Below are 143,395 nucleotides of genomic sequence, written 5' to 3' on the forward strand. Positions count from 1 at the left end.
TGACTCCAGTAGCTCCAGCGGCGCTATAGAGGGGTTTAGGAGTATTTTATTGGCAACGCAATAGGAATTACGCGATTTTGCCATTATTTCTTGTGTGTTAGACCACAAATTTTATTGGTGAAGGGGGTCCGGGTCAGCGTTTCTTGCATTTTTCCATAGTAGCATCCGTAACGACGTGGGGAACGACTCCAGTAGCCCCGACGGCGCTTTAGAGGGGATTAGGAGCATTTTATTGGCGACGCAATAGAAATTAGGCGATTTTGCTAGTTTTTCGTGTGTGTTAGCCCACGGATTTTTTTGGTGCCAGGGTCCGGGTCAAATTTTTCTTGGATTCTTCAATTGTAGCATCTGTAACAACCTGTAGAATGAGTACAGTAGCCCCGGTGGCGCTTTAGAGGGGTTAAGGAGAATTTTATTAACGACGCAATAGGAATTAGGTGATTTTGCCAGTTTTTCATGTGTGTTAGCCCATGGATTTTTTAGGTGCAGAGGGTCCCGGTTGAATTTTCTTGGATTCTTCAATAGTAGCTTCCGTAACGTCTTGGGGAACGACTCCAATAGACCCAGCGGCGCTATAGAGGGGTTTAGGAGCATTTTATTGGCGACGCAATAGGAATTAGGCAATTTTACCACTTTTTCATGTATGTTAACCCACGAATGTTTTTTGGTGCAGGGGGTCCGGGTCAAATTTTCTTTGATTCTTCAATAGTAGCGTCGTAACGACCTGGGGAACGACTCCAGTAGCCCCAGTGGCGCTTTAGAGGGGTTTAGGAGCATTTTATTGGAGACGCAATAGGAATTAGGCGATTTTGCCAGTTTTTCGTATGTGAAAACCCACGAATATTTTTGGTGCTTGGGGTTCGGGTCAACTTTTCTTGGATTCTTCCATATTAGCATCCGCAACGACCTGGGGAACGACTCCAGTAGCCCCGGTGGTGCTTTAGAGTGGTTCAGGAGCATTTTATTGGCGACGCAATAGGAATTAGGCAATTTTGCCAGTTTTTCATGTGTATTAGCGTAAAGATTTTTTAGGTGCCGGGGGTTCGGGTCGAAGTTTCTTGGATTCTACTATAATAGCGTCCGTAATGACCTGGGGAACGACTCCAGTAGCTCCGACGGCGCTATAGAGGGGTTTAGGAGCATTTTATTGGCGACGCAATAGAAATTAGGCGATTTTGCTAGTTTTTCGTGTGTGTTAACCCACGAATTTTTTAGGTGCCGGGGGTTCGGGTCAAAATTTCTTGGATTCTTCCATAGTAGCGTCCGTAACGACCTGGGAATGACTCCAGTAGATCCGACGGCGCTATAGAGGGGTTTAGGAGCATATTATTGGCGACGCAATAGAAATTAGGCGATTTTGCCAATTTTTTATGTGTGTTAACCAACGGATTTTTTAGGTGCCGAGGTTCCGGGTTGAATTTTCTTGGATTCTTCTATAATAGCATCCGTAACGACCTTCGGAACGACTCCACTAGCCCCGACGACTCTATAGAGGGGTTTAGGAGCATTTTATTGGCGACGCAATAGGAATTAGGCGATTTCGCCAGTTTTTCGTGTGTGTTAGACCACAGATTTTTTAGGTGCCGGGGGTCCGGGTCAAATATACTTGGATTCTTCTATAGTAGCTTCCTTAACGACCTGGGGAATGACTCCAGTAGCCCCAGCGACGCTTTAGAGGGGTTTAGGAGTATTTTATTGGAGACGCAATAGAAATTAGGCGATTTTGCCAGTATTTCTTGTGTGTTAGCCCACGGATTTTTTAGGTAAAGGGGGTCCGAATCAAATTTTCTTGAATTTTTCCATAGTTGCATCCGTAACGACTCCAATAGCCCTGGTGGTGCTTTAGACGGGTTTAAGAGCATTTTATTGGAGACACAATAGGAATTAGGCGATTTTGCCAGTTTTTCGTATGTGAAAACCCACAAATTTTTTTGGTGCTTGGGGTTCGGGTCAAATTTTTTGGATTCTTCCATATTAGCATCCGCAACGACCTGGGGAACGACTCCAGTAGCCCCGGCGGTGCTTTAGAGTGATTCAGGAGCATTTTATTGGCAACGAAATAGGTATTACGCAATTTTGCTAGTTTTTCGTGTGTATTAGCGTAAGGATTTTTTAGGTGCCGGGGGTACGGGTTGAATTTTCTTGGATTCTTCTATAATAGCGTCTGTAATGACCTGGGTAATGACTCCAGTAGCTCCGACGGCGCTATAGAGGGGTTTAGGAGCATTTTATTGGTGACGCAAGAGAAATTAGGCGATTTTGCCAGTTTTTCGTGTGTGTTAACCCACGGATTTTTTAGGTGCCGGGGGTTCGTGTCAAATTTTCTTGGATTCTTCCATAGTAGCGTCCGTAACGACCTGGAGAACGACTAAGGTAGCCCCGGTGGCACTTTAGAGTGGTTCAGGAGCATTTTATCGGCGACGCAATAGGAATTAGACAATTTTGCAAGTTTTTTCGTGTGTGTTAGCCCACGGATTTTTTAGGTGCCGGGGGTCCAAGTCAAATTTTCTTGGATTCTTCTATAATAGCGTCCGTAACGACCAGGGGAATGACTCCAATAGCCTCGACGGCGCTATAGAGGGGTTTAGGAGCATTTTATTGTTGACGTAATAGAAATTAGGCGATTTTGCATTTTTCGTGTGTGTTAACCCACAGAATTTTTAGGTGCCGGAGGTCCGGGTTGAATTTTCTTGGATTCTTCTATAATAGCATCCGTAACGACCTGGGGAATGACTCTAGTAGCCCCGACGGAGCTATAGAGGGGTTTAGGAGCATTTTATTGGCGACGCAATAGGAATTAGGCAATTTTGCAAGTTTTTCGTGTGTGTTAGCCCACGGATTTTTTAGGTGCCGGGGGTACGGGTCAAATTTTCTTGGATTCTTCCATAGTAGAGTCCGTAACGACTTGGGGATTGACTCCAATAGACCCGAGGATGCTATAGAGGGGTTTAGGAGCATTTTATTGGCGATGCAATAGGAATTAGGCGATTTTGCCAGTTTTTCGTGTGTGTTAGCCCACAGATTTTTTAGGTGCCGGGGGTCCGGGTCAAATTTTCTTGGATTATTCCACAGTAGAATCGTCGGGGCAGCCCCAGCGGCGCTTTAGAGGAGTTTAGAAGCATTTTATTGGTAGCCCAATAGGAATTAAGCAATTTTGCCACTTTCTCGTGTGTGTTAGCCCACGAATACTTTAGGTGCCGGGGGTCCGTGTCAAACTTTCTTGGATTCTTCCATAGTAGCATCCTCAACGACCTGGGGAATGACTCTAGTAGCCCCGGAGGTGCTATAGAGGGGTTTAGGAGCATTTTATTGGCGACGCAATAGGAATTAGGGGATTTTGCCAGTTTTTCGTGTGTGTTAGCCCACAGATTTTTTAGATGCCGGGAATCCGGGTTAAATTTTCTTGGATTTGTCTATAGTAGCATCCGTAACGACCTGGAGAACGACTACAGTAGCCCCGGCGGCACTTTAGAAGGCTTAGGAGCATTTTATTGGCGACGCAGTAGAAATTAGGCAATTTTGCCAGTTGTTCGTGTGTGTTAGCCCACGGATTTTTTAGGTGCTGGGGGTCCGGGTCGAATTTTCTTGTATTCTTCCATAGTAGCATACGTAACGACCTGAGGAACGACTCCAGTAGCCCCGGCGGCGCTATAAAGGGATTTAGCAGCATTTTATTGGAGACGCAATAGGAATTAGGCAATTTTGCGAGATATTCGTGATTGTTAACCCATAGATTTTTTAGGTGCCGGGGGTTCGGGTCAAATTTTCTTGGATTCTTCCATAGTAGCATCCGTAATGACCTAGGGAACGACTCTAGTAGCCCTGGCGGCGCTTTAGAGGGGTTCAGGAGCATTTTATTGGTGACGCAATTGGAATTAGGCGATTTTTCAAGTTTTTAGTGTGTTAGCCAACGGATTTTTTACTTTACGGGGGGTCGTGTCTAAATTTCTTGGATTCTTCCATTGTAGCATCCGTAATGACCTTGGGAATGACTCCAATAGCCCCGACGGCTCTATAGAGGGGTTTTGGAGCATTTTATTGGTGGTGCAATAGGAAATTAGGTTATTTTGCCACTTTTTTTGTGTGTGTTAGCCCATGGATATTTTTGGTACCGGGGGTCCGCGTCGAATTTTCTTGGATTCTTCCATAGTAGCGTCCATAATGACCTAGGGAATGACTCCAGTAGTCCAGATGGCGCTTTAGGGGGTTTAAGAGCATTTTATTAGCGACGCAATAGGAATTAGGTGATTTTGCCTGTTTTTGTGTGTGTTAGCCCACGAATATTTTAGGTACTGGGGGTGTGGGTCGAATTTTCTTGATTTCTTCCATAGTAGCGTCCGTAACGACCTAGAGAATGACTCCAGTAGCCCCGACGGTGCTACAGAGGGGTTTAGGAGCATTTTATTGGCGATGCAATAGGAATTAGGCGATTTTGCCAGTATTTCTTGTGTGTTATCCCACATATTTTTTAGGTGAAGGGGGGGCGGGTCAAATTTTCTTGGATTCTTCCATAGTAGCGTCCGTAATGACCTGGGGAATGACTCCACTAGCCCCTACGGCGCTTTAGAGGGCTTAGGAGCATTTTATTAGAGACGCAATAGGAATTAGGCGATTTTGCCAGTTATTCGTGTGTGTTAGCCCATGGAGTTTTTAGGTGTCGGGGGTCCGGGTTAAAATTTCTTGGAATTTTCCATAGTAGCGTCCGTAAAGACCCGGGGAACGACTTTTTAGGTGCCGGGGGTCCGGGTTAAAATTTCTTGGAATTTTCCATAGTAGCGTTCGTAAAGACCCGGGGAACGACTTCAGTAGCCCTGGCGGCGCTTTAGAGGGGTTTAGGAGTATTTTATTGGCGATGAAATAGGAATTAGGCAATTTTGCCAGTTTTTCCTGTGTATTAGCGTAAGGATTTTTTAGGTTTCGGGGGTACGGGTTGAATTTTCTTGGATTCATCTATAATAGCGTCTGTAACGACCTGGGGAACGACTCCAGTAGCTCCGACGGCGCTATAGAGGGGTTTAAAAGCATTTTATTGGCGACGCAAGAGAAATTAGGCGATTTTGCCATTTTTTCGTGTGTGTTAACCCACGGATTTTTTAGGTGCCGGGGGTTCGGGTCAAATTTTCTTGGATTCTTCCATAGTAGCGTCCGTAACAACCTAGAGAACGACTCAAGTAGCCCCGGCGGCGCTTTAGAGTGGTTCAGGAGCATTTTATCGGCGACGCAATAGGAATTAGGCGATTTTGCAAGTTTTTTTGTGTGTGTTAGCCCACGGATATTTTAGGTGCTGGAGGTCCAGGTCAAATTTTCTTGGATTCTTCTATAATAGCGTCCATAACGACCAGGGGAATGACTCCAATAGCCTCGACGATACTATAGAGGGGTTTAGGAGCATTTTATTGGCGACGTAATAGAAATTAGGCGATTTTGCCAGTTTTTCATGTGTGTTAGCCCACAGATTTTTTAGGTACCGAAGGTCGGGGTCGAATTTTCTTGGATTATTCTATAGTAGCTTCCGTAACGACCTGGGTAACAACTCTAGTAGCCCCGGCGGCGCTATAGAGGGGTTTAGGAGCATTTTATTGGCGACACAATAGGAATTAGGCGATTTTGCCAGTTTTTCATGTGTGTTAAACCACAGATTTTTTAGGTGCTAGGGGTTTGGGTCAAATGTTCTTGGATTGTTACATAGTAGCGTCCGTAACGACCTAGGGAACGACTCCAGTAGCCTCGGCGACGCTTTAGAGAGGTTATGAAGCATTTTATTTGCGACGCAATAGGAATTAGGTGATTTTGCAAGTTTTTCGTGTGTATTAGCCCACGGATTTTTTAGGTGCCGGGGGTGCGGGTCGAATTTTCTTGATTTCTTCCATAGTAGCATCTGTAACGACCTAGGGAACGACTCCAGTAACCCCGACGGCACTTTAGAGGGGTTTAGGAGCATTTTATTTGAGATGCACTAGGTATTAGGCGATTTTACCAGTTTTTCGTGTGTGTTAGCCCACGGATATTTTGGGCGCCGGGGGCCCGGGTCAAAATTTCTTGGATTCTTGAACAGTAGCGTCCGTAACAACCTGGGTAATGACTCCAGTAGCCCCGACGGTTCTATAGAGGGGTTTAGGAGGATTTTATTGGCGACGCAATAGGAATTAGGAGATTTTGCCAGTTTTTCGTGTGTGTTAGCCCACAGATTTTTTAGGTGCCGGGGTCCAGGTAAAATTTTCTTGGATTCTTCCATAGTAGCGTCCGTCACGACCTAGGGAATGACTCCACTAGCCCTGGCGGCGCTTTAGAGGGGTATAGGAGTATTTTATTGGAGACGCAATAAGGAATTAGGTGGTTTTGCAAGTTTTTCGTGTGTGTTAGCCCACAAAATTTTTAGGTGCCGGGGGTCTAGGTCGAATTTTCTTGGATTCTTCCATAGTAGCGTCCGTAACGTCCGTAACGACCCCGGCAGCACTAAAAAGGGATTTAGGAGCATTTTATTGGCGACGCGATAGGAATTAGGCGATTTTGCCTGTTTTTCGTGTGTGTTAGCCCACGGATTTTTTAGGTGTCGGGGGTGCGGGGCGAATTTTCTTAATTTCTTCCACAGTAGCATCCGTAACGACCTAGGGAACGACTCTAGTAGCCCCGGTGGCGCTTTAGAGGGGCTTAGGAGCATTTTATTAGCGGCGCAGTAGAAATTAGGCAATTTTGCCAGTTTTTCGTGTGTGTTAGCCCATGGATTTTTTAGGTGCCGGGGGTCCGGGTCGTCCACAGATTTTTTAGGTGCCGGGGGTTTGGGTCAAATTTTCTTGGATTGTTACATAGTAGCGTCCGTAACGACCTAGGAAACCACTCATGTAGCCTCGGCGGCGCTTTAAAGGGGTTATGAAGCATTTTATTTGCGACGCAAGAGGAATTAGGTGATTTTGCAAGTTTTTCGTATGTGTTAGCCCACGGATTTTTTAGGTGCCGGGGGTGCGGGTCGAATGTTCTTGATTTCTTCCATAGTAGCATCCATAACGACCTGGGGAACGACTTCAGTAACCCCGACGGCACTTTAGAGGGGTTTAGGAGCATTTTATTTGAGATGCAATAGGTATTAGGCGATTTTACCAGTTTTTCGTGTGCGTTAGCTCACGGATATTTTAGGTGCCGTGGGTCCGGATAAAATTTTCTTGGATTTTTCAACAGTAGCATCCGTAACGACCTAGAGAACGACTCCAGTAGCCCCGGCGGCGCTTTAGAGGGGTTTTAGGAGCATTTTATTGGCGACGCAATAGGAATTAGGCGATTTTGCCAGTTTTTCATATGTGTTAGCCCACAGATTTTTAGGTGTCGGGGTTCAGGTTGAATATTCTTGGATTCTTCCATAGTAGTATCCGTAACGACCTAGGGAACGACTCTAGTAGCCCCGGCGGCGCTTTAGAGTGGTTCAGGAGCATTTTATTGGCGACGCAATAGGTATTAGGCAATTTTGCCAGTTTTTCGTGTGTGTTAACCCACAGATTTTTTAGGTGCCGGGGTGTCGGGTCGAATTTTCTTAGATTCTTTCATAGTAGCGTCCGTAACGACCTGGGGAACGACTCCAGTAGCTCCGACGGCGCTATAGAGGGGTTTAGGAGCATTTTATTGGCGACGCAATAGAAATTAGGCGATTTTGCCAATTTTTCGTGTGTGTTAACCCACGGAATTTTTAGGTGTCACGGGTCCGGGTTGAATTTTCTTGGATTCTTCTATAATAGCGTCTGTAACGACCTGTGGAACAACTCCACTAGCCCCGACGGCTCTATAGAGGGGTTTAGGAGTATTTTATTGGCGACGCAATAGGAATTAGGCGATTTTGCCAGTTTTTACTGTGTGTTAGCACACAGATTTTTTAGATTCTGGGGGTCCGGGTCAAATTTTCTTGGATTCTTCCATAGTAGCATCCGTAACGACCTGGGAAACGACTCCAGTAGCCCCGATGACGCTTTAGAGGGGTTTAGGAGTATTTTATTGGAGACGCAATAGTAATTAGGCGATTTTGCCAGTGTTTCTTGTGTGTTAGCCCACAGATTTTTTAGGTAAAGGGGGTCCGGGTCAAATTTTCTTGAATTTTTCCATAGTTGCATCCGTAACGACCTGGGAACGACTCTAGTAGCGCCGGCGGCGCTTTAGAGGGGTTTAGGAATATTTTATTGGTGGCGCAATAGAAATTAAGCAATTTTGCCACTTTTTCGTGTGCGTTAGCCCACGAATATTTTAGGTGCCGGGGGTCCGGGTCAAATTTTCTTGGATTCTTCCATAGTAGCGTCCGTAACGACCTAGAGAATGACTCTAGTAGCCCCGGAGGTGCTATAGAGGGGTTTAGGAGCATTTTATTGGCGATGCAATAGGAATTAGGCGATTTTGCCAATTTTTCGTGTGTGTTAATCCACAGATTTTTTAGGTGCCGGGGGTCCGAGTCAAATGTTTTTGATTTCTTCCATAGTAGCGTCCGTAACGACCTGGGAACGACTTCAGTAACCCCGGCGGCACTTTAGAGGGGTTTAGGAGCATTTTATTTGAGATGCAATAGGTATTAAGCGATTTTACTAGTTTTTCGTGTGTGTTAGCCCACGGATATTTTAGGTGCCGGGGTTCCGGATAAACCTTTCTTGGATTTTTCAACAGTAGCATCCGTAACGACCTGGAAAACGACTCCAGTAGCCCCGGCGGCGATTTAGAGGGGTTTAGGAGCATTTTATTGGCGACGCAATAGGAATTAGGCAATTTTGCAAGTTTTTCGTGTGTGTTAGCCCACGGATTTTTTACTTTCCTGGGGGCCGTGTCTAAATTTCTTGGTTTCTTCCATTGTAGCATCCGTAACGACCTGGGGAACGACTCTAGTTGCCCCGACGGCTCTATAGAGGGGTTAAGGAGCATTTTATTGATGGCGCAATAGGAATTAGGCAATTTTGCCAATTTTTCGTCTGTGTTAGCCCACGGATATATTAGGTACCGGGGGTCCGGGTCGAATTTTCTTAGATTATTCCATAGTAGCGTCCGTAACGACCTGGGGATCGACTCCAGTAGCCCCGGCGGCACTTTAGGGTGTTTAAGAGAATTTTATTGGCGACGCAATAGGAATTAAGTGATTTTGCTAGTTTTTCGTGTGTGTTAGCCCACGAAATATTTAGGTGCCGGGGGTGCGAGTCGAATTTTCTTGATTTTTTCCATAGTAGCGTCCGTAACGACCTGGATAACGACTCTAGTAGCCCCGACGGTGCTTTAGAGGGGTTTAGGAGCATTTTATTGGCGACGCAATTGGAATTAGGCAATTTTGCTAGGTTTTTGTGTTTGTTAGCCCACAGATTTTTTAGGTGCCGCGGGTCCAGCTCAAATTTTCTTGGATTCTTCCATAGTAGCGTTCGTAACGACCTGGGGAATAAATCCAATAGCCCCAGCGGCGCTTTAGAGGGGTATATGAGCATTTTATTGGAGACGCAATAGGAATTAGGCGATTTTGCCAGTTTTTCGTGTGTGTTAGCCCACGGATTTTTTAGGTGCCGGGGGTCCGGGTCGAATTTTCTTGGATTCTTCCATAGTAGAGTTCGTAACGACCTGAGGAACGACCCCATTAGCCCCGACGGCGCTATAGAGGGATTTAGGAGCATTTTATTGGCAACACAATAGGAATTAGGCGATTTTGCGAGTTTTTCGTGTGTGTTAACCCACGGATTTTTTAGGTGCCGGGGGTCCAGGTCAACTTTTCTTGGATTCTTCCATAGTAGCGTCCGTAACGACCTGGGGAACGACTCCAGTAGCCCCGGCAGCGCTTTAGAGGGGTATAGGAGCATTTTATTAGAAACGCAATAGGAATTAGGCGATTTTGCCAGTTTTTCGTGTGTGTTAGCCCACAGATTTTTTTGGTGTTGGGTGTCCGAGTCAAATTTTCTTGGATTCTTCCATTGTAGCGTCCGTAACAACCTGGAGAACGACTACAGTAGCCCCGATGGCGCTTTAGAGGGATTTAGGAGCATTTTATTGGCGACGTAATAGGAACTAGGTGATTTTGCCAGTTTTTTGTGTGTGTTAGCCCACGGATTTTTTAGGTGCCGAAGGTTGGGGTCGAATTTTCTTGGATTCTTCCATAGTAGCTTCCGTAACGACCTGGGGAACGACTCCAGTAGCCCCGGCGGCGCTATAGAGGGGTTTAGGAGCATTTTATTGGCGACACAATAGGAATTAGGCGATTTTGCCATTTTTTTCATGTGTGTTAACCAACAGATTTTTTAGGTGCCGGGGGTTTGGGTCAAAATTTCTTGCATTCTTCCATAGTAGCATCCGTAACGACTTGGGGAACGAATCCAATAGCCCCGACGGCGCTTTAGAGCGGTTTAGGAGCATTTTATTGGCGACGCAATAGGAATTAAGTAATTTTGTCACTCTTTCGTGTGTGTTAGCCCACAGATATTTTCGGTGCCGGGGGTGCGGGTCGAATTTATTGATTTCTTCCATAGTAGCATCCGTAACGACCTGGGGAACGACTCCAGTAGCCCCGGCGGTGCTTTAGAGGGGCTTAGGAGCATTTTATTGGCGACACAGTAGAAATTAGGCAATTTTGCGAGTTTTTCGTGTGTGTTAGCCCACGGATTTTTTAGGTGCTGGGTTCCAAGTCGCATTTTCTTGGATTCTTCCATAGTAGCGTCCGTAACGACCTGGGAACGACTCCAGTAGCCCGGCGACGCTATAGAGGGATTTAGGAGCATTTTATTGGCGACGCAATAGGAATTAGGTGATTTTGCGAGTTTTTCGTGTGTGTTAACCCACAGATTTTTTAGGTGCCGGGGGTTCGGGTCAAATTTTCTTGGATTCTTCCATTGTAGCGTCCGTAACGACCTGGGGAACGAATCCAGTAGCTTCGGTGGAGCTTTAGAGGGGTATAGGAGCATTTTATTGGAGACGCAATAGGAATTAGGCGATTTTGCTAGTTTTTCATGTGTGTTAGCCCACAGAATTTTTAGGTGCCGGTGGATCCGGGTCTAATTTTCTTAGATTCTTCCATAGTAGCGTCCGTAACGACCTGGGGAACGACTCCAGTAGCCCCGACGACTCTATAGAGGGGTTTAGGAGCATTTTATTGGCGACGCAATAGAAATTAGGCAATTTTGCAAGTTTTTCGTGTGTGTTAGCCCAAGGATTTTTACTTTCCGGGGGAACGTGTCTAAATTTCTTGGATTCTTCCATTGTAGCATCCGTAACGACCTGGGGAACGACTCCAGTAGCCCCGACGGCTCTATAGAGGGGTTGAGGAGCATTTTATTGGTGGCGCAATAGGAATTAGGCAATTTTTCCACTTTTTCGTGTGTGTTAGCCCACAGATATTTTAGGTACCGGGGGTCCGGGTCGAACTTTCTTGGATTCTTCCATAGTAGCGTCCGTAACGACCTGGGGAACGACTCCAGTAGCCCCGGCGGCGCTTTAGGGGGTTTAAGAGCATTTTATTGGCGACGCAATAGGAATTAGGCGATTTTTCCAGTTTTTCGTGTGTGTTAACCCACAGATTTTTTAGGTGCCGGGGGTGTGGGTCGAATTTTCTTGATTTCTTTCATAGTAGCGTCCGTAACGACTTGGGGAACGACTCCAGTAGCCTCGGTGGCGCTATAGAGGGATTTAGGAGCATTTTATTGGCGACGCAAAAGGAATTAGACGATTTTGCCAGTTTTTCGTGTGTGTTAACCCACGGATTTTTTAGGTACCGAGGGTTCGGGTCAATCGTTGTGACATACAAAGCTATATTGATAATAAGAAGTTCCAACATTTACACCTGAAGAATTTTTTGAGTTTCCAGATTCAATGGGATTTGTTTAAATCTATCAACTGTATGTACATGTCAATAATAAAATAAAAAAATAAAAGGTACTTGTTGAAGGATCAGACAAGATCATTTCAACTGTCATATTATTGTATATAAAAAAAAATTAGAACTAGTCTGTTACAGCTAGTATTAGATTTGAATAAATATTAAACAATTTATTCTAACAAGGAGTTTATACTTTTTTTCCACATGGACATCCACTAAATTCTGTAAACAAAACCTTGTATGATGCTTCATTAATTACATACTATTTTTTTTAAAAAAAAATGATCTGTTTAATTACATTTCTAAAACACGATTTGTAAATTTATATCCAAAACATGGTATCTCAATGTATTTCGAGAGTGCAATTTATAAGTGCTTACTTGAAATACACTTATAAGACGCATTTATAAATTTAATTTCTAAAATATTATTTAAATAACATCATCTTTCAGACGATTTGTAATTTGAGTTAAATTAGAATGCATGTTTGCATTTCACACATGTGTTTTGCATAATTTTTAAATTCTCATGAAATTTATGAAATTTCATGTATGAATATTATAGATTCATGTTCATTCTAAATTGGTTAAATAATAATTTTAACAATTGCTTTTCACACTGTCATTCACAACAATACACAATAATGTCACTATTGTTGATTTGAATCTTTTCATAATAATGACATGACGAGGATTGGTTAAGTTAATGTTAATATAATGAATATGATTCTCAAATTAATTGGTGGCACATGGTTGACCAATGTGATACTATTAAATTATTTAATTAAAAGTTTATGGTACCATATATTTTATTTTTTATTAAAAAAGTTACCATGTCTAGTTTATTTTTGGTACGTTTTTAGTGCTTAACCTTTTATGTAACTTTTACTTTAGAAACATTTTTAGAGAAATATTTTCTCTAATTAATTTCATATTTTCATTGTCACTAACAATCTCTGGTGGGCACGAAACAATAAAAAGTATGTCACTAATTTTATTTAATGATAAATTATTCAATCTAAAAAAAATAATGAATTATAAAGGATTAGCTGTGAGATATTTAACAATATGTTAACAATAATTTCATAACGTCATTTTATTTTTTTTGTTTTTTCTTGACAATAAAGAAAAACAAAACAATAGTTGATTTAGATTGTTTTAATGCATCTAATATGTATGTAACATAGAATTTTTTTTCTTAATAAGTGAATGATTTTATGCCTTGAAATATATAGAAACAAATCACTGAGATGATTCCACAAAAGACTTATCGTCATCTTTTAAATGATTTATTATTTTTTATAACCAAAAAATAACAATTAGAAGTTTTATAGATCTAATTGAAAGAAAAAACATATTTTAAAATTTAGAGAACACAATCATTAAATTTGTGATCAAGTAATTCACTTCTACTCAGAACGAAACCTAATTAATTTGAATCGATCAGTTGAACAAAAATAAATGATAATTTGAGATCAAATCGTTCACTTCTACAATAGTTCATAATTTTATTTTTATTTGTAAAATTATTGTCAAACGTGTCTTGGAAGAGTAATAATTCATATTTTGCTAAATCATTGAAAAATTGTTGTGTTAGTAGTTTGTGCTTAATTTAATTGTCATTTTTCAAAAAGTTCTAGGGCACAACTAAATTTACTATTTAAGTAGGAAAGTGTTAAGGGGCAAACCCACCATTCTTGAATTTCAAAGGCTATGAAAAATAAACTTTATAGGAATTTATCGATTATAAAATAAATAAATACACGATCAATAAAATCTAATTTCAGTTATAAAATATTTACTACTATTATATTTATATTATATATAGAGAGATGAGTTTATTAAATAGAATGAATAAAGAGTCAATTTGTTATCAATAAAAATCTTCCCTTTGTTCATTCTAAGAGAATGTGATCATTGTGCTAACAATGTGTGGAAAAAAGATTGGAGTATTTTCACTCAATTTTAATCTGATTAATTTAAATTTATATTGAAAAATCTTTTCTTAAAATAAAACATTAATAATTTGATTTTTGGGTTTGAACTTGAAAACTTTTTAACTCTTGGTGGGTATTCTTTTACCTAGAGGAAAAATAGCCAATCATTTATTTTCGTTTGTAGACCCATGTTTTTAATGAAATAACATGTTGTACTTATTAATGGGGTGACTAATATAATTAATTAATTAATGTGAAGTCAATTCCTTAAAAAAGTTGAAAAAATAAAACCTTAAATCACGCAAATCAAAGAAAGTAATGGCTGAAATGAGAGTTGTAAAACACAACTACAAAAGGAAAATATCATTAGCATTCAAGTACAAAATCATTAGTAATTAGAAAAGATTTCTTCATGAATTTTTCCCAATCTATTAAAGTTTTAGTACCTTTTTAGATAAACAACAGTCCTAAAAAATTACTACCTTATTGTATAAATCATGAATTATCAAGTCAACCATAACCCTTTCTATTGTTGTTTAATTGTACATGTTTTTGCTTGGCAATGTTTCTAGATTAGATAAATCCAAGTAAGATCCAAAAAAAACTTAAGCATATAATTAGTTAGATAATTAGATTTGTGTTTGCTTAAGAAAATCTTATATTGCAAGTAAAGCAATCTCTAACAAAATATTCGAGGTCCAATTAAATTTTAATTCACATCAAGAAATCCATTATTAAACAGTAAAGTTGTTAAGATTAGTTTGAACTAGGGATGTGCATAATCAAATCGAAAAAAATATATATTAGTTTAGCAATTTCGGTAATGATTTGATTTTTTTATATATTAAATTATCGGTTTTTAACATTTTGAGATTTTTTTGAACGGATTAATCTATAACCAGATAGTAAATTAATAAATTATATTTATACCATTTGGTATATGAAGTCCTTAACTCAGGTTTAGTTTCATACTTCTATTTTTGTTATCTCAAACTCTCGATTATTCGACAAGGTGTTAGTATTTGCTTTTGAGCAAGATGTAATCTGTCAACTTATGTGCACGGTTCATTTAGTTTGTCACCTTGCTTAAAGTGATTTTCAATATATTTTTTATGTGTCAAATCTTAACGGTTAAACCGATAATCGAATAGATAATGATCAGTAACCGATAAATTAATAGTCAATAAATCGATATCTTAATAATTATGTAACGATTTAACATATCTACAAATTCATAAAGCGATAACCGATAATTTAAAATCAAACATAACCGACCTATATGCAACACTAGGTTAAACAATGAATATCCAAAATGGAAGGTCAAGATTTCTTGAAATGTGAATAATGTACATGGAGATGAGCCGCATGTGATAATTTCTAAAAAGTCTACAAAAAGCTCAGTTCCAAATAAGCATGCTTCTGGTTCCCATATATGAGTTAAAAGAGAGTAAAGTTGGAAAAAAAGCTTCACATAAGACTATAATATATATTCACTCAACTGGCAACTGCATAAAACATTATAGCTTTATGTCCATATATAACAATAGCCCAAATGGAAAAAAAAATCATTTTTGTATTATTACCAATGTCTTTTTGTGATAAGAGGAGAGTATAGGGGTGTGGGTAGAAAAAAAGCAAAAGACAGATCACAGAGAAAAAGTTGAGGTCTTGATGGTGAAGACTGAAGCAGAGTTTACCCGAGGGGTGGGGGGTGGGGGTTGTGCTGTGGTGACTAAAAAAATAACTTCTTATTTTGGTGTATTGTTGAGTTGAAAACCATTTCACTTTGTTCTGGCCAATCACCATCATTACTTACTATAACTCCAAGTTCCAATCTTGTCTCTTTTTCTCTCTCTCCTTCTAAAGATCTCTTCTTTTTCTTCTTCTTCTTCTTCATCAGTTGCTTGATTTATTCAGAGTGTTCTCTTTTCTGGGGTTCTCAGAAAGATTCTTGAAAAGTGACCCTTTTGTGGTTTTGTGCTAAAGTTGTAATCTTTTTCTTCTTATTCTGTTTGGGTGGTCTTTTTTCTCTTGTGGGGCTGTTTAATTTGTGGTTCTTGAAATGACTGTGGAGGAAATTAGAGGAAATATGGGTGGTGAAAGGGAAAACTATGATAATTTTCCAGTTGGTATGAGGGTTCTTGCTGTTGATGATGACCCAATTTGTTTGAAGTTGTTGGATGGACTGCTTAGGAAATGCCAGTATCACGGTATTTCTGTTTTTCTATGTTTTTGCTGAAAGATTACATTTTTTTGATTATCAATTTGGAGTAGTTGGTAAGTTTTTTGAATTGATTCAGTTTGATGCTATTTGCAATTTCTGCTGTTTGGGAAGTTGTTTCCAAAAGGAGAAGTTTAGATTTCAACTCACAGAAGAAGTTTTTATTTGTTTTTTCATAGTTCCTAGTTTTTTCATGTTTCTCAGTTGCTGTTAATTTTGCTTTTCTCTTCATGCATGGTTCACGTTTCCTTTAAATTGGATTGTTAATCTTCAACAATGAAAGTCAACAACAACAACAGCAACATATGCTGTGTAACCACTTGTGTGGTCTGAGAGGGTAGAGCGTACACGGACATTAATCATACCGACCTTACTCCTACCTCATGCGGAGGTAGAAACACTGTTTCAGAAAGACCCTGGGTTCTTTACAACAATGGAAGTCATAAATAAAAAAAGGAATCTAGAAGCTCTTATGATTTGATTTTGGCTTTTTCAACTTGACTGTGTAGTTGAGCTTAAATGGATCGCCGTCTCCAACTTGTTTGGGATTGAGGCTCAGTTGTTGTTGTGTACAACTTAACTATGGAGTAATAATCAAGTCCAAATACTCCATTTTATATTCTCATTTTGAATAGTCTCGTTTGAAGCCTAATTTTCTCTGAGATGTTCATGATAGCTTTGATGTGTCTGTGCGTGTCTGTAAAACTTATTTTTCAGTTTTATTAGATTCAGTATGATGATTATATGATCCGAACTTAAATGAATAAGTGAGATTCATACAGCCGATCTCAACTTGTTTGGGACTGAGGCGTAGTAGTTGTCGTTATTCATGACAGCTTTGGAGTTCAACTATGTGTACCATTGTAAATTTATGGGGAGATTTGAAACTTCCTAACTTGATTTCCTTCGTTTATTTTTTCGGTTCTTTCAATCTGACTGAATGTTTTTGTTTCCCCAATCAAAATTTAAATTGCATTTTCTGAATATGGTCTGCTGTTTCACAGTAACTACGACGAGTCAGGCAAGAACGGCGTTGACGATGTTGAGGGAAAACAAAGATAGATTTGACTTGGTGATCAGTGATGTCCACATGCCTGATATGGATGGCTTTAAACTTCTGGAGCTTGTTGGTCTCGAGATGGATCTTCCAGTCATAAGTATAAAAACCTTCATTTATCTTAATTGTATATCTGTCCTTGATGTTCTTTTCCCAAGGCTGCCGTTGGATAAGATATTATTGCATCAAGAAGTGAATATCTTTTAATTTACTGATATCAAATCAATCCATTAAAGTTCGTTTCGTTTCTTGACCATTAACCTTTTCTTGTCCAGTGTTGTCAGCAAACAGTGATAGCAACCTTGTAATGAAGGGAATACATCACGGTGCTTGTGACTATTTGGTGAAACCTGTCCGCCTTGAGGAGCTGAAGAATATATGGCAACACGTAATAAGGAGAAAGAAAGTTGAGCCTAAGAACCACAAGAAGTCTGATGATCAAGACAAGGCTCACCAGGGAGGCGGAGAAGGTGAAAGAGGATCGCAACTTTCAGGTAATGCAGATCAAAATGGGAAGGTTAACAAGAAAAGGAAGGATGAAGAATATGAAAGCGATGAAAATGGAAATGATGATGAAGACCCAGCAACTCAGAAGAAACCTCGTGTTGTTTGGTCCATAGAGCTTCACAAGAAGTTTGTTACAGCAGTTCATCAGTTAGGCCTTGAAAGTGAGTTTTTTAGCATTACTGTGGTAATCTTAGATTCTTCATCTATTTTTATTAAGCATGTTCCCATATTAATGGACTTATTTCTCAATCACGTTTCTGATGCAGAAGCTGTCCCTAAGAGGATTCTTGATCTGATGAATGTTGAAGGACTTACAAGAGAGAATGTGGCTAGCCATCTCCAGGCATTATTCTCTCTTTGTTTCGTTATAATTCCCTATGTTTGCATTTGAGTCCCGATTCTTTATATTTTACAGAATAAGGGGTTTCTGGCTAGACCTTTTTTTAGATGTGAAAATAAATGAGGTGAATGTTAAAAGCATGTACCAAGAATAGGAAGAGTCATATACCCTTGCTATATCTTAGGGAAAAAAAATTCTTGCTATGTTTCACAAATGTTATTTAGCTCATTCAAACAATTATGTTTTAATATGCATGTGGAAATATAATAAAGGGAACCAATACAGATCTTAAGCTAGATTATTTCCTCCAATATTTTCTTAAAGATTACAAAGGTGTTCCAGATTTGTTTTGATATGCTTTTTCCTTGAGCCGAGGGTCTATCGGGAACAACCCCTCTACATCCCAAGGTTGGGGTAAGGTCTGCTTACACTCTTCCCCAGACTCCACCTGTGGGATTACACTGTTTTTTTTTGTTGTTGTTACAAAGGTGTTTCAAGAGTTTCTGTGCTTCGTGTCCTGTATTTTTTGGTAGAAACACAAAGGTATAAAGTTTTTAAAGTTTTAATTTTCCTTTCCTTTTGTTCTGTGCCACAGAAGTATAGGCTCTTCTTGAAAAGGATCAACACGGCAGATGCCCAGCAAGCCAACATGGTTGCCGCTGCATTAGGGGGTAAAGATTCTGCATACATGCGAATGGGTTCACTCGACGGGCTTGGTGGTTTTCGAACGTTGGCTGGATCAGGAAGGTTCGGTCAGGCTAGCTTATCATCATCATATGCATCAGGAGGCATGCTTGGCAGACTAAATAGTCCTGCTGGTGTAAGTCTTCGCAATCTAGCATCATCACCTATGCTCCAACCTAATCGTGGTCAAAATTTGAGCAACAACTCCATCAATGCCTTGATGAAATTGAATCCAAATGTTCCACCTGCAAGCCAGAATGCTAATTTGTTCCAAGGGATTCCTGCATCGTTGGAGCTTGATCAATTGCAGCAGAGTAAGTGTGCCACACGCATGGTTGAATTGAATCCTTTGGATGAGTCAGGACTGCACACAGCAGCCAGTACATTCACGAACTCTAGGTTGGTTGGTAGCGCAAACAGCTCTATGCCCAATGTCTCAAATAATCCTATTTTGCTTCAAGTGAACTCCCAGCAACCACTGATGGGGGCGGGATTTGGAAATCAGACTTCTCTCAACATAGCCTCTTTTAGCTCCGAGGCCTTTAATGCTGGTGTAAGCGGTTCTTCCAATTTTCTGGACCATGATAGATATAATGAGAATTGGCAAACTTCTATCCAGCCTCTGAAGTTCCAGTCAAGCTCCTTTCCGTTGACTGAACCTTTCAACTACAGCCATTTGCCTCACGACAGAGTACGAGACAGTGATACTTCAACTGGCTCTCATTTGCAGAACAACCCTGTTGATTTTTCAACCTCCACCATAGTTTCCCTACCTTTCGAGGCTTCAAGAGGAGAAACACAATGCCATGAAAATTTCGGGGGAGCTGTTCAGATTATGAACCAAGCAACCTGCCAACGGTGGCCAGATCAGAACCAACATTATTCCCACAACTCAAACAATATGTTTGGCAATGTGAGCTCTCAAGTTTCTAGCAATGGTGGAATGACCTCTTTAACCCATCCTATGGACCAAAACAATGATTTGTTCTGCAGAAGGGTGGAGACGTCTTTGACTGGCAGATCAAATGGAGGTTCTTCAATGCACATACACCATAGTGAGAGTGAAAAATTAACTCAGAACTCGAGGACAAGTACAAATGAAGACTACCTCTTCCAGACAACAAAGCAACAAGTTGGTTTTCTTCCTCAGGGCTATGGATCCCTTGATGATCTAATGAGTGCAATTAAACGGGTAAACGAATCTCTTTTGGTCTCTGTCTTTCTTATTTTTGAAGCTTTCAAATTTTTATTCTGAAGTTTAGTCAGATTCAAACGAGGTGTGTGCAAGCTGGCCTTGACATCACAACTTCTTTTTTTTTTTCAAAAAAAGAAGAGTTTTTGAGACCTGAATGGTAATCTCGAGCACCACATACGAATGTTAGCTGGGCATACTACTATTTTGAATAAAATGATGAATTTAGTACACGACCTGAGTCCGCGTTCTCAGGTGTGGTGATAGATCAGATAAGCTTTCTTGAGGAAAGGACACTTAAATTGGTGGCCCTTATTAGTCTAGATAAATATCTGTTTATATGAAATTGAGAGTGATTTTAAGTTATACCTGTATTACCTTGTAACCAACGGCGAAAGAGATCACTAGAGGGTTACAAATCACCCTGCACACTCTTTACCATCACCACAAAAGAGGAGTAAAAAAAACAATTCAATGGCATTGCCGGTTGTCTTTTACTGTGGCAACTTGGACTTGGAGCACCTTTTATTGCCAGGGTTAGTTAATCACTCGAGGAATTTTATGTCATGGATGCAAACTAGTGATCTTTATTGTCTTCACATATTATGTGTCAACTTATAGGAATTCTCCGTAAAATAGACCTTTAATAATGAAAAGTAACTTAACGAGCTACTAGCAGTTCAAACTATGCCTTCTAGGGTGTGCTCTAGAGGCAATTTCTGCTTTCATGAGGGAAGACGGAAGTTTTTTCACTCATCAGAATTATGTTTTCAACCTTCACTGTGCCTGTCTGAGAAATATTTTATATGGTCTACTGATGAAATATGCTTATACTAACCAAAGAAGACGAAAATGCGTAAAAGAAAGATCTGACCTAATGCTTCTTAATGCAAAAAGTTTCTCGTAATCTAGTATTCCCTTAAATATTGACATCAAATGGGGATTTAGTTTGTACAAATCGATCAATATCTGCACCTAATGCATGTATTGATGCCTTCAACTTTTAAGCTCATTGTTTTATGTATCTCTTTTCAGTTGAATAATTCTATATTAGGTTCAACTTAATAGTTGGTTAGTCCCCTTTTGCTTTTACAAGCTCAGATTTTGGGTACTCTCTGTTATTTCTTCTCAAAGATCCCAAGATTAACAGTCATTATTACAGCAATTTGTTGCGGGTTGATTTCTAGATGGTCACTCAATCAACTAATAGTCTGAGAAATCAACTCGTTTGTTGCGGTCTAACTATGCTGCTCAAACTCTCAAAAAATGTTGTGGAAGCCATATCGGACTTTTAGAATATCCGATAGGCACCCATTAACATTTTCAAAGAGTCTGAGCAATATAGTTGTCTAATACTACATAACATAATGGTATTGCTTTGGCGTGTTAACGTACTGAAATATTTTATTTGAAAAAAAATGCAGGAGCAAGATGGAGCCATGTTAGAAGGGGGAGAATTTGGATTTGATGCTTATTCTCTTGGTTGAGGTTTATGAGGTTTTTGCAAGTAGCAAGTTAGGAAGAGGGGATCTAGGGACATAGAAAATTTTTATTTGCCCACTAGGAGTCTCTAACAATATATGCATACTATGCCGTCTTTTTCATTGTTCCTTTCCAGTCCGGGAACGTAGTTATCGATCGTAGGAAACTCTTAAATTCTAATTACTTGTTGCTTTTTAAGAGCCAGTTCTGTGAGTTTAATTGAATCCTTTACATTCGTCTCCAACTCTGTATACATATGCAAATTCCTTCGAGAAGTACACATATAGTGCAACTAGTGAGTTAATTTCATATGATTTGATGACCCACCTATCAAATATTAAACTGATAAGTATAGATACTACACTTGATCTTATCCAAAAGGCCACAGGCTAAAGCCTAGCTTTATACAAAGAGGAAAAATCATAAAACAAAAAAAAGAAGGCATAAGGCAGACGTGTTAACTTAGCTTCAATTGATAAGTAAACCCTTCAACATTCAGAATGCATAAGCATATTTAGACATTTCAACGAATACAATGGAATGAGTTGAGGTGTCTTGATGTTAGTTGTTAGTTGAAATCAAGTTAAAAATGTCTATTTTATGTATTATGCCAAAAAAATAATTACTGATACGTGTATACATGCATTTTTTTACACACTAGATATGCAAGTTTAATCCATATTTTACCCAGCTTTGCAGGGGATGTTAACTTTTTGACTTCCCTTTTCTAATTAATGGTATAACATTTTTCTCGTAGTTGTCTGACTTATGTTTTTTAATTACTCGTTATTTTTTGAGATACAATTATTGCATTATTTGATCATTGTTATTGCTCCTTATTTTCTGAATGTTGTGTTATGCCTTTTATTTGCTATGTCCTCTACTCCTCTTTATTTACGTATTTTTCTTTTAATTGTTTTGATGTGCGTTATTCAAATTGAGAGTCTTTCGAAAATATTATCTCTATCTTCACGAGATAAAAATAAAATTTTAGTACACTTTTACCCTCCTCACACCCTGTTCATGAATTACGTTGAATATATTATTATTGCAATACTTGAGAAAGTGGGAAAATAAGCTAGACAAGACTTCAGCATTATTTGTGAATACTATTTAACTAAGAATATTATATTTGATGGAATTGGTTATGCAAATAGTCAAAATTGGTCCAGAATTTACGGGATTCAAAATTAAAAAAAGTAACTTAACATATACGAAAATATTTCTGTTTCTTGTAAACCAGCATGGAATGAACCAGCTAATACTTTCTTCATTTTCTGTTTCTTTTTCATTCATTAGAATTTTGTTGCATCTGTTGCGCTCTATTCCAAGTGAGAGAGACTTTAGTTGACTTTCCACAAGATTTAGCAGGGGTTTGAATTAACTTATTTTTCGATGTTTTAACTTTTAGACATTTTTTTTTAGCTTTAATTCAGAAAGTTAGCATTTTTTTGGCAACACCAAATAAAAGTAAGTTCCGTCACTCTCTATGACATACACGGAAAAAAGGTTACAATAGCAAACCCCTTCGCATTGATCTTTATTACACAAAAAGACTGCAAGAATGTCTATATTTGATTAAAAAAATTTCCTCGCAATCAATAACAAGATAAAACATTTTGCTTTGGACCATTATGAAAATTGGAAGGATGTGTTACACAAGGGGGAGAAGAACTTTTTAACCAAGATCATGAAGCAAAGATATAATAACGACAACGTTAAGCAAATAACCCAATTTTAGAGAGATTTTTGGTTATACCAAGCAAAACGTAGGATCGAACAGACAATTTACACAACCAATTAGCAAAATCAATGGACTAAATATAACAAACGAAAGGAGATAAATAATGTTGAAGTAAAGTTATAGAAAATGCAACAAAGCACATACACTTGGGAGGAAGAAAATAAGTTGATCCACAAAAATTGTTAACCAATACTAACCATGAAACAAATATATAACAACCATGTTAAACGAATAAGCCATAGAGATGAAGATAACAAAACAAATGGAGATAAATAATACTGAACCATAGTTAGAGAAAAGGAGATAACCATAGCATATAGATCCCAATTAGGTACTTAATACATGGAAATAAACAATCTGATCTTTACGTACATATTGTTGAACAAAAGCTTCAAAACTAATAGATAGTTAGATCACGAGATAGAAGAGGGCTACCAGTACTGCACCAAGTCACCACTTATAGCTGTAGCGGCCGGTCATGTCTCTTAGTTTTCTGCAGTGAATCTGATGCATGATTTTAGCTTCTTCATAGCCATACATGGTTGCATAAGGTGGGGAGCGATAGCAAGCTGGAGGGTCAGTCACGATATCCCTACGAAGACAGAACAAAAAATCATCAAAATCCAAAATCACAATAGACTTTAAACCTTGTGAATGGTTGTTATATATTGTTACATAATGAATATTTTGTATTGTTAAATGAATACAAAGTTTAAATAGATTGTAACAGGGTAAAATAAGGTAATAACGACTAAAAATCCTCATGTTAGTGGTTCCAATTTAGAGGACTGAAAATCCTAGTGTAACCAGTTCAAATCTAGTTTATGGCCCATGATTAATTTGTATGGGCACATAATAATGGATTCAAGGATACGATATAATAAAATCCAAAGGAGCATAACACTAACAATCATCCGGAAAAAAAAAACCCGAAAAGAGAGTTACATTTCTCTGCATCCAAAACTGAAGTGGTAACGGAGGCCCTGAAACACGCACACAAAAAAAATTGAATAGAAAATCAGTTACAGAAATTACTGATTGTGATTAAAAACAAAACAAAATGGAGTATAATCACCTTTTCGGGATCCAAATTATTGTTGCGAGATAGTTTCAGAGGCCGAAGAGCTTTAACAACCTCATCCTAAGTTTCAAAAAAAGGAAAAAATAATTCAGATTAAAATAGAAGAAAAACTCTACATCACAGATGTAATCGAAAAGTAGAAAATCTTTTGATTCTCCGTCTTCTGCTTCTGCTTCTTATCAATGTGATGTTCTTCTTTCTTCTTCTCAATCTCCATCTCCATCTCCATCTCCATCTCCTTCTCCTTCTCCTTCTCCTTCTCCTTCTCCTTCTCCATCTCCATAAAGAGAATAATATATGTTGAAACCGTGGTGACACGAGAGCACTTCAAATTAATAAATTGCGCAATGCAGAATTATATTCTATTGGTTCTGGGACCGCAACAACAAAGTGAATCTGAATTAATTGTTAAATATTTCCAACATAAGTATGTCCTACTCTTATTTATTTTTTTAATCAGCTTTGTGGTTAAACAAGTATGGCCTACTTAATTTAACGCAATATTCAAATTCCTACGTCCAAGAAAGAGCACCATGCATGCAAAACGTAAAGGGGCCTTTTGATTAATGTAGGATAAAGGATAAAAATATTGAAAATAAAAAAAAAAAGATTACTGGGTTTTCAAGTACTTCATGCTTAATTTGATCCAAGTCTTTGTTTTGAAAGAAGAAAAATACAACGTACGCGGTCATTTAAATTTGAATAAAAAGAAATGGCTATGCAAATAAATATATTTTTTATTTCCAACTTTTTATATATAAAAACAAATATTCATTGAGAAATTTGACCTAACATTAATAACATCTTGTAATGAGTCAACTTCCTTATAAGTTGATGAAGTAGGCCAATTGTAATGTACTAGACCAAAAAGACATAAAAGAGTCCTTGATAATTTCAAAAAGATGACACTTTCAACACATAAAGCAACTTATTTAATCAGCTAAAGTAACCCATTAATGCTAGAAGCAAGTCATAAATTCATAATTAGTAGGCTTGAAAAAAAGTGTTTGAATTTAAAATTGAAAAATGACATTTGAATGTAAGCTCGGGTAGTCCTTTAGTCTCCAACATCTCTAAAGAACCCCTCATATGCCTATTCTTGATCAATGAACACCGTAGCTAAATAACACTTCCTCTTTCTGTATTGCTCCACTAATTTCTCTACGAGATGAATGACTTGTGCAGTTGAACATCTTGAAATGAATCTAAATTGATTCTTGATAATAAACACACCCCTCCACATCCTCATTTCCACTACCCTCTTCCAAATTTTATAGTGCAACTTAACAACTTTATACCCCTATAATTGTTACAATTTTGATTATCCCCTTTGCTCTTGTAGAATAGGACCTCCATTCTTCAAGCATTCTAGAAATGACATTAAACAACCTAGTCATCACTCCATACCTGCATTGCTAAACGCACTTTTGGGATTTCCACTAAAATCTCATCAGGCCTAATCACCCTCTCCCTTTGCATCTTTCGAATAGCCTCTTTATATCCATACCCAAAATCTCGACGAGTCCAAACGAACACTTAATCCAAGTGGTTACGTGGAATAATAATAAATGTGACAGTATATGATTTTCTTGTGCAACAAGCAGACCAGCCTCCAGTACAGACTAGAGTGCAGGCCTCCTCAGTGGCAAAAGCAGCAAAGAAATAGCTGTTGTACTATCCATTTGAATATATTAAATTTATATTTACGAAAATCTTTTCTACACAAAATTAAAATGTTATATATAAGAGTAGAGGTGCTTTGTGTGTGAGCAGAGATGGAGAGAGAGTGAAGAAGAAGAAGAAGAACATCACAAAAAAATCATTGAGCTAAGTTACTTTTTGCTTTGAATCGGTGAATATGGTACCATCGCCGGAACCTTCGGAGCATAAGGAAGAAGAAGACGAAGAATGGGAATCTGAGTATGATGATGATGAGCTGAATGAGTTTGAACTTTTAGAGCCCATAGAGGGGCTGGATTATCAGGAAGAGTTTTCCACTGCTCCACTCGAAATAAAATATGAAGTCCTAGACAATGGGTTAAGCTACTATGTCAAGGCAAATAAGAATCCTAAAAATATAATACATGTGACCTTGATCGTAAAAGCAGGGTATGTAATCTCGTTCCTTTCAGTATTTCGATTTATAGGAGTCATTTGTGATAATTTTTTGAAGCTTTCATTCTCAGATAACTAGCATTTGTGTAGTGTATTTATAAATATAGCATTATTTTCGAGCTTCCTGTAATTTTTTGTTTTTGCTTTATCAAGTGCTGTGCGATACTATGATTTTGTTTTCTTACAATGGGCCTATGGGTCACAAAATAGTTTGAGGGTGACCTGTGAAGTTGAGGCAGCGCGCAGGCTCGTTGGTTTGGATCTACATGTACACTGGATGTGGATTGGGAGGTTTTCTTCGGTAGAGGAGGATGGTGCACCAGCCATGGTGCTAAATCTGTAGATCTACATGTAGGTCGGATGTGGATTGGGAGGTTGTGTCTTAGGTAAGGCTAACGGTTCTGCACAAATCAGAGATTTGAACTTGAGAAGAGAAGTACAGGGAATATACATGCCCTATATATATTTTCCTGAAATTTGACAATAAGAAGATACCTAATGAAAGAGTTCAACATTGCTAAAACTCAAGACTCTACAATGAGCATGCACTAAAGAGACACAGTATGTCTTAAATGATTAGCTTCACAATTTCACTATTGACATGTGTGGTCAATCTAGGCTCACGACTCCAAATGTTGTAGCATGTCCCTGATTGCCTTTCAAAGTAGGTTTTGATCAAATCAATTATACTCTACAAAAGGAAATTGAAAGGAAAACAAAGAAGATGAGTAATTTGTTAAAATTGACAAGATTCTAAATAAATTAATGTAGCAACTTGGTAGGTGAAAGTTTGGTAAACTTTGATATCTTGACATCAAAAGTAAAAATTTATTCCTATAAATAGGTAGCTCTTGATTAATTTGAAACACAACTCTCATGACATTTCTCACTTTTCTATTCTAAGGTATTTGTAAAATAGATTAGAAGAGTAGAGAATTGATAGAGCAATTCTCTTTCCTCTTTCTTTGTTAATATAAAGGCAGTGTTCTCTGGTGGATGTAGGATCATTTTGATCCAAACCACGTTAAATATTGTTGTTTTTTCTTGTTCTTTATATTTTCACGTTTCTGCTAACAATTGGTATCAGAGCAAAGTTCTGTCTGAATATGCTCTGTAGTTGCAACAAAGTCTGAACTTCCACATTAGAAAAGAATTATTTTGGTTTCCTGTATTTCCAAATACTTTGTAGTAGAAGAGGAAGAACAAGTAAACATGAGTTGCATGAAGTTTGAAATTGATAGGTTTAGAGGGCGCAACAACTTCAATACCTGGAAAATCCAGTGCGGAGGGAAGGTTCAATCCATGCTATTGACGGAAAGTAGCCCGATAACACATCGGTTTCTGATAAGGAAAAGATTGGAGACGGCCAAATAGTTATGGGATAGGCTGGAAAGGCTTTATCAGGACCGGTCGGTTACAACAAGGATGTTGTTACAACGACTTCTTCACACATTTAAGATGGAGTCAGGTACTTTGTTGCAAGACCATCTAGAAGCATTCAATAAACTTGTGATGGACTTACAGATTGCCGGAATTAAGAAGGTTGAGGAGACGTTTGCATGTGCTTTGCTATTTTCATTGACTTCAAAATATCGTGATATTGAGAATTCAATGATGTATAGCAAGTCACCTATTACTCTTGAGCAAGTGTGGCAAGCACTTAACTCTTGTGATGTGCGGAAGCATTTTGAAGGAGACAAAGATGATGAAGCTAGTGGGCTCTTTGTGAGAGTCCGTACTAGCCAACAGGGAAGGAACAAATCAAAACACAGGTCATGTGCAATAACATACATGTTGCACACTCCACCTTCATGTACTTTAAGAAGATGTAAAGTAATCATAAACTGTCTCAAATTCCACATTTCGAGTCAACGTTATACCCTAATTAACAGTCTAAACAGTACATTTAGGGATTGTACATGTAAATAGAGATTCACACAACCTTTGTTCCTTGAAATAGGTGAGCAGTAAGAGTGCGATTATGTTCTTTCTCAACACTCTGAGAATCATACCAAAGCTCATCTGTTGCGATTCTTCTCTTTCTCAAGCTTATCGGACGTGACAACAAGCTGCTTTTACATAAGGAGAATAAACAAAACACAAAAAAAACGACAAGGACGATGAGAAGTAAGAACCTCTCGAGAGATTGCAGCAATCAATGCAAGTGCTTTCCTCAAATCCTCCGTGTTGGTCACTGCAAAGTTATAACTTGTATATTCCCTAAATGTTTTTGCCTGTTGATGAGCACCACACTGATCTTTGAAAGCTTGTAAATATTCAATCGCATCCCGGTTGGTATATCCATACCCCTCCAGAAGTAGATGCTCAATAATGTGCGCAACACCACGTTCATTTTCTTCAAAGATCATTATTGAGCATCTACTTCTGGAAAGGTATGGATATACCAACCGGGATGCGATTGAATATTTACAAGCTTTCAAAGATCAGTGTGGTGCTCATCAACAGGCAAAAACATTTAGGGAATATACAAGTTATAACTTTGCAGTGACCAACACGGAGGATTTGAGGAAAGCACTTGCATTGATTGCTGCAATCTCTCGAGAGGTTCTTACTTCTCATCGTCCTTGTCGTTTTTTTTGTGTTTTGTTTATTCTCCTTATGTAAAAGCAGCTTGTTGTCACGTCCGATAAGCTTGAGAAAGAGAAGAATCGCAACAGATGAGCTTTGGTATGATTCTCAGAGTGTTGAGAAAGAACATAATCGCACTCTTACTGCTCACCTATTTCAAGGAACAAAGGTTGTGTGAATCTCTATTTACATGTACAATCCCTAAATGTACTGTTTAGACTGTTAATTAGGGTATAACGTTGACTCGAAATGTGGAATTTGAGACAGTTTATGATTACTTTACATCTTCTTAAAGTACATGAAGGTGGAGTGTGCAACATGTATGTTATTGCACATGATCTGTGTTTTGATTTGTTCCTTCCCTGTTGGCTAGTACGGACTCTCACAAAGAGCCCACTAGCTTCATCATCTTTGTCTCCTTCAAAATGCTTCCGCACATCACAAGAGTTAAGTGCTTGCCACACTTGCTCAAGAGTAATAGGTGACTTGCTATACATCATTGAATTCTCAATATCACGATATTTTGAAGTCAATGAAAATAGCAAAGCACATGCAAACGTCTCCTCAACCTTCTTAATTCCGGCAATCTGTAAGTCCATCACAAGTTTATTGAATGCTTCTAGATGGTCTTGCAACAAAGTACCTGACTCCATCTTAAATGTGTGAAGAAGTCGTTGTAACAACATCCTTGTTGTAACCGACCGGTCCTGATAAAGCCTTTCCAGCCTATCCCATAACTATTTGGCCGTCTCCAATCTTTTCCTTATCAGAAACCGATGTGTTATCGGGCTACTTTCCGTCAATAGCATGGATTGAACCTTCCCTCCGCACTGGATTTTCCAGGTATTGAAGTTGTTGCGCCCTCTAAACCTATCAATTTCAAACTTCATGCAACTCATGTTTACTTGTTCTTCCTCTTCTACTACAAAGTATTTGGAAATACAGGAAACCAAAATAATTCTTTTCTGATGTGGAAGTTCAGACTTTGTTGCAACCACAGAGCATATTCAGACAGAACTTTGCTCTGATACCAATTGTTAGCAGAAACGTGAAAATATAAAGAACAAGAAAAAACAATAATATTTAACGTGGTTTGGATCAAAATGATCCTACATCCACCAGAGAACACTGCGTTTATATTGACAAAGAAAGAGGAAAGAGAATTGCTCTATCAATTCTCTACTCTTCTAATGTATTTTACAAATACCTTAGAATAGAAAAGTGAGAAATGTTATGAGAGTTGTGTTTCAAATTAATCAAGAGCTACCTATTTATAGGAATAAATTTTTACTTTTGATGTCAAGATATCAAAGTTTACCAAACTTTCACCTACCAAGTTGCTACATTAATTTATCTAGAATCTTGTCAATTTTAACAAATTACTCATCTTCTTTGTTTTCCTTTCAATTTCCTTTTGTAGAGTATAATTGATTTGATCAAAACCTACTTTGAAAGGCAATCAAGGGACATGCTACAACATTTGGAGTCGTGAGCCTAGATTGACCACACATGTCAATAGTGAAATTGTGAAGCTAATCATTTAAGACCTACTGTGTCTCTTTACTGCATGCTCATTGTAGAGTCTTAAGTTTTAGCAATGTTGAACTCCTTCATGAGGTATCTTCTTATTGTCAAATTTCTGGAAAATTCTCGCTAATGCATGTATGTCTTCTTCTTTGGTTTGTGAAGTGGGGAATGTCTGAGATATATGTCGCCTTAATGTTTGAGAGACAAGGGGGTAAATGTGTGAATGAGATGTTCATACACTTTCAACAAATGCTTCTTCAGAAAGTCATTGTTGGAAGGTTGAAGAAAATTCTTTTAAGTATGAGCAACCCAAAAGAAGTTCAGTACTTTAGAGATGAGTCACAGATGTATAGTAGTTTTGTGGTTTGGGTGGAGTGTGAAGGATGTGATACAATTAAGATGTTGGAGACGTTCCTTGCTGAGGTAATTCACCAGTGTTTCCTTTATTCTTTTTAGCTTTTAGAGCAGCAGTGTTCTTGATCAATAAATTGATTAAAGTTATTCTGCACTGCACAATAAATATTGTTTTGCACATATTATTCAGATTGCACGATTGAGAGTCCAGGGGATTGAAGAAAAAGAACTAAGTCAGGGACGTGACTTATGGCTGAGAATCACTGAGATCCAATACCTGAAACGTCATAATATTTCTTCAGAGGAACTTCAAAGGAACTACACCAGAGTATGTCTCAAATGGCTTGTACTTGCCTATTTCTTAAATTAGTGGCAAGAACTCATTCTCTCTTTTCCCTTACAGAACTTCACTTATAGTGAATGTGATGTGTCTCCTAAGCTGCAGGCACGGCTTATGATAGCTCTTATAAAAAGTAATTTTTTGTAGTTTACTTCATCATTTATTTGACAGATTTGTTTAACAGCTGCATGATGTAACTAGTTTCCAATTTTCAGGTATCAATGTGGAACAGATGGCAAGCTTCTGTGAGTTGCAGTGTGAAGCATCTAATTTATCAGTTATCATACTTCAAAGCAAGACTTTCGTGATGCAAGAGGATATGAAGGGGTCATTGCAGAAGATTACTGATTTGGAAAACGGGGGATTCCTTGCTCATTGGTCAGATGAAGAGGTGGAGGGTTCAAACAATCTGATACAAGAGATGGAGACTGAATCAGGGTGAATATCCTTTTACTAAATATATCTTGCTGTCTTGAAGTAACTTTTAATGAATGCAGCATTCAACCTTACATCTTGTAATCAAGAGCTGCATACATACTGGCTTCAACTACAAAACATGGGAACTCTCAGATCCTATCCACTTATTTTACAAATGAACCAAACTCGTTTCCCTAATTTAGTTAGATCTTGTGCTCAGTTAGGCATTAGCGCCGGGTTTGTGTGCGTGTATATATTGGTAAACGAATTAGGTCGTATTTAAAGCTGTAAAGTTTAAGAAAGTGGAAATTGTAATCCTAATTATATAATTATAAGATATTTCAGTTGGTACACCTCTCTGCACTTGCATTTGACTGGCCTGATCCAAAACACATGAGTATTGTACTTATGTAGTAGTCATGTTTATCTTTTTTAACTTTTGCTTCCATGAACACAATTTTCAGGGAAATTGTTGAGCGAGTGGAACTTTCTGATATTGAGATGTAGAGCTCATTTTATCCAATGGGATGCAAGTCACTTACCAGTGTACGTAGGATGATAGTCAGGTATGATCTGACATACCCTATTTTTGTTAAATACATTTAATTCTTTTGCTGAAGGAGAGTCTTGGAATAATTGGTAAAGTTGCTGCCATGTGACTCAGAGGTCACGTGATAAGTCTTCCATTCGTCCCCGTTGGTTACATTTAGAATTCTTTTGCTGAATATCTGGTTTTTGTTAAATCTAGTTGAAGTTTCAGAATAATTCTTTATTGTATATTCTATGACAAAAAGAACAGTGATAAGCCTTCCATTCGTCCCCGTTGGTTACATTTAGTTGGGCGGTCTGTTAGACAAATGGCTGTTTCTGTGAAATTTTAGGAGTTTGTATTTGAATACGGAATACCATGTTCGACTTGCATCTTTTCTAGTACTTATGGTGATGCTAGATAAAGAAAAACAAAATTACGTTACTCTAGTACTGATGGGAGATAAATAAAAAGAGGATGTATGTTCTGATATTATCTGTTTCCCAGTCTCCCGAATTCATTTTACAAGTATTAGAAGTCCTCTGCATCATTCCAGAGTATTGAGACTCCTTTTACCTTAATAATATACTGATTTCATCCTTCCATAGATGCCTATAAAATTGAAAGCATTGCATGCATGTAGAAATGAAAACACCCAGCAAAATCAAGCGAATGACCGAACTCCATCTCAAAGGGGTGAAAATTAATTAATGTTTTGACTGCATAAGTCTAATACTTATACATAGATTTTCCTCTAATTCTTTATGCATTTTACGTAGAAACCACCTTTAAATATTTGAAATTATGATAAAGGCCAATGCAGTATCAGTTGTATCTATTGGTGACCAATGCTCTAGACACATTGACAAGCATCACTTGTAGAATATGCCTAGCAACCATTTTCTTCTATAAATTGTAGAGCTTTTTTCAGCATCTATGCTTGTATCTATTTTTTGTCTTGTAACTTTTCTAGTACTTGTGGTGATGAGAGATGCAGAAAATGCAATTGTTACTCTAGTGCTTATGGGGAGATGCGAGTTCTGATAAAATCTCTTTTCCGATCTCCCTAATTCATTTTTCAGTTATTTGAAAATCCCCTGCATTGTCCAGAGTATTGGAACGCCTTTTACCTTAATTTTAAAAATGTTGCATGTTATGTTCCCATCCTTCCATATACATCAAAGCATTGTATGCATGTCGAAATGAAAACATCAAGCAAAATTCAGCAGGAGCAAATGATAAACCCCCTTCTCAAAAGAGTTAAAATAAATTAATATAGTCTTGATTTTATACTTCCATATGTTCTTCCCTGTTTCTTTTTCTTGAGATCTCTCATCTTCTTTTTCACTTGTTTTCATGTCAAAATACAGAAAGATAGTGTGCTGAGAGGATATGTAAATTTTCATCCATGTAAGAGTATAATTATTGACCTTTTCAATCTAGTTTCAAAAGCACACACACATGCGGATTTTGAAACGGGAAACATCATTTAATCTAAATGTTTTGGTGTTGAATTTTACAAAGTACTGATAGCTGTGTAGATCGGATTTATTTGGTACATAGTTGAAATATCTATTCTATTATTGTCTTAGGTGATGATGTGGGAAATATTGCATCGATTGGTTTAGAAAATCATGCTCCACCTAGTCTTGCTTGTTCTATTTTCTTTTTCTTTTTTTCTTTCATATATTTCCATGTTACAGGTCTTCTTGAGTGAATTCTCATATGGAGGTGTCTCAGAACTGGCAGAAGCAGATCTCCTTAGTTGCTCATTTTCATATCTAACGCAAAAATATCTTGGCTAAGAGCTCCAAGAGATTTCGTAGTGCATTTGATACAGTCAATTTCCATGTTGCGGTGGAAGAGTATAAAAGAGCTTTCAGTTCCAGCTTTGTTGACTCATCGTATATCAAACTTGCACTTCAGGTTTGTTGGTAGATCAGTTATTTCACTTATTTGTATTCAACTTCCAAGATTCATGCTTGGTAGATCAGTTATTTGTATTCAACTTCCAAGATTCCTGCTTATTAAGTTCAGCCAGTGTTTTCCACAAAAAAGTTGGTGCGCAGAAGTTTGAGCCAGAATTAGGCCTGCCTTTGCCTTTTATGTTACCCAAAATCCACATTTCATGTTCCAATTTATTTTTTATTCTAGCAGGTGCTTTACTTTTGTGCTGTTTTCCTTGTTTACTGTTTTGGGAGGGGGTCGTCTTCATGAAAACTTTGTGGTAGGGGATCTCTACTTCACAAAGTTTTCCAGTTTCACTTGGTTTAATAAAATTAACATGCTTATTTTGATTCAATGCTTTAGTTGGGTTTATTGTTTAGTCATGGTTCTGTTGGATGCCTACAGATTGTATATTTACTATTCACAAGTGACCTAGAACCTAGAACCTGAAGAAGAAGATTTGCAAGCTGTAGCTGATGACCTAAGAGATCGTCTGTCTCCCGGACATCAACAACTGCAGGATATCCTAGTGAATACTGCTAAGGATATCAATAGCGGTAGATCTTTAATTTTACAAGGTCTGTATTACCAAATGATTTTTCAATTCTTTTCAAGATTGATGAATAATATATTTAGTCTTCAATAAGTTGCTAAATCTGGAATTATGATGAAAGATAGTTTTGATTTATTTCCTATAACTATCTTAGTTTCACTCCTCCCCATTCCACTATGATAAAATGGCTGCATTGCATCACATGTCTTGCTGAGTTATTTTAAGATTTAGGAACCGTGCTTTCTGCTAGCCTTTTCTCAATTTCATATCCTACTTCTCTTTTTATATCATTCTACTGTTTTTGTACCATTTCACAATTGTGTGCAATTTCTTTAACAAGGAAAACCTTCATACATCATAAGTTGCCGTTTTTAGTATCTGAGCATCAAACAACTTTTACATTGGTGTTCAAAATTTACTTAAGTTACAAGATATTATGTTAAGTTGCAAAATATTGTGCAATATTTATAGTATGGTATATATGGGGTTAGAGGATTATGAATTTACCCCGGTGGCTGAATAGGGAGTTGGTGAACACCTTTGGTGATTGTCTTTTGGTGTGTGCCTTGTACTTAGTACCTTCATGTTAAGTATAAATACTTGACATATAAGTTCAGTTAAACTTTTTGAGGAACAAAAAGACTGACATTTTGTACGAGGAAAATGCTTAATTCAGATTTGTTATCATGGCACGTGGCTAGGTTTGAATCTAGATTATTTGTGTGCTTTCTTGCTAATAAACCTCTCTTATGCAGCCACCCAAAGCTGAGGATCTTTCACAAGTTAATACATCAAAGGCATGGCAATACTTCAAAAATTGCTTTAGAGATCCATCAAGCTTTCGAGTTATTATAATTGGGAAGTTCGATTCTGCTTCTGTTGATTCTCTTCTGTCCCGTTATTTGGTTGGTTTTTATCTTTTTGTTTGAGGCATAAGTTTCTTTTTGGAATTTTCATTCTTGTGATGTCATATTTGTATATTATGTTTTTTGAGAAAATTCTTTTCTTAGGGTGGAATACCAAGGCCTTCTATGCCTATAATGGAATTTCAACGTGGGAAGCTCACACCAGCACCTTTCCATTTCCCTCCGGCTGTGACAATGTGAGCATTGCATTTGCATATCATTTTATCTAAATCTGAAAGATACTCGTTTGAAGTACTTATACTTTTTGATTTGTTGCTACTAGTGGTAACTTGTCATTCTTAAGCCAAAATTTCATGTTGAACATTTGCATTAATTTAGTCTCCGCGACTTGTCATTTAGATTTGGTCCTAGTCTGTGCCATTTGGAATTAGATAATTTGGGTCTCCATCTACCAAATTGTGAGCAACTTCTGTATGCAGAAGTACCATGTAATCTATTTGAAGTAGTTATGCGATACTTCCAGAAAAAGTTTAGAACTCTAAGTTTGGACAAAGAGAATAAATATTAGGAAAGACTGCTGGCCACACTTCTAGAACCATCCCAAAGGGACTGTCCATCATCCTTTCTGTTTCCCTATTTCTCGAGTTCTCCCCACTCTCCATGGGCTCAATCTTCTTCTTTTTTCAGTTCTTTTTCCTTCACTCGTCAAACCTAGTTGTTGGTTGAGATGGATTCATGTCGGTTACTTTATTGCTGGTTGTTTGGTGGATGGTGTCTTGGGCAGGATGGTGGCAGGTGGATGAAAGAACGGAAGGAGAAGATCTGGAGAGAGATATTTCAAAGAGAACTGGTTCAAAATTTATGGTTTGCGCAATGGCCGCATTACTTAAGCACTAGTTGGTATTCATTGTCTAAACTGACTATAATCATTATTAAAATTAATTACTTTTGTGAGAGTAGTCTATGGCTAAATTAACACATAATAACCAAACAGAATTACAGTTTACAATTACCAAAAATGATTAAATCAAGTAAAAAAGTTAATAAGTAAAAACTCCTGTCGTGTTCTGAAATGACATTACTTTCGTCTTGCACTTATTCTTTCTTGATCATGCTTACTGTTGTTGATGTGGCCAAATCTGGGGAGTTGTCAGCTCATTTTTTTGGGTATAATCACACCTTGTTTGGGTGGGTTCTTATAAGTAGATGAGTTTATGTATTATTACATGCATGTAAACTGTTAGGTTTTAAACACAAAATTCAAATGAACAATATCTAAACAAAGTCCAACCTTGACAGGGAGGAAGTGCCTATGGCTATGGACAGTGGCAATGGAGTTTATAATTGTGTAAGGTTTCCCCTTTATCTGGAGAGTGAGACATTGGTATGGTTAAATACAAGAATATAAACTTCATAAATTATTTAACAAATCAATATTTTAATCTAAAGGATATATATTGTGTTACTTATGACAGGATGAAGATCGCTATTTCTTGGAGATTTTGAGGGGACTCATGAGAATTAAAGTGATGAATATACTTCGTCACAAAAAAAGAATGGTACGTCATATATTCTTTAGAGCTAAATCTCCTTTATTTGTTTGGTAATATATTCTAATTAGTTTATCTTCAGGTGTATTCTGCTGAAGTGTGCACATTCAATCCGAATGACGATTGGTCATCCAGTAACACTATGAGTCCTGGAATGCTTTACTTCATAATACATCTTAGGGATAGGACTGCAGCCCAGACGGTGAGAATAATCCTTTATTTCTTTTTGTTTTTGGTTAAATTACATCATCTTGAACATTGTTCAAAAGTATGTAATGAATTATTGTATATTTAATCAGGTTGTAGACATAGTTGTCCAGGAGATGGAACAACTACAAGCAGATGGTGCTCTGGAGAATCAAATTCAGACTGCATTGGATTCGGCACCAACAGATGAAGAGGAAGAGGTAATATCAATAAGTTCAATTTTGTTAAATTCTGTAAAATTATATTTGATAGTCTGACAAAGTGGAAGAGTCTTCTTTAGAATCCTTTCTACAATTAAAAAAAAGAAGCAAACTTAAAAGCATGAAGCTGGAAAGGTCAAACATACAACTAAGGTGAAAGAACTTTACCAAAACAGTTAACCTAGAAGAACTTATCAGGACTCAACATTTTGAACTAGGTTATTTGTTTAATTATTCAATACCATCTTCAGTAAGTATATCTGCTAAGAAAATAAATTTTTGGCCTAATTCAATCCCAAACGTTAACTCACAAATGACCATATAAGAAGTAAACAACTCATTCTCTCAACAAATGTAGACATGTGAGACTCAAATACTGTGACACTGTTGTTAATGGAAGTTAATTCTAGTAGGTATAGTGGGATTTTATCAAGGATTAAAGAATTGCATCATTTTTTATACTTGATAGCACGTTAATGTTTGGTAATGTATAACTTAAAACTTCCGTTAATTTTTATATTGTATATGAGTTATGACGTTTAGTTGCTTCAATAATTCTTGTTATATGTTGCAGCAAAACATGCCTATGTTTATTTTCATGAGATATGTATACTTGTCAAAGTATTATGCTGGAGATCTATCTCATTCTTACAAGGTATACCTCTCAATAAGACACAAACACTAATCTAGTTCAATAATAGTATGTAATTGCAAACATTTTACTAACTTTTTTTGTTTTTTAAAAAATCTTACAGACAAATATCCCGAATCGCTTTCAATGCGGCTATTATCAAGTTCTCATTGAAGAGGTTTTTGCCTTGCCCTTGCAGTAACCAGTACTCTGTTCTTCATTTGACATGCTAATAGGTTTTCTTTGTATGTTTGAATATGTTATTTTGAATTTTGTGTTAGAACTGACTTCTTTGAATCATGCTTTGTTTACTTCTTAAACAAATTTAAAAACTATTATAAGAGTTAGTTTGATCATTTTAGCATTTTAATCCATGGATTATTAATGTTTGTATTTTTATTTTATCTCTTACATCTTAAAAAGTAAATTATACGATCCTACGTATATAATCAAACAGGGGATAAGCAATGTTAAATTTTACGTAGATTATTAGATGAATAACTTAGTTGAATTTTACGTAAGTTATTAGATGAATAACCTAATAATGTATCTTTTTATAACAAAATATCAAACTGCTCATACTTCATATTGAACAACCCTTAGGTTTTAGTTCAATTCATGGGTCTAACTAGACTTAGGTTTGGCAATTTGATATTTTCAATCGATAATTGAAAGTAGATATCCAATAATAGTTTGGTCCGATAAATCAAATTTATGTCCGGTAAATTTTGATACGGTATTTGGGTAATTTATTATGAAAAGGAAAGATATTTTGACAAAATATGTTCATTATTTCTCCAACATTTGACATGTTAGGTTTTAGAGAAATCACATGTACACTAATTAGATCTCTTCTCTCAAATTCCAACATTATGAATTGGCGACATAGGACATTTCAACACTCGTTAATGTTACCAATATATATAGTAAACAATTCATACCCACAAGGTTAAAAGTAAATAAATAGTCAAAGTCCTCAAATTGGGTTCTTGATGAATTTTATTAGATCAATTAGTTATGATATGCTTAGTGAATACTGAGGCTTAGGATAATAATAAAACCTATTACTAGTATTATTCTCACATGAAGTATTACTAGTATTATTCTCACATGAAGTAAACATTTGACATGATTATTATTATCACAAAAAGAAAACAAACTATAACTATCGATACGATAAATTTTGATTTAGTAAAGTGATTTTCGATAATTTATGCACACCCTTAACTAAACTGTCCTCGAACCCACAACCGCCTTAAGGCGAAAGACTTGGAACACCTCGCTAACCACCAAACTCATAACCCATTTATGATGATTGGTTCATAGCTTATTATATATACATTTTTAGTAAATTTCTCAATCTCAACACAAGGATTATATTGCGAGAACGATCCAAGTAATAAATATCCTAAGTTCTCTACACCAAATGTCTTATCCAACAAACATATGGTCCCCTATGCTTTAATGCTTCAACATAAAGTTATCAAAATACCAACAATTGATGTGAAATCCCAGTTTGTTTGTATCCAAGAACCTTTGCGTCAAAGAAAATGTAGTTAATAACAGGGCCCAATATGCCAAAAGCGCGAGAAACCCCATCCTTTTCCTTTCCTTTTTTCGCCTCCATGTCGCCAGATGGGGACATAAAAAAGGGGAACTATAAACTTGTTCAACATTTCACACAGGATTCAAACACAAACCACACACATTCAATACTATCAACTTTACATAGTTTCAGAGGAAAAAGACTTGTAAAAACATAAAAGCTTTAAACATATTGGATTTAACACACTAAAAGCAGTTTTATAAACACCTCATTTCATTGGTCTTTGGATAGTTTTCTTGTTTTTTTCCTTCCATTGTACTGTCTTTGCCTATTTTCCAAGGATTGATTTGATCCACCAAATTCCTTTGGTGTCCTTGGGGCCATCTTCACTCTCGGGTGGGGAGTCAGATTGTGGTGTCTTGTGGAGCTTACTTATATCATAGCCTTCTTCTTTAGCCTTCTCAACGAGCTGGTTGTAAATCTCATCATCAAGACATGTTTGCCTACATAATATCTGCCAACAAAATACGTTTTGTTAAGCCAGAAAACAAGAATCCTTTGGACAAAATATGCAAAAACACTAGGTGATTTCTTTCGACTTATCCAAGCCTTGGTGGACAGATTTGCCCGGTACCTGTGCTGGTGGGAATAACAGGTACCCCGTGGAACTAATCAAGGCGTGCACAAGCTTGGCGGGACACCACACTTGTTAAAGAAAAACAGATATGCACGTTTCATAGTCTAACAAACAGAAGGCTTGATAAAATGTGGAATCTGTGTAACTAAATATACTACTGACTTTTTTAGTTTACATGGAACAAAAGTTTCGGAATTGGGTATGGAAGAATAATGCCTAATGTTCTATTAGTAAACGATATTCGTTTCAATACAAAGAGGAAGAGAAAGTTAGGCAAATATGGTTTTCCACAAAATCTAATGATCAGCAGAGTCTATAATGTCGAAGATGACACATGAAAGATCTTAGGAAAGCAAAAACTTCAAATGATATCTAATAGGATGAACATGCTGAATGCGAGGATCATTCACGAAATTTAACATAAACTGCAAACTGAGATACCACAAATTAGTAACTGTTTCATGCAAATACGGTATCACTGGCTTGAAAGAACTAAAAGTATCATAGACTTGATGTAACTCTTCAAAAAAGTTACAAGTGAGAGCAGATCAACATAACTATGACAGAAAAACTAGCATGTTGATAGACTGAGTCACCGGATGCTGGATACAATTATCATCAAATAACTAATAAAATACTGCTAAGCACTTCTTCAAGTTAGACACTTATATCACTACTTTTTTAATAACTTTTTTAATAACTGAGAAATCTCCGAGAGTCAATGGTGCATGGTTCGAAATTTGGTGGATGATCCACTTAAATAAATGGCTCGAACTAGTATCTCTTACCACTAGACCAAAGCCCAAGGAGCCTAGAGCACTACTTTTTGTACCTATTTGTTCATCCCACTATGCAATCAATAGTTGCATGAAACACACAAATAACCATACTTTCGACAATACTTTAAAGCCTACCTAGTCTTCTTTTGACGTTTCCACTCAGCAAGGTTACATCTACTTATTAAAGACTCATCTAATTTTCATATCAAATGACAAAGAAAACAACTTTGAATTTCATACCATAATCTGGGACTTAAAAATCCTTGAAAACATTGGACCTATAGTAACATATTAGCATGACTAGAACTTAACCCCAACTAGGACTTGCTATTGTCTACATAGATTCTTTTCCTTCAATAATATCCTATTTTTAGGTTAGGTCTGCATAGGCTCCAAGAGATTGTGGAACTTTTGAGATAGTTTTCTTCCACATGAACTTAAGTCTACCTTGCCCTCTTTAAACATGATTTCGGCTAAGCCAGCCTCAAAGCTACAGGTCATCTGATATATTCCGTCCATCCCAGTTTACGTGTCTTACTCTCCTTTTAGGTCTGTCCCCATAAAAAATGTTTCTTTCTATATTCCACAAGAATTAAAAACCTCCCTTTGTTCCTTAAACTTCATTCCTAGTCAAACTAAGAAACTTTAAATTGGCACAGAGGAAGTGTATAAATAATCAAAAGTACTTCAGAACTTGTACACTAAAAATCCTAACTCCACCTCTGTCTACATCTTAAAAACTCATCCAATTTTCATATAAACTGGCAAAGACAATAACTTTAAAGGATAACAAAGAAACTTACCCGTAGATAGGCTGATATCTATCTATGTACATAAAAAATCTCATATATATAGTGTAATATTTTGCCGAGTAGACGCCCCTGATATGTATAGAAAAACTCATCCATTTTTTTTTTAATAACAAATGACAAAGACAACAACTTTGAATGTCAAAAGTTAGAAACAAGAAACTTACCCATAAATACCTCCTACTAGGCTGACCAATCAAAGCATACTGATAATCCTCATCGATATACAAAACCCAATAATCCCCAGTAACAGGAAAAATAGGTAAGAATGGTGGTACATAAAACTTGACTTTCAATTTTGCCTCATCACTTTTAGGATCAGCCTTATAAGCAGTTCCTTCAATAAATCCTCTTTTGCCATTACTCCATGTCTCATTCAGCACATGTACAGTGCCATCTGTGTTCAAAGTATAAGTAGCCCTTGTGTTCACTCCATCTCTGGGCTGAAATCTTGATGGGAATGAAGCGAGTTCATACCATCTACCCATGTACCTCTTTAAATCAAGATTCTTTACCACTTCCATTACTTTTGTAGCCATTTTGTTGACGATTTAACAAATGGGGTTTTCAAGATTTTTGGAGGTTTTGGAGAAAATGGGGATTTGGAATCTTTCTACGAGACAATTTTCTCTGCTTATAGGAATTTGGTTTGTTTATTGTGTGTGAATGTGCATATATATATATACAAGAGAAATTCATGTTATGGGATGGACGTGGACATTTAAGGCCCTTACATTTTCATAGTAAATTTTTTGGGAACTTTCTTTTAACAATTAAACAATTTCAACTTTGGAATATATATTACGTATTCAAGTTCGTTCGCATGAGAGGAGATAAATTCAACTCTATTAAATATTGTTCATATTTAATTCCTTTCATTTCAGAAGTAATTTCTATTTTTAGATTTCTTTCTTTTTCACTTTCCACTCTTTCATTTTTGAGGTTTATTCTTTAGTATTATATATTGATTCCTATCTCAAAGGTATGTTTTAGGCGTCAAAAACTTGAATAATGGCCCAAATACAATCTGATCGGTTTGATTATTGCTCCAAGTCAATTTGCTTCATTGAAAGCCCAATCAAATAATCCAAACGAGAAAATCATATCTTCAAAGCTCATCACTTCAATAAAGGCATTGAAGTCAGGAGGTCGACCCCCAAGTTTTTTCTAATGGCTCTACAATTACATTAAAGTCCCCCCTACTAGCCACGGGAAGTTAATGCAAGTCGATAAGTCCTTCAATCATCAAGTACACTATCAACTTTCCACACTTATCATGACAACATCACCGATCTTTGGTAATTATGGGGGGCTCTATCATACACATGCACCACCAGAGTCTTCATAAGAGCTCTTGGGCGAGGGCTGAGATGAATCCAGATTAATGATGAGACGCGGTCAAATCAGTAGCAAAGGCACTAGGAATGACGATTGGTTTAACTGGACCGAGTGACACATATATCTTAAATAATGTTTGAATTTCTTGGCATGTATTACACACTTTGGTATCATGATATCTATTTATCAACAATTTATTTGTGTAGCTGAACCTTTATTTTTCTTTTGGATTTGTAAGAAATATTTACACAATTACATCACTCATAAGATAATTATAAATACAATTTATATAAGTTAAATTTCACAAATATATAATCAATGTATTAACTTGTATCAAGTTCGAATCCAAGTGTACGTACACTTTACCTTCCAATAGATGCTGAAAAAAAAAAAAACCCGACAATTTTACCTCAAAGAAAACACAAAATTTGTCAACAGATATATTGTCCATATTAATGGATATTCTTGGGTGAGAAAAAAACAACCATGGTGCATTTGATAGCAAACAAAGCAATAGCTCTGAACTTCAGTAGCCAAGAACCAGAGAAATGCCTCTTTGAGGTCTCATACAAATTAGTAGTCAAGCGGAGGCAAATTCTTGAAGCTAAATTCTCTTCCTTCACCGATATTCTTCCAGAGGTTCAAGCTGTTTTCCTTCTTGTCTTTGTGGATGCATATAAACTGCCACTCCATTTCAATTAAATTGAATTAGTGAATATGTCCGCGCTTTGCGCGGTTAAAAAGAAAATGGAAATTAAAATATTATTAAAAGTTTCTATTACAGGATATAGTGACCTATAACACTTTTTTTCTCTTGACGAAGTAATTTAATCAATAAAAATACAAATTTTAAATTCATAATCTTAAATTAGCACATACAATGGAAATTGCTAAAAATGCAATACATATGAATTTAGAACTCGTGTGATCTAGTATGCTTGATATTACAAATTTTTTTAGATAGCATTTCAAAGATTCATTGTAAAAGTACAACTTCTTAATAATTTAAAAATAAGAAAAATAAAATTACATTAATTCCTATAAAGAAAATTGAATATATATTTATATAAAATATGAGGCGGAAATTTGAATAATTAAATGACATTAACTTAAGTCATTGATAATACAAAACAGACACTTTTAACTTTCATCTCTTTTTTGTCACCTTATCTTTTCAGTTTTTCTAAACTCGAAAAATAATTATTACATAATAGTCACACGTGAACTTAATAAAATCAATCAAATATGAAAAGACAAAATGAGATAATATAGAACAAAACATTCCAAAGGTATAGCAAGTTAGAACACTTGTAAAAGAAGAAAATTTGAGTCCAACAATTCTCTGAATTTTTTAATTTTAAGGATTTGATCCTCGTTGACAACATGAATTCGTACGCAAGATATCGAATTGAATCCCTTTCATAGATGAGAATTGATAAATTAAGGAAACAGTAGCACTCCCTCCCGATGTTTTGCCAGAAGCGAAGCTCAGTTCCAAATCTACATCCAACACCAGAGGTTCCCGATGAGAACAAATTGTAAGGCATTGAAAATAATCCTTAAAGAAAGATGTCAAGACCCTCTTTTGACTTTGATATAGAACACATAAAGGGGGAGAATCACAGTCTCCCTTATGAAAATTGTGAAATTTATAAAAAGTATTTTATTTTGTTTTCAAATTGGAAAAATGATATATTTGATAATTGAAGTTATGTTTGATCATGTATACAATGGTTTTTTGTGAATTTTGATTTAGAGTGAAAAATATTAAAATTAATTTTTTGATTTTTGCAAATTTCAGAATTTTTTAAAATTTTACCAATATGATTTTTTGAATTTAACTCCAAAAGAGATATATTCATAGTTAAGGGCAAAGGGCAGCCCGGTGCACTTAAGCTCCCGCTATGCGCAGGGTCCGGAGAAGGGCCCGACCACAAGGGTCTATTGTACGCAGCCTTACCTTGCATTTCTGCCAGAGGCTGTTTCCAAGGCTTGAACCCGTGACCTCCTGGTCACATGGCAGCAACTTTACCAGTTACTCCATCTAACCAATATTGTATAATCATCTAACCAATATTGTATAATCTGTTGAATAAATCAATAAAAATTATTTGATATTGTGAAAATTTCAAATTTTCATTTTTTCGGATCCTATGGAAAATTTAATTGTTTTCTTTGTTTCAAGGAAGGAAAATGATAAAGATCTAAAAATAAAAAGCACCTTAACCAATGAAGCTTTTTGTTTTTAAACACAATCTTTGCAATGCCGAGAAATGAAGCTTTATCTTTCTCTTTCGTTTTCATAGGGATGGAAGACAGTCTTCCGTCTTCATAGGGATGGATAGCCAAAAAACTTGAAAAAACGACTTCATCTCTGTTGTAAATAATCCTCTACATAAACGATTGGCACAATATCACTACAAAATATTGATATACAATTTAACAATATCTTCAAATACTTAAAATACAATAACTTAAATTCAACACACCAGCCAACCGACTAACAACAACAAATCTTAAATATTCTAAGCATTTCTAGTTGAAAAGACTTCAAATACATATAAAAGAATATGTTAGTAAAGATCTCAAATGCATATAAAAATACAAAATCTACCCAGAATAAATAAAACAAGAAAAGAAAGAATGAAGAACATTAATCATTTAGAAGCAAATTGGAATGTTTTAAGAAAAAAGAGGAAGAGGAGAAGGCATAATTCTTAATAGAGGATTTATTGGTTTTGAAGGATTAATACATTTCAGTTATAAAGGACATTTAAGTGTAATTATTTATGAATTTATGAGATGAATAATTAAAAGGATGTAATTAAGAATGTTTTTAAAAAAATTCTAATATATTATATAAGAAAAAATGAAGAAAAATGTCAAAAATTGAGAAAAAAAGATAAATGTCACTCTTGGCTTTAGAGGCATGCCACATCACCTCCTCTACATCTAGCTTTACTATAGATTAGCTGGCAATTAAGAATACTGCATTAACAAAATTGATAGCCGCACAAATTTACTTAGTAACATGCTTTGGGATAGTAGCTGCAGTTTAATTATAGAAGATGTAAGTCAAGATTTAAGCGCAACATAGACGTATTAGTCATAAAGTAGTAGTGGGATATCATTCTTGAAAAGTTAGATGATATTCCGAGATGATGCTCAAAGTTCTGGGCAAATTGACCTTAAGTAAACACAAGCAAATTGAAGGTAACTGTATTACCTTTTCATGTGGGTAGATCCAATTTTCGTCGTTCAACCCAATCAAGATGCCATCAGTATCACCAATAATTGAAATGACACCGGTTCACCACCCAGCAAAGATGAAATGCAACATTGTTCACCTGAAAAGAAAGTGTCATGACGAGCTAGACTGATGACGCTCTTTCAAGGACAAAATGCCCTGGATATGAGTATGACTCTTTAGGGTAATACAGCAGAGTATCCATGTGCAAATCGAGATGGGCTTGCAACCCTTAGGCCTGCCTTTGTCACTGCAAGAGGCTCGAAGGGATGAAATAGCTCCTTTAATCAACAATAAGAGGGAAGCGACATGAACTGTAGAACAGACCATTAGCTGACATACTCATGTTTAGGTGTGGATTCACCTTTGTCAGATAACAAATGCATATACTCGACCAAGAAAACATTTTTTTCTTTAGGCTTTTGGCGGTAGCAGCCAGAGCTGTTGATTTCAGTGGTTCCACAATGATGGTAATCTAAATCTCTTTCCACAAAAGACTAGTGAAAAAAAGAAAATGAACTACGCTAAGAATGAAGCTCAGATTTTCGCCTATTTAATCCCCACAAAAAAAAAAACAGAAGAGAAAAGGAAGAGCAGAGTTAACATTGCTGTGGTTGCAAGCAACAATTGCCTTACAAGACCTTCCAATTGGACTTAGCCTTTGGGACTCCTTGACTGCTCTCATTGATGAGAAGACAAGAAGATGGAGCTCCAACAAACACAACTCTCTGTTTGTTTACTTGCTGCTGTGCAGGCACATTGAACAGCAACAATGGCCCCTTCCAAAGTCCAAGGCACCTTCAGTCAAACATCTAAGCCAAGGCTGCATTAGAACTCTTGCTTGGCTTATTTGTGGATATGCAGGTACCCCCCGGATCAGTAGACAACACTGGAACCATCCAACCAGCTGTTCAAGTCAGGGCTGCACCACATACAAAATGCATATTACACCTATTCTGTCCCTCAGCTTCCTTAACTACAATCCCAAGCAAGCTGGCTGCTATGTCTACATTTACTTCCTATCATTTCATCCCCCTTAGCTACGATTGTTGTTGCTGCAACTTTCCTTGGACCCACTTGGTACGACATGTCTAAAAAGAGCAAAGATGAAAAGAATTTCCCCAACCCATGCGAGATAGAAGGTTCGTATACTTGTTCTTTCTCAATGTAGCTATGCCTGAGTCGTAGCATAATTGAATAGGACTAGTGTAGGCTACTTTCTTGTATTCTCATGGAAGGGGAAAGTCTCCCTCATTTATGCTTTCTTAGTTGATTTGTACCGAGAGGAGTCCTCTCGAATTTTTTATTTTGAAGATCAATAAAATAAGAGGTTTTGTCGTGATAGAACACGGAATTCTCTGGAAGGTTTAATGCTTTCTAGTTATAGTTAGTCTCTTTTTTGTATCGGGGATGAGTTAGCCGACCTTAATAGGTTAGCCGACTTATGAACCACCATAGGATCGGAGGTAAGGTTTATGTCCTCCTCCTTGTATTTTATTTTGATTATTTATGTTAAGGCTTGGGGGTGTTGCTCAACCCCTGACTGTGCACGAGAGGTGGGAGCCTCGTGTAGGGTCTGTTCCCATAAAAAATAAAAAATAAAATAAAAAAATGGACTTAGCCAAGCCAGGCCATGAATCAACTCTCATCTTATTCACTTTTCATTTTCATGAAGAATAGTCTTCACTGCATCAGAAACTTGGTGCATTCAGGATCGAAAAATGCATGAAAGTTTGAATAAAGTAGATAAATGCAGCAACAACCAGCTTCAATATCAAACTGGTTAAAGACAGCATATGGATCCTAAATATCCACTTCCATTCCCTTTGGACTCGTTTCATATCAATACCTAACAATTTGTGGAAATTGTACAGATGGATACATTAGAAGTTCCTTTCTCAAAGGGGACTCTTCCTATATGTACTAACCGTATGAAGGATGACAAAGCAGACTACATATTGTAGAACCAAACTTTAAACAGAAGAGAGGCTCAGATTTTGAGTGAAAATCAATCAGAAAAAGGGCTAATTCACCGTGGCTGCAAAAAGCAGATACCTTTGTGACAGAGCCCGTAAGAACCAACCTCACAAATTCCCCTGCCTTTGCCTAGCCAAGATACGAATCAGCTCAAAAATTTGATTTTCAAACTTCCTGGAGAATATCATCACAGCCTCATTCACAAAGTTTAGGGTTGAGGATTCGGGGTTTTCTAGACAAGTTGGGGGGGGGGGGGGATATGTATTTTCCCTTATTATTATTATTATTATTATTATTATCATAACCATGGCAATCATCATCATCATCAAGAGCATTTTGCTGATGAAAGGGCTGTTAAACTTTATCTGTCTAACAAAAGCATAGGAAAATTTATTGGCTAAATTGAACTTAAGAGAAAAGAGGATAACCACCCTCAAAAAATCACTACTTTCTCGAGTTCAATAAAAAGCCTCATTTGCTGAACACAAACAGATACTTGGAGGCTCAGATTTGCCTTTTCTCATTCAAAAAGCTAAACAATGGATATGGGCACATCGCTGCAAGCATCAATAGTCCAGTGAGACAAAAACCAATATAGTTCCCATATCTCAGAGTCTCTTAAAGCTGCTACGCCAATCCCCATCAGTTGAGTGACCATTTGAAAAATTAACCAGAGACTTTAGGACTCATATTTTGTTGTATATGAACATGCAAAGAGAAAGGGACAACACCATGGCTGCAGACACCAGTTTGCAAATGATGCCATACCGGGTCGCCCTGCCAAGATACAGGTCAGATTTTCTCAATGCAGTAAAGTAGGGTGATTTACAAGAATGGCCTGTAGATGTGCGTGGTCTTGAACTTTTGACCCACTTACTCCATGCCCAAAACTTTTCACTTCTGACTTCTGACTTTGAAGGCTTGGGTGTAATTTCCTATGTAACAAAGGAATAGGGAAATTCATTGGCTAAATTGAACTTCAGAGGAAGGGAGCAAAAACCCTTAGAAAATCTCAATCTTCCTCAAGTTCCATAAAAAGCCTCATTCTTTCAACACAAACAGAGATTTGGGAGGCTCAGATACGCCTTTTCTCATATGCTAAACCCCGCCATGGCTGCAAGCTAAAGGATGCTTTGTGAGACCCAGAAACAAAAATAGCTCCACTATCTCACAAGATCCCAACAAAACTGCCACGCCAAGATATAGTGAGGCTCAACCATCTGATGAGTAAAGAATGAAAATCATCACAGCCTCATTACGGGCCTCGAGTCGAAGGTTTTCTTTGTAGAAATGACACCAGGTAGCCACTGGGGCTGCTTCATTAAAATATTTTCCTCCATACCAAATACACCCAGAGTAAGATGAATGTGACAATTGAGGCTCAATTCTTCTATTTATGCTCAGGCAAAGAAAGCCCTGCCACGTCATGGCTGCAAATATCCCCAAGTTGCATGCAGTAAAATCACAGGCATCTGGATCATTGCCGCGCCAAGATGCAGTCGGGTACTCTCAATGCTCAATTACTAGCTTGAGAGGATTGATTGAAAGATCATCACTGCCTCTACAAGGGACCATTTTGGACATTTTCTCACGATATGTTTGTTTATTTGTGTGCATCCAGAGGTTTTTTCATCATTTAGGTTCAGAACTCTTCGAGTCCTGCGACATTCAGTTGGACTAAATTGAGACTCAGATCTGCAAAAAACAGGGCAAAGAGAAGGCGACAGTGCCATGGATGCAAAAGAACCAGTTGCATGTGAAAGAGAAGACTCAATCACAAGCCATCCAGGTTTGCCATGCCAAGATACGGGTCGAATAGTCTCCATGCCCCAAACATCAGCCCAGATTAGCAATATCATCACTGCCTCTTTCAGAAAAAATGGAGACTTTTCCATAAGAGCCTGTTTGAATAACTTTAACAAGAAAAAATAATGAAACAAATGAGACCTTCAGATCTGTGAGTCTTTCATACCAAAAGCATTTGGTCTGAGCTAGATCAGAATGATCAGAAAATTGAATAGTATTACTTACATCAGCATCATATCGCCACCATTGAAGGCAATGGCAACAGATATTGTTTGTTGTTTCTACTTTTCCAGAGGGTTGTTGGGTTGGTTAAAGGAGAAATCATAGGCCAATCAGAGGGGGCAACTACCCTCCAAAGAAATTCCCTTTTTCTCACTGTTGGCCTCATTCTTAACACCGGGCTGAGCTTCCATTGCAGTGTAAATCCAGGAAATTACACCCAATGAACTTGGAACTGGTCTAAAACAGCAATTTGTGCACTTCGTCCACAAACAAAGCTAAAAGGGCTGTTGACTGCCTCATTTTTTCAAGCTAAAATGAACAGGGTTTCCATCAAACAAGCTTCTGGGTTTCGATCCCGGAGTATCCAGAGTGACTCATTGGAGGTTGAGGCTCAGATCTGTGCAAAATGGGGGCAAAGAGAAGACGACAACGCCATGGCTGCAAAATGAATGGGTTGCATGATTCGGGTTTGCCCTGCCAAGATACGAGTCGGGTTTTCTCCATGCCCTGATTTTCAGCCCGGAATTAGCAATATCATCACTGCCTATTTGAGAAAGATGGAACCTTTTCTATAGTAATTTGTGGACAGTTTTCCAGACTAGTAAATTGAAACGAGAGAGTATGGCATTACTACTACTACTATCAACATTACATCAACGGCAACAGATTTATTTATTTATTTTTGGGAAATTTCACAAATATACCAATGGAGGGTTGTTGATTAGGTTGAAGGAGAAATCATAGGTCAACCAGAGAGGGTAACCACCCTCCAAAAATTTCCCCTTGTTCTCCCTGTTGGCCTCATTCTTCATACTGGGCTAAGCTTCTATTACTCTGTAAACTGTAAGTCCCTGCGACTTTGTAAACTTCAGCTATTCTCTAAACAGGGTCCTAAAATACAGGAAATACAACACCCAATGACCATGGAAATGGTCCAAAAGCAGTTATTTGTGCACTTCGTCCACATACAAAAGCTAAAAGAATTGTTGATTAGAGAAAAGAAATCATTGACATACCGGAGGTGGTCGACCACCCTGTAAAAATCCCCATTTTCCTCTTATTGCCTCGTCCTTTCAAGCTAAAATGAACTAGGTCTAGGTTTCCATCAAATGAGCTTCGGGGTTTGGATCCTGGGACGCAATGGAAGTTGAGGCTCAGATCTGTGTAAAATGGGGCAAAGAGAAGATGATAAGGCCATGGCTGCAAAATGAGACGGTTACATAGTCAGGGTTTGCCCCACCAAGATACGAGTCGGATTTTCTCCTTGCCCAGAATTAGCAATATTATCACTGCCTCTTTCGAAAGATGGATTCTTTTCCATATCAGTACTGAACAGTTACAAGTAAATAGGAACATAGGGAGCATTACTACTCTTGCTATCAACATTACATCAAAAGAAACATATACCAACGGAGGATTGTTGGTTTGGCTGATCAGGGAAATCATAGGCCAATCAGAGAGGGTAACCACTCTCAAAGAATTTAGAGAAACCAATAAACAGTACTAGTACTTCTGAAGAGGGTTGTTAATTTTGTTTATGGGGAAATCATAGGCCAAGCAGAGGGAACAACCACCCTCAAGGAATTCCCTTTTCTCTCTGTTGGCCTCATTCTTCATACTGGGCTGAACCTACATTTTTCTATGCTTTTGCAACTGCTTTGCCTGAAAAAGCAGTCACAGACTGAGAGACAGAAAGAGAAATCCAATTATTATTATTTATATATATGATAAAAGGGCTATTGATTAGAGCCAAGATAAAATCACTGGTAAACCGGAGATGGTCAACCACCCTGAAAAATCCTTTTTACTCCGATTACCTCATTATTGAGATAAAATTTTGATGGAGAACTGCATCTGAAAAATGGGGTTCAACAAAAACTGAAAAACCAAAGTATGTATCTCAGTTCCTGAGAACGACCATCAATTTAAGATCATCACATGCTTGCCATAAGGGCTCAGATTTTGCTGTATATGAGCATGCAAAGAGAAAGCGACGTCGCATGACTGCAGATACACCAGTTAGCAAAATGCCTTACCAGGTCGCCACCAAGATACGAGTCGGATTTTCTCAACGTAGTGAAGCAGACTATAGTCCAGAAAGAAGCAAATCATCATCACAGCCCATTTTATCAGATCAATCAAAATCAATAAAACACCTCATTTAGGTTCCGAACTCTTAAAAAAGAAGCTAGCTTGTTGTGCTATATATATGTACAACATATATATATATATATATATATATATATATATATATCATGGTCTCGCTTTCAGTTTCTTGATCTTTTCTTTTTCGCAAAGGGCTGTTGGTTTTCCTGAATGGAGAAAGAAATTATGGACATAAATAGTAGAGAAAGGGCAACCACCCTTTACAGAAAATCCCACCTCTATGTCTCATTCTTCATTTATGGGCTAAACTATGATGAGGGTACTGCAAAACATACTATGTTGTACATATATATAGCACAATACCCAATTCCCAAGTTCTTTTTATCTTGCCATGGCTGACCAAGAGATCAGTGAAGGAAAAAATAGTTCTTTTTTTTTCCTTCTGTTTTCCGAAAATCTAATTAGATATTTGTGACCAAAGCCATGGCGAATCATCATCATCAGCAAGATCATTATTGGCAGTAGTTGATGAAAGGGTTGTTAATCTCTCTCTTTGTAGCAGAAGTACTGGAAACTTCATCGGCTAAATTGAACTTCAGAGAAAGGGAATAACCACCCTTAGAAAATCTCAACCTTTCTCGAGTTCCATAGAAAAGCCTCATTCCTTGAACACAAACAGATATTTGGTTGATTTGAAGTCCTAAATATTAGGAAGGATTTATTACATAAATTTTAGTTGATTTTAAAGTCCAAAATATTAGGAAAATAGTAAAATGACAACTTTATCTAGTGTGAAATCTAGTTTTAATGGGTAAAAACAGCTAACAACATTTCGCTAAAGACCTTCATGCTTTTAATATAATATAGATATGATAAAAGGGCTGTTGATTAGAGCTAAGATAAAATCACTGGCATACCGGAGATAGTCAACCACCCTGAAAAATCACATTTTTACTCCGATTACCTCATTTTAAAGAAAAAATTTGATGGAGAATTGCATCTGAAAAATGGGGTTTAAAAAAAAACTGAAAAACCCAAGTGGGTATCTCAGTTTCCGAGAACGACCATCCATTTAAGACCTTCACATGCTTGCCATACACTTTAGGGCTCAGAATTTGCTATATATGAAAATGCAAAGAGAAACCAACACATGCCATGGCTGCAAGACACCGGTTTGCAGATGATGTCGTACCGGGTCGCCCCGCCAAGATACGGGTCAGATCTTCTCAATGCAGTGAAGTAAATTATTAGCCCAGAAAGAAGCAAATATCATCACAGCCCATTTTCAGATCAATCAACATCAATAAAACAGCTAACTTGTTGTATCATTTCTACCTTGCAAAAGCACAAGCAGAAGAGAGAAAAAGCATATATATATATATATATATGGAATCTATGTCCAAACGCCTCCCCAGATCCCACTTAGTGAGATTTCACTGGGTATGTTGTTGTTGTTGTATGTCCAAACGCCTACATAATTGTTGATCTTTTCTTTTTCTCAAAGGGCTGTTGGTGTTTTATGAAAGGAGAAGAAATCATGGACATAACAGAGAGAGGGCAACCACCCTTTACAGAAAATCCCATTTCTCTCTAATGTCTCATTCTTCCTTTCTGGGCCAAACAATGGGGAGGTTTCAGCTAAACTGATGCCATACTGGGTCGCTCCACCAAGATGCAAGTTGGATCTTCTCAAAAGTAGATTATAGCCCAGAAAGAAGCAAATCATCATCACATCCCATTTTTATCAATCAACATCAGTTGTCTTGTGCCCTTAGCACCATTAAAAACAGCTATCTTGTATTTAGAGGGGCATAAAAGTGGCTATTTCCAAAAATCAGCTGTTGCAGCAGCAGAAGCATAAGTTTATATATATACACACACACACACATATATATAGACACACACACACACACAGAGAGAGAGAGAGAGTCTCATAGAGTGGGTTGTTCATCAGAGCAAAAACAAAATCATAGGCATGCTGGATATGGTCAACCACCCTGAAAAATCTCCTTTTTTCTCAGATTGCCTCAGTTTTAGCTGAACATTTTGATAGAGAACTGCATCTGAAAGAAAAACTAGAGAACCCAATTGAATTTTCCAGTTCTAGAGAAATGAGCGTCCATTCAATTCTTTCCGTAAAACTTTAAGGGCCCAGATTTTGCTGTTCTACAAACATGCAAAGAGAAAGTAACACATGCCATGGCTGCAAGACACCGGTTTGCAAATGGATGCCATACCGAGTCACCCCACCAAGGTACAGGTCGGATTTCATCAATGCAGTATAGTACAGCCCATAAAGAAGCAATTCATCATTACTGCCCATTTTTCAGATCAAGCAACATCAGTTGTCTTGTGCCATTAAAAGCGTGACAATTACACTCACCGACATTATTGTGTCATTTCTACCTTGTACATACACAGGGGCATAAAATCACCCATTTTACTATTTGGTTGTTATATTTTTCTTGCAATACTGCTTCGGCTCTATCAGAAACATCCTCTCCACTCCACAACAATGGTAGGGTAAGGTCTGCGTATATCCTATCCTCCTTAAGACCCTAAGTGGGAATTCACTGGGTATGTTGTTGTTGTTTATACATACAAGCTAAGTTGCTCGGACTCTTCACTTTCGGTGCCGCACCCCGTGCCTACACGGCGTGGGTGTAGGTGTGGATCCATACCCGATCTGGTCAACCGGTTTTGGGTACTTTGACCAAATTTGAGGAAGAAATTCTGGAAAGATTCAATGGTTTCTGAAATCAAAACAAAACTAAAGTGAAATTGAATAAAAAGGAATACCTTGTATATATAAATTTCTATTGTCACTCCCTTTCCTTTTATCTCCTTCCAGGATGCTCCTCTTGATCAATATTCTCCTCAAGTTTTCCACATAATATCTCGTAATTTAGGTTTAATAATTCTATTTTTAGATATTTGAATTATTTTTAGTTGAATCCCCACATCCGTATCCATACATGGATCTGTATCCCCGAATCTTAAAATTTAGATCACAGAGGATCCGACCTCTAGATCTGCATCCATAATGGAAAGCCACACATGAGTCCGAACAACTTAGCTGACACGAACATAAAATTGCTATTTGCAAAAATCAGCTGTAGTAGCAGCAGAAGCAGAAAAGGGAAGAAGCATTATCAATTCAGTTTCAAAAAAAAAGAAGCAGCATATATAGTCCCTTTTATCATTTTCTTGTTCTGTTTTTCTCGAAGGGCTGTTGATTTTTATGAATGGAGAAGAAATCATGGACATGGCAGAGGGGCCAACCACCCTTTACAAAAAATCCTCTCTCTCTAATGTCTCATTCTCCTTTCTGGGATAAGCTATGTGAGGTTCTCCCATAAGCATTGTCATCACAGTCTCATTTGAAAGATGGAAACTTCCCTACAAGTAGGCGTTTGGACAATTTCGAGCAACTTTTTACAAACAACCTACCCAATGAAATCCCACAAACATAAGGTAAAATTAGAGGGATGTTTGGTCTAAGTTTAGAGAAAACAAGAAACAGTACAAGTACTTATGAAGAGGGTTGTTGATTTTGTTTATGGGGAAATCATAGGCCAAACAGAGGGGGCAACCACCCTCCAAGAATTCCCGTTTCTCTCTATTGGCCTCAATCTAAAACGTGGCTGAACCTCCATTTTTTTATAGAACACACTGATTTTTTTTTGAAGAACTGGGGGTAGGAGAAGGGGAATGGGTGAGGGGATTACAAGGTGAATTCAGGTAGCCATTTGCTAACCAACCAACTGAGCTACTAAGATTCCCCTAGAACACTCTACTTTATAAGAGATAATTTAACCAGAGAACCTGTAAGTCTGCTTAACTGTCCCTTTTCTATGCTTTTGCTGCTGCTTAATCTGAAAAATGCAGACACATTCTCTCTCTTTCTCTCTCACACACATATATACATACATACCTCATACATATGCTAAAAAGTGTTCATTAGAGCTAAGATAAGATCACTAGCATAACGGAGATGGTTGGTCAACCACTCTGAAAAATCCCTTTTTTACTCCGATTACCTCACTTTGGAGCTAAAATTTTGATAAAGCACTGCATCTGAAATGGGTTGTTCAAGAAAAACTGAAGCCACCAATTGGGTATCTCAGTTACCGCAAACAACTATCAAATGGTTGCCGTACACTTTAGGGCTCAGATTTTGCTGTTCTACAAACATGCAAAGAGAGAGCGACATCGCCATGGCTGCAGATACCGGTTTGCAGATGATGCCATACAGGGTCGCCCTGCCAAGATACGGGTCGGATCTTCTCAATGCAGTGAAGTAGATATAGCCCAGAAAGAAGCAAATCATCATCACAGCCCATTTTTCCAGATCAATCAACATTCTTGTACATCACCCATTAAAAGTGGTTACCTGTTGTGTCATTTCTACCTTGTATTTTACAGGGACATAAAAGTAACTATTTGCAAAGATCAACTGTAGTAGTAGCTGAAGCAGAAATTGGAAGAAGCATATATATATATATATATATATATATCAACATTCTTGTTCTTTTTTCTTCTGAAAGGGCGGTTGTTTTTTTATGAATGGAGAAGAAATTATGGACGTGGCAGAGAGGGGGCAACCACCCTTTACAGAAAATCCCATCACTCTGATGTCTCATTCTTCCTTTCTGGGCTAAACTATGGTGAGGATTTTCCATAAGCATTATCATCACAGCCACTTTTGAAAGATGGGAACTTCCCCACAAGTAGGCGTTTGGACAATTTCAAGTAGTTTGTAACAAACATAAAAGATAAGATTAGAGTATGTTTGCTAACCTCGGAGAAACAAGAAAACAGTACTAGTACATCTAAAGAGGGTTATTGATTTGGGTAAAGGAGAAATCATAGGCCAATCAGAGGGGGCAACCACCCTCCACGAATTCCCTTCTCTTTCTGTTGGCCTCATTCTTCATGGTAGAGGGGTATATGTGGCCCTTTTCCATTCTTCATACTGGTTGAACCTCCATTTTTCTATGCTTTTGCTGCTGCTTTGCATCAAAAAGCCAGCACGCAAGAGCAAAGTAGTCACAGATGGAAAAAAGGGTTGTTGATCAGAGCAAAGGAAAATTCATTGGGATCCTGGAGATGGACAACCACCCTGAAAAATCTCATTGTTTCTCCGATTGCCTCATTTTTAGCCAAAACATTTAGGGCTCAGATTTTGCTGTATATGAATATGCAAAGTGAAAGCAACACACGCCATGGCTGCAAGACACAGCTTTGCATATGGATGCCATACCATGTCGCCCTGCCAAGATACAGCTCGGATTTTCTCAACACAATAAAGTAGATTATAGCCCAAAAAGAAGCTACCCATCATCACAGCCCATTTTTTCAAGTTTTTGCACAGATTGCTCCTAATTCAGGATCGTCTTTAACTTTTTCAGATCAACCAACATAAATAGAACACCTCATTTAGGTTTAGTGCTCTTACAAAAACAGCTAGCTTTTTATTTACAGGGACATAAAAGTGAATATTTGCAAAAATCAGCTGTAGTATATAAAGAAGCAGAAACAGGAAGAGCATATATAGTCCCTTTTTCATTTTTGAGCTAAAGGGCTGTTGATTAGAGCACAATAGAAATCATAGGCATATTGGAGATGGTCAACCACCCTGAAAAATCCTCTTTTTTTCTCTGATTACCTCAACTTTGAGCTAAAAAGTGTTCAACAAAAACTGAAGACCAATCGGGTGTTATAATAAAACTTTTAGGGCTTAGATTTTGCTGATCTACAAATACACAAAAGAGAAAGCAACATCACCATGGCTGCAGATACACCGGTTTGCAAATGGATGTCTTACCAGGTTGCCCCGCCAAGATACAGGTCAGATCTTGTCAACGCAGTTTAGTAGATTATTAGCCCAGAGAGAAGCAAAGCATCATCACAGCCCATTTTTCAGATCAATCAACATCATTTAAGTTCTAGACTCATGAAAAAACAGCTACCTTGTTGGGTCACTTCTACCTTGCAAAAGCATAAGCAGAGAAAGGAAGAAGTATCTAAAAATATTTGGAATTCTATGGCCAAACGTCTACATAGTTCTTGATCCTTTCTTTTTCTCAAAGGGCTGTTGGCTTATATGAATGGAGAAGAAATCATGGAGACATGACAGAGAGGGGCAGCCACCCTTTACAGGAAATTCCATCTCTCTGCTGTCTCATTCTTCCTTTCTGTGCTAAACTATAGTGAGGATCCTGCCATAAGCATTATCATCACAGCTTCATTTGAAAGAAGGAAACTTCCCCGCATGTAGGCGTTTGGACAATTTCGAGCAACTTTTAACAAACAACAACCTACCCAGTGAAATCCCACAAACATAAGCTAAAATTAGAGGTATGTTTGGTCTGAACTTAGAGAAAACAAGAAACCAATACTAGTACTTCCAAAAGAGGGTTGTTGATTTTGTTTATGGGTAATCACAGGCCAAACAGATGGGGCAACCAACCTCCAAGAATTCCCTTTTCTCTCTGTTGGCCTCATTCTTAATAGTGAGGCTGAACCTTCACTTTTCTGTAGAACACTGATTTATAAGAGATAATTTAACCAGAAACCCTGCAAGTCTGCTTAACTGTCCCTTTTCTATGCTTTTGCTGCTGCTTTATCTGAAAATGAAGTCACTGATAGAGAGACAGAAACAGACATACAATACACACATATATGGCATAATACATAAACACACTCAAACTTGGTTTTGGCTGACAAGTAAGCACTCCAACTTTGAGAGTGCACATCTAGACACCTCAACTTGGTCTCAAATGGAACTAAACACTCCAACTCATCCCCATTGTGTCTCGTCAACACAGGCAGCATATAAATCTTAGAGGTATCTAGATGATCATTTTGTAAGTTGAACAAAGTTGGAGTGTTCAACTGACACAGTAGAGGTGTCTAGACCTCATACATATGCTAAAAAGGCTGTTGATTAGAGCTAAGATAAAATCACTGGCATCCCGGAGATGGTCAACCACCCTGAAAAATCCTTTTTTACTCCGATTACCTAATTTTTGAGCTAAAAATTTGATAGAGCACTGCATTGAAATGGTGTTTTCAAGAAAAACTGAAAAAACCAATTGGGTATCTCAACTCCCGAGAACAACTATCAAATGGTTGCCGTACACTTTAGGGCTCAGATTTTGCTGTTCTACAAACATGCAAAGAGAAATCGACATGGCCATGGCTGCAGATACACCGGTTAGCATATGGATGCCTTACTGGGTCGCCCTGCCAAGATAGGGGTCGGATCTTCTCAACACGATGAAGTAGATTGTTAGCCAGAAAGAAGCAAATCTTCATCACCGCCCATTTTTTAGGTTCCGAAGTCTTGAAAGAGCAGCTATCTTTGTTGGGTCATATGTATAAAAATATTTAGAATTCTATGGCCAAATGTCTAGATAATTCTTGATTTATTTTTAATCAAAGGGCTGTTGGTTTTTATAATGAATGGAGAAGAAAGAAATCATTGACATAGCAGAGAGAGGGGGCAACTACCCTTAATAGAAAATTCCACTTTTTCCTTCTGATGTCTCATTCTTCCTTTCTTGGCTAAACAATGGTTAAAGGTTTCAGCTAAACACTAGAATATATAGCCCAATCCCCAAGTTCGCTATGGCCGACCAAGATCATACTGGGGAATTAAAAAGTAGTTCTTTATTTATCTTTCATGAAAATCTCAAGAAATATACTACACCACAGGAAAATATTGTGGGTTTGAATCATCAAGGGAACATATTAGGACATTACTGTTTCAGTACGCAAAGATGGTCATGAAGTTCTCATATATTGGAAACTTTTTTTTATCATAACAGCTTGTTTGGATGGTTGTTATTTATGTATTGTGTTATTAGTTTAAATTCAATGTTTGTTTTAATTGTTATTTAAATTTCATTGAATCATATCGCTTCATCGTTACGTAACGACGAAAAGTCTCATTTTGTGTGATCGCATCGAACAAGTACATTCGACCTTTTGTCTTGATTCACAATCGAGTAAAACGGGATCTTAAAGCACACAATTCTTGATCTTTTAAGAATTCTAAAGAACATCCATCCTATGCTCATACTGTATCACAAACTATTCCAAGAATCTTAGAAAGCTCAACTCTATGCTGAATTTAAATCTCAGTTTCAACTAACATGAGAGATCACCAACAAAATCTTAGTTCCTAAACATCATATAACTGCTTGATATTCTCTCTATGATGCCAAAATTCAAATTTGAACAGGTCAATCAGCTGCTGGATATGTCTAATTCTTATACTGACCAGATTTCATCATTTACCTGCAGGTGTTGGAGCAAACAGGCCTCTCTTTAACTGCTGCATGTACTCGTCGAAGAGTGTAAGAAGAACCAACTTAAAACTTGTATCGAAACCATCTGAAGTTCCACGAGTTGAACAGTCTTGAAAGTTAAAGCAAGGTTCCAAGAAACTACTGCTTTAACTGGGATAAAAATTACCAAAAGAAAATGAAATTAGACAAAAGAACACAGAAGAATGTTAGAATTTGGCTCTGCACAAAGACAGATGATCCTGGGAAATTGGAGTACCATAACTCTCTCCAATCCTTAACAAACCAGTGGCTACTCAAAATAAAGGAGAACCTAAAATTCAAAATAACAGACCAAAGAATCACACATTATTTCTAGTTTAAAGTTATTTACAGAAAGACTTGCCAAAAAAAAGAAAATGCAAATAAACTAAGTTGAGGATGAGGCCCAGATTTTCGACTATTTAATCAAAGGAAATAGCAGAGTTAACATGCTATGTCTGCAATCATCGGTTGCCTTACAACAAAGACCTTCCGATTAGACTCACCAAGCCAGGACATGAATCAACTCTAATATTTTTCACTTTTCCTTTTCATTATGTATAATCTTCGCAGCCTCTGAAACTTGGGATTTCAAGATTGAAATTAAGGCAAGAAAGCTTAGAGACTTGTGTAGATAAATTCATCAACTAGCTTCAGTATCAACATGCACTTCCATATCCTTCGAACTTGTTTCATATCAGTACCTAATAATTTCACTCCTGGAAAATGTGTAGTTACACAACAGTTCTCTTATGAAAGTGGGATTCTTAGATATTACGCAAAAGTAGAAAAAAGAACATGAATATATAAAGGAACACAAAGTCTTGGACCCAAACAAGCTGGGATCAAATTTTGTTTAGAATCGTCCCAAACCAATTTTATACAACATGACGATAAAAAGAAGTAAAGAACGAAAGAAACAGACCAAACATTGTAGAACTGAACTTAAACACAGAAAAGAGGCTCACATCTGATCTATCAGAAAGAGTCTAATCCACCATGGCTGCAAAAAGCAGAGGCCTTTGTGTGAGAGCACATAGAACCCACCTCACAAATTCCTTGTCTTTGCGTAGCCAAGATATGAATCAGCTCAAACATCTGACTTGCAAGCATCCTTCCTGGAGAATATCATCATAGACTCACTCACAAAGCCTAGGGTTTAGGAATTGGGTTTACTCGTACAATTTTTTTTTTTGGTGGTCGGGAGTTGGGGGGGGGGGGGGATATGTATTTTCTCTTCAAAGGTTGTTAAACTTTCTCTATGTAACAAAAGTACAAGAAAATTCATTGGCTAAAGCTAACTACCCTTTAAATATCTCACCTTTCTCGAGTTCCATAAAAAAACCACATCCTTTGAACACAAACGGAAAAGAGAAGCCCCAATCACAAACCATCCCAGTTTTCCATGCCTAAATACAGGTCAGACCAAGATTAGCAATATCATCACTGCCTCTTCTGGAAAATGAGAACTTTTCCATAAGAGCCCGTTTGGACAACTTCAGAAACGTGTGTCTAGTAGACACAGTGTGGTTCAAGTTCATGTGTTCAATAGAACCACCTTTAGTCAGGTGTCTAAGTGAAAACTTTCAGCAAGTTTGAGGTGCCACCGTATTCAGCCATTTCAAAAGACTTGAGGCTCAGATAAGTAATTATCTCAGGCAATGAGTTCTTTGACACTGCCATGGCTGCAACCCCTATAATTCGGGTTGCCCCGCTATGATACAGGCTTAAACTACAGTGCCAGGTTCCATATTCTCAATAGCAATCAATCATCACAGCCCCATCATTTTATTTTCCTTTTCTTGGTTATATGGTTCTGCTGTTGCCTTGGCAATATGAAACAGAGGAAAATGATCAATTCTCGGTACTAGTGGTGTAGTGGTAGAATAGTACCCTGCTGCAGTACAGACCCGGGTTCAATTCCAGCTGGTGCATTCTGTTTTGGTTTGCAGATGGTTGTTGTAAACTGTTAGGGCTCAGATTTTGCTTTTCTATGAACATCAAAGCGAAAGCGATCACGCCAGGGCGGCAGACATGGTATGCAGATGATGCTATACCAGGTTGCCCTGCCAAGATACGGGTAAGATTTCCTCCACGCGGTAAAGTAGCTATCCCAGAAAGAAGCAATCAACATCACAGCCTATATTCAGGTGATCTGTGATCCCTTCACTTGTTATCCTCATTGCTAACTAAATACTGATTTCATCCAGAAGAAAATATGTTTTGAATCATACAAAGACACTGTAAGGATCCATGGAATAATGGTAGCGCGTCCGACTCCAGATCAGAAGGTTGTGTTGTGTGTTCAGTGGACGTTCAGTTCAAATTACATGGACAGTGAGTATTAATATAGCCGACCCCTACTCACTGGGGATTAAGGCTCACTTGTTGTATACCATAGACGATCTCAGAGAGAATTTGAGGCTCAGATCTGTTGAGGAAAATAAGAAGAGAGAATGAAGACATTGTCATGGCTGCAAACACCGGTTGCATGACACAAAACTCACTTGCCAACGGGTTGCCCAGCCAAGATACACGAGTATTTGTTTTCTTTTCGATCCATATGCTCAGAGAAATAAGGAAGTCACTTCCATGACTGCAATTTTTCAGTAACATTTGGATTGCCAAGCCAAGATACAGTTTTATTAGATCCATAGTTTAACTTAAATATTTCTCATCAGAGCGTCCATGTTGACAGGTGGAAGTGAAGTTAGCAACTAAGCAGCAGCAGAAGACGGCAACAATGACATACAATGAACACATATTACTTTGGTCTCAATTTCACCTTCCATTTTACATCTTACAATAAGGACCTCCATTTCACAAGCATACCTTTCTCTGCCTTTTATGCTAATGCAATGTAACGAAACAAATTTCTTATTAAAAAACCAGTTAAAGCAATCTTTATTTTTCTTATGGCAAGGGAGATCAGGTTAAACAAGAAGCCAAAGTGAAGTTAAAGCAGCTCAGGCACTGTATCTAATCTAACATCTTGTTCAGTCTTGCACTTTCCTAAAGACAAAATAAACAAGAATAAAAAATGAAACAAGAACAAACAAACAAACAACATACCCACAGTGTAATCCCACAAGTGTGGTCTGAAAGGGTGGAGTGTACGCAGACCTTACCCCTGCCTTGTGTAGGTAGAGAGGTTGTTTCTAATAGAGCCTCGACATTATAAAGAATGTATAATATGCAATAATATGAAAATCAGTTCCAAAGAAAATTTGGCTCTTATAGTGAAAACTGAAATGTTATCACATAGGACATATGTTATAACGAGGTCTGAGCAAAATTTTAATGCATTTCAAACTCAAAGCACAACAGGTCCCCAGTTCAGAAATTTGAGGCTTAGATACCGCATTTTTGGTCGAACAAAGAAAAGGCAACCTTGCCATGGCTACAAAATCACCAGTTGCATGCAAAAGAAAGAACCTCAGTTGCAGGCCATCCTGGAATTCACCAAGCCAAGATACGGGTCGGACCTCAATGCCCAATTTGTTAGCCCAGAAAGTAAAACATTGTCATCATCACAGCCTCTTTTGCACAATTTCTCCAAGAGGAAACAGAAATACAGACACTGAGATCTACGGCTGCTTCACTCAAATATTTTCCTCCATACCAAATACACAGAGTAAGATATAAGTGACAATTGAGGCTCAGATCACTATTTATGCTCAAGCAAAGAAAGTCCTGCCACACCATGGCTGCAAAGATCCCCAAGTTGCATGCAACAAAATCACAGGCATCCGGGTCATTGCCCCGCCAAGAGACCAGTTGGGTACTATCAGTGCTCAATTACTAGCTCAAGAGGATAGATTGAAAGATCATCACTGCCTCCATAAGGGACCATCTTGTACATTTTCTCATGGTATGTGTGTTTGTGTGTGCATATAGAGGGTTTTTCATCATTTAGGTTCGACATAATACATAAATATACCCTTTAACTTGGTCTCAACTTACATCTATGCCCTCTAACTTTAGGTGTGCACAAGTAGGCACTTAAACTTGTACAAAATTGAACAAATAGACACATTCGTCCTAGTGGCATCCTACATGGCAATTTTGTGTCCTAAGTGGTGTCCTACGTGTATTATGCCACGTAGGATGTTTGTGTCTGCTTGTTCAATTTTATACAGGTTTAAGTGCCTACTTGTGCACACCCAAAATTGGAGGAAAACGAGGGCAGCTGAAGCCAAGTAAAAGGGTATATTTATGTATTATGCCTTTAGGTTCAGAACTCTGCAAGCCGTAGGACGTCCAGTTGAACTAGTCGGAAATTGAGGCTCAGATCTGCAAAAAAGGGGGCAAAGAGAAAGTGACAGCGCAATGGCTGCAAAAAAACCCAGTTGCATGTGAAAGGAGAAGACTCAATCACAAGCCATCCGGATTTACCATGCCAAGATACAGGTCAGATTGTCTCCACGCCCCTAACATCAGCCCGTATTAGCAATATAATCACTGCCCCTTTCAAAAAAAAAGGGAAACTTTTCCAGAAGAGCCCGTTTGAACAACTTCAACAAGAAAAATTAATAAAACAACTGAGACCTTAGCTCAGAATGATCAGAAAATTGAATAGTACTACTGCCTTCAACATCAAATAGCCACCATTGAAGGTGCTGGCAACAAATATTGTTTCTTGTTTCAACTTTTGCAGAGGGTTTTTGGTATGGTTAAAGGAGAAATCACTGGCCAACCAGAGGGGGCAACCAACCTCCAAAGAAATTCCCTTTTTCTCTCTGTTGGCCTCATTCTTCATACTGGGCTGAGCTTCCATTACTCTATAATCTGTAAAGTTGTAAGTCCCTAAAATCCAGGGAATTACACCAATGACCTTGGAAATGGTCTTAAATAGGCTATTTGTGCACTTCGTCCACATACAAATACTAAAAGTGTTGTTGGCTAGAGCAGAGAAGAAACCATTGACATATCGGAGGGAAAAGCCTCATCCTTTTGAGCAAATAAAATGAATTGGGTTTCCATCAAATGAGGTTCTGGGCTTGGATCCTAGAGAACCCACAGTGACTCATTGCAAGTTGAAGCTCAAATCTGTGTAAAAATGGGGCAAAGAGAAGATGACAACACCATGGCTGCAAATGAAACGGTTGCATGATCCGGGTTTGCCCCACCAGGATACGAGTTTTCTCTATGCCCAAATAACAACCCAGATTAGCAACATCATCTCAGCCTCTTTGGAATGATGGAAATTTTTTCATAGCAATTTGGACAGTTACACATGAAATAAAATGATACAGAGGGAGTACGATTGACATCAGCATCACATCAATGGCAATAGAAATGCCTTCTTTTTGGTCAAAATAAAACCGAACTATGAACACCCCTAAATATACCTATGATAAAAAAAAGGTTATTGGTAGGCCTTATTCTTCCTTCTGTGGCTCAGATCTTTAATTTATCTGAGGCATTAAGTCATTAGAAACCGCCTTGACTGCAAACCCTATAATAGGGGTCGCCCTGCCAAGACACAGGCCTAGATCAACAATACCTGATTCCATTTGCTCAGTAAAATTATCATCACAGCCCCGTTATTTTCCTTTTCAATTCATTGTTGTAGGCCTTTGCTGTTGCTTTGCCAGGAAAACACAGCCTCTGAGGAACAGAGTACGACATAACAGAAAACAGGGAGAAAATGATCAAACATGGTCCTTAATATTACTAGGAGCTAAAAGATAAATAGAAATCATAGGCATGATGGAGATGGTCAACCACCTAGAAAATACAGAAAACTTCCCATTTTTTCTCCAACTGCCTTATTCTTTTAGCTAAAAATTTGACGGAGAACACCATCAGGTGTTCAAGAAAAACTGAACAACCCAAATGATGTTCACCAAACCACAGGTCCCGGGTTCGTATCCTGGACTGTCCAGAAGGACTATTGCAAAGTGAGGCTCAGATCTGCAGTAAATGGAACAAAGAGAATGTGACAACGCCATGGCTGAAAAGGAACCGGTAGCATGTGAAAGAGATGACTCAATCACAAACCATCCGGGTTTGCCATGCCAAGATATGGGTCAGATTGTCTCCCCGAACATCAGCCCAGATTAACCATATCATCACAGCCTGTTATGAAAGACGGGGAACTTTCCCACAAGTAGACATTTGGACAATTTCGAGCAATTTTTGACAAACATAAGTATGTTTTTTCTTGAGCCGAGAGTCTATTGGAAACAACCTCTCTCCCTGCAAAGGTAGGAGTAAGGTCTGTGTACACCCCACCCTCCCCAACCCCACTTGTTGATCACATTGGGTATGTTGTTGTATAGATAAGATCCAAGTGTGTTTACTATTTTGTTGAAGAAGAAATCATAGGCCAAACAGAGAGGGCAACCACCTTCCAAGAATTCCCTTTCTCTCTGTTGGCCTCATTCTTCATACGGGGCAGAACCTCCATTTTTCTACGTTTTTGCTGCTGCTTTGCCTGAAAAGCGCAGGAGCAAAGAAGTCAAAGATAGAGAGACAGAAAGAAACATACAATATATATATATACACACACAGAGAGAGATTATACATATGCTAAGAGGACTGTTTATTAGAGCTAAGAAAAAATCATAGACATATCGGAGATGGTCAATCACCCTGAAAAATCCCCTTTTTTTCCTCAAATTACCTCATTTTTTAGCTAAAAATTGATTAAGAACTACATCTGAAATCGGATGTTCCAAGAAAAACAGAAATAACAATTGGGTTTTCCAGTTCCACGCAAGAGTCAAGATTCGTTAAACTTTTAGGGCTCAGATTTTGCTGTATATCAACATGCAAAGAGAAAGCAACACACGCCATGGCTGCAGACACCGGTTTGCAGATGGATGCCCTACCGGATCGCCCCTCCAAGATACAGGTCGGTTTCTCAACGCAGTGAAGTAGATTATAGCCCAGAAAGAACAAATCATCATCACAGCCCATTTTTCAGATCAATCAACATCAGTTGTCCTGTGCCCTCAGCACCGCTAAAAGCTTAGAAATTACACCTATTTTGACAGTCTTGTAAATCACCCATTAAAAAAAGCAACTACCTTATTGTGTCATCTCTACCTTGCATTTACAGGGACATAAAGTGGCTGTATGTGAATATCAACTCTAGTTCAGCAGAAGCAGAAAAAGGAAGAGCATATAGTCTCGTTTTTCATTTTCTTGTTATTTTTTTCTGAAAGGGATGTTGGTTTATATGAATGAAGAAGAAATCATGGACATAGCAGAGAGTGAGCTGAAGCTGTAGATTGAAAACAGATGAAGCTTAGTGCATGTTTTTCCATGATCGGAGTGTCTATTTCGGTGTATTTCATGAACAAGACTTGTTGGTTTAGTTGCTAAAGAAAATCATTGGCACAACAGAGAGGGGCAACAACCCTTAACAGCAAATCCCTTCTGTATTAGCTCGTTTCTCTTTCTAGGCTGACTTTTTTATATCAGGAAAATTGTTCTCACTGAAAATATTCCAACTTTCCTCTTATTAGAGATACATGACAAACCAAATACTAATTTCATCATACTGAATATTTTCCATTCATACCAAAGACACCATAAGAATAAAATTAAGGCTCAGATCTGTTGATAAAGACAAGAGAATGAAGACATCGCAATGGCTGCAAACACCCTTGGCATGACACAAAATCACTAGCCATTCGGATTGCGCTGCCAAGATACGGTCTGTTTATTTTCTTGCCCTATTGAGTTGCTCAAAACAAAAAAAGGAAGAAATCATCATCATAGCCTCATATTCTCTACTTATATATCTATCTATCAACAACATTCACTGAAAAGCAAAGTGCCTTCAGTTTAAATGCAGAATTATTGGTCTCTTCGGTTAAATTTTCTCTGATATCATGGGCTTATATCTAACAAGCGGATAAGGTACCCATCTTTTTGTAATATGGTCGACTTCTCTGTAATGGCAATGTTTGTCTAGATATTTTTTGGCTGCTTTAGCGAAATGTTGTTATAGAGAACATATATTCCCTCCATTTCAATTTGTTTGTCTGGTGTTGACTTGGCACAAAGTTTAAGCTAGTAAAGAAAACTTTTGAATCTTGTGGTCTTAAACTAAAGATGTGTAGAATGTACCAAACCGTCATTTAATCTTGTAGTCTTAAGCATGTCATATGGAAAGTTAGAACTAAAGAGTTGCCAATAAAGGAAAGAAACGTTCTTTTTGGAACAGACTAAAAGAAAAGTAAGACAAACAAATTGAAACGGAGCGAGTAAATATGTAATAACATGAAAATCGGTTCTAAAGAAAACTTGACTCAATTGAAATGGAGCGAGTAATATATAATAACATGAAAATCGGTTCTAAAGAAAACTTACTCTTATAGTGAAATGTTATTACAAAGGATGGATGTTATAGAGAGGTCTGAGCAAACTTAAATGTATTTCAAAGCACAAGAGGTCCCCAGCTCATATATTTGAGGCTCAGATACTGCATTTTTGCTCGGACAAAGAGAAGGCAACCACGCCATGGCTGCAAAATCACCAGTTGCATGCAAAAGAGAGAGCCTCAGTTGCAGGCCATCCTGGGATTTGCCAGGCCAAGATACAGGTCAGACTGTCCTCAATGCCCGATTTTGTTCAGTAAAACATTGTCATCATCACAGCCTCTTTTGCACGGTTTCTCCAAAAGTAGAAATCAGAAACACACCCACACTGAGATCTATGGCTGAAGCTGTAGATTGAAGAAAATCCATGCATATGTTTCAATTGGCATAGCTGCTGACTGATGTTTGTTTCAGTATTTCATGAACAAGGGCTGTTGGTTTAGTTGCGAAAAGGAAAATCATTGGCACAAAAGAGAGGGGCAACCACCCTTAACATAAAATCCCTTCTCTCAATTAACCTCATTTCTCTTTTTGAACTCCCTGGAAAATTTCCCAACTTTCTTCTTCTCAGAGGGCCACCTTAGTAACCAACACTGATTTCAACATGAAAAACATTTTCCTTCATACCAAAAACACCATTTTAGAATAACAATACAATACAATAGGTAACAACCATCCAAACAAGCGAATAAGAGAAAAATTGAGGCTCAGATCGGTTGATGAGACAAGAAAATGAAGACATCGCTGTGGCTGCAACCAATGGTTGCATGACACAGAATGGGTCGCCATCCAGGTTGCCACACCAAGATAGATCTCTTAATTTGTCTTGCCCCAAAGAAGAAAGTATCATCACAGCCTTGGAATTCTCTCTCTCTCTCTCTCTTCTTCATGAGAAGAAAAAAGTTCAACTGCATAAGATAAAGGATCATTTGAGTCGAAAATTCTCAACAGGGTGTGAACAATATTTCCCTGAGATATAAAGGGCTGTTTGATTTTTCTTTTTCATATGAGAAATCACAGAAGTTACAGAGAGGGGCAACCACCCTTCAAAAACTCCTCCTCTCTGCAAGCCTTCTCTCTTTGGTTAAATTGTCTATAAAATAATGGATATATATCTAAGAAGAAGATAAAGTACCTATATTACTGTGGTACATCATTCTTTTGATCTGTAGTTGGAGCAAACTTTAATGTATTTCAAAGCACAAGAGGTCTCCAGTTCGATTCCGAGAAACTTGAGGCTTAGATAATGCATTTGGACAAAGAGAAGCACCAACGTGATGGCTGCAAATTCATCAGTTGCATGGAAGAGAGAGAGAGAGAGCCTCAGTTTCAGGCCAACGTGGAATTTGCCAAGCCAAGATACGGGTCGCACTGTCCTCAATGCCCGATTTTGGTAGCCCAGAGAGTAAAACATTGTCATCATCACAGCCTCTATTGCACAAATACTCAAAAAGGAGGAAAAAGAAATGCGCGCACACACACACACTGAGATCTACGCCTTAAGTTGTAGATTCAAGAAACTCCATGCATATGTTTCAATAATCATAGTTGTTGATTGATTGATTAGTTGCTAAACGTAAAATCATTGGCACAACAGAGAAGGGCAACCACCCTTAAAGAAAAAATCCCATCTCTCTATAACCTTATTTCTCTTTCTGAGTTAACACTTTAGGAAAAATCTTAGTTTTCACCAGAAAATTTCCCAACTTTCCTCTTCTTAGAGGGCTACATTAGTAACCAAACACTGATGAAATTCTTCATAAAACAAACATTTTCCTTCATACCAAAGACACCCTTAATAACAATACAATACTTTGGTAACAACCATCCAAACAAGAGCACTGAAGCTGAGATCAATTGATAAAACAAGAGAATGAAGACACCGCCCTGGCTGCAAACCTCGGGCTGCGTTCCGGGTCGCCCCGCCAAGATACAGGTCTCTTAATTTCTCTTGTCAATTATCATTGAAGCCTCATAATTCTCTTTCTCTCTCTCTCTTCTTTGTGAGAAAATTTAGTTCAACTCCATAACATAAAGGACCATTTGATTCAAAAATCTCAACAGGTTGTAGGTAATTTTTCCCTGAGATTTAAGGGGTTTGATTTTTTTTCATTTTCTTTTCATATGAGAGATCACTAGAGTTGCAGAGAGGGGCAACCACCCTTCGAAAAAACCCTCCTAACATGAATAACTACTCCCTCCCTCCTAACATGAATAACTACTCCCTCCCTCCTAACATGAATAACTACTCCCTAACCAACGATCAACATTCACAGAAATAAACGCAGACTTTCTGGGTTTTAAATTCTCCCTGATATCTTGGGCTTATATCTGAGAAGCTAATAAAGTACCCATCTTTTTCTGATAGTGTGCAACATAAAGTTGCATGTTTTGCCCTTTAGCAACTGAACTTATGCCTAGTGGGGCATAAGTTCTTTTAAACTGAAGTCATATTAGCAAAACTTGTGGGATATAATGACAAGAAAATATAAACTTGGCCTGCCAAATTTTTTTTTGGATACAAGACGCATAAATTAAAGACCAGCACAAAATAAGGGAAAAGTGCAAATGACCCAGTGTACAACTGTACATCATTCTAATTGGAGCAAACTTAAATGTAAGCACAAGAGGTCCACAGTTCGATTTTCAGAAATTTGAGGCTCAGATACTGCAGTTTTGCTCGGACAAAGAGAAGGCAACCACGCCATGGCTGCAAAATCACCAGTTGCATGCAAAAGAGTGAGCCTCAGTTGCAGGCCATCCTGGGATTTGCCAAGCCAAGACACTAGCAGGACTATCCTCAATGCCCGATTGAGTTAGCCCAGAAAGTAAAACATTGTCATCATCACAGCCTCTTTTGCACAATTACTTCAAAGGGGGAAAGGCAAGACATACACACTGAGATCTACGGCTATGCTGTTGTTTGTCTGAGTATTTCATTAACAAGGGTTGTTGCTGTAGTTGTTAAAAAGAAAATCATTGGCACAACGGAGAGGGGCAACCACCTTTAACAAAAATCCCTTCTCTCTATTAACCTCATTTTTTCTTCCTGGGCTAACTTTCTTTAGGAAAATTCTTAGTTTTCTCCAGAACTTTCCCAACTTTCTTCTTTTCAGAGGGCTACATTGGAAACCAATCACTGATGGAATTCTTCATAAAAAAATGTTTTCCTTTGTACCAAACACACGCTGTTAGAATAACAATACAACGCAATAGGTAACCATCCAAACAAGCTATGAGAGTAAAATTGAAGCTCAGATCTGTTGATAAAACAAGAGAATGAAAACATCGCCATGGCTGCAAACCTAGGGTTGCATTCCAGGTCGCCCTGCCAAGACACGGTCTCCTAATTTCTCTTGTCAAGCATCACTGAAGCCTCGGAATCTATCTCTATCTCTTTCTCTACTTTGTTAGATGAATTTAGTTCAACTCCGTAACATAAACGACCATTTGATTCAAAAATCTCAACAGGGTGTGGATAATTATTCCCTGACATTTAAAGGGTTGTTTGATTTTTTTTTCATTTTCTTTTCATATGAGAAATAACTGGAGTTGCAGATAGGGGCAACCAACCTTCAAAAAAAAAACCTCCTAACATGAACAGCTCCTTTCCTAAGCAGCAACCAAACGACCCCTTAAAGAGAATGTCACCACGCCATGGCCGCAAAATCACCGGTTGCATGCAAAAGAAAGAGCCTCAGTTGCTGGCTATCCTGGGATTTGTCAGGCCAAGATACAGGTCGAATTGTCTTTAATACCCCATTTTGTTAACCCAAAAAGTGCTATTATTATCATCACTACCTCAAAAAGGTCATTAGTGTAAATTCCCCAAGAATACACGCTCACTGAGATATATGGATCATATTCTGCTTCTGAATAATGCATGAACAAGGGCTATTGGTTTAGTAGCCACAGAAAATCATTGGCACAACAGAGAGGGGCAACCACCCTTAGAAGAAATCCCTTCTCCCTATTAACCTCATTTCATTTTCTACTTCTTTTAGGAATTCTTGGCTGGCAACTGAAAATTTCACAACTTTTTCTCCTCGTAGGGATACAATGGTAAACAGGTGCTGATTTCATCGTGAAAAATGTTTTCCATCATACCAAAGACGCCGTAAGAGTAAAGTTGAGGATCAGATCTGTTGATAAGACAAGAAAGTGAAGGTGACACCATGGCTGCAAACACCGTTGGCATGACACAAAATCACTAGCAATCCGGCTTGCCCCGCCAAGATACAGTCCCTTTATTTTCTTGCCCTATTGAGTTCCTCAAAAGAAAGAAAGAAAATATCATCACAGCCTCATATTCTCTATCTATATATCTATCTATCAAGCAAAGTGCTTTTGGTTTAAACGCAGGCTTACTGAGTCACTTCTGTTAAATTCTCTCTGATATCATATGTTTATATCTATGAAGCAGATAAAGTACCCATCTTTTTGTGATAATGTACATCATTCTAATTGGATCAAACTTTAATGTAAGCACAAGAGTTCCCCAATTCGATATTCAAAAATTTGAGGCTCAGATACTGTATTTTTGCTCAAACAAAGAAAAGGCAACCCCGCCATGGCTGCAAAATCACCAGTTGCATGCAAAAGACAGCCTCAGTTGCAGGCCATCCTGGGATTTGCCAAGCCAAGATACGGGTCGGACTATCCTCAATGCCCCATTGTGTTAGCCCAGTGTCATCATCACAGCCTGTTTTGCACAATTTCACCCAAGGGAGGAAAAAGCAACACACACACTGAGCTGCAAAATCGCCAGTTGCATGCAAAAGAGTGAGCCTCAGTTGCAGGCCATCCTGGGATTTGCCAAGCCAAGATACGCGGTCAGACTATGCAGTCAGACTATCCTCAATGCCCAATTTTGTTAGCCCAGAAGGTAAAACATTGTCATCACCACAGCCTCTTTTGCACAATGACACAAAGGGGGGAAGGCAACACACACACACACACAGAGAGAGCTGTGGTTTGTCTGAGTATTTCATTAACAAGGGCTGTTGCTTTAGTTGTTATAAAGAAAATCATGGGCACAATAGAGAGTGGCAAAAACAAAAACAACACTTAAAAAGGCACCTTTTGTTCGATCTTCTCTGGCAACCACCCTTAACAAAAAAAAAATCCCTTCTCTCTATTAACCTCATTATTCCATATTGCATATCCAAACAGGCCCTTAGTTTTCACCAAAAAAAAAAAATCCCCAACTTTCTTCTTCTCAGATGGCTACACTAGTAACCAAACACTGACAAAATTGATCACAAAAAGATTACATTTTTCTTCATACCAAACATGCCTTTTAGAATAACAACACAATACAAGCTACAATAGTAAAATTGAAGCTCAGATCTGTTGATAAAAAAACAAGAGAAATAAAGACATCGCCATGGCTGCTAACCTCCGGTTGCGTTCCGGGTCGCCCCGCCAAGATACGGGTCTCTTAATTTCTCTTGCCAATTATCAATTACAGACTCAAAATTCTCTCTATGAACTCTCTTCTTTGAGAAGATGAATTTAGCTCAACTGCATAACATAAAGGACCATTTTAGTCATAAATTCTCAAGAGTTGTTTGATTTTTTTTCATTTTATTCATATGAGAAATCATTGGAGTTGCAGAGAAGAGCAACCACCCTTAGAAAAATTTCTCCTCTCTGCAATCCTCTTCTGTTCCTTCTGAGCTTTGTTGTTCATCAATGGAAGTCATCAGTATCTTAAAAGCATGAATGTTTCTAATTTTGCCCTCTTGTGAATACTTATTTACGGCTTGTTATTGCGATTGTTTAGCCTCGTATGTGTCGAAATGGAAGGTTAATTTGGTCTAAAGAAGTAGAATGATAAAATTTGATTTACTATATTTTAGTGAAAAATAAGAACATCAGCTTCTTAAACTTTTAATATTAAAAATCTATTTTTTTTTCTTTCTAAAATCACAATTCACTGTAGTTGAATATACTTTGAAAACGTGGTAGAAAACAAATTGTTTCAATTCTTATTATTTCTATAACAAAAAATAGCTAACAATGATATGGTTTTAATTTTTTTTGCGTAAATCTATATCTCTACGAAGAATTTAAGCAGGATACGACTAAATCAACGATAATATAGGATAACACATAGTTGTTAAATTTTGGATGGAAGATTGTAAATTCAATGAGCTCGTGTTTGATAGATTTTATTGTGGTAATCTGTGACACATACACTCTATTATTACTCTTTTTTTGAGAAAGTGACCAAAATTGAATCTCGCATTAAAAAAATACTTATATTTCATGACACATTAGCTCTATTATTACTTCTATTGTGATAAAGTGATGGAAATTGAGTCACAGTAGTAAAAAATGCTTGTGTTTCAGGACCTATAGTAACAAGGAATGTGATTTGAATAAGATCAATTGGTTAACAGCTAACTACAAGCCTTGCTCTCTATAACAAGTTGGCCATGTTTATTTTAGCATCCCTTTCTTAAAGGTTACCAAGTAATATTTGCACAATGACCTAATGATATAAATCTTTTTTATATTGTCAACACATAAAACTTATAATCACATAAAAAATAGGGTTGCATTAACTTCTCAAGAGAACTTGGAAAGGATCTAGTACATTCAATTTAAACATCAACATGCTCAGAACACCTTAAAGATGGAACACCTCAAGGCAATCACCAGAAATGGGGACTCGAAATGGAGAATATTCCGTTAATTTGAACTTGAGCATGAATGCTGAATCTACTTCTTTTTGTAATTCCTCCTCTTTCTTTCTTTACTCGGAAAAGAAAAAAAGACGAAAACAACGATTCTTCACCAATATTTGATTGGATCTTTGATCTTCTTCATTACTTTCCACGACGATAACTAGAACGAAAAAAAAGGGCTATTGGAAGAAATTGGCTCCCCCTAAATGGTGTTTGGAGGGAGCTCTACATAATATCTCTGCCTCTTTGATGGAGAAAAAATTTCTGCACAACATCACCTTCCAAGGTGACTAAGTAGGATACCTATTAGAAATAATAATTGTTAAAACATCATGAACCTAATATAAGGTGCTTGTGTATATAATATCATACCAGATTCAAAATACTCACAATCTCTAGAGCGCTGACTTTGTGAAGTAGGAATCCATTTACTTTTTCCCTAGAAAAAAAACGAAAAATGATAGTTCGAAAGTGTACACTTGAGTCCTATGTTTGTTCGAATCCTTCAAAAATGTTGTTGGTGTGCGTTGGATCCTCTAACAGTAATACATTTTTGGAGGATCCAACACGGGTGGGGTGGCATCTTTGGAGGTTCCGAGCAACATCACTGGAGTCTCAATAGTCTACTGAACACTAAGAAAGACACTCACATAGAGTAAGGCAACTTCTGATTCACTTTAGTCAGCAATGGTCCTTGATATATGGCAGTTCCAGTTTTGGATTTTGCAATAGGGCTTTCCTCAACATTGCCAACACAATCCTGCCCACTTATAAATGCATCCTAAACAGGAAAAAGCAAAACAAGAACAACTTATGTCAGTAAAAAAATCTTCATATTCATACCTGAGAAATTCTCTAGGACCAACAGCACACGGTTAGAAACTTGGCAGACAATGGGCCCGTCCGTCTATCCTTTTCCACTTCTATGTCAAGCATTTTGTCTGCAACAGCATTTGAACCCGTGACGTGTGATTAATCCACACATCATGTGTTGCGCTCTTACCATTACACCAAAGCCTTGGAGGCTATACGTTATCAAATTTTACATAGATAGCTGGTTTTGCAGATAAAATGGTATCCGGTATTAAGGTATTCCTCAGGTCCCTTGCTCTCAAAAGTTCCTGAAGAAATGGAGATTTAGCATTAAAATTTTGACTTACCACCCCGTATTTCAGAAATAAGCCATGTAAAGACTGGAGTTCATGTTTTAATTTTGTTTGAGAAGTATCTTCTTCGCAAGCTACTAATGGATGAAATCCGACAGCAATGCACCTGCATTTACACAAGATCACTTTAGTCTCATATTTCTCTTTGGAGTAAAATAGTGCAGTCTCAAGGTACCATTTGCTTTCACTATTTTCAAGTGTGTCTATCAGCCATTGAGATTGTCTATCTCCAGCACCATTTGAAGCAACCTAACAAGAAGAACAAAGTTAAACGTCGAAAGTAATCTACAGCAAAGCAAAAAGTAAATTTTGAAATTTGTAAATAAGAATAATATCCCTATCTGGGAAGAAGGAAAAAGAAGAGGACTACTTCTCTAGGACCACTTGAGATTAAGGGTGAGATGGGAGAATTAAATCTATAGTCGAAACTCATTTATATAACTATCCAAGTCTTTGTCAAATATAGGCAGAATGATAAGAACTGTTTTATTGAAGAGCCATTTTTTTCCCCATAAAACCAACTTCCAATATCAAAAGAAAGAAACAAAGCACTATATGTAATCAGCCGGTGGAAAGTCTGCAAACAGAATCCTATCAATGATACAGCTAAGATATAATAGATCATATGCCATCGCCCACTCATTCAATTATAGCTGTTTATAAATGTCTGCGTTCTTCTGAGAAATATTAAACATGAAGGTGTTCTTGGCTGTATGTATTATGCCATGTGCAAATACAAAAGACTAACGTCAAGATGACAGTTGAAAGTGCTTAAAGAACCTCGCCAACTACCATAATAGGCATAGGAAGACAACTCCTGTTTTCATCCCAAATTATTTAAAAGACTGTCAATCTAACACAAACTAAAATTTGACTAGTTATCAGATCTTCTGGTGTTGAACTTCCCAAGTGCTGTAAAAGGTAGAAGATAGATTAGAGGCAAAGAAACTAAAAGTAACTATCTTTCAGATGACACGCAATCATATTTGACGTAACTAAAGGTCTTTGGAATAAATTTTCTGAACTTCCAGAGATAAAGCCAACAAACATAAGCTACATACTTACCAGAAGCGGGTTCGCTAAAACATTATATAGAAAAATACAACAGTTATCTTACAAAGACATTAGGATACAATCAAGTGAGCAGAAAGCTGAAGTGACGCCATCTTGGTAAGGGTGCATAAAAGGCCAATTTAATCAGATAAAAGAAACAAGCATTTACCTCATATAATCCTGTATCCACAACTATAATATCTAAGCTTCCATGGGCAAATTTGAATTGTTTAAGGTAGTGATTCACCCCACGTCCTCTGAGAGCTTGAGTCGAGTACCTACAAGTTGAGGATGGCTGAAGGGAAACTGGAAAGACAATTCATTTCAAATGATGAAATACAGATGTAAAAGTAAAAAAGTTAGTCCAAGAGAACAAACTGCTTATTCATAGAGTAGCATACCATGGAATCTTCATGGAAGGAAAATGCCAAGTAGCCTGCCAAGGAACGGACAGGTGGAGATGTAAGATTATCATTTCGTCGAATCCTCATTGGAAATTTAATATGGATTCCTTTTTGTCAGGCAAAGTTGTGATTTGTAGTAAATACTACCGAGAGCTTGCCACATGAAGGAGTAGCAAGTTCACAAGCCAAACATCTTTTGCACAAGAATAGAAGTAGACAAGTCAATGTGCTACATAATGTCTAAATTGCATGGTTAAACTACTCGCATGAAGCCGGAGTGATACAATCAGTTCCCTATTTTTGCAACGAGATGCAATCAGTAAGACACAAAAAATGAGATGTCTTTAGCACCATTGGCATGTTGAACATATGAATCAAAACCAAACATTGGTCGCTAAGTAGGTGACCACGAAAACTTAGTAAATTATCTAATTTGAACACAATCCATTAAGTAGCTACGTGTTACATCCTACACTAGCATCATTGCACTCAAATTCATATAACGACTGAATTATGCACTTATAAAAGTGTCATTGGAGGCCTTACATTTTGCATAAGTGGATCATCTTCCCCAAGTTCGCTTATGTTGATAATGAATCTTGAATTGAACTTTTTCGCTACCTTCTCCACCTTCATTCAATATAAATTCCACCGAAAATAAATCAGCCAAAAATGACATGATACAAAGGAGATGACTCTCATCACGCATAACAATTTCGTTTTAACATCACAACAAAAGAATGAAGAACGTCTTTGTAAAAAGAACATCAATTTATTAAATTTCAATTTGTTACAAAATCAATTACCAGAACAATAAAAGATTTGGAAAGACTCCTAAAAACATTGGACCTAAAGTAAAAGTACTAACATGGCCAAAACATATTTCCAGTTAATTGGTATCGCTATATAGATCTTTTTCTTCCATTTTCTCATATTTTTTCTAAGACTACATGGATGCCAAGAGATTGTAGGTCTTTCTGTACTACTTTCTTCCAAGTGACTTTATGTCTAACTCGTCCCTTTTTAACACCTTCACTCGCCATAACTTCACACCTACTGACCCACACATTGGAGATGGATGCATAACATGGCTAAAACATTTCAAGAGACCTTCTCTCGTTTTATCATCAGCATGTGCTACTTGCACCTTTTACCAAATGGTCTGATCATTTTAAATCTTATCCAATCTTGCATGAGTACACCTCCAAATTATATACTGAAACTGATTACTTTTCCACAACCAACTAATGCTAGCAACAACAACATACCCGATGGAACCCCCAAGTGGGGTTTGGAGAAGGTAGAGTATATACAACCTTACCACTACTCACGGACGGAGGTAGAGAGGTTGTTTCCGAAAGACCCTCGGATCAAGTGTAGAAAATCCAACCAACTAATGCCAATAGAATAGAAATTCAAATTTGCTAAATCCTTCTATTAAAGACTGAACTAACTTACAATCTTCACCAAACCAAAATTCAGCTCAAAACACATATCCCAACAAGGAACATTCAAATAAAAAATATTCCTTTACACAAACAACAAAAGATTTCTTCTTTTTTTTTCAAGATTGATGGAGAAACTGACCTGTTTGAGAAGAAGTGCAAAAAGAATACAAAACAGAGTTGCTAAAACTTTTTTTTACTACAGATTGAACTAACACTTCCAATCTTCACCAAACCAAAATTCAGTTCAAGATTCCATGCCCCAACAAGGAACATTCAAATAAAAATCATTCCTTTACACAAATAAACCAAAGATTGTTTTTTTTTTTCAAGATTGATTGATAAACTGACCTGTTTGAGAAGAAGGGTCTGTTCTTCAAGGGTCCTAATACCCCCTGTAACACTAATGAAATATATATCCATAGGAAGGTTGTTCACATTTCTATTCCTTGTCATTGGCTTCTGATTTTGACACAAGTTGAGAACAAAAAAAAGAGATAAACATAGAGAAAATTGAGTTACAAAAGTACAAACCCATGATTTCTTCATCATTATCAATGAACTCCAAGATTCAGCTTTTTTTTTTTTTTTTTTTTTTTCTAGGACTAAATCCCAGAAAATTTGGTAGTATTTTGTAATAAAATTTTGAACCTCAGAGATCTTGTGGAATTAGTGTTATTAGCTTGTTGCTTGTCAGAGAGCACATGGTTATCTCCAAATGCCAAAGTAAGAGTTTTAATAAAAAAATGGAAAATAATCAAAAAATGTTTTTAACCTTATTTTTTTAACATAAAAAGTACTGTGAATCTATTGAACTTGGCTAATAAATAATACACTCATTTCTATCTATTTGAACCAAAAATGTTATTTTCGGGCTAAATAATGCTAATAGAACTAATGATCGACTAATTAGATCTTTATAAAAAGTCACAGAACAAACAGTATATTATTGATCCATGTTTTAATCGGATGTAAATTAAATTACTTAATCTATATCCAAATTATACATATAAATAAACATGAGTTCTTGGTTATTAGTTTTCAATACGAATTTCTTTCATTCTCTTCGTAATATTCGTGAGTTTTGAATTTTAGAAAAAACAATTAATCTTAATTCTTGTTTTATAATTGCACTGTTGCAATTACGAATTTCTTGATTTATAATTGCACTGTTGCAATCACGAATTATACTATGTAGTTCGCTACCACATTTGTTCTATAATTGCATCAAGAATAAATATTTTAAATTTTATATATTAAAAAATAGCAGTACTATACTTATTTTTTAAAAAAAATAGAGGTAGTTGAAGGGGAAATGGGAGAAGGAATTATCTGTTGGGAATCAAACACTCGCTAATAAAGTGAAAATTCAGATAACAAGTCAACCAACCAACCGAGCTACTAAAATTTCAAAAAATAATATATACATTTATATAATGTATATTAATTTATAATATGAGCTTATTTTTTGAATGTTTGTTAACCATAATGACGGTTAATTATATCATTTTAGTGTATTAAATTCATGTAACTAATATGTACTTGTATTTTTATGAAATTTTCCGGCAAAATGGATTAATGGTACTCCAATACGGATATCGAATACGGAAAAAAAATGTTCTGATCCAATCTTTACCCAGCTGCTGACGAAACAAACATGAAACTTATCTTTATCTGGTAAATGTCCAAACTGTTGCAAAAACCAAATCAGTACTGAATGTGTCAAGTTCTCTGCTTCAAACTAGCATACAAACAACTAAGCTATTTGGCATGTTGTATAAGAGAAACACTACATCTGATAATGCAAGGTCTATCTACACATTTCTTTTGCAAAAAAGAAATCCGAGTGCCAGCCGACACGGGTCGAAACTTGATGGATAATGGACTTACCCTCTATCCTTCGCCACTTAAATACCAAGCTTTTGTCTGCAACAAATTCAAACTCACACATCCAATGTTGCGGCTCTTATCATTAGACCAAAGTGGGGGGCATGTGTTCTCAGCACATTTTAGCGGCAAATTGAAGTGCAAAATGAGGAGGAACTAACAAAGTAAAGATAGAGAAATTCTTGCAATCATCAAGAATGAAAGAAAAGTGGAAACTTTGATTCCACTACAAGAAAACTTGGCACATCACACTTTTGCTGGTTCTTTAACATTATGTGCTCCCTTTTGATTCATTGGAAACCTTTCTTTATATAGGACTCTTATCTTCTTAAAGATCAGTCGAGGCCGCCTCTATCGAGCATGTCTACTAAAGTCATCCTTCTGGGGAACCTTGGTGGCAACCTTAAAAACATTGCATCCTCAATCTGAATAGGCAGATGGGTGGCGACAATGACGATGCCACCTTTTTTCCTGTGCTCTGCAATGATATACTCGAGCAACTTCACACCATCGTCGTCCAGTGCTACTGAAGGTTCATCGAGCAACCAAATAGGCCGATCAATTGCTAACAATCTGGCGAGTTGTACCCTTTTCCTTTGACCCATAGAAAGCATCCGTGCTTTATCATTTACTAATCTTCCAAGCCCCATAAGCTCCAAAGCTGGCAGAGACCTTCCTTGCTTGCCTTCAAGAACTTCAAACCATTGAACATTGTCAAGGACCGTGAACTTCTCTTTGATGGCGTCCTTTAGAGACAGCCAATTGAGTTGAAGTTTGTACTGTTGAAAAACTCCTGAATCAGTTATGTCATGACCATTCCAAAGTATCTCACCAGCTGATGGTTTTGAGAAACCAGCCAACATGCGCAAGAATGTGGATTTACCAGAACCATTGGTGCCTGTTAGTACAAGTGCACCACCATCATGGAGGGAAACATTTACATGGCGCAAAATTTGTTGAGCATTTCTCATACACGAGACATTGTTCAGCAGAAGTCGGGGAAGTGGTGGTCTACGCAAAGACATTTCAAGTGAATGAAGGACCAAGATTAGTAGTAGATATAACACTTCCTTGATTGAGCAACGGAAAAAAAAAGGCAGCTGATGCTCTTTCAAATCTTGCTTGGAACTGAGAAGAAATTGCAAGAGATATTAAGTAATCTGAAAATTAAAAGCAAAAGTAGAAAAATTCACAAGTTTCAGGAACTGAAAATGTATCCAGTCAGTTCACAATAGAAACAAATTGTGCCAAATCAAAGTTACTTGTTGATACAAAAGCATTATGAGCAATTGGTTAAACATGTAAATAACATATTTGGAACTTCGAATCAGGCATGAAAGCAGTACAATCAAGTCTGCTCATATGTTTTATACAAACTACGAAAAAAGGGGCAGCCCGGTGCACTAAGCTCCCGCTATGCGCAGGGTCCGGAGAAAGACCCGACCACAAGGGTCTATTGTACGCAGCCTTACCTTGCATTTCTGCCACAGGTTGTTTCCAAGGCTTAACCCGTGACCTCCTATTCACATGGTAGCAACTTTACTAGTTACTCCAAGGCTTCCCTTCATGTTTTATACAAACTATGAAGAACCAAAACAGAAAAGGAAAAAAGAAGAAGAGGAAAGAGGAAAGGCATCCATGATATTTCTCATTCGTTTGCTATTTGCAACACTCTAGAATGCTACTAAGTCACCGAATTTTCCTCGTATATGGAATTTCTTGTCATAGAAGCATATTTAACACAACCGAAAAAGCTTTGCTCCACATCCTCCTCATAACTCCTCCATCCCTCCGAACAACCAAAATCATATAAAAATATTTCATTGGCAAGGGAAATCCACATCATTCTAATTTCTAGTTTTCCACTTAAACCAGAAGGACCATCGAGAATTGCTATATTTTCTTACATGTAGCTCATGTGTATTACCAAAAACAAAGTAAAGAAAAGGAGGCCTCTAATCATATTTTTCTCACCAGATTACAAGCGATGAAGGTGTCCTGCAGAGTGCAGATCCCGTGCAAAGTAAGACAACATTAACTGACTTGAAGCTAGACAACAGTTACACTGTAACATGGAATCGGAAGAAAAGCTATAAGTTGAATGAACAACAACTTTTACAAGAAAATTTAGTTCCACAAGAATCATTCTTCGAAGCATTAAATTTGAAAGATTTAAAAAGAAAAGAAAAGGAGAAACTGAGAAATCATACTCCTCCTCCTCTACTGAGACTAAGCTACAAATTCTTTCCTTTTTTTAAACTACTGAGACTAGGATACAAATTCTTGGCATCTAAAGTAACATCAGAAAAATTCAGAACTTTATGAGAATATAGAGGCCCTCTCTTAGCAGAATTAGACTTAGTCATGTCCTCTTCAATTGAGGCTAACATATAATTTTTGTTACATAAAGTGAAAGAAAATGTCAGATTGACAGACTGTACTTCAAAGAAAACATGAATGAATTAAATAGTAGCAGTTTAGAGAGCTTGTTTTGTGTTCCATTCTTGGTCCAAATGCTCCTTTAATACTTCTCTTAGAAATCAAAACATATTTCCTGAAAAATCAAGCTAACACGCTAGCCAACTGAATGACATTTGGGAAGATAAAATTGTAGTCTGAATTTATGGCATATGAAAGTTCTTTTTGCATACAATACCTGGGATTACTTTAACTTCAATTCCATTCATCTTTTTTTGGAGGTAAAAAGTGTGTATAGCGACATTAATTCATGAATAATAAGAAACGGGTAAGACTTACCTTCTGCATTAGCTAAAAACATGGTAACTGAATGCAAGAACTTTCTACCATAACAGGAAAACTAATTTATCTTGATGAACAAAGCAATCACATGGAAATTAGACCGACAAAAGTGAAATAAAGAGTTTTGCTTTTCCCTCAACATTCCAAATGATTCAAAACTCTCGGTAAAATCTACAGCATTGAGTGGAATGGACTCAAAGGATACGAATTGTCCCTATATCCCAATTTATGTCACGTTTTTTTTTTTCCTTTTTAGTCTTTCCCACAAGTTTTCAAAGAAAAAAATTCTCTCTTAAATAAACTTTGTGCCCACACAAACACCTCACATAAATTGAAACATAGGGATTAACAACAACAAAATGGCGTCCGGAGAGGGAAAAGTGTACATAGACCTTAACCTAAAAGCAAGCAATACCTATGAAGCTTAGGCAGGCAATTCAATAACAATCATTCAGCATACAATCCTTAATTACACATCTAGTACCAAAAAAACATCGTCCTTCCAATTTTCAAGTTTTCCAATTCAATCTAACAGATACAGTATCACAAAAAACAAGGTAAAAAAATGGAAGTCCTCTAATACTCACATCATAGACATTTCATCAAACAAGTTATGATCACAGCCGAAATTCCCAAAATAAATAGAAAAACAAATATGGAAATGGAGATGACAAAAGACGAACTTTGTGATTTTCTACCGCAAATGGAGTCACCACCGCCCGTTCTGCTTTCCGCCGTCCGTCGAGCTACTGCTGGTCGTCGGAGAAGACTACGGCCGACTTGCTCTGGGTTGAGATGTTGGGCTTATAAAAAAAATAGATTATTTTATGGGCCGAGCCCAGTTATGAATTTCATGGTTCAGGGGCTGATTATAGGTTGGTTCGATTCAATTTGAATTTGAAGCTTATCCGTCGATTTGTAGATTTATTAAATCATTATAAAATTATTAAGCTATTGATTTGTTAGTTATTGGTTTTTGATTATTCGTTCGATTATCGATTTAACCGTTAAAATTTTACACATATAAAAAATCACTTAAAAATAAGGCGACAAATCAAATGAATCATGCACATGAGTTGACAAATTGCATCTTGCTCAAAAGCAAACACCAACACGTTGTAGAATAATCGAGAGTTTGAGACAACTAAAAATGATAGTATGAAACTAAACCTTGACTTTTTATACCGAATGACATAAATATAATTCATTTACTATCATTTCTAGTTGTCTCAAACTCTCGTGATATAAATATAATTCATTTACTATCAAGTTATTAGTTAACCATTTAAGAAAAATCTCAAATTGTTAAGAATCGATAACTCGATACAAAAAAAAAATTGTTACCGAAATTGCTAAACTAATATCCATGACCAATAAAAAAAAATTCGATTTGATTTTGAACAGCCCTAGTCTTTACCAATTTAATGATTTTTAATGTTTGTTCTTAAACACTTTAAGTAAAATAATAAGTGGTCGAAAATATCTCTAACATTGAAATAACAAATAATTTTTGTTCGACATAGTTTATATTATAATATAACACAAGTTATGCCTTAAAAGTTAAAATGCATAACTAGCTATGTCGAATAATTTCTGTAGAACTTATACGATCGAGACAAAGTTATCTTACGTTCAATAAAGTTAATGTCTTAAACTAATCCTTTGTGGTACATTAGTTTGGCTATTGTCACGGGTTTAATTTGAGATGTAGAAACACCCCCGCAGAAATGTAGAATAAGGTTACGTATAATAGATTCTTGTGGTTCGGTCCTTTCTCGGACTCCTCACATCATGGAAGCTTAGTAGACTAGATTGTCTCTGTTTATATTAGTTTGGCTATTGTCATGAGTTCGAGCGGTGGAAACTCTCTTGTAGAAATGCAGGATAAGGCTATTTACAATAGATCTTTGTGGTTTGGCCCTTCCTCAGACCTCTCACATAGTGGGTGCATCAAGTTGTCTTTTTCTTTTTTAATTATATATATATATTAGTTTGGCTATTGCACGGGACGAGCTGTGGAAACACTCTCTTGTAGAAATGCAAGATAAAGTTGCATACAATAGTCCTTTGTAGTCTAATTTTTCTCTAAATTTTGCGCATAGCAAAAACTTAGTGCACCAAGCTGTCGTTTTTTACACTAATTTGGTTATTGAATTGAAACCAAAGTGACATATTTTCCCCTCTCCAAATTTTAGAAACTCTAATCGGAAAAAAAAATAATAGAAACCTAACACAAAATTGTAGTTGACATCATATATATATATTCCTTCCATCCCATTTTATATGGCAGTCTTTGACTTGCATAGTATTTAAGAAAAAAAAAAGCAAGATTTTGTAATTTCTAGTTTAAAATAATTCCTAGATATTTATGTGGCTATAAATAATTTCATTAAAGGTAAAAGGAGAATTTTAATGTTAAATTGCTTCTAATTATAACAAGGTGATATTTTTTTAAAACAGACTAAAAAAAAGTATGTCATATAAAATGGAATGGACTATAAAGAAAAGAATGTCTCAGGAGAAATAATAGAAGTTTCACTTCAAAAGGTTGCACCAGAATCTAGTAAATTGATCAAAACTGTATATTACACTTCTGAATATGAGCTGCCGTTAAATCTTTTTATTATTATTATTATTGATTTTGCTAAATTATTTTATTTTATTATCATTATTTTCAACGAATCTAACAAACAATTTATTTAATATTTGACGAAAATAAAAAATATTCACTTTTAACAAACTTAAAGAAACAAAACTGCTCAAGAATATAAAAGTTGGATCCTTGTCGATAAATATGACTTTTAATTTTATACATTAAATTAATTTTAATTTTAATATATTTTATGTTTCCTAAATACTAAAAAGTGTGGAATTTTATAAAAAATTGGTAGGAGCATCCATAATTACCTAGTGAATGATATTAATAGCTTTCATAGAAATCCATGCCATTTTTTAGTGCTTAGGTGTCAAGAAACAGGAATATAACCTTTTTCTCAGTTTTTCGTGAGCATTAGACTATGAATATTTTGTAAATATTTTTATTCGAAACTTTTTTGCTCCAAATTTGATAAGACTATCAGTTACCTAATGAATGATATTTATATAGTTCAAACTCACAAGTTATATTGTAAAAAAAATAACATAGTTCCTACAAAATTTACGTTAAGCAATGGCGGAGCCAGAATTTTGTTAGGGGGTTGAAATTTTGAAGAAGTAAACACACGAACTAGTCGAAGAGAGTTCAACATCTACTATATATACATAAAAATTATTTTAATCATGTATAAATAGTATAATTTTCTGCCAAAGGAGGTTCGGATGAAACCCCCTAACCACAAGGTGGCTCCGCCTCTGGCGTCAAGCGAAGCAAGAGTCCAGTTTTAGAACCTACAAGCTACGTCATAAGAGTCATAACTCATTCATATAAAATTTATGCAGAGCGAGACAAAACTTCTAAATTTATGCCAATTAGATACTATACAACTTATGCCAAATAATTTAATTTATACATAACTAAGGCCGGATTGGTACTCAAACCTGTACCAAATTGCTCAAGACCAAAAATTCACAATTGCACATAATAGATGTGGCAACAACTGGAATGTAATGCTCAAAAGAAATGTGCAGGATTGGGAGATGGGAAGCCTGCTTGAACTACTTGCTAATGTGGAAAAATATAATATGAATGAGAATTGTGCTGACAGATTGGTATGGGGAAGAAACAACACCTTCACTGCGAAAGTTTGTTATCATCAAATATGTTGTCAGAACCAGATCACTGAACTTTGGTATTGAAAACTTTTTTGGAAGACCAAAATGCCTACCAAGATCATTTGTTTTTACTGGATTTCTCTCCAGCAAGCATGTTCAACACAAGATAATCTCAACAAAAGAGGACTCGATTTGGATAATAAATGTTATATGTGTCAGAATAGCACAAAAACAATCAATCACATGCTCCTTCACTGTGCAGTGGCCAAGGTCCTATGGAAATGTTCTGCTGCATTTTTGGCTTACAATGGGTCATGCCACATAACGTGAAAGAAGCCTACGCAAGGTGGCATACATGGAGAGTTGATAAGTCCATCAAGAAAGTACGGGTGATGATCCTTGGAGTTATTTTTTGGTGTTTATGGACTGAAAGGAAGCGTAGATGTTTTGATGGGATCTCAACTCCAAACCACTCTCTTAAAGCTTTACTTATTTTGTTCAGTTAGGTCAATTTAATCCTTGTATTTAGCACTGAACAATTTCTAGACTTTGCTAGCTCTCTAGTACTAGTTTGAAGATTGTAAAGAAGCTAACAACTTTTGTCTGTGAGCCCTTTTGCCTATTCTGTTATTTTGCATCTGGTTGATGCTTTTTAATGAAATACCTTACTTTATTAAAAAAAACATAGGCCGGACAAGGCCAAAGTTCTCTAAACATTCAATTTTATTAGGAAATTTGCACATTGGCCTAAATCAAATTTCCCTCAATGGGCTTAAGTTTATCTATTCACCTTAGCACTGTATACTTAGGCCTCTCCTAATGAATGCCTTAAAATCCTTGCACTTGTTTTTTTCTTTTAGCAGAAACATTTTTTTTTATAATAAAATGTGAACTTTAATTAGTTTGATTATGATGTTGTGTGTCTTTTCTAATAAATTGATTAACTTTGCTTTGTTGTTCGATTGTTTTTAAATAAAAAAATGTTGAAAGCTAATAGTTGTTGATAAACAATCAAATGAATATACAGCTGAGCTTGAATTTAAAATAGTTAAAAGTAGCATAATTATCATTCTGTATTAAATAGATATTAAATCTCTAAAATGAGTCTCTTTTTTAAGATATCATAAAATTTAGATCAAATAAAATGAAATGAAAATACAAAAGAATGTTCTTTTCTTTATTAGTGCCATGAGAAAAATAATAATATTAGTATTATCGCCTTTTTTAAATTCTGAATTCACTTGGAGTAACTGGTAAAGTTGCTGCCATGTGACCAGGAGGTCACGGGTTCAAGCCTTGGAAACAGCCTCTGGCAGAAATGCAAGGCAAGGCTGCGTACAATAGACCCTTGTGGTCAGGCCCTTCCCCGGACCCCGCGCATAGCGGGAGCTTTAGTGCACCGGGCTGCCTTTTTACTTGCTCAAAAGAAAGTAAAAATAGTATCATTTTCATAAATAAGATGAGTAATGCAATTTTTTTCTCCTAATTTTAATTTAATAAGATACAAAATTTCAATTGTTCTACGTCTTAGAAAGTAGTTCAAAAGTCGGGACAAAAAGATAGAGATATAGCATCTCCTTATCTTAATCTGTGAGAAGTTTGGAAATTATTATTTTTTTGCTAGCATGTTGTGAATGGGCCTATGGGTTAGAAGTCGTGAATGATATTGAACCAAGTAAAATATTGAAGTATTTTATTTGGGATTCATACCCTATTAACATTTGGTTAAAAGACAGAATGAGTTGGAAAGAAGGGTTATGCATATAGAAGAAAAAAAATGTATGTCTGTCCTTGTCTAATCTTTTCATCCATTCTTATCTCTATTTTAGTTACTTTGCTATTTCAATATTTTTATTTTAATTTAGTAGTTTGAGTATTGTTAGTTATAAATTTAAAGTTGTAATCGCTTTTTTTAGGAGTTGAATTCCAAAAAATATATTTGATCATAAAATTTTATAATTTTCAAGAATTGAAATTTCAATTCGTTTATACATATTTTTGGTCATGTATAATTGAGATGCCGTACATGAAAATTCAGACAACCATGATTAAAAGTTTGACCAATTCTTACATGTACGTCCATCAAAAGTGTCCGATCTTTATTATCAAACTTCAGATACGAGACCAGTGTCTGACCTTTTGCCCAAAGTGGACATTAATTAAATTAAATAATTATGAAGCGGTTATTAATTAAATAATTACCTTAAAAGCTGATATTAATCCAAATCCAATTTAATGTTCTCACTTCTATATGCGGTAAAACTTTGATAAAGTAATAATCTTGCTAAATGAATATTTTTCTTTGATTTCGATGCCATTTATATTAAAATAATATTTTCGCTAAATGCATTAGATAATAATTAAAAATAAAGTATTAAAGGCCCAGAAAAAATGTAAAGTAATAATTACTATAATATATTAAGAATTTATATATATTTAATAGTTGATTGACTAATAGTCAAATTAAACTTTTGTTTCACCCGTGCTTGCAAAACTTTTTGGCTAATAGTTGAATTTTCTTTCTTATGATCACATATTGCGTTTCTTATTTTATTGATTAAAGATGATTTTTGTACGCCTTTCAAATGATGAGAAAATATTATACTTGAATTATGATTTTTAAACATGTAGCTTTTTCCTTTCTTATGATTTTGTTGTATGGTAATTAGTATTAGTGGTTATTTTCAGAACAAAAAAAGAGAAAAAACAAAGCAAGGATCAAGGAATCGTGTGTAAGAATAATGTCAAATATGTTGTATTAATGACTTAATAATATTGGTATTAGTTATGTTTGTACTAGTTATGTCAAAATTATTATTTGTTTTATTTGATATATTAAAAATAACATGCATTGTATATGTTAAAACGAAATTATTTGTTCACAAAAATATCCTCGAGCGGAGAAGGTTTTGAAGAGCAATTGTGTTTTTAACCATGTATTGCATTGCTAATACAATGATTTTTTTTCATGTATTAATTATGCATAACATAATAACAAATAGAGTTTATAGGTTAAAAAAAATATAGTAAATAATATATTAGTAATACAGAAAGTTAATACATGCATTATTTTCTATCAAATGAAAGATTATAACTTTATGCTTGGGCCTTCACTATGGTGGCAAGAGCGCAACTTGTACGTAGCTTCTGAACCTGCCATAAACAAAAGCTGCCAAATATTTAAGTGGGGAAGAATAGATAAACGCGCCCATTATTCATTGAATTTTGTACCGTATGTGCTGCTTGGGAATTGTTTGATTATTAAAACAAGATGGAAATATCTAATCATAGGATTTATAGAGCTAAACACAATTAGTTTAGAATTGAGGCGTAGTCGATCAATTGAAGACCATAATTTATTGTAGAATTGTCTGTAGTTATCCTTTGTTAACATGTGTGAATCATTTTGGCTATTGACAGCGTCCAAGCTCCTGGCAGTTCTGTTTCTTTCAGCTAGCAATGGCTATTAGTGAGTAATTAAATGTTCATTGTCAAATTGGATACTTATTTTTCAGGGTATTTCTCTAATGACTTTTACGTTATTGCCTTTTTGGCTGGAGAGTAACGTTTACCTACATCTTACTCTCCAGATTCTACTTGTCGGATTACACTGCATATGTTGTTATTGTTGTTTAACTTGTGCGTTATCGCAGGGCTTCAATATGAGAATTCATGTGAAGTTGGAGTTTTTTCAAAGCTGACCAATGCATACTGTTTGGTTGCGATTGGGGGTTCTGAAAATTTCAACAGATTTGTTTTTTTGCTATTGTTCAAATCATTTATCTCTTAATATCAGAGAAATTATTTAAACTAAAACTACAAATTTGGAAACAAAATCCTGGAGTTGAGCTCACAATATTTCTTAAATGTGAACATTACATGATCTGTATTTTTTTCAGCGTGTTTGAGGATGCGTTACCTGAAAAAATTCCAGTGATCAAAACTTTCATTGGAGGAACGAAGATAGTCGGAAGACTCTGTGCTGGTACTTGACAATCACTCTAGCTACTGAAACTTTTAAGGTCTTGTTGCCCACTGATACTTATTGTGGTTACCAAGTCTTCACTTCTCTGATTTTGTGCAGGAAACAAAAATGGGCTTCTTTTGCCTCACACTACTACAGATTAAGGTAATAATATAATTCACCATACTGTAGATATTCCTTCCATATTTACGATAATGTGATTAACTGTATGCTTGAGTAAGGTTTACCTTTGTGTCTTTCAGGTTAGCTATCTGTAACGGGACAAGTATTCATATATAAAAATCCATATTTTAATGTGTAATATTATCTTTCTTGGCTTATTTGTTTTGTTTGGATTTATCATTGGAGTACACTTCATCTCCAAAAAAAGGTTGATCCGACTTCTACTTGCCCACATCTTTGACTTTAGTTTTGTTTTTTTCTGTTTGTGCTAGAAGAACTTTGGCACGTGAGGAACAGTCTGCCAGATAGAGTTGTGGTTCACCGCATTGAAGAGCGGTTATCTGCCCTTGGAAACTGCATAGCATGCAATGATTATGTTTCTCTTGCACATATAGATCTTGACAAGGTAATTTATCTGTTGGCTATTTTTCGCTACAAATTGAAATGGCATTTTGTGTAGATCTCTGGAGTTTATTCACTTCTATTTACTAGTGATAGGCATATGACAACCATTGTATATTCTAGGTACACATAATTATCTATGCATTGGCATCTTGTCTGCGGTTTGTTTTCTATAGAGAACACAATCATTCTATGAGTTTAAGTAAAATCCATGTCATGTATGATAGCATTAGTGTTTTGTTTCAACGTCCAGAAATGTCCAATAGGATGAAGGATGTTTACCTCACTGGTGGATTTGGTCTAAAGAAAGATTGCCGCACAGGGTGTGTCGATTAGGCGCGCAATAGGGTCCGAGTTGAACCCCGTCGCAGACAAAAACTTGTTATTCAAATCTTGAAGGGTAGAGGGCATCCCCTTTTCCATCAAGTTTCAAACCATGCGCCACTGACGCTCAAGGGTAACACGGCTATTAAAAGGAGGATCTTTACAAGTTGTAGGAATACTATTATTGTAGAATTCTATCGATAGGATTTTGTGTCTGCTATATGTTATGTTTTTCTTTAAAGTTGCTATAGATTATGCTAAACTTTGTTCAAGAAAATAGTACTTTGTTGTTGTTTTTCACTTCTCCTAGGATACGTACTTTTACATTTCCCTTTCTATGTCGATTGTTTTACGTTGAAAGTAGACTCGCGTTATTGTTGTCATGGATCTTGACTTGTGAGTCTACTCATCTAAACAAGATGAATACCATTACCTAAGATTGAAAGATGTTAGTTTTATCAAAAAACTGAAGAGATGATTGCTGATGTTCTTGGTGTGGAATTTCACTGGCATACAATAAAAGGACAGTCCGGTGCACTAAAACTTTTGCTATGCGCGGGGTCCGGGGAAGGGCCCGACCACAAGGTCTATTGCACGCAGTCTTACCTTACATTTCTGCCAGAGGCTGTTTCCAAGGCTTGAACCCGTGACCTCCTGGTCACGTGACAGTAACTTTACTAGTCACTCCAAGGCTCCCGGCATACAATAACATATAATATTCTTGTTGGAAGCTATTTTACTTTCTCAAACTTGGGAGGCTTGGTAAGTATGCACTCTTAATAAAAATATAGGAGAATGGTAAATGTGATTGAAGATAATACTTGCTCACATAGTGTCCACCGGTGACGTATACATATGTTAATTAACATGTTTTGAATAAATAAATGTTAATGTTAATAAATATGGGTTTTGATCTCAATTTGTCACTTAGCCATGCTAAATATATATGGTAAGTTTAAGTTTGACCCTGTTAATGACTTTCACGTGTTATGGGTGTGGGCGTTACATAGATGTTGTTTTGTTGCTCCTTGTTGGACTCAGGTACATCCCCATGCATCTATTGAAGAGATGGATGAGCTTGCAGAACTCCTTGACATTTCTCTGACACTAGAAACGGTGAACTGCGGTAGTGAAGTGATAGCTGCAGCTGGAATGACTGTCAATGACTGGGCAGCATTTTGTGGCTCAGATACTACAACAACAGAGTTGTATGTTATCGACAGCATATTCCAGTTGAGAGGGGCTCAACCCAGTGTTGATGAGATTAAGAAATTTATGATCGACAATCTATGATTGCATGTACTGAGTTTTTTGTGTCTTAGGTTAAAAGGTGTTGTCATTATCAATGCAATTACGATTGACTGGAAAATAATCAGAACCTTATCACGTTTGCCAAAGGTATATGACTGCATTTTTTGAAGGTCTACCATACATTTTCTGCACAATTTAAACTTCGTTTCAGTATTTGTATTAAAATCCTAACGGGAACTCCAAAAGACGGTGAAACTCAATGTTGGTGGCAGAATTTTCGAAACTATGGCCACAACATTAGACATTGCTGGCCAAAATTCTCTCTTTAGAGCCATGTTTGATAAGAATTGGAACCTACACTCTGATTCAGCAATCATTGAACACTTCTTTGATAGAAATCCCGATTGTTTTGGTGTCCTTTTGGGACTTAACTCAGAACAGGAGAGCTTTATATTTCCTCAAAGCGTGTCCAAATTAAGAGGAAATTTACCTTTCTCATATTTCAATTTTTCAATATTTGATTCAATATATTGTAACTTGTAAGGAAAATTCTGTCATGATCCGAAAACCGGGCTTGATGGCACTTGTCATTTCTCACTGGACAAGTCAACCTCAATCCAATAAATGCATAAGGTAAAAGCGGAAGACAGTTCAAATAAATAAATATAGATAAAACGGTAACTTAGTCAACTATAAAATTTTCCACGGACTGGTTGTCACATGCATAAGCCTTGTAATTACAACATATGAAATAAATACAGGTCTCAATCTTTGTCTCTCGAATAGAACAAAGTAATAAGTAAAGAGGAGTAGGAAAGATGGTCGGCGTCAACAGCTACCTCTCGAATCACCTCAGAAAGCCTTAGATGAAAATAAGAAAAGTTGGGTCATTGTCCGGGCTCAGAACCTACACAAGTGTAGTTAGCAAGGAGTGAGTACCAACAACGCGGTACCCAACAAGTAAACAACTGAGACTAAGCAAAGCTAGTAAAATACACGTATTCCTGCCACACCATCCAACCCCCAAACTACAATGTGCATAGAAATCAGCCTAGTCTGTCAGTTCTAGCAGCAGAGTATTCATATACCTCAACAACAGTACAATTCAATTTGTAAGTAAATTAGCACAATCAATTATACAGATCAAGGAAATATCAGGGGTAAAACATTCCATAATGGCCAAAGATGTATGATGCAACGAAATGCAATGCAATGTCATATATCATGATGGATGTCTGCCCTAATGATACATATCCGCTGATTACCTCAGACCGAAACTCATGGGGCCCTCACATGGATGATGTATCTGCCGGAAGAGAACTCGGCTATAACATCCACCGGAAAGACCTTGGCCGCCGAAAAAGACCTCAGCAAATCACCTCAATTGATAGAAACCTCGATCCTAATATCTAGTATCTCACTCATATCGCTTTCTCAGCCATCATAGATAAGTCTATGCACAAGTAATGAGTGAATACAAAATAAATATTCACATATAGTGCCATATAGTCCTCAATCACCCAATTAGTCAATATCATAATAACAACATATAACTGTATCCAAATATCCACAACAAGCCCAATTTTCTATCACATCGAACACAACATGTTATCTCATCTCAATTTTCTATTTATTACCCCACTCTTTATCATCAAGTTCATTTGAATATCAATAGTTCTTAAAATCACTTTCTATCAATCATCAACACATAGGACATGAATACATGATCCTACAAGCTTAAAAATAGGTTTAGAAATTCACTTGCTTCGAATCTGATCCCACTAGTCCAAAACTTGAGCCTTGACTTTACGTTGGAGCTCCGAATCAAAATAATATATTCAAATATGCAATCCCAATAAGAACACGAGCCTAACAATACCCAAATCAATATTTTTGAAAACCAGGCTAAATCTGAATCGAAACACCCACTTTCGTAAACAAATAGAAAATCTAATTTTTTTACATGAAAACGATCCTTGAGGTATTTAGAAACTAAAGTTGAAAACCAATTTGAATTTGGAGTTGAAATCAGCCCTCAAACGCTAATTTTACTAAAATACATGTTCTTGAGAAAACCCCCAATATTCTGATTTGAAACTCCGACTCAAATCTGAAATATTTCTTGAAAAATATCTTATTCATGTTTAGAAAAGTTAAAGTATGAAATTTCATCAAAAATAGAGTTAAAATCGACCTTGAAATCCTCATTTTCGCAAACTTTAACTTTATCGGGAAAATCTAAATTATAAGCAGTTAATATGATGAAAATAATTGATGAAATAACTAGTTTATGCCAAAATTAGTTTACCCATAACACAAGGTTCCTAAATATACCTTTTTCATTAAAAACGAAGTCCAAATAGATAAAACCCCAATTTTTTTCAAGAAATTTACGAATAAGGAAAGAAAACCAAATGAAGAAATCGTGAGAAAATGTCGAATTGAGGATTGTATACTCACCCCCATATTATATCGAGAAGAAATCCCAAGAATCACTCCATTCCGAGCTCTAGAACTCCTGATATGCTCAATATCAAATTAACACAGTCTGATATAAATTATATACTTGTACAGCTCTATTTGCACCAGAAAATCTACAACTTATATTTTCACTAAAAGAGCCGTAAATCCCCCATACGAATTTGTAGCAAAATGACTCGATTCTTTTTTCTAAATGTCTTAAATAATGATATGGACCTGTCCCTTCAATCGAAACTCAATTTTGAACTCATTTGCTCAGTCAAAGAACATTTATGTTCAGTAAACAATTATTTCTTATTTTGCGATAAAAGTCTAATCTCGTCTTAGCGAAAATGCACCAAACTTTGCTGATAAGTCCTATAATTCATGTTCGAAATTTTAGAAGTTCCAAAATAATTTTTTAATCTTTAAAACAAATAATAAACCTTTTAGTTGCTACAATTTGCTGAAACAGCGCCAAAGCACCTAAGAAGCTTAAAAAATCACCCAAAACTCATTCGGAACTTTTCGAAAAACAACAACATACCCAGTGGGATCCCACAAGTGGGGTCTGGGTAGGATAGGGTAAGGTGTACGCAGACCTTACCACTACCTCATAGAGATAGATAGACTATTTTCGAAAGACCCTCGGCTGAAAAGACACATTCCTAGGTATAAGTAAAAATAAATAAGTAAATAAATACATAAGTAAAATAATATATATATATATATATATATATATATATATATAGGGAGAGATAGAGAGTGTATATTGATAAAAAAAACGATGCAAGTTTTACAAGACAAGGACAATAACGATAAAAATGTAATATGGTAATCAAAACAAAACAAAAAAAAGCACCGCAACTCTAATGGCATGCCTAGACCTACGACCACCCTAAATTGACAAATGGCAAGATACCATTCTACCTCTACTAGCCTTCTACCCTAATTCACGACTTCCGCTCTTTTTTATCTAAGGTCATGTCCTCGGTGATATGGAGTAGTGCCATATCTTATCTAATCACCTCTCCCCAATATTTTTTTGGTCTACCCCTACCTCTTCGCATAGCCCCCAAATCTAATCGCTCGTACTTCCTAACTGGGGCATCGATACCCCTCCTCTGCACACGTCCAAACCATCTCAGTCTCGCTTCTCTCATATTGTTTGCCACAAAGGCCACTCCCACCTTCTCGCAAATGACCTCATTCCTAATCTTATCACTCCTAGTGTATGCACACATCCATCTCAGCATCCTCATTTCCGCAACATGATACATACGGAACTTTTCGAACACAAACCATATATGCTACTAGATTGGAAATGATATTCAGACTCAATGGAACCGACGGAATTCGAATTCAAGGTCTCCTTGATCCAAGATTCGAAAAGTCGCAACTAAACTAACGTAGGCTTCCAAAATACCAAAACAAGCTCGGGACTTCCAAAAATTACAACGAAGCCGTTTATAGCGTTAGAATCACCTCCCGAAACCATTGGAACCATCAAAAATCCAATCTAAGTACCCTAACCCCAAATGTTGACCAAAGTCAAACTTGGATCAAACTTTAACTCAATTTCCAACTTTGGACCTAAATTCCACATTTCAACTCCAAATCTGATTCCGACAACTCTTCTAGACCAATTTCCACATTCTGGAACTGATGGAATCGACGAAATTTCATTTCGAGACCGAAAACTCCAAATGACTCCGAAACTCAAAATTTGACAACTTTCGCCATTAAAACTCATTTCTATAGCAAAACCTCAACTTTTCACAAGATTTCCAAAAACCAACTTTCAAACCCAATCTAAAATGATTCGAGGCAATTGACGGGAAGGATAAAACGATAATTTTATCGAAAATATCGAAAATGACCTTCAAGGTCATTACAAGTTCTTACTTTCTTCTTTTCTCTTTGATGTCATAAAAAATTGGCATTTTATTCAACTAAATTAGTAAGTTACAATTTTTAGAAAAATAATAATCCTCAAAGTGTGGAAGATGCATAACAATTACTAATAGTTTACAACCGTAGGTCTTTAGCTCATTCATTAATTTGTAACAATGGCATCCCAAGAATTTGAACTTTACAATGAACATATATATATATATATATATATATATATATATATATATAGTGGATCAATACGGAAAGAATCAAGTGACAACGTAAGTGGTTCCTACACCAAAAAGGGAAGCTCGATGTACTAAGCTTTTGCTATGTGTGTATCCTGAAAAGGCCTAGACCTATGTAATGCGGTCCGACCTTGCATTTGTACAAGAGATTGTTTTTTCATAGTATGAACCTATGAATTCCTGATCACACGGAGGGAAACTTGTGAACATAAGTGGTCCCTACACCTCCTGGATCAAATTGCTACTCATGTAAATTGCATTGTTGCAAATATGGATGTTCATAGCTAACATGTTTGTTCCAATATGACTTGTACTTTTGGATCCCAATGTCTAACCATGGTTTCATAACTCCATCATAATGAATCACGGCTGCCTGCTCGATTTGGGCTCGTGTGACACCTGAGTCATACCCCAACCCGAGCAGATGCCATGTCCTCTCCAGACCATGTGTGTGTTTGTGAAATGTCATCCAACCAATTGGTAAACTACCAGCTTTCAGTAATGGTCTCTTACTTCCCTGCATCAACAAAAATGGCACACACTCAGTGAAAGACAAAAGGAAAAGTGTATAATAAAACAACTAACAGTGTCTAATGGATTAACCCCATGTAATGGTTGGCTATTCTATTTAATAATATAGGATCAAACTCTTTTTTTTTAGGATAGTGGTGACTGGCTCAACTTGTGCGCACCTCGACTACTTTCACCAGGTACCTACTACCTCTCACCATCACAGGTACCGATAACTCTGCTTACAAAGATTCGGGCAGAAGGGAAGAACAATATCACCTAGTGTCTACCAAACTCAAAGAACAACTCAAAACAAACAATATTTGCAAACAACAGAATATGACTTATACCAGCTCCAAGTACTTGTGATAGAGCGTAGTTAAATTTTGCTTCCTCCACTCCTGCAGATCAAATACATTCATCCCGAATGCCCAAGTGCATGTGTTTGCATCCAACCTTGTTGCCACCGAAGGGTCTGTGAAATTGATGAACATATCCATTCGGCGGAATGAAGGCTCACCTTCCACACAAGTCTCCACTGCACCGTTCACTTTTCCGTTAATGTTGATGTGCCAAAGTCTGGTTAGATCCTTTTGCACAACCACGTCATGGTCGAGGAACACAATTTTGTTCACAGAGGGAAACATATCAGGCAGATAAAAGCGTAAGTGATTCAGCGGAGAAGTGAATCTTGGATCAAGGCCCTTTTGCTTCTGCTGATCCTCGTTGTATTTGGTTGATAACCATTCAAAACTGTCTATGCTCTGGATTTGAACGGTAGCTTTGCCAGGAGGATTCATCAAGAACCACATTGACATGGCTGGCAGGTTAAGAGAATCAGTCACTATATGAAAGACAATTTTCTCTGGATCCTGCCAAGTACATAAACATTTACCTTAAAATTAAGACATTTGTGCTGACTTAGTTTCCAAATCAAAAAATTCAGATTAGCAGTTACTATTTGCTATACATGTACCAGAAAACTAGCCAAACTTTCAAATTTGCAAATTTGAAGACACCAGAGTAATATCATTTATGTCCAAATAGTAACTTAGAAGTATACGTGCATGAACAAGAATTTGTCACTTTCAACATCGGGCTAAAGATTCTTTCCTACAGCTCCAATAAAAAATGACTAACAAATATTGTCAACTAGTCCAGAAAAATGAGTTTTTCCTCTAGAAGTCATCCATTTTTTCCTACAAGTAATGTTGGCTATATCATAAAACCAAATATTCAGTATGCTTAGTTTTCAACATTCTGCTGTATATCAAGTTTGAAGATAGCAGAAATCAGAACAGATCTCTCAGTTAAGAAGCGATTTGATAAGTATCTTCTTCAGAATCACCTAAATTTAATTGCTTCTTGGAACCATTGGTGTATGAACATAGTTACGGACGTAAAGCACATGGAGGAATACAGATTAAGAAAGAAAGGTGAAGCCAAAATGAGAAAACACACGGAGCAGCATACCTTAGAGGTTGAAACAGTTGAATCGACAACCACAGAACATGCCAAAACATTGTCTGAGAAAACAGCAAAGTGATAGAGATCAGGATCCTGCAGTTTATGTTGGTTAGAAAGCTTCCACTCTTCAGGCTGCAGCGCCAAATATTCAGTGGTCAACTGCATGGAAAGGCAATGAAGGCCTTTTGGTGTGGTTCTTGCAGCGAGCTGTACGAGGAAGGAAGTTTGGTCCCTTTGTGATCGAAGCTGTTCTTCAGCATTATACGTCATGGCACGTAGTGTATTCACCATAGCTGAACAATCAGGGTATATTCTGCTTGCTTTCAGCAGGGTCCCATCCATGGCTTTCATCTTTTGTGAAGCCCTGGAGAGCTAGCTGCTCTTAGATTATACATACAACATATTAACTATTCAAAGCAGCATTTAATAGCCTATTTTAAACAATTATCAGTAAGACAAACTGCAATTCAATATTGAGTACATATTCTTGTCTCTTCAAAGACGGTAGCACAACAGACTTATATTCTAGTTCTACTCCAAATAAATATCATTTGTGTCAGAGGAGAGCAATCTTAGTAAGTACAGCGTGTTTCTCGGACTCTCCTAAAATGTTGCTGCGCCCATGTCTTATCCTCCAAAAATGCACTGCTTTTGGAGGATCCGACACACCTTTCGACATTTTTGAAGAGTGCGAGCAACATAGAGAACAGACCATAACACGACGAATCCACTACTCAGCCGAAACAGATTTTATACTGCTGAGTAGCAATAAACACATCTGATAAGCCAGGTTCTGTAAATTGCATCAATTAAGCTCTATATTTAACAAATGAAGCAGTATGTTATAGCCTGTTGGTGTATTGTCCGGGGGGGGGGGGGGGGGTTGAATGACTCACCTCCTTGACAAACCAGAATCTTTAGTAACGTCACCCATAGCTCGTTCTAGCTCTTTAATTCGTAGCTTTATCTCTTTCACAAAATGAGAGTTGCTATCTGGTGGTGCAAAACTCAAGTATGCTTTGGCCCTTATCACCTTATCTTTCATCTCTTTTACCTTCTCATCTAATGGCCTCCGCGGATGTGACTGTATGCTCCGACTGAGCTGAACCCCTTTTGGTCTGGACTTTTCCTGCCACAACCCTAACCGAAATCAGCAGACTGCAAACTCACAATAAGCCTGTACTTGCTATGAACAATATAAGGAAAATGACATTCTAGTTGCAAGATACAAAGTGAAATGCACACAGATGAAGATATTGATAAGGAAAGAAAGGATCAAACAAGTACTTTAGATTTGGTATCAAATCTAACATTTTAACTTTTTGCAAATTGCTACAGACAACCATGTTGAAAAAGTGAAAAGTGGACATGGCATCCTCGATATTCTTCTCATGAACTTTCGTTGAAGCCCCTAGATTGACATATTTTTTATTTACTACTACTGCACATTCAAATGTTGAGTTGCTACTAGAACTGAAGTTGGAAAACTCATTCTAGACCGAGAAAAGGCAAATATGCTTTCCTTATTTTTGTCACCATGCATCAACAGGAGGATCACCAATTCAAAGAAACAACTTGACAATATAAATAGAAAGAAACGGAAAATACTCTATGCCTAACTAACTCCAAATTTTGCCAACAGTGCATGCTACTAAATTTGAATTTCATCCTATTTATGCATCCAAACAGAAGTTACAGTAAGTCCATCAGTCACAAATTCTTGAGACAACCAACATGAATGCCTCTCTTGTATAGTACTAAGCGATCAAAGTTAAACAATCTCACAAGATTAGAAATTATAACCTCCTCTATCTTCAGCTATGACACACTATACAGATTAATACCTTTTCTCTAGATGGGGACACTTTTTGCTCGGATAGATTTCGTTGGTTTTTTTCTTGTTCGCCATATGTGGTCCCTATAATTGAGAGTAGAATTAAATGCTGCACTCATATTACAACTTGACAGCAGAGAAGGAAGGTAAAGAGCATTTAGGAGCCATTTGGACAAAGAGATCTTTTTCTTCTTTTCTTTTTTTTTACAAAAATATCTTTAAACATTGTTTGGTTATACATTGGTAAGTTTTTCTGGTAATTTTTTGAAGATGAGTTTTCAAGTATGAAAACTGGTTTTGACCTCTTCTCAGTGATTCTTTTTTCCAATCACAAAACTTCAACTTCTTTTTCAAGTGAAATACATGTTCAAACCTATCTTCAGTTTCCAAATATCAGTTTTCAACTTCAACTTCAAAGACTCTTTTTTCGGGTTTCAACCAAATGCCTACATAAAGCAGTATGGTACCATTGTTTTGCAATAAGTTAACGTTCTCTGCTTTGTGTAGCCTATCATTCTCATCCAAGCTGACTAAAGAGCCATGATCTCCATCTCTATAGACAACCAGGTGTGGTCCTTTTAGGCCTTCAACTTCTTCCTAAAGAAACAACATAGTAAGATTAACAAACATAGGTAACAATCACGTATGGCTTTTCACAAAGTAAGCAGGCTTATCCAAAATTTTATATCACCTGTTGAACTGCACTATTCGCTTGATCATCTATTCTATGCTTCTGAAGACAAGAATCCGAAACCCCCAAACATAAAAATGACAGTCAGATACTTGTTTCTCTTTGTTTAGTATGATAACACTAATAAGACAATTATGAAAAAAGAAGAAGAAAAAAACAGTGTTTGGGCTAGGAATAATTGAAGAAATAGAGATCCCCTCCTTTGTTGTTCTTGTCACAGGAGAAGGAAAATAGGGGAAACGTGTTCAGACTCTCCAAAATTGTTGCCGCACATGTTAGATTCTTCAAAAATGCACTACTTTTGGAAGATTCTACATGCACCTGGTGCGTTTTAGAAGAGTCCGAGCAACATAGGAAAACAAAAACTAATTATTTCATCTTGATGTTTCCACTATATTGTACCAAAGATAAATAACTAAACTTAACTATACAAAAGCCTTTTTTTTTTCTTTCTTTCAATGATATGGTGCCAAAGATGCATAATAAACTTAAACTGTACAAAAGATCATGTTCTTTCTTTCTTTTTTTCTTTATAAGTTTCTTGAATGAACAGGAACAACAACATTAGTCAACAAATCACAAGTAGCAACAATATAAAACATATCGAATTAAACAAGACTAAAACTTACAAGAACGGATAAGTCTTCAACAAAGTCTCTAGATGCTGCAACAAATTGAATACAAACACTAGTCAGATTAAATTAAGACCCCCAAAAATCCAAAAGCAACAATAACAAGTAAAAAATATACCATCAGAGTTGAGGTTTTTGAGCCTAAATGAAAGCAAGAAGACAGGAGTGAATACTGAAATAGCAAGCAAAGAGAGGATAGAAATCCTCGTACATCGTCGAAATAGCCTCATCAAAGCATAACGATGAAACAAAAGCCAAACGGCTATTGAAACATTAGACAAGATTATGCAAAAACAGATTCAGATCAGTAGGATAAAAAATGAGTCTTGATAGAAAGTTAAATAAAAAAATAAAAATGGAGTAAGGGTGAAACAGCCTCATGAAAGCATAAATATAAACCACAAGACAGAAGGGTACCGGATAATTAAACAAGATATGCAAATAAACTCAAATTATAAGGATAAAAACTGAGTCTTGATACAAAGTGAACAAGAAAAATTTGAAACATAAGCCAAAATCGTATTAAATCACCAAACAAGATATGCAAAAAATATTCGTCTAATAAGGAAAAAAAATGAGTCTTGAACTCTTAATACAAAGTGAACAAGAAAAAAAATTGAAAAAACAAAAAGCCAAAAGGGTATTGGATCACCAAACTAGATATGCAGAAAGATTCATATTATAAGGATAAAAAACGAGTATTGATACAAAGTGAGCAAAAAAAATAATTGAGTCTTTGATACAAAGTGAACAAGAAAAAATTGAAAAAAAAAACACATAAAAGCCAAAAGGGTATTGGATCACCAAACTGGATATGCAAAAAGATTCAGATTATAAGGGGAAAAATTGAGTCTTTTGATAGAAAGTGAAGAAGAAAAAACTTAAGTGAGGGTTTTTTCATGCTTGTTTGATTTGTCATTTTTTGGGGTCAAAGGGATCTATGAATGCATTTAATCATTTAAAAATTGGATTTTTTAAAGAAAAGAAAGCGATGAAAACGTAGAAAGATGTGGTGCCATGTTCGTGAGTTCAAAGAAAGGAATGAAATTCAGGAGGGAGAAGTATTTCAGCTTTCTTCAAATAGAATTTATATACTCTTTGGAGCCGCCCCTCCCCCTTCAACACACCACAAATTCAGTGAAATTCTACTATGTGAGAGTTTGAGAATGATTTTCGTTTCAAATAAGAATGCCAAAATTTTATAAGTGAGTCTAAAAATTTATCAAGTGTAGAAAGAATGACACGTAATTTATCTTGTGAAAATCAAATATGAGAAAAATAAAATACAAATAAAGAAAAATAATACTAACATAATTGTGGTTTCTTAATGGTAAATCATAATTAGATGATCACCCTACACACGACTATGTCCACTATTAAAATGACTATTTCAATGTAAATATTATAAGTCATTTGTCTTTGTGGTGCACTTCTAAAATCCTTGGTCATGAATTTATCTCAACTAACTTAAAGAGGACCTTTTCTCAACCATATTAAAACATAACTTTGTGACATGACCTTTTCATTACCTATTGCTTTTTTTGTTAATTATTTAGCGGCTCAACATAGCTTAAAGCGAAATTCAATTAAAGACCTAAAATTTAAATAAACTATATGTATTTATTTAAATTATTTTTACACTTTTTAAATGCAAATTATTACTTACTATTTGTTATAAATGATTTTTTTGATTTTTTTTAATTATTAGTTTTAGATAAGATTTTCTCAATTCAACATTAAAAAACATTTTTTCACCGAGCCAATTATTATATAAATTGTTAACATAATTCTATAAGTAATAAGTTGACAAATTTTAAATAAAAATAGGAATTAGAACAGAATGATGTTAAAAAGAATAAAATAATATAAATTATTTTAATAAAAAAATATTTTTATCATAAATAATCAATTTTTTCTATGAAAAAAATTAATATGTAATTTATTTTTGATAAAAATTTGAGCCATAAAATTGGGGCCTAAAACATATGTCTTAATTATCAAAGCATAGAGCCGGCCTTATATATTTGGTTGAAATGCTAATCAATAATCTAAATTAACTGTTACATTGTATAATTATTTATGTATTATAATATGTATGTACTTTTACTTCATATATAAAAGTAATACCCTTTTAAAAATCATTTAAATATAACCTATTACTTATACATAAACAAAGAAAGTGCACCAATAATTGATTATAATTTTTTGTTAATTTGATGAATTATTAACAAATCGGAATAATAATAATAATAATAAGAAGAAGAATCTACCCAACAAATCGAGTCCGAAAGTAAAAAGAAAAAAAAAACTTAAAAGCAACAACAACATATATATGTATTCAAAATTATATTTATACTATATCATATCAAACATTGAAATTTTTTAACACTCTATTTGATTGATTATTATGTATTATTTTATAATATATCATACTATATTGTATTATATAAAAAATTTCTATCGTTATCAAATCAAGAATTTAAACAATATAAAATAATAAAATATAATAAACAATTAAAATAATCATGATATTTAGACGGGTAACAACCATCCAAACAAAGGAGGTGTAAAAGTTATATATCAATATTTTACCAAATACCAACACACTACCAAAATTAAAATAATGAGATTTTCTTATTTTGGTTGCCATTGATAAAAACTATCTGCCGCTGTCTTCCGAAAACACTTCCACCTCTCTTCACCGCCACCGCTGCTGTAGATCTCCGGCGTCCGATCATAGCGTCAAACGACGACGTTTCATTCTCTCCACAATCTCTCATGGCCGGCATTATTACTCCTCCTACCTCTTCACAATCTGCCGTCATTCACATCAGCGGCAAAAACACATCTCTGTCGCCCCGAAAAACCCTCCCTTTGCCAATTCTCTCCGGCTCCGACAGTTCATTTCTCCGAATGATAAGCACAAAGCGGCTCCAAACGACGCCGCTTGCTGTATCGCAGAACAATTCAGCTACTTGTGTTGAGTTGTCGGATAATGCTAAACGGATTAAGAGTCCGATTATTGTTATTGATAATTACGATAGCTTCACTTATAATCTCTGTCAGGTATACTCAATTTTTCCAAGTTTGAATCAAAGAATTGATTTTTGATTATAGAGAAATGTGGAGATTGTTGTTTTAGTAATTTTGATGTATAGTGAATCTTGAGAATGTAATTGATTTCTCTACATTGAGAAATCTATAGAATTGTTAGCTGAGTTTTTCTTATTATTTTTGCTTTGTTGTTGTTATTTCGAAGTTTGAGAATTGAACTGAGTTTAGAACATAGCTGAGTTTTTCTTATTATTTTTGCTTTGTTGTTGTTATTTCGAAGTTTGAGAATTGAACTGAGTTTAGAACATCCACAAATGTATACAATTATTGTAGTTAAGAAAAAAATATTCTCTTTTGCTCTTTGCCTTTTTTTAGTAGTTTTGAAGTATATTGAAGTTGGAGCTTGATATTGAGAAATGTAGACAATTGTTATTTAGGTGTTTCTTAGCTTACTCTTTCTTTTTCCCCGAAGTATATGGGAGAGCTTGGATGCAATTTCGAGGTTTATAGGAACGATGAACTTACTGTGGATGAACTGAAGAAGTAAGTAACAAACTTACTTTTTGTTTTATAGGAGTAATTTTTTTGGTCTAGCTGATGTAGTAATTTGTATGGTTACAAAATTCACCTTCACCAAGTAAAAACTAGCCTGCACATACTTGTATGGGGATCATCCACCTTTATGTTAGACTCGAATCCATAAAATTTATATTTTGAGACCTTTGGTTGCATACGCATTGTCTAATTTTGATTGGTCTTTTGTCTGTTCTGAATTTTCTGCCGTGATCACATTCAAATTGAATAAATGTACTGGCAGAGATGGAGAGTGCCGCGAAACTGAAAATTTGAGGTTGCACATTGAGCGTGTTAAAAATTGTAGGTCTGGATGATAACTGCATAATTATCAATTCAATGAGCTATGATTTTTTGGGTGCATACTTGTGTGTGCATAATCTTATTTTGGTAAAATCTAACATAAGATAATGAAGAATAATAATATAATGCAATGGTTTGAGAGTGCAATTAGAAAGGAAAAAGAGCACTCAGTAAATAAGTGATTATATTAACCCAGTTTTCTTTCTCGTTAGTTAGAGTGGTAATAAGAAGGTTCCCCTATTTGAATAACACCAGCCACCTCCTCTCTTTTAATTAACATTATAGATAAGAAAAGAAAAAAGGACAAATGAATTTCTAAGTTTTTCATAAATGAGATGCATGTGCACATACTAGGTCCATTTCTAAGTCAAAAGTTCCTTTTTTTTTTTCTGTTCGGGTCTGTTTCACATGATTTAAAGGGGAAGTAGTTTGGGAATAAAATGCTTATTTGATATTAGTAAATCATAATGAGAAAAAGACTATAAAGTAAATTAATTGCAAAGAGAATATGAGGTCTTTTTTGAAAATTTTAGGGTATTTTGTGCTTTTCTTTATATCTGTCAAATAATGAGTGTTCTTTTTATACTCTGTAGACCTGATTAAGTTAATACTATGTCGTTTTTTCAAAAAATATTTTGTAGGAAAAATCCAAGGGGAATACTAATATCACCCGGACCAGGTAAGAAGAGTCATCCAAATATATCAAGTTACTATATTCTCTCATCTGGAACTTATGGAAAGATCGGTACGTACAATCTTATTTTATCTGGGAATAGGTACGCCTCAAGATTCAGGTATATCATTGCAAACTGTATTGGAACTTGGACCAACAATTCCGTTATTTGGTGTTTGTATGGGTTTGCAATGCATGGGAGAGGCTTTTGGAGGTTTGTTTTTGAATCAACTATTTATGATGCTTTTGTTTCAATTAGTTTGGCATCTCTTATGAATAGTTTCCTTCTATTATATTTTTTTAAAAAAGAAAAAATAATTAGCTTTTTAAAGTGCTTTAAAAATTGGGTGATTTCTTTTTATCTTTCTAAGGCTGGTTGGATACAGTTACCGGTCCCTGTGCCAGTGGGAGATAGTTGGTACTTAGTGGAATAGTTTAGGTGTGCGCCAACGGGCCCGGACACTTTTTTTATAAATAAAAAGTTCATTGTCCCTCTGCATTATCAATCTCACCAACGTCACCAACATTTGATCCAAGAAAAGTTCATTGCCACACGAATTATATATATACATTGTGAAGAATGGTGGTTGTAAAAAATATATATATATACATTGTGAAGAATGGTGGTTATCAAGAAAAAATATACATTGTGAAGAATGGTGGTTATTAAAAAAAATATACATTGTGAAGAATGGTAGATACTTGTGTAAATCTTCAGATATGTACCATATTCACACACTTAAGTATCTTCAGTTTTGAGGTATTAGGTAAAGTAATTACAACATAAAAATTGGTATTGTTTGTTTTATGTTTGGACATTTGGTTGCTATTTCCATTTCTTATATGTTTAATTTATATAGTAATGTTGGTAATATTTTATACTAGAAAGCACCTAAAAGACAAAAGTAACCTTGATGTTACATACCCAGTGGGATACCACAAGTGGGGTCTGGGGAGGGTAGGGTGTACGCAGACCTTACCATTACGTCATAGAGATAGTGAGGTTGTTTTCGAAAGACTCTTGGCTCAAAAGACACATTCCCAGGTATAAGTAAAAATAAATACATACAACAACAACAACCCAGTGAAATCCCACAACATGGGGTCTGGGGAGGGTAGAATGTACGCAGACCTTACTCCTACTAAGGTAGGACGGCTGTTTCCTGGAGACCCTCGGCTCAGTAAAAGCATAAATGCATAAAAAAATGTTAGATAAGAATAGAAAATTAAAAGCTTTATGAGAAAAACAACAAACAAATAACGGATAGATAACAAATAAATACAAATAACAAATAACGATTAAATAAATAATGAAAGCGTCACAGGTAAAATTGAGTAATCAAAGCATAGAGAGTAATAAATAATAACAGAAATAACAGAAATCAGAAGTCAAAGCGCAAGAGATCGTAATGCACTACTACGCCTATGAATAGAGAAGAATAACGAGACTATGAACTAGCCTTCTACCCTAATGTGGGTCCTCCACACCCTCCTATCTAAGGTCATGTCCTCCGTAAGCTGTAACTGCGCCATATCCTGTCTAATCACCTCTCCCCAATATATATATATATACGGAGAGATAGAGAGAGCATATTGATAAAAAAACGATGCAAGTTTTACAAGACAAGGACAATAACGATAAAAATGTAATATGGTAATCAAAACAAAACACTGCAACTCTAATGGCATGCCTAGACCTACGACCATCCTAAATCGACAAATGGCAAGATACCATTCTACCTCTACTAGCCTTCTACCCTAATTCGCGACCTCCACTCTTTTCTATCTAAGGTCATGTCCTCAGTAATATGGAGTAGTGCCATATTTTGTCTAATCACCTCTCCCCAATACTTTTTTGGTCTAACCCTAGCTCTCCGCATAGCCCCCAAATCCAAGGTTATGACACTAATAGATAAGGTTATGTCTCTTAACGCATCTTTGTTTGGTTTTAGGTGTTTGTTCGTTTATACTATTTCTCGGTAAATCTAAATAATCAAACCTATATTAAAAGAGTTTAATGGCACTATAAATAGAACACACATTGTTAAATGTGGTTTTGTCCTTTTCTTTTTCGATGAGTGTAAAATAGTGTGACTTGTAGAAAGGAGGATATTCTAATTGAATTTTTTTCATGCTTTCTTGTTTTACACCCAAACTAGTTGATTATATAAATAAAGAGACAAGAATAATAACTGCCTTACAAGTTCCTCAAAAAAAAAATTGCCTTACAAATTATTCAAAATAATAATGATATAAAATAGTAGTTATAGAACTATTTACCCCAGAATAATTTATATGAGTAGCTATTATTGCTCACCCTGATGCACTGTCTTGGTGCCAGTTTTAGAATACTAACCTTACCTTTACTTATCCAAAAAAAAAAGAGACGAATAACATAGATATGGAGTAGCAAACCTAGCTCGATGTAGCAAATAACTTATTTGTTTTTCTTCTCAATCAACAACGGAATTGGCTAAAGGTATACTTATAACAAAGTTTTATCCATGTCAAAGCAAAACACAACATCGGGTATGTGAGTTTGCCCATATTGCCATTCCCAAGCCCATATAAGTGAAGAGTGTTGCGATAGGATAATAACTAGTGTAAAACTAGTGACTAGTTAATTTTTTATGAGCTCACAGTACAAAGTACATTTCTAATGGAGAGACTTAGACAATGAACAATTATATAGCCGGCCTCAACTAGCTTGAGATTGAGGCATAGAAAACCAAATGCTTGTTTTAGATTGTAGCGGTATATGCAATTTTTAATACAATCTACCATACATCCAACAAGATATGCATTTGCTCCAAATAATTTAGTGTTTAATCGTCACAATACAATCACTATATTATAAATTTATAATTCTTGCATAAGTTCTATGCGTACCAAATGACTTCTTGATGGCGTGGTTATAAGATACACTTATCATGGAAGGTTTATATGGATATATATCACCTAGTGTAAGATACAACTAGGAGCGGATTTACATAGCTCGGAGGAGGTGCCACGCCACCCCGTGGTCTCGGTTGAAAATCTGTATATACATGTATATTTGTATATATATTTATAAAGAAATCCTTTTTCGATTGGGTATGGCTTCCACTATAGTATAAATATTAAATGTGGTACCCTTAGAAATAATAAGCCTTATGGTGTCAGTGGTTAAATTTCAGGTTTACCACCGTAGGGATGCAAGTTCGAATCCTGCTATGGGGTGTATATTTTCTTATAACTTTTTTTAATCATGCAAGACCTCGGTAGCGAATTTATTGTAAAAAGAATTGTGAATAAGGAGATTAGAACCCTAGACCTCTTGTAAGTAAAATTTTAATTAAACCGATAGAACAAGTCTAAATGTTGTATGCAAATTTGCTAATAAATATTAAGTATTATCTTGCTCTACGGTAGAGTTTTTTCCATATGTTACTATTCAAAGCAGCGTGGCACCCAAAGATTCAAAATCCTAGATCCACGTCCGGATACAACGGCTTCTTAATTTTAAAATATAAGCATTAAGATACGACTGTTACAAAGCTTTTTAAAGATTCTGTGATTTAAGAGGGAACAAATAGAAGGTGTTTGATTGATTTCTTTTTCAGATTATCCATGTATGGTAATGGCTAGCGACAGGAGGGAACAATGAATTATTTACGGGTTTTAACGGTTCAATCTGACAAAATGAATTTCTAGATGTGTTTCTTGACATCAAGTTTGTAAAAAGAGCTAAATTCTTGTTAGCGATTATTTGTAGTAAAAAAATTAAACTCTATAAACTTCTGCGTTGTACTCCTAATAGGACGTCTCTCGGCAACATATTTATGCCCCTGCCGAAAATGGAAAAGGAACCGAACACAATATTGACCTTCATTTACTGGAAGCTCACTTTTAAGACTGAAATTAGTCCTCTAGTGTCTTGAATGAGGACTGTGCAGAGCATTATTTTTCTGTTGCTGTCTGGCTAGAGCAGAGAAACATAGTATACTAGTAAAAAATCATAATGCTTTGAGGAGAACTAGTGCGTTGTGCAAAAGAATAGTTGAAAAGTTATTCAAAGTTTTGGGTATTTTTAAGTTGGCAGTCAAAAAGCTCTACTTTTCTTCTTTTTTGTCATTCAACTATTCAATTGTGTATTCATCACTTAATCCTCCTTAATGTAAATTCATTCCATTCCAGGAAAAATTGTGCGTTCTCCATATGGGGTGATGCATGGGAAAAGCTCCCCCGTATATTATAACGAAGGTGGGGAGGATGGCTTGTTTGCGGGGCTATCAAAGTAAGCTCTCCTCTATCTGATAATTGATTAGAAACTGGTCTGAACAAATTATGATTTGGTCTTTCAGATTATTTTTGTATCAACATACGTGCATTTATCCATTGAAAATTAAGGTCATCATTCCTAGGAATTGCAAGTTAGTTGCCTTTGCACTTGATCCAAGCTACAATCCCCCTACAGTTTGATTTGGTGAAGTTCAAAGACTATGAAACAACAAAGCAGCTGTTTCCGTTAGGCCAACGAAAACTTGTATAATAGATACTCAAGGACATGGCTGCGCAATCTCACATTCAACTTGATTGCTTCACTGGGGTTGTCAACACCACCTTATTGACTTCATGACCATCTTTCTCTACCCAACTTCAGAAATCGATGGCTGAGTAGGTGGTTAAACAGGAAAGACTGTGATGTTTTGCCTTTAGATAAAATAGTGCTTCTCCCTGCTGCTTCAATCGTGCTGCTTTTCCTATCACAGCTTCTAAGAATGCTGTTGATTTCACCAACCACCGACCCCCCAATCAGTTCAATCTTCAGCACGCTTATGTGGCTAATCTCTTCTGATGCTTATTTCTTTGGAGTTTGGACCAGCAAAAGTCAACCTTTTATAATGGATCTAATGGTGAGTTTCTCTCAAGGTGTCCTACTTGAACATTTTTCAGTAGTATAGATTTGCTTAACTTTTTGAGCGACCATCCGATGGTTTGTACAAAGATAAATCCTCACCTTGGAAGTTTCAGTTTGCCCCTTTATGAGTTCTAGTTCAACACTAGCAATAACTGGGTTGAGTATCTCCGCTGGAGGGGATTCAATTAAAGTTCTTGCTTTCCTTGAAACATAGATGACAACCAGAGATGCCAAAAGCACTAAATCGGCAGAAACTCCAGTGATAATTTTGTTATTTTGTCCAATTTCCTGGACTTCATTCTCTGACTCTATTTCAATGCCAAAACTGCGGGTTTCAAATTCTGTGTCACGATCCTCCAACCTTCAGTTAATGTCTTCTGGTCCTTTTAATTGTGTCTTCAATAATTCATCTTCTCCATTGATTTCCTGTGAGATTTTCTCAACCTGCTCAACCTCGTAGTGAGCTTCTGTTTGCTCAAATTTGTTGCTTGAATGAGCACACAGCTCATTTGCAGAAATATGTGAAATCTCACCAACCACAATGCTTCAAGGTTGGATGGTCTCTGGTTCTCTGGACTAGTATCCTTCATATCAAAACTCTTGACCCCTCTCAGCTGGTCATCAGGAGTCAGGACCTTCAACTTCTTCTTTATCCACTTCATTGGAATTAGCAACTTCACCAGCAGCTTTTGATATGGTTTTCTCCTCTTCATCACCATGTACACTCTGGGTAACATCAATCTCTGCGCTGTCCTTTCAATATCAATATATGTACTCGAACCCTTCCAGTTCGACAGTTTCCGCCTTGAAGAACCCCACAATATCTTCAACAAACTTGACTGCCGTAAGTTCATAATTAGACTCTCTCCGACTCAACTCCAGAAAACTGAGAATACTCTGGCCGTTCCACATATACACTTCAACAACAACAACATTCCTAGTGTAATACCACAAGTGGGGTTTGAGAAAGGTAGGATGTACACAAACTTACCCCTACATTTGTGGGATAGAGGTTGTTTCTGATAGACCCCCAGCAATAAAGGATTAGGAATAATAGAAGATTGAGGAATTTCTTCACAGGATATATGAGAGGCCTATTGGTGGTGAAGGGAAGGATAGGATAATACAGAGGGAGAGCGCGCACTACAAGGAATTTCAAAATGGAGACTGATTTCGACGATTAGAAAAGAAAAAGAGGGCGATACAGAATGTGTGGCTTGTGTGGGATATCAGAAAGACTAGGAAACTAGCTTCCTTCTCAGCGCATGCGGTGCGAGACAATACTCATGATAGCTAATTTTAACAAGTCTCTGAATTGATATTACTCCCTACTAGTCTTAACACCACTTTCTAGAAATATCCCAAGATAAACTGAATAAACAGCCTATGCTTAAAATTGAAAGTTTTACCTTTTCTACGGACTAGAAATACGTGAAGAGTGGGGAGACAAAGATAATACAACATTACTTAGGCTACTGGAGATAAACTGCACCGTTGGAGGCTTATTGGTGTAATCCTGCGAAAATTGTAGTGTCAGCTTTGATTTGAGGAGTCTTGAGCTTGCTGCAATGACCCTTGATTATCGTTAGTTTCCTATGAATCAAGAGAACTTCTTTGATTGGATCTTACACCATCATTGTGATATCTTCTCAAGCTTTCATGATGAAGAAAGATCCCACACGCCTATTTGGCTGGTAGCAAGATACTTAGGCCCTAGTGGGAGAGGTAATTGTGGTTTGTGGAAGAATCAACACTAGATTTGTTTTATTGATCATTGCCTGATTCAGAGGCATAACTAAGAAAGAAATAGCTATTCTTTCAGAGCAATGAGAAGCTGAACTTAGGGAGCTGATTTTAGATCCAAGATTTGAGGCCTTGGAGGACGGCTTTGACAAGTGCTGGAAATTTCATTCCTTTTGAGAAATAATTTCTTTCTTGGATATAGTTTTTATTCGTTACTAAGAGAATATTTTGAAGATACTTCCAGATTTGAGATTGAACTTTACTATGTGAATTTTGGTGAGCATTTTCCAAAGCTTCTTTCCTTTTTGACCAAATTGCCTCTTAGGGTCATTTCTATCCTGATTCACCTCCTTTCTTTTTTAGTTCTAAGTCAAAAATTTGAAAACGGCCTATCATAGTTAAATGATGCTGACACTCCTTGTAAGTCAGAGATGCAATTTCTGTAAGTTACAGTGTAGGCTCATTCATTCAATTAAGCAGTGCATCTCTGCCTGCTCTCTTTGTAGTCGTTTGGCCATGTTTCATTGTAAAAATGGAAAAAAGTAGTTTTTTGTTTTCAAAGTGAAAAATGAAATTTGAAAGTTGGAGCGGTTTTGCAATTTTTGTGAGTAATATGTACCGAAAACAACTTTTGGTGTTTCTCAAATTTCTGAAAATTTCGAAATTCAACTTGGATTGAATTCCGGAATTTTATGGCCAAACATGTTTGAACTCTGGAAAAAAAGAGTTGTTGGCTAAACGCCACCTTAGTTTTATGGTCTCACATAAGTGTAAGTTTTTCCTATGTTTACTATTTAGTGTTTGTCTTGAGCAATATTGACTAAAAATCTTTGACATATGTGGCAACTTAGGTAGACCAATATTTTGAATTTTTTATCTAGATTTTAGAAAAGGATAGCTTATTGCGTTCTTGATAAATTATTTATGGATATTGAATGGATTTCTTAGTACAACAACAAACACCAATGTAGTCCCATAAGCAGGGTCTAGGGAGGATAGAGTGTACGCATATTTTATCCCTACTCGAGGGGATTTCTTAACACAAATACAGAACCTAGTAGCTTCTGCCGAACCCGTAGCTAAGAGCCCGTTTGGATTGGCTTTAAGTTGGTCAAAACCAACTTAAAGCCCCTTTTTAGCTTTTGGACGTGTTTGCCTAATGCTGACTTTAAGCCATAAAGTTCTTAAAGTCAGTCAAAAATGAAAAGTTAGGATTCCTAACTTTTTTTTCCAAAGTGCTTAAAGTCATTTTCTTTGACCATGGAAATTACTTTTATATCCCTTATATTTTAACTAAATTCTCAAACTACCTTTTTTTATTCTTTTAACCCTAAAATTCACATCATAAGCACTTTTATCCAAACACTCAACTGCTTATTTATAAAAATAACTTTCAGCACTTCAAAGTTCTAAAAGCACTTCATACATAAAAGCTACTTTTTTTAAGCCCATCCAAACGGGCTCTAAAACTATAACTCTGCCTATGTTTGGCAAAAGAATCATGTCCATTTAATAGAAAGTTGATGTTGACATAGTACAAGAATGAAAGACCTTAGGTGGTGGGACATGTGAAAGCACATTGATCATGCAAGCGTCGTGCACAGTTTCAATTTGCTGGGATCTTCTCTCACATATGTGCTTGTGATATTTCTCTATCTCATCAACTTCTCATCCACCCACTTAATTACTCTAGTTGAATTTTGCTTTTACCTTGAATATGTTAAGTCTATTAAATATTGGTGCCACTACTACTATCTTAATATAGGTAGAACTCTTCATCGCCCTATAATTATCATGATAAGACAAATAATATGTTATGGAAGTCGGAATTCTCAAGTTGGCACATAGAAGACTTGTTTAATCTATGTAATATTCCAAATACTTAGTCTGATTTATGTTGACATTTTGATATTACCTTTTTCGTTTCAGCCCGTTCATAGCTGGTAGATATCACAGCCTGGTAATAGACAAGGAAACTTTCCCCAAAGACGCCCTTGAGATAACTGCATGGACAGAAGATGGTCTTGTAATGGCTGCTCGTCACAAAGTTTATAGACACATACAGGTAAAAATTCCCATCCTTTATAAACAAAGTTAGTCTTGTTATCATTCCGCTATGGACTCATTGCTCTGAGCTATCTATTTGACCTGGTGGAGAGATTTATAATTTAGAAAATTTTGTATTGCTGATGTGAACTAATAAAGGAAGAAAGGTATCGATAAGTTTGTTCAGACTTTACTTTGGATTTGCAAACTAATAAAGGAAGAAAGTTATCAATAAGTTTGTTCAGACTTTGCTCTGGATTTGCAACCTTATTTTTTTTGGAAAGAAAATTGTATACTTGAACTGTAAAAATTTCACGGGGTACCTTATTTGGACACTTCTATTTAATCTATACCCAGTTTTTAGAATTTTTGCACATCTATTCACTTAGGACCAACTTCTGAAATGCAGTATTTTAAACAAAATGTCTGAAGTTAAGTTCAAGCAAAAAAAGGTTGAACTTAGTTATATGTGCATGAACTTCAGGCAAATCCTTCGTCCACATGCAGAAGTCCTTGAACTTCATGTAGAAATGCCTAAACTTTTTGCCTTCGTCCACATGCAGAAGTCCTTGAACTTCATGTAGAAATGCCTAAACTTAGCCATATGAAACTTCAAACATTTTGTCTGAAGCTAGGATTTGTCAAGACTCACTTGAGACACCGCAATTTCTAAAGTTGTTCAAAAGTAGGTGGACATGCAAAAATTTATAAACCTAAGGCAAAGGGGCAGCCCGGTGCACTAAGCTCTTGCTATGCGCAGGGTCCGCAGAAAGGCCCGACCACAAGGGTATCCTAAGGCATAACATAAATATTGCCCCCAAAATTGGGTATCTGTGCATAAATATTGCCCCCAAAATTGGGTATCTGTGCACTTACTCGACTTGAACTTGATCAATTGTTTGCTTCTTGCTTGGTTAATTCAGGGGGTACAATTCCATCCGGAAAGCATCATCACAAGTGAAGGCAAGACAATAGTTCACAATTTTGTCAAATTGATAGAGAGGAAGGAAGAAGCAGAATCTCGAAACTAGACAACTCTCTTTACTCACTGTACAAAATTATGGTTTTGCCTCAATAAACCGATGCAAAAATATGTTCTTTTTGTTGTAACTTAGCAAAGGTAATTTAAAAACTTGTCAATACTTGTAACTCCTACTTGTTATGGATTTAATTTGAAATTCTTTAGACAATGTTGGTCTTGAGATATCAATTTCACCAGGAAGGAAGGTATTGAGTCAAGGGTCTACCGGACCCAACCTTTTCCGCCTCACAAAGATAGGGGTAAGGTCTGCGTACATCTTATCTTTTTCAGACTCTATTTGTGGGATTATATTGGGTTTGTTGTTGTTGTTTGATGCTACCTTTATTGCTCTAATCCTAAACAAAGAAGTGATATGACAACATGTCTTGCATTTTCCTTTTATCTTTTGACATCACCACTGCATACCAAGAGACTAGAGTATACCATTGTAAGCCCATGACGTAGGGTGGGCCGATCAGTGTAGGTCAAAGAGAAGGATTGATTAGCTTCTGAAGAAGGGGTGTACATGACATCTTAGATGAATATCATATTAAAATCGAAATGGGATAGGAGCTAAAGAACTTATCTAGATGTAAACAAGTCAATTTGGTATGCCTGTTTTGGATTCGATGATGGTGGCTATAGAACTATATTCCATTATACAAAGAAACCTACTTTTTGTTAAGGGCAGTCTGATCCACTAAAGCTTCCGCTATGCGGGGTACGAGAACTAATTAATTCAGTTGAATTGGTGATAACAATGTGTTTTTTTTTTAAAAAAGTCAGAATTATAAAATAGACATGGAGTGCACTTATTCCAAACATGTTTGGCCAATCAGTACGTTTATCTACTTTTAGGCACAAACCAAATCTCATGTATCTTTTTCATATGTAAGGATTTTCTTTTTTAGAAACTCAGGACCCCCCCCCCCCCCTACCCATCCACCCCACACTCTTCGGGCACGTACTAGATAAATCCGTTATTGTGTAATGGCTCACAAACAAATATAAACTGTATTAAGCAAGTACGATGTGATGAGTTCTACTGGAAGATGTTGACAAATACCACATGTTGCACTAACTCAACCATCATTACGGGTGATTTATATATTATTGATCACCGAAAAAAGAAAGAAAAATCAATCAATAAATGAAAGGTTTATCTCCAACTACCTACTTCTATGTTTGGCTAATGCTTCGTACCAAATTAAAATACATTATGAAAAAACAAATTAGATAGTTATTTGTCATACAGCTATCAAACACTATGTTATGAACCTACTTTAATTAAAATTCATGACCATCCAGAATTATGATGGAATGGATATGAATAGGATTCTTTACTGTTAACCCAACATTTTGATTTTAAGTTTTAACCTTACACGACATGAATTTAAATTAATCAGAATGAAAATAAATATCGAAAATAAGAATAAAAGGCTAAATTTGAGGTTCAAAGCGGATAGCGGGAAAATAAAAAAAAGGAAATTCATGAATTATAATAAGAAAAAATTATTTGATTGAGTGCTTTTTAAAAATTAATTATTGATTTTAGCGATATTTTTTTATTTATTACCATTTATAGCAATACATAGCAATATTATGATAAATCTGCACTTGTATTAAAAGTGAAGTAAGCATACAATATAAATGTATTATAAGTGTTTTAAAATATATATTATGTTTGTGTAATAAGAAACTGACATAATGTATTATAAGTCTATTAAAGTATGTGATAAATTTATTATCCGTCTATAAAACTTGTATTATATATATTTTATAAATAGTTCTCTGCAATATGTATTAAAACTGTATTATAAATGTATTATAAGTGTTCAGTGAATTTTTTTTTATTGCTATAAATGATAAATATTTTTTTAATATTATATATTTATGTAAGTTTCTCTTATAGCAAGTCAAACTTCCTCAAAATCTTTATTATTCTCTTATGGTGGATATTCGGCATATATATACTCTAAATTTCTTATTTTATATGTCTAGAAAATAAAATAAGTTTTTATAAGTTCTAAGAGTTGACTAAAATATTTTATTATTTATTGTGGGATCGGAAAACAACTTTGTTGTCTTTACCTTTTTCCCCATTTTTTTTTTAAAAAAATTCTTGAACTAATTTATCCCATTTTCACCTTGAAAAATTAATTTTATAATTTTTTTTTATCAGTTGAACATGAAAAAAATAGAAAAATGAAAAATATTTTTCTCTATACCGAACACACCCTAAATCATAGATTCAATTTCGTTCAACTATATTGGAAGTTCTAAATATAGTTTACCAACTTTAATTTCTTTTTCTCACATTTCCAAGATTATAAAATGGAAAAATCATTCGACAATGATGATCAAGAAGTTATTAATTAGTACTCTAACTCATAAATCATAATATTATGATTTTAATTATGATCTCTTAATTTAAATACACAAATATTATCATCTAGATGATGTTTGAGATATAAAGTATTTTAATAAGTATTGTCTTCTAAATAACACTAATAGTAGTCTTTTGATCAAACTTGCATAAACATATAGATTATAGAGCACCACATTTCAATACTAGAATTCGGATTTATTTATTTTTTTAAAAAAATCAAAAATGATTTAAACCACCTAGGTGAAAACTTCGCAGTAAGAGATATTTGTTATTTCTCACTAAGTATTAAGTAATTTTATCCACCAAAGCTTAGACAGATGAAAAGAAATCACCTAATATTTTTCTATATCCATTCAAATTTGAGCAACCTCTTGATTCTCTTTCTGCTTCATTAACCATTACGCCACACCCTTTCTTAATTTAAATATGTATTTTTATGCAATAAATAGATAAAAAGATTTGTGTTGAATAATATGATTTAATAATCAATGAAATAGGTTGATAATTATGAATTATTATGTTCAAATATGAGCCAAAAGATTAGATGATAACTTTTCATCTATCTAAGCATTGGAGATATATAGAGTTATTGAATACATCGTTACTTGTGCTGGTAAGAAAAAATAGTTATTAATTAGTCGAGGTATAACCAAACTGACTCGAACAACAATTATTATAAAATGGATAAAACTTTTTAAATTTTTTCTTCTAAAAATATGCCAATCTGTTATTAATGGTAGGGTTTTGGGGTAGGGGGTGGGTTGCAACCTATATAAACAACATTCCACCACCAAACTTATGAGGAGAAAAAATAGAAAAAAACAATGCAAGCTATGAACTCATTTCAAAGCACCGGAGAAAATGGTGCTTCGTCCGGCGAACAAATGAGTCACGCTCATTTCGATCCTTCGTCGTCTCACGACGACTTTCTCCAACAGATTCTCTCTTCCGTTCCATCTTCTTCTCCCTGGCCTGAAATCTCCGGCGACGGTAACCCGTACAATTTCGACGACCATCAGTCAACTCTCTTGGCTTCCAAGCTCCGACAGCATCAGATCAACGGAGGTAGCTCCGCCGCCGCAGCTGCTAAAGCATTGATGCTTCAGCAGCAGCTTTTGCTTTCTAGAGGAATCGCCAGTAATGGCGGTGCTGGGATGAACGGCGATCAAAACGACGACGGTTTGAATCCGGTGAGTTTCATTTACCGAAAATTTCAGTTCAGTTGAGTGATTAATTAATTGGCTGAATTATAGTATATTAATGACAAATTAATTACCAAAAATTCAATTGAGTGACAGTTTAATCATGTTTATGGTTATAATTATCTGAATTATAGTAGATTAATGACGAATTAATTGTATACAGGGAAATGAGATTTCAGTTCAAGCTCTTTACAATGGATTCGCTGGATCTCTTGGTCAAACCTCTAATCAATCCCAGCATTTTCACCATTCTCAGGTCTGCATATGTATCATAATAGACGCACTAATTCATATTATCAATCAATTACAGTATTAATTTTTTCGTTAATTTATCGAAGAAATATATAGCCTCTCTGTCCGAGTAAAAGATCTGCTTGCACTCTATTCTTTCAGACTCTATATGTGAAATTACACTCGATTTGTTGTATTGTAATAAATTCTACTCATAGATACACATTTAGATACAAGCACAAACTGATATATTTCAATCAATTACAGAGGTCAATTATAGTAGAAATCAACTTTCCTTTGTATATAATTTTTTGTTCAATGCATTTCATTGACGAAGTTTATAAGTTAACGGTGTGTGAAAATATAGGCACAGAGTTTCGGAGCACAGGCGGCGGCGTTGACGATGAATCAAACGCCGGCGGCGAGTGGTTCAGCTGGTGGAGCGCAGCCAAAGCAACAGAAAGTTAGGGCTCGAAGAGGACAAGCAACTGATCCTCACAGCATTGCTGAAAGAGTATGTACTCGCACTCGTCTCATCAGTGTTGCAGTTATTTTAATTCAATTTTTGTTGCGTTGTGATGAGTGAGTTAGAATTTGATGGCGAATTTTGTGTGTTTGTTTCTGATTTGTTTTGTTGTGGCTCCGAAATTTTGGATGTGAGCAGTTACGGAGAGAGAGAATTGCAGAGAGAATGAAGTCTTTGCAGGAACTGGTACCTAATGCCAATAAGGTAAAATTTCTCACTCCTAATAATATAAATTAAAATTATTCTTTTTGTTTCTAATATTCCATCTTGATTTCTTTAAAATTTTGAAAATAAATATTGCGTTAAATAATATTCCTTCCGTTGTTTTTAAAATGACTTATTTTTTTAATCTGTTTAAAACATAATGGCCTATTTCTTTTTTTGATAACACTTAATTTCAGTTGTTTTACGTACCATGTTTCATAAGATGCAAGTATATTTTAGTACATTTGACATAACTTTAATTTAGGATCACAAGATTGAATTTTTATTTTATTTTTTTAAACTTCGTGTCAAATCAAACTACACGATTTTTTTAAACGGAGGGAGTATATCATAAAGTCAATAGCTTTGTATAATATGATATATGTTTATGACTACAAAATTAAAAGATATTTTGATACATTTGACATAACTTTAATTTTTAGGATTAAAAAATTAAAAAAATTCTTTTTATTTTTTTAAATTTCGTGTCAAATCAAACTAGAAAATGGAGGAACTATATCATAAAGTCAATAACTTTGTGTAATATGATATGCTTTCAAATACGGAGTAAATACATAGTTTGATTCTAAAAAGTTTAATACTCTACAATTAGTTTCATAAGTTGGACTCCATTTTATTCTACGTGACATTCTTTATTTTACTTTGCTCCAAAAACACTAATATACTTTTTTATTTTTGAAAATAACTATTTTCAAACAGTTTTGTTTCACCTTAATGAACCTCTATAACCAAAAGTATCTTAATTTGAGTAAAAATAGAGTTTAAGAAAATAAGAATGACTTTTGAATTGTGATCTTAAATTAAAGATAGGCAATGTATCAAAATATCTTTTGAGTCTTGTATGATCTTAAATAAGTTATGTAAAATGTTGAAATAAAGAGTTAACAAATATTCAAAGAATCAGTTTTTCATAGGTAAAAATTTAACTGCGCTAATATTTACACTAAATCATGTAAACTTACTATAATTAACTGATTTGATAAGGCGAGAATGTATGTTAATTATTCAGGATTAAACATTAAAATCGATGTATAAATACATATTATGCATTGAATTAGTATAAACATAGGATGCAAGTAATTTTTTTTAAATGTACTAAAAAGAAAATTAGGTCACTTCAATTTAAATAAAGGAAATATGATTTGTAGTACAGAAATGTTAGGACATATTTTAACTTTAAAATTAACATTTTATCTTAATGACAGTAATTTATAATCACTATTGAGGTGGATATGATGTTCTTTTTAATTTATTAAAATGGAAATCAGATTGGGAAACGTGTCAGGAATGAATATCGATTATATTATTACTTGGAATCAATCTGGAAATGAGATGCTGCGATCGTAATCCGCTGCTATAGTTAATTAAATCACTTGTGAGGCTTAATTCAACATCTATATATCTATTTAATCTATATATGCATGTTACCAAAAGGATCAATTCTTCGTATAAGTATTTTTATCTTTCTTTCGATCTCGTCTTTTAATATTTGTAGATTATATTCTTGACTAAATGAAAGTTAAATGGTGAGTCCAATAGAGATAGATACAATAATTTAAATTAGAAGCAGTAGTATATTGCTATAGCTACGATTTTGTAGTGATGATTAATTTGTGTAAACCATATTATAAGTTCAATATTTATGGTTCTCAGTCTAGAGTTTATTACACTATATTTTTTAAGATCATGAATACAATTCTATTATTTATTGTAGTTTAATGAATTTTCACATATAAATTTTTGTCATGTGTCAAAAATATTAAATTGGAGCCCGATCTGATGACTGATCAAGTAATATGTCAAATGTGTGTGGAGTGTATATATGATTCCAACTCAATATATTAGCAATGGTCATAAAACCGAACTCTCTGAGTTCACAGAGAGTATTTCTAGATAATATATTAGCAATGGTCATAAAACCGAACTCTCTGAGTTCACAGAGAGTATTTCTATTACACACTAATAATTATGCCTTAGGACATTGTGATAAATTATTTTATTAGCTAACTGTTATAATTATTGCAAAATGAACGATATAATATTAGGAACTAACGTGATTGTGATTTATGGAATGACAGACAGACAAGGCTTCAATGTTAGATGAGATCATCGACTATGTCAGGTTCCTCCAGCTCCAAGTCAAAGTACACACTCTCTCTCTCTCTTCACGTTTATTGTTCTTGGATTTAAAAATTGGAAACAGATCAATGCTTCCCAGTTGACAAATTGGGATGGAAAATGTTGTTGTAGTTGTTTCCAACTTTGTTTGTGAATGTGTATAAAGAAGATTGGTGGAGTCAAAATTTATAAAGAAGATTCAAAATATAAAGATAGCAAACACACAAATATGTTAAAAGGAATTTAAAAATATTCAACACCATTCAATTCCGTAAGTTGGTCTTAATCAACGTCATCGCGGAGAAAACTTTCTAACATTTTAGATACTCTTATTAGACTACTCCATTTTAGGGAAGCCAACTTAAGTCAAATTCGAGCTCCTGACCTAAATGGTGAAATAGATGTCCTTAACCAGCGAGCCGACGGAGCTCTTGATGTCAAGTGGTGTCATCACTTCTATTATATTAGACAAATATTTTGATGTGCAGGTTATCTGTTATACAAAAAAGTAAAAAAAAAGTTTTTTGACAAGCAGTATCGAGTGACATCCATTGCATGCCCTCCAAACGTGCGTCCGCTCATGGATAGAGAAGAGTGTAATAGAAGTCCTATTGGCCATTTCTATAAGATTATAACTCCATGGTGTTTCTGCTTCTCTGTTTTTCATTTTTCTCTTCTCCTCTGTGTTTAGGTTCTGAGTATGAGCAGATTGGGCGGTGCTGCAGCTGTTGCTCCCTTAGTTGCTGATAGGTCATCTGAGGTACTACATCATACCTTAGTTAAAATTTCAGTCATTTCGCATGTCTCCTATAATGGAATTGATAAGATTTCTCCACCTTAGTTAGAGTTCAGATGTGTCTGAGTTTGAGTCCTAAATTTGAACTAGTATACGGTCTTAATGGGCAAATTCCCTATCAAAGGTGATCACTTGCTGTAGTTTTAATTGGTTATTAATGGAGTACAATAAAGGGAAAAGAAAATAGAATCTCAATGGTCCAGTGCCCTATGCTAGAGGATTATACCTATTAGGCTTTCCATTTAAAGAAAAATCAACAGGGGATGAAAATGGCATAGTACTTTGATCAGTAGAGAAAGCATGGGAACAATTCTTGAACAGACAAAAATAACTCTAAATCTGTCGTCCTCAAATTCTCTGTCAGCAGAATGTGACAAACCACGTAAAGCTTCACGCGTGCACATCGTTTTTCCTCACCGCACCCTACTTTTCACCTCCAAGCTAAAAGCTTTCTCCTTTTATTTTTATTTATTTCAAAGAATGACATATTTTGTATTTTTTTATTCTTAAACTTTTCATTTAGGAAGCAATAAGATTTTTTGATATAATCACACGGTATCTTACTCGCCATTTTGATTAATTTGGGTCCGTGCTATAGTTTCTGTCAAGTAGCTCCTAATTTGTAGGGCTCAAACTCAAAAGGTGATGGTGTCCAATTAGGTCAGATCTACAGTGGACGTGAATTTAACAGTTGCTGTTCATATCTCATATACATATTAGCAAATGCACTAGATATTTAACTATAAACTTATTATTACATTATTAACTTGAGATCTTTGCGAGAATTTCTAAACTTCAAGTCATGAATCCACTTTTATATCCAATCATCTCACTTAGAGGCCCTGTTTGAGCTTATGAATTCCCACAACTACTTCAGGTTATCATTACATACAATAATAACTGAGTTTATAGTCAAATATTTAGGAAATATTTAAACATATATTCAAAGTGATCTAAACTAAAACTACCGAATTCACATAAACTCGTAACCGAAACTATGGATTCGCCCCAAATCTCACCACGTCCTCAGGAGTAACCTTAATAACAATCCATGTTCTTATTGCTGAAAAAATGTCTTGACATATTTAAGACTCTTTAACATTTCTGAACAATTAATAATTACTCCTAATTTGGTTTGCAGGGAGGAGGTGGTTGTGTACAAGGAAATGGAGGTCGGGGCGGCAGTAACGGAACGACGTCGTCTGCAAACAACGACAGCAGCATGACGATGACGGAGCATCAGGTAGCAAAGCTGATGGAAGAAGATATGGGATCAGCCATGCAGTATCTTCAAGGTAAAGGCTTATGCCTTATGCCAATTTCCTTAGCCACAGCTATCTCCACTTCCACGTGTCACTCCATGAAACCCAACAACAACCCACTACTACTGGGCGGAGGCTCCGCCATCAACGGCGGCGGTGGGCCGTCTTCTCCTACCTTATCGGCTTCCACTGTCCAATCAGCCACAATGGGCAATGGCGGGACTTGAGTTAGTCCTTCTATCCCAGTGCAACCCACTGTTTTTATTTAGAAGAAAACATCCATTTTATATTTCTCATTCTAGGATTTTTGAAATAATTTATAGTCGTATAAATATTTAATGACTTGTTTTAGAATATAAGTTTCAAAAGTTCTTTTTCCCCTTAAATGTTGTCTTCAATCAAAATATATGCATCACATAAAACAAAACAATAATAATATTTTCAATGAAATTTCACCAATGAGATCTAAGGAAGGTAGAATGTACACATATCCTTACCTTTACCTCGTGGAGAGGAGATTTCCGTAAGACCTTTGACTCGAGTACAACAAATCAAAATATAGATATGGAAGGAGAGAAACCGACAATGAAAAGAATGCGATAACTAAGGCACAATAAACACATATGATAAAGGAAATCAAAAGCGATACACTACAAGAATAAGGCTATTAATTACTATGACAAACAATACTCCACTACCCTCTATCCTTCAATTCTAATCTGTAACATCCACACCCTCCTGTTTAGTGTCATATCCTCGGTAAACTAGAGCTGTCATATCTATGTAATTACATTTCCCTAATACATCTTCGGCCTACCTATACCTCTCCTCGTACCTACTATATCCAACCTCTCGCACCTCCTCATTGGGGTCTCTGCTCATCACATGGCTAAACTATCTCAATCTCGCTTCCTATCTTGTCCACTATGAATACAACTCCCACCTTGTCTCAAATATCCTCATATTGGGAGCAAAACAAGATAGCGAATCTTGGAATACGGACTTATTAAAAAAAATTATATCAGTATAATTTTAGTAATTCCTAATTTGAACAGACATTAAACTACTGCTGAACGAATAGTATTGAGGGGATATTGAGGAATTTTTAATATGTAAGCTATTATGAAGGGATATGATTAAACGAGTGATTAAAACAATATTAGTATTTAACAGTTATCCAGAAATCCAGGATCTGGAAAAGTGAGGGAGCACTTATTAGTAATAAAAAAATAATTAGTTTGTGTATAGTACATTAGGAAATTTTATTCCTATACTTTATAATATCTTATTTAATGATTAAGCCTAATAATGGTTATAAAATAAAATAATGATTCCTTTGACTTTTGAAAAAGAACTAACTAGTTCTAATGAAAGAGGTTTCCTTTTGCTTTCTGAAGAGACACCTGGAAAACAGATCTTGTTGACATTTGTTTTTTCATTTGGGGAGAATATGAAGCCAAAGAACTTTTCTTCTTTGTTGATTTCTTGATAAAAGAAGAAAAAGGAAGATAGGATAAATATGCAGGATTTTTTTGCCAAAAGATTCCATTGATATGTTATTTTTTGTGTGAGAATTTTATAAATGTGCAAATCATAAGTAGAATACGACTTACAAGCGGCTAATACTAACAAACATATAAATAAATCGTATTCATCAACTGAGGCCGCAAGCGGTTCATTCGAATTACAAGTAGCACGATTGAATTTTTGGTGTTCTTATTTTGGGGTAAATAGGTAATTCTGTCCACGTAGTTTTCACCTCTACTATTTGATGGGGGTACCTACCAGCATGATTACCTAGTAACTCACATCACAGAGACTTGGGCAATAGGAATAAATCAGCTAGTGTATCTTTGACTGCATCGGAGTTTGAAACCTTGGTTAGTACTTACTCATGATTTTCACTCACTTCATTAATCGCTAGACTATAGCGTTGAATGCTCAACAGAGTGAGATAGCTAATGAGAACACAGGACTACTTGTAAAGACAAATTCCAATTGTTTCTGAAGCACAAAATCAAGAGTCTCTGGAGGTCACAATAACATGCAGCTAGCAAATGTGTGTTACTTCCTATACAAAAATGTAAACTATAGAGTTGGGGTGCACATTCCAAGACATTAATTTGTTCACTATAGTCATTTCTGGACTTCATACGCGATAATTCTTTCATGTAGCTAGGAGCTTAGAAAAATAATTGATCATGATATCACCTAAAATTTTCAGCAGAAGCAGTTTACCAATTGTCAAGAAGCATCACTGATAAAATCACACAATTCACAGGTCAAATGCTAGTAACATTGACAAATAGTGTGTTATCATATCAGCAGAAACACAGAGGGAGAGAAGAAATCTCCTAGCAAAATCTGCATCTTTAGATGTCTTGTTAGAACAACTAGTTTCATCATTAAAACCTATTTTATTAGAACAACTAGTTTCATTATTAAAACCTATGTTGCCGCTAGGTGTGCATCGGATCCTCCAAGAGTAATTCATTTTTTGGAGGAACCGACACGAGGGTCACAAAATTTTTGGAGAATCTGAGCAATATAGATTAGAACAAAGTCCCAAGAATGCAGGAGGAAGCTAAAGTTTGCTTGTTGCCTATGGTTTCCTTCTTTAACATTTGGTCTAAGTACACTATAAAGAGCTATTCATAAAAAACAAAGAATGCTCACATTAGAACAACATACCCAGTAAAATCCCACAAGTGGTGTCTGTGGAGAGTTGACTGTATGCAGACTTGACCCCTACCTCATGGAGGTAGAGAGATTGTTTCCGAAGGACCCCTGACTCAAGTGTAGCAGGGATTTACACTAGAGTTTCCTAAATACAATGGAAGGAAAATAGTACCTTTGAGAAAGCTCTTGATCATTCATATGCTGATAGAATAACGTGGTTCACAGTGATATGCAACTCTAAACTACACAATAATGACTTAACTCAAGGCAATTTAGTAAGTATTGGCTTAATGCATTCTATATTTTACGCACGAGCACCTAAAAGCTATGTTGCTCAAATTCTCTGAAAATACTGATGTCGCCGCACCTTTATTGGATCCTCAAAAATAAATATCTTTCAAGGATCTGACACACTCGATGACATTTTTGAAGGATCCGAGCAACCTAGTCAGGGCTACCAAATCCTTCTCCTTAGTTTCTAATGTTAATCTACCTCTAAGTAGCCATTGGAGTTTCTATTAATTTGTTTCCATCGCTCAAAATAACAGTCAAGTAACTCTCTTAAAATTCACATCCACCATTCACGTGTTTTATTGGGGATAAGTATTGTGCCTTTCTTCATTATGCCAACACTAACCTTAGGTACTTTTCTACATAGCATTTGTTCATTACAGTAGTTAGCAGACAAAGTCTATTGGAAACAGCCTCTCTATTTTACAAGGTAGGGGTTAGGTCGGCTTACACCCCAACCTCCCCAAACCCTACTAGTGGGATTACACAGGGTATGTTGTTGTTGTAGGAGTTAGCAGGCGAAGTAAAAACAGTTCAGTAAAAGTGATATATTCATCCACTTCTGCTAACATTTCATAGAGAGAGGAGTCACAATAACAAAAATTGTTTCCCTTGTTTTTCATTATGAATACAGAAAAGCTTCCTTTAGTTTCTGATTCAATCGCACAAAATCAAAATGGTTTCACCTGTTATAAATCAATCAACTACCATCATAGTAGCATTTTGACAGCATGTAAACATGTTCAACTTTGATCTGTTGATACTACAACAACATACCGAATGTAATCCCACAAAATGGAGTTTAGGGAGGGTAGGTGTACGCAGACCTTACCCTACCCTGGAGGTAGAGAGATTTTCTCCGATAGACGCTCGGCTCAGTGAAACACAGATAAAAGAAGTTCATACAAGGAAACAATAGAAATGAAGAAGTCATGGCAAAATACTATAGAAAGTATGACAAAGCAGTCTACCCAGTAACTATAACGATCTGCTGATACTGGTTGTGTTAAATGACCCACAGATTTGACCATATAAGCACAGAAGCAAAACAACAAAGATCCTAATCCAAATAAATACCATTCTGTATACTAAACTGAAAAGAATAGCAGAAAAATACTTCACTCAAGAAACTGTATAACTATCAAAGTTAAACTCCTGTTCCGAAGGCAAGGCAGAGACTCCAAGCTACATTTATTTTCACTCTGCAAGTAAAATATAGTCTCAGGATCTTCTAAGCTCGTGTAGAAAAGGCCACCAATATGAAAAGAAGCAGACTACTCAAATGGTTGATCCTTAGGAATTCAGCATGTTTAGTACTCCTATTCTTATATGGAAATTATGAACATTCAAAGAAATAATCAGCCAACAATTTTACCACGACAATGAGTTATGCACTAGTCTCTTCCTGAAAAGCCAAGATTTAAACCCCTGCAAGATAATTCAACCAAGCCATAAACCCATCAAAACACTCTTCACGCACTCATCAAACAAATTGAGAAAAGGAGAGACCAATAAGCAATTAATTCTCACTAATCAAGACTTGCTATCAATCACTCACATGCAAATTTTACAGGCAAACTCAAAACACCAATTAGGATAGCAGCCATGTAAAAGTAACTAGATTTCAGAACTACAAATGCACAATTAATATGGTGCTTGCACACACACATATCTCCTTTATACTATTTTTCTTTTTTGATATGAACTTGATCGACCCCTCCACCCCCCTCCAACAAACACATTCCTTGGAGTCTAGCAGTTACTTTTATGCTTTGCTCCTTATATAACTCAGATCCCAAACCTTGTTGTTGGAGGTGGAGGACCCTTTGCACCAGGCCATGTCTCTCTTGAGCTCATTTATACCAGTGTTATCAAAAGCGAAAAGCGCAAAAAAGCTCCAAGGCTTGATGGGGCTTAAAGCACAAAGTGTGGGCTTAAATGATGAAAGGCCCAAATGGAGGGAAAAAAAAATACAATTATGTATGTATAGTCCAAGACTAATAATTATCAGCATGAATAACAAATACAACAACAAGAACATACCCAGTGTAATAAATTTAAGAAAATTACGATAAAGTGAAATATCAATCGTTTAGTCTCACTTCTTCAAGATTATGCCCATTGGCAAGGAAGGATATGTTTTAGAGACTTGACGACGACACTAAGGTGCCTGCTAAGCGTGGTGAAGCGCTCAACATGATTTCCTTTGACAATACTGATTTATACTAACTTATGCAAATTTTAGAAGTGAAATAAGAGTTGCTCATTCACTATAAAAATGCAAACTTTACCAATTTGAACGCAATATCTAGAAAATTCGACAGCCTATATCAAACACAACAATAGTCATATGCAGCTATCAACATGACCAAAAGGGTACAAAAATATAAAGTTGAGGAAGTAACAACACACCTCTCCTTGACTCAGTATCATCCAAAAGTCTCTGAACCCTCTTCTTACCACAATACTGCCTATCAAAATGCTTAACCTATGCAGACCAAAACAGACACAAATAAACACCAATACATCAAGAAAAAAGCTAAAATCCCACAATCCATAAGGAAAAAAAATGAAAAAAGAACCCAAACTTTTTAGTTTTAATGACCTTACCCAAGTAGGTCGACATTGTTTCACATATTCCTCCCTGGTTTTCTTGCATTCAACAGGGTATAAAAGCCCAACTGTCGCGATTTCTGTAGGTTTCTTGCTGGATTCTTTCTCCAGGCATGAATAAAATGCATCTCTTGCCTTTAAAATAACTTCAATTAGCTCTATCAAGATCAGGGGCGAAGCCAGAAATTTTACAAAAGGGGTGTTAAAATATAAAAAATAAATACACACACCTAAACAATAACGGGAGTCAAGGGGTATCACTTCGCCGACTCATTAGCTTAGTCTCAAACAAACATTATCAACAACCCATAAACTCAAAATATTAACTCCGCCCCTAAGCAAGATTGATCAAAATGTACATTTTTGGACCATAAATAACAAAAAATGAGCAAAAAATGGAGAAAAATTGTACCTTGTAGCAAGAAATTCGAGCTTGTGAGAGAACATCTGTATGGATTTTATCAGTATTTTGTGATGAATAGGCTTCCAACGCCATTGACAAGTGACAGCCAAAAGAGGAAGCTAAGGGAAGAAAGCAAATACAGTGATAGAAATGAAAGAAAGCTTTAGTTTGGGTCGATAGGATTTTTACTAGCCCAAATATTATGGGCCAAAGAGACTAGACAAATGGGCTATTTGAAATTTTTTGCAAGCCCAGCTTCAGATTCTATATTTTTCAATTTCAGCCCCTTAGGTGAAATTTGATCGGTCCATTGAAAATGACCAATACTTTCTATGACAAACGTTGTTTTTTAGCGTTTTGGGATCATGAATACGAATTCATGATTATGGATATTTTTTAAATACATACTGATTTTCGTGAATTTAATTGATAGACTCTGATTGACTTGAAATTTGATTCATCCATTGAAAATTGTTTGGTGATCAATACTTGACATGACAAACATTATTTTTTCGGAAAAAGGGCCTAAAATGTCTTTGAACTATTGGAAATGGTTCAAAAATACCTCTCATCCATCTATTGGCCTAAAATGCCTTGACATCCATCTTTAAGTCCAAAAATGATATTTTCTTTAACGAAAAAGGCTATGAGGGGCATTTTTATATCATTTTCAATAGTTCGAGCACATTTTAGACCATTTTCCGTAATTAAAATTATGTTAAATAAATTTTGATTTATAATTAATTTTAAATAATTAAATTGTAACCAATAAATGACTACCACGTGTTTAAAAAAATTATTCAAATTATTTAATTAAAATTTTATTATATAAAATTTGATTTATAATTAAATAATTAAATTATAAATCAAAATTTATTTAACACAATTTTAATTACAAAAAAGGGTCTAAAATGCCCTCGACTATTGAAAATGGTACAAAAATACCCCGCATGCCCTTTTTCGTTTAAGATAATGTCATTTTTAGACCTAAAGGTTGATGTCAAGGATATTTTAAGCCCAATAGATGAATGAAGGATATTTTTATACCATTTTTAATAATTCAAAGATATTTTAATCCCTTTTCTATTTTTTTTTTTTTGGAATCATGAAAAAGAATTCATGAATATCTATAGATGCTTATGGTGTGTATTATTACATGCTGGCTGATATTTGTGGATTTGATTAATGAATTTCGATTGACTTGAAATTTAATTGATTTATCAAAAATGATCTGGTGATCAATCCTTGTCATGAAAAAACGTCATTTTAGATGTTTTAGGATCATGAATTCATGATTATGGTTTCGTGTGTATTAGTATATGTTGTTTGGGATCATGAATTCTTGATTATGGTTTTGTGTGTATTAGTATGTTTTGCTAAGTCTAATCACTGTTTTGGATAAAGTGATTAACTTAAGCTTGTCCAATCACTGTTTTGGATAAAGTGATTAACTAAAGCACATTGGTTAAAGTGTAAATCATTTTTATAGTCACTATACTTAGAAAAAATAAACGCACACACAACTTGTAAAGTTATATTTATGATTTTACAAAGAGTAATAGTAGAAAATATAGTTCAAATTATATTTTTGAATATTTTTCTTAATATATGTGCATTGCCTGATAAATTCAGTTAATATGAAATAAAAAGAATACTTTATTTATGGCAAATTTTTAACACAAATTTAAATTTTATCGAATCTTGATATGAATATCAAACATTAAAGAAATGGTGCATAAAATGCTCGATATAGACAGATATTTAGGAGTCATTTGGTATCTGATTTAGTGGTGAGCTATGCATGGATAGTATAATATATGGATATTGTGATATAATAAATATACTCATATTAATTATTATTTGTTAAGAAATTTCTAAAATCTAAAATAAATGAACACAACAGGCCCCACTCACCAATCCCATTTTGAAAAATGGGCACAACGGGCCCCACTTACCAATTTCCAAAAACGTCAGCTAAATGAACTTGTTTTGTACTTTGTCATTGGATTTTCTGTACCAAAAATCAAACAAAGTGGTGAAAAAATGCATTTCTACTGGTCACGTGACATTTTAACCACCATTAAATGTGTAGGGTTAGTGTTCATCATCATCCTAAAATATTCAAAAAATAAAATAAAAATATCCTTAAATAATATAAAATTAAATAAAAACATCTTTCATTAATAATTTAGTCCACAAAATATTATATCGAATGCTCAAGTTGAATTCAAATTCAGTTAACATTGAAAAAAAAAAAACCCATCCTCCGCCTTAAAATTGTGAATTCGAGCTAAAAGAACAAGGAGAGTGCACAAAAGGGTTTCTTTCTACTGCTAGACCTACTTTTTTCCTCTTTGAGATATCTGAATTCAGTGGCCATTGGTTTTTTCTTCTACTTTATAAGTAAAAAGTTCTTTTTTTATGGGAGATGTATAGCAGCAATGAGAGAGAGGGACTGACAGAAGAGAGTGAGCATACACAAGTATTTGTATAAATATTTTTATTTTTTAGTGATAGTTATATAATTTTGGGTGTGCTCACTTTTCTTTCTGTCAATCCATATCCTCATTCATTCCTCTCTTGCCTTTTCCCTTTTTGTTGCTTCTATCTCCAAAAAGGATTTGGTTAATTATTCGTTGATTCAAATGTGCGTGAGTTAGATGTAGAACATTATGAAATTGTTTGATTCTTATGTGCTGTTGGTGTTAAAAGGGGAGAACTGCGATGAGTTAAACCCTAATATGAGAGGACTGGATTGATCTAACCTATGGCGTATACCAGGTAGACTTACAAGTTCTGGTTTTGAATTTGGGAATTAGTGGGTGGAGCTACGTAGCAAAAGCAATTTATTTGATATTAATTATCAAATTTCTTAATGAAAATTCTGCTTTTGCATTTTTCAAAACGATGTCAAAAGCGCATTGATTATTGCCTCTATGACTCTCCATAGAAGTTAGTGATTTCATAATGTGTGATCATATATATATCATTTGATCTTTTTTTATTTTAATTGAACTCGCAAACTAGTCTAGAAAAATAAAAAATAAAATAAAAATGGATACAATGAATTTAGATAGGCAAAAAGGTTGTAACTTTTGAGGAATTCTCTCTTTTTTAGCAGCTAGACATAGCCATGACACTGGCCAGAAAAAAAACTCACATTGACTATTGACCCAATTTTTTGATATTAATATCTTGTTTCTTTTCTAAAGTTTAAGTCTTTAATTATTCTTGATGGGGTTTTTTCTTTATTGGAAAATACACAACAGCAGCAGATCAAGAAATGTAAAGTTTCCAGTTTTGAGAGGTTTTGGAGATGTTCCTTTTTATTTGTCTTATAATGAAACACACAATTAAATACTAGTAGTATTTTATTGTTAATAAGCGTGACTTTTGATGCAGTAATAAGTATATTATCTCTGATGGAGAGGACGGACATGGATTTGGAAGGTAATCCTGTTTACTGTTCTCATTTTAACAGAAAAAAGCTACAAATATTCTTTCTTTTTTTCAGAATAAAAAAAATTGATACTATTAGCGGAGAATATATCGGAAACAATCTATATTGCTTTACGGGTGAAATTTGCCTACATTTTACCAATTTTAAAGCCCCACCCGTAAAATTAACCTGAGCAAGAGTGGAGCCAGGTAAGTGAAGGATTCATCCTAATCTCCTTCAATAAAAAATTGTATTTTTTATACAGGTTGAACTCTTTTGACTTGTTTGTATGCTTAATTTTCATATTTTGAATCTTTTAGTGAAACTGAGTATTTGTTGTTCTAAAATTGGTAGTGCTATTTTTCTTCTTCTCTAAAACTCATTAGTTTCTCGTTCTTTCTTCTTTTTCGTTTTTGTTTTTGTTATTTGGGGGTTCTTACTTTTTTCTATTTTAAAAATATTATCTTCATTTTCAAGATGAATATCAACTTGTTGTATAAGAACCCTTTTGGAAATTTTAACAAAAAAGCTGTCTTTTTTTTCTGTACAGGATGATAAAATCTGTGTTTTAAGTTGATTTATTTATTGAAAATGCTAGGGATTTGTTTATTTCTATATGTGGGTTCATGTTATATTTTATGTAGGTTTTTGATGAGCTAATTTCTCTTCAATATTATGAAGTAATTATAGATACTTTTTGGTTCTTTTGCAGAGGGCAAGGAAGAAAATTAGTAAAGAATGGAACTTTGAATATTTCTATCAATGGAAGTTGAAAAAGTTCCACTTACAGGTTAGGAGTTTCTTCAAATTGGGAGCTTTTATATTTGATAAACTTTGAAGTTGTTATTTTTTCTCAATAAAAATGCAGTTCCCCATTAGGACCATGTCATATGATGTTTAGAATGTGGTTTAGGGTTTAATTCTAATGGTTAAGTTGTGTTTTGGGCTACGTAGCTCGGAGTTTCTAAAAATGTTATTGCACTTATGTCGAATCCTCTAAAAGTAGTGTCACACGCACTCTTTGACATTTTTGAAGAGTTCCAGCATATAGGTTTTGGGCGTATAGAAAGCTGCTAACTTTAACATATAATCCTTTTTGTTATTAGTGTGGCTACAACATTCTAATTTATTGTGCATGTTCTCCATTGATAATTTCAAGTTTGTATCTTTTAAAATTGGGTTATTGGCTTTGAACTATTCTGTTTGAAAAAAGAGTAGAGATGATGTACATAGATTTCCAAAAAAAAATTAAGCGGATTATGGTCTTACTGAAGTGATAACTTTGTTCAAACAGATCTATTTGACTAGTCAAGATTTGGGGATTTAGTTTCGACCTAAGTTGCACGGACTCTTCACTTTCGATGACGTACCCGCGTCGGATTCTCCAAAAATATACTACTTTGAAAGAATCCGACACACACCCGTTGACATTTGTGAAGAGTCCGAGCAACATAGATTTTGACTATTTTTGTTTTTGGTGGAATTAGTTATACCATAGAGACATGTTATTGTAACTTGAGGCAGTAAAGATGTTTATCTTTACTAATAAATCGAGGGATTTGTTGTATAGTGGGACTTCGCGAGGACCTAGTTGCATTTTGCATAAAAAAGAAATTGTTGGAGTAGATGTAACCAGGAGGTCACGGGTTCAAGCCTTGGAAACAGCCTCTGGCAGAAATGCAAAGTAAGGCTGCGTACAATAGACCCTTGTGGTCGGGCCCTTCCCCGGACCCTGCGCATAGCGGGAGCTTAAGTGCATCAGGTTGCCCTTTTTTTTGGAGTAGATGTTGAGGCACATTCAGGATTTAAGCTTAATGGATCCTGAATGTGCCTCGGCATATATGAAGTCCAACTCCATAGTGTTTTCCATAAAATATGGTGAAGGGGAAATGGTAAAAAGGAGAAGGCTAGAGGAAGAACACTGATATAGAATTGATATTTCCTCTTCTTGCTTGGTTTTCTCAAATGAACCATGAATATGAAGTACATGAACCTTCTAATAAGCATGTGTTCTAATTAAATTAATCAGCTTTATTTGTTTAACTTCCATCTTAACTTGGGACTCCATCAAATGTTTAACTTCCATCTTAACTTGGGACTCCATCAAAAGAGGAAATCTTGCAAAGTCTTCATACCTTAATGTGGCCATAAAAAATATGTGACTTACTTGGTTTGGTTTGCACTGCTTTTTCGGTTTTGTCATTTGCTATTCACATGCATCTCTTAATGGTCCCTTTGTCCAAATTAGATCTAATTGACTACCCAATAGTTGGGGATTTAGTTTTGATTGAACAAATATAGCATTAAGAAGTTGAAACTTTCATTTTTGTCTTGGTGGATTTAGATTGTTTGTTTTGATTATTGAAGTCAGCTTTGGATGTTTAATGGATGGTGTTAACGGTTAATAGTGGTAAATGGAGAAGGGCAACCAAGATCCAAAAAAAATATATGAACCAACTAACAAACCTGCATAGTAATTAAATTAATCTACTTTATTATCCAACACTTACCTTAAACTTGTTTTATCTTGCATAATCTGGCAAAGTCCTCATACTTCCATGCCTTAGTAAATATGTCAGTGAAGCGATCATAGTCTTGATACAAGTGAGTTCTACTTCTTTCTTCTTGATGCCTCCAGATTACATAGAATATTGTATTGATGATATACTGTTTTTATGTCTTCCATGAAAATAGAAGCCAGTGTTACTTTTTGTATCTTAGATGTGCTAAAGTTGATTTTTTCCATCTTCGTATGTGATGTGGACCTTGGTGGCCCAACAAAAGCTATATATGTGATGTGTTTTACTCTTAAGCAAGTGCAATCAAGCAGAAGATATAAAATACCAGCATTCATCATGAAGGTCGAATAAAATGGTTTAAAACAAACTGCTGCAATGCAATATATAAACTCTGGCTCCACGAAGCATATCAGGCCTTGTGCATGTTAAAAATCTCAAGCTTCCCGAAGATACTTCTATAGAGTACTGAGGCCACTTTCTTACGATAATTTTTGACCCATAATCAATGGGGTCATTCATTGACTTGCTATTCTGCATTAAAGTTATCTTGTATCTAGCTTGCATAAGCTTCTTGAGATGAATGCATCAACATATTGCTTCACTCCACTGCTAAGATATTATAAGATATGTGATCACTGTTAGTCATCTCAAATATTCATGCCATCACTTGTTTGAATTCACTAAATATTTTTTAATTACGCACACCTCGATCATTTCATCGGGTACTGATACCTCTACAGCATATATACCGGCGTATCAGGTAACTCTGTCTTTCAAAGCTTAACAAATGGGAACAAAACACCTAATGTTTTTTTGCCTCCACTGAGGTTTGAACCTGAGATTTTATAGTTCTCCTCCCACTTAATTGACCACTATTAGGCACACCCTTGGGTGAAATTCATTTGAACATATTTAAACTATTGATGGTTGTGGTTGTTGTCTACACCGTATGTGACACCACACAATGTTGACTAGTGTTGAGCCAAGAGATTCCTTTGGATCATTATAGCGCTCGTTGAACAGTTGAGTAGAAGTAAGTAGGTTACAAGACATGGACAACCCAAATCAATCTATCTCCGTAGGAGACAGGACGGGAAACTGTTAAATCTTTCAGAAAAGAATTCACTCCCTCATCAATTATTATTAAATGATAGAAATACCTCTATTTCCATTTTCTTCATCAAAAAGTGTTCTTATGTGTATAAATGGTAAAATTTGAAATCCATGGTCTTGAATATGCTTTAATCCCTATAAGGCATCTTTCAATTTCAAAACTTAGTCTTTATGCCCTTTGGTTATGTATCACACATGTTGTTGAGTATAAACATCGTCTTCGTCAAGTTAGTTTTTAGAAAAATATGACTTAACATCCATTTAATGAACCATTAATCAATTTGTGCTGCCCAAGAAAAGCAAACCATAGGAACAAAAACCATATAACTAGATATTGTGTGTTTCTTTATAGGGAAGAAGAAAGAATATCAGTGACAAGAATATTAGAGAGTTTTAACTTTAGCCCTGTCATTGGCATAAAGGTTCTCATGGAGAAATCTCTGATTATGGTTTCACAAGGTCAGATTTTAGTGCATCAATTGATTCAAGAACTTGGATTTTACACAAGAAGTTAATGTCAGCAGTGCAGCTTTCACACAAATGAGCAGACTAAGGTGTCTCAGTATCCAGACTACAAATGTTCCTTTTTGTTTTCTTGCTCTTTAATTTGTTTCATTATGACAGGTTCTAGGAAAATTGAAATAACATCAACCTTAGCCAATCACAGAAGCTAGTAAGGACCCTGGATTTTTTCAGGTACCTCTAATCTTGAAAGGTTGGTTCTTGAAGGATGCACAAATATGGTTCAAGTCAATTTTTAGATTCAAGTATCTTGAAAGGTTGGTTCTTGAAGGCTGCACAAATTTGGTACAAGTCAATTTTTAGATTCAAGTGTCTTAAGAATACTTGCTCTATGAGGTTGATCAAGACTCGAAAAATTATCAGATGACACGGGACACGAAACAGGAATTTGGTATATTTTTTCAGTTTTTCGTGATCATTAGCCTATTAATATTCTGTAAATATACTTTTTTGCTCCAAATTTGGCTGGACTATGCGTAATTACCTAGTGAATGATACTTATAGCTTTTGTAAAAGTTCACGCCACTTTTTTAGTGTTTAGGGGTCACGAAACATGAATTTGGTGTTTTCCTTAATTTTTTGTGAGCTAATATGATTATTCTGTAAATACGCATGTCTGGAATGTTTTTGCTCCAAATTTTGTAGCAACCATCTGTAATTACCTAGTAAATAATATTTATAGCTTTTATAGAAATTCACGCCACTTTTTTAGTATGTAGGGGTCACAAAACAGAAATTTGGTGCTTTTCTTAATTTTTTCTGAGCATTAGCTTATGAATTGTAAATATTCCCGTCCCAAATTTTTTTGCTCCAAATTTGGTAAGATCATACGTAATTACCTAGTAAATGATATTTATAGCTTTTATAGAAATTCATACCACTTTTTAGTGTTTAGTTGTCACGAAACAGAAATTTGGTTTTTTTCTCTATTTTTCATGATTAGCTTATGAATATTCTGTAAATATTTCTGTCTAAATTTTTTTTTCCAAAATATGGTAGGATCATCCGTAATTACCTAGTGAATGATATTTATATCTTTTATGGGTCACGAAAAAAGAATTTAGTGTTTTTCTCAATTTATCGCGAACAATACAATATGAATATTTTGTAAGTATTTCTGTTCGAAACTTTGGTATATTTCTCAGTATTTTAGTGTTTAGGGGCCACGAAATAAGAATTTGGTATATTTCTCAGTTTTTCGTGACAATTACCTATGAATATTTTGTAGGACCATCCGTAATTACCTAGTAAATGATATTTATAGCTTTTGTATAAATCCATACTACATTTTTAGTGTTTAGGGATCATGATATGGGAATTTAGTGTTTTTCTCAATTTTTTGTAAGCATCAGCCTGTGACTATTCTGTAAATATGCCAGTCCGAAACTTTGTCCTCCAAATTTGGTAGGACATATCCGTAATTACCTAGTGAATGATATTTTTAGCTATTATAGAAATTCATGCCCTTTTTTGGTGTTTAGAGGTTACAAAATAGGAACTTGATGTTTTTTCACAGTTTTTCGTGAGGATTAGCCTATGAATATTCTGTAAATATGCTTGTTTGGAACTTTTTTTCTTCAAATGTGGTAGGATCATCCGTATGTACCTAAGGAATGATATTTATAGCTTTTATAGAAATTCATGCTACTTTTTGGTGTTAAGGAATCATGAAACTGGAATTTGGTATATTTCTTAGTTTTTTGTAAGCATTAGCCTATGCATATTTGTAAATGTGCCTGTTCGAAACTTTTTTCTTCAAATTTGGTGTGACCATCTGTAATTACCTAGTAAAGGATATTTATAGCTTTTATTGAAATCCACTGTCACGCCCTGAGTTTACACTCTAGGCACGGCTGACACTCACAAACCATTGTTGGTTTCCTAGCGATTTCTTGGCCTGACTAATTTCTCAACGAAAGACTTAACTCAATAGAAGAAAATCAAAATGAGTGAGCATTTAAAGTAAATTAAAGTAAAATCAAGCACCTCTGAAAATAAGTCTTTAAATATGATAACTCACTGTTTAAAATATAAGAAATGTAATATTGGACTAATTCTCGACTCTGTCTATCAAGCCTCTAAAACTATACATGAGTACCGGGATAGGCTCACGGCTACCTCAAGAACTAATAACAAAGACCGAAAATAATGAAACTAAAAAGAGTCCCTTCAAAAGTAAGGAGGCCTCACCAAAAGTTGGATGAAAGATGATCTTCGATGATGCGCATGTTGAGGATTTCTAACACATGTATCTGCATCATAAATTGATGCAACGTCAAAAGACGTCAGTACATGAAATGTACAATATATAAAATAGCTAAAAAGAAATGTACTCAAACAATACTCAAGGGAATGAATATTGAAATATCTCAACTAGAAATAAAGCATGCAAATAAATCAAGTTAATGCTATACAAAATATAAGTAATTGAATGTAACTCAGTTTTACAATAATGTTTACTCTTTGGGGAGTGTCTCTAATGGACAACCATCACTATGAGCATCATGATGATACAATGAACTGCTCTCCCTGCCAGAGCCTTTCAATACCTCTGGGGGTAAGGGACGTAAAGTCATCTTATTGATTCAATAAATGTCTGTATTAGGGACTGAAGCGAGGAATTGTCTGAACCAATAACAGATCCTATACTACGCTGGCTACGTAGTTTATAAGGTTTGATTTATCTAAACTCTTACCCAAATCGGTGCTCAATATTACTCCTTAAATCATATATTATGCTCATATACTCATGTGAGTGAAAAATAT

General features: G+C 35.8%; 10 protein-coding genes, 4 long non-coding RNA genes and 2 pseudogenes across 25 annotated transcripts in view; 8 read left to right on the top strand and 8 right to left on the bottom strand.

Moving 5' to 3' along the window:
- Positions 1-15,462: 15,462 nt before the first annotated feature.
- Positions 15,463-21,537, top strand: LOC129870244 (two-component response regulator ORR24-like). Its single transcript, XM_055944946.1, has 6 exons — positions 15,463-15,955; positions 16,971-17,123; positions 17,299-17,691; positions 17,797-17,873; positions 18,466-19,746; positions 21,171-21,537. Exons 1-6 carry the CDS (start codon positions 15,808-15,810, stop codon positions 21,231-21,233), a joined length of 2,115 nt encoding a protein of 704 aa, XP_055800921.1. The 5' UTR covers positions 15,463-15,807; the 3' UTR covers positions 21,234-21,537.
- LOC129871830 (U2 spliceosomal RNA) lies at positions 21,510-21,621 on the bottom strand (annotated as a pseudogene).
- Positions 21,622-33,635: 12,014 nt separating this feature from the next.
- Positions 33,636-36,846, top strand: LOC129871334 (uncharacterized). The gene is made up of 6 exons (XR_008762239.1): positions 33,636-33,850; positions 34,277-34,449; positions 35,180-35,329; positions 35,435-35,526; positions 36,590-36,674; positions 36,766-36,846. It is a non-coding gene; the product is annotated as an uncharacterized LOC129871334 (long non-coding RNA).
- Positions 36,847-36,930: 84 nt separating this feature from the next.
- On the top strand, positions 36,931-38,234 carry LOC129871733 (uncharacterized). The gene is made up of 4 exons (XM_055946704.1): positions 36,931-37,042; positions 37,140-37,247; positions 37,822-37,902; positions 38,003-38,234. Exons 1-4 carry the CDS (start codon positions 36,983-36,985, stop codon positions 38,078-38,080), a joined length of 327 nt encoding a protein of 108 aa, XP_055802679.1. The 5' UTR covers positions 36,931-36,982; the 3' UTR covers positions 38,081-38,234.
- A 1,331-nt stretch (positions 38,235-39,565) lies between these two features.
- On the bottom strand, positions 39,566-42,368 carry LOC129871420 (temperature-induced lipocalin-1-like). Its single transcript, XM_055946330.1, has 2 exons — positions 41,817-42,368; positions 39,566-39,938 (listed from the first exon to the last, which is right to left on the bottom strand). Exons 1-2 carry the CDS (start codon positions 42,186-42,188, stop codon positions 39,753-39,755), a joined length of 558 nt encoding a protein of 185 aa, XP_055802305.1. The 5' UTR covers positions 42,189-42,368; the 3' UTR covers positions 39,566-39,752.
- Positions 42,369-44,127: 1,759 nt separating this feature from the next.
- Positions 44,128-74,743, bottom strand: LOC129904991 (uncharacterized). 5 transcript variants are annotated; one of them, XR_008770547.1, is made up of 7 exons: positions 74,643-74,743; positions 69,004-74,534; positions 61,647-67,117; positions 51,256-60,810; positions 46,214-46,334; positions 45,209-45,378; positions 44,128-44,487 (listed from the first exon to the last, which is right to left on the bottom strand). It is a non-coding gene; the product is annotated as an uncharacterized LOC129904991 (long non-coding RNA). The 5 variants fall into 5 exon arrangements; XR_008770546.1 differs by having other exon boundaries at positions 62,000-67,117; positions 69,004-74,733; XR_008770544.1 differs by having other exon boundaries at positions 69,004-74,733.
- Positions 74,744-75,414: 671 nt separating this feature from the next.
- On the bottom strand, positions 75,415-80,466 carry LOC129871217 (uncharacterized). Its single transcript, XM_055946105.1, has 9 exons — positions 80,123-80,466; positions 78,873-78,956; positions 78,324-78,358; positions 78,092-78,200; positions 77,045-77,118; positions 76,864-76,975; positions 76,354-76,484; positions 76,094-76,142; positions 75,415-76,006 (listed from the first exon to the last, which is right to left on the bottom strand). The coding sequence occupies exons 1-9, from the start codon at positions 80,321-80,323 to the stop codon at positions 75,929-75,931; spliced, it is 873 nt and encodes a 290-aa protein (XP_055802080.1). The 5' UTR covers positions 80,324-80,466; the 3' UTR covers positions 75,415-75,928.
- Positions 80,467-81,804: 1,338 nt separating this feature from the next.
- On the bottom strand, positions 81,805-85,299 carry LOC129871429 (ABC transporter I family member 1). 2 transcript variants are annotated; one of them, XM_055946340.1, is made up of 3 exons: positions 85,102-85,299; positions 83,633-83,723; positions 81,805-82,786 (listed from the first exon to the last, which is right to left on the bottom strand). In XM_055946340.1, exon 3 carries the CDS (start codon positions 82,681-82,683, stop codon positions 81,994-81,996), a length of 690 nt encoding a protein of 229 aa, XP_055802315.1. In that variant the 5' UTR covers positions 82,684-82,786; positions 83,633-83,723; positions 85,102-85,299; the 3' UTR covers positions 81,805-81,993. The 2 variants fall into 2 exon arrangements, with proteins under 2 accessions (XP_055802315.1, XP_055802314.1); XM_055946339.1 differs by lacking the exon at positions 83,633-83,723.
- Positions 85,074-94,295, top strand: LOC129870916 (eukaryotic translation initiation factor 6-2-like; annotated as a pseudogene).
- A 4,404-nt stretch (positions 94,296-98,699) lies between these two features.
- On the bottom strand, positions 98,700-105,033 carry LOC129871504 (probable galacturonosyltransferase 6). 4 transcript variants are annotated; one of them, XM_055946429.1, is made up of 9 exons: positions 104,107-105,033; positions 103,986-104,020; positions 103,357-103,398; positions 103,133-103,262; positions 102,676-102,749; positions 101,728-101,960; positions 100,838-101,195; positions 99,715-100,236; positions 98,700-99,371 (listed from the first exon to the last, which is right to left on the bottom strand). In XM_055946429.1, exons 1-9 carry the CDS (start codon positions 104,216-104,218, stop codon positions 99,096-99,098), a joined length of 1,782 nt encoding a protein of 593 aa, XP_055802404.1. In that variant the 5' UTR covers positions 104,219-105,033; the 3' UTR covers positions 98,700-99,095. The 4 variants fall into 4 exon arrangements, with proteins under 4 accessions (XP_055802404.1, XP_055802405.1, XP_055802406.1 ...); XM_055946430.1 differs by lacking the exon at positions 103,357-103,398; XM_055946431.1 differs by lacking the exons at positions 102,676-102,749; positions 103,133-103,262; positions 103,357-103,398.
- A 1,552-nt stretch (positions 105,034-106,585) lies between these two features.
- LOC129871153 (anthranilate synthase beta subunit 1, chloroplastic-like) lies at positions 106,586-118,470 on the top strand. The gene is made up of 7 exons (XM_055946038.1): positions 106,586-107,054; positions 107,515-107,585; positions 108,560-108,597; positions 108,695-108,805; positions 112,768-112,867; positions 117,164-117,299; positions 118,204-118,470. The coding sequence occupies exons 1-7, from the start codon at positions 106,767-106,769 to the stop codon at positions 118,309-118,311; spliced, it is 852 nt and encodes a 283-aa protein (XP_055802013.1). The 5' UTR covers positions 106,586-106,766; the 3' UTR covers positions 118,312-118,470.
- A 3,044-nt stretch (positions 118,471-121,514) lies between these two features.
- LOC129870917 (bHLH transcription factor RHL1-like) lies at positions 121,515-127,014 on the top strand. Its single transcript, XM_055945793.1, has 7 exons — positions 121,515-121,880; positions 122,056-122,148; positions 122,491-122,637; positions 122,788-122,853; positions 125,684-125,752; positions 126,312-126,343; positions 126,930-127,014. Exons 1-7 carry the CDS (start codon positions 121,515-121,517, stop codon positions 127,012-127,014), a joined length of 858 nt encoding a protein of 285 aa, XP_055801768.1.
- LOC129870556 (uncharacterized) lies at positions 126,631-133,196 on the bottom strand. Of its 4 annotated transcripts, none has more exons than XM_055945378.1 (5): positions 133,046-133,196; positions 132,631-132,768; positions 132,433-132,508; positions 131,396-131,448; positions 127,216-127,305 (listed from the first exon to the last, which is right to left on the bottom strand). In XM_055945378.1, exons 1-4 carry the CDS (start codon positions 133,127-133,129, stop codon positions 131,441-131,443), a joined length of 306 nt encoding a protein of 101 aa, XP_055801353.1. In that variant the 5' UTR covers positions 133,130-133,196; the 3' UTR covers positions 127,216-127,305; positions 131,396-131,440. The 4 variants fall into 4 exon arrangements, with proteins under 4 accessions (XP_055801350.1, XP_055801353.1, XP_055801352.1 ...); XM_055945377.1 differs by lacking the exon at positions 127,216-127,305 and adding an exon at positions 130,943-131,222; XM_055945375.1 differs by lacking the exon at positions 131,396-131,448 and having other exon boundaries at positions 126,631-127,305.
- A 2,636-nt stretch (positions 133,197-135,832) lies between these two features.
- LOC129871096 (uncharacterized) lies at positions 135,833-137,292 on the top strand. Its single transcript, XR_008762186.1, has 3 exons — positions 135,833-136,343; positions 136,439-136,486; positions 137,188-137,292. It is a non-coding gene; the product is annotated as an uncharacterized LOC129871096 (long non-coding RNA).
- Positions 137,293-139,085: 1,793 nt separating this feature from the next.
- Positions 139,086-141,144, top strand: LOC129871097 (uncharacterized). Its single transcript, XR_008762187.1, has 2 exons — positions 139,086-139,754; positions 140,460-141,144. It is a non-coding gene; the product is annotated as an uncharacterized LOC129871097 (long non-coding RNA).
- Positions 141,145-142,853: 1,709 nt separating this feature from the next.
- LOC129870220 (CBL-interacting serine/threonine-protein kinase 6-like) overlaps positions 142,854-143,395 on the bottom strand; it is a 13,422-nt gene continuing 12,880 nt past the window's right edge. Inside the window, exon 2 of the mRNA XM_055944906.1 lies at positions 142,854-142,881. Coding sequence (XP_055800881.1) covers positions 142,869-142,881 — 13 coding nt within the window. The 3' untranslated portion in view covers positions 142,854-142,868. The remainder of the gene's footprint in view (positions 142,882-143,395) is intronic.

The sequence above is a fragment of the Solanum dulcamara genome, chromosome 10, assembly GCF_947179165.1.
Source record: "Solanum dulcamara chromosome 10, daSolDulc1.2, whole genome shotgun sequence".
Lineage (NCBI taxonomy): Eukaryota > Viridiplantae > Streptophyta > Magnoliopsida > Solanales > Solanaceae > Solanum > Solanum dulcamara.

Bases quoted from the DNA above. Each gene is read 5' to 3' on its own strand.
- LOC129870244 (XM_055944946.1), top strand. From the start codon at position 15,808: ATGACTGTGGAGGAAATTAGAGGAAATATGGGTGGTGAAAGGGAAAAC. The intron at 15,956-16,970 runs GTATTTCTGTTT...GCTGTTTCACAG, and splicing joins TAGGAAATGCCAGTATCACG to TAACTACGACGAGTCAGGCA. The intron at 17,124-17,298 runs GTATAAAAACCT...TTTCTTGTCCAG, and splicing joins GATGGATCTTCCAGTCATAA to TGTTGTCAGCAAACAGTGAT.
- LOC129871733 (XM_055946704.1), top strand. From the start codon at position 36,983: ATGAGTCCTGGAATGCTTTACTTCATAATACATCTTAGGGATAGGACT. The intron at 37,043-37,139 runs GTGAGAATAATC...ATATTTAATCAG, and splicing joins ATAGGACTGCAGCCCAGACG to GTTGTAGACATAGTTGTCCA. The intron at 37,248-37,821 runs GTAATATCAATA...TATATGTTGCAG, and splicing joins CAACAGATGAAGAGGAAGAG to CAAAACATGCCTATGTTTAT.
- LOC129871420 (XM_055946330.1), bottom strand. From the start codon at position 42,188: ATGGCTACAAAAGTAATGGAAGTGGTAAAGAATCTTGATTTAAAGAGG. The intron at 39,939-41,816 runs GTAAGTTTCTTG...TTTTGTTGGCAG, and splicing joins CTAGTAGGAGGTATTTATGG to ATATTATGTAGGCAAACATG.
- LOC129871217 (XM_055946105.1), bottom strand. From the start codon at position 80,323: ATGATGAAGAAATCATGGGTTTGTACTTTTGTAACTCAATTTTCTCTA. The intron at 78,201-78,323 runs GTATGCTACTCT...CTCAACTTGTAG, and splicing joins CCTTCCATGAAGATTCCATG to GTACTCGACTCAAGCTCTCA. The intron at 77,119-78,091 runs GTAAATGCTTGT...TCTTCTTGTTAG, and splicing joins TGGATACAGGATTATATGAG to GTTGCTTCAAATGGTGCTGG.
- LOC129871429 (XM_055946339.1), bottom strand. From the start codon at position 82,683: ATGTCTTTGCGTAGACCACCACTTCCCCGACTTCTGCTGAACAATGTC.
- LOC129871504 (XM_055946429.1), bottom strand. From the start codon at position 104,218: ATGAGGCTATTTCGACGATGTACGAGGATTTCTATCCTCTCTTTGCTT. The intron at 103,263-103,356 runs GTGATATAAAAT...TTGTTTCTTTAG, and splicing joins CGAATAGTGCAGTTCAACAG to GAAGAAGTTGAAGGCCTAAA. The intron at 101,961-102,675 runs GTATTAATCTGT...GGGTTGTGGCAG, and splicing joins TGTCCCCATCTAGAGAAAAG to GAAAAGTCCAGACCAAAAGG.
- LOC129871153 (XM_055946038.1), top strand. From the start codon at position 106,767: ATGGCCGGCATTATTACTCCTCCTACCTCTTCACAATCTGCCGTCATT. The intron at 107,055-107,514 runs GTATACTCAATT...TTTTCCCCGAAG, and splicing joins TCACTTATAATCTCTGTCAG to TATATGGGAGAGCTTGGATG. The intron at 108,598-108,694 runs GTAAGAAGAGTC...ATCTGGGAATAG, and splicing joins ACTAATATCACCCGGACCAG to GTACGCCTCAAGATTCAGGT.
- LOC129870917 (XM_055945793.1), top strand. From the start codon at position 121,515: ATGCAAGCTATGAACTCATTTCAAAGCACCGGAGAAAATGGTGCTTCG. The intron at 121,881-122,055 runs GTGAGTTTCATT...AATTGTATACAG, and splicing joins ACGACGACGGTTTGAATCCG to GGAAATGAGATTTCAGTTCA. The intron at 122,149-122,490 runs GTCTGCATATGT...GTGAAAATATAG, and splicing joins AGCATTTTCACCATTCTCAG to GCACAGAGTTTCGGAGCACA.
- LOC129870556 (XM_055945375.1), bottom strand. From the start codon at position 133,129: ATGGCGTTGGAAGCCTATTCATCACAAAATACTGATAAAATCCATACA. The intron at 132,509-132,630 runs GTAAGGTCATTA...TGGTCTGCATAG, and splicing joins AACAATGTCGACCTACTTGG to GTTAAGCATTTTGATAGGCA. The intron at 127,306-132,432 runs GTGTGTTGTTAC...AAATAAAAACAG, and splicing joins TGATACTGAGTCAAGGAGAG to TGGGTTGCACTGGGATAGAA.